Raw genomic sequence first — 144,179 nt, 5'->3', positions numbered from 1 at the left:
GGGTAAGAGAGATGTGTGGAAATAAAAAGAGCGTGGTTGAGAGCGCAGAAGAGGGTGTTTTGAAATGGTTTGGGCACATGGAGAGAATGAGTGAGGAAAGATTGACCAAGAGGATATATGTGTCGGAGGTGGAGGGAACGAGGAGAAGTGGGAGACCAAATTGGAGGTGGAAAGATGGAGTGAAAAAGATTTTGTGTGATCGGGGCCTGAACATGCAGGAGGGTGAAAGGAGGGCAAGGAATAGAGTGAATTGGATCGATGTGGTATACCGGGGTTGACGTGCTGTCAGTGGATTGAATCAGGGCATGTGAAGCGTCTGGGGTAAACCATGGAAAGCTGTGTAGGTATGTATATTTGCGTGTGTGGACGTATGTATATACATGTGTATGGGGGTGGGTTGGGCCATTTCTTTCGTCTGTTTCCTTGCCCTACCTCGCAAACGCGGGAGACAGCGACAAAGCAAAAAAAAGAAAAAAGAAAAAATATATATTTATATATATGTATTCATGCACGTTTTCACGTCCTGCAACTCCATTTCTCTCAACATAATCTGTTACACTTAAAGGATTTTTTGTGGACTTTCTTAAGACGACGCCGTAGTAAGATCCTTGTCTCATCATTCTCCTCTCATAATTACCAGACACTCCCCATGGGAACTACTTTTTCTGTTGATTACCACGGCACGACCCTTGGGTATAATGGCCTTGACCTCTGACCTAAGGGTTAGGGTTCAGCCAAAAGGCTGACAAAGGGTCATTATAACAAAGGGTCATTATGACAAAGGGTCATTATGAGAAAGGGTCATTATGACACAGGGTCATTTCGTCCTACACAAAGGGGTTGATGCTGGTTTGATGTTCTTTGATAGTTTGGACTTGAGCGGATGATTCGTTTGTGAGAATATATAAGTATATAAAGGTGGATCAAGAGATATCATTTCAAACCCACATGAGTATGATGAAGGTGAAGTACTCTGGTAACTTCGTGAGGTTGTGGTGCTGCCACAAGATGTCTTGTGTCGGTGTTGGAGTGATGCCACAGCCCCATGTAGACCAGTAGACCATTCGCCTTTCTTACCGTATTAGTATCAACAAGATGTATCGATCTCCTTGCGCCTGCGCATCATTTTCCATTGGGCGGGGATGTGAGTATTTGGAAGACCCAGATGCACCGTACCCTGGCTAGTAACATAGAAGTATTGGCATCATTAACCCAGGGGATGTAAGCTAACTTATCCCCACCAGAGTCACTAAACCAGTCATACTAGAGCCATTAAGCCATTATCACCAGAGCCAGTAAGCCATTAACACCAGAGCAACTAAGCCATTAACACTAGAGCTACTAAGCCATTAACACCAGAGCCACTAAGCCAGCCACACCAGAGCCACAAAGCCAGCCACACCAGAGCCACTAAGCCAGCCACACTAAAGCCACTAAGCCAGCCACATCAGAACCACTAAGCCAGCCAAACCAGAGCCACTAAGCCAGCCAAACCAGAGTCACTAAGCCAGCCACACTAAAGCCACTTAGCCAGCCACACTAAAAGCCACTAAGCCAGCCACACCAGAGCCACTAAGCCAGCCACACCACAGCCACAAATCTTTCCCTCACATTTCAACACAGTTGTCGTGGTCTGTACGACGGAATCCTCATTAGTCATGCGACACACTCTAATGACGGCAGCTCCGATCCAAAGTCGACAGTTTGTGATTGTAAACTGGGCCATTATGACGCGGGATCGGATCCTAATGGTCCATCTGCCACAAAAGGACCTGTCCAATTACATTGGGGGAATCCGGTTCACAAACTTCGACCAGATAAAGAGGATCACAAGGTACACTTAGGATCAGCGGGAGCGACATTGACCATTTTGAAGGACAGGCGAAGATCTGGCCGGCGTCAGCTCTCTCTCTCTCTCTCTCTCTCTCTCTCTCTCTCTCTCTCTCTCTCTCTCTCTCTCTCTCTCTATCTCTCTCTCTCTCTGGACAATTGTAAGAGGATGTAAACATTTTACAAAACGGATTTCCCCGTATATATCTAACCCAAGTTCATAGTTGTGACCATAATACTCTAAGACAACATAAGAAAAACACATTTTTCTTCTATGATTAGACACGATTTAAGTAAATTCCTGTCGATAGTCATAACAAAATAGCCAGTCACAACCAATTTATCCTACCCCACACGTCGGCCATAAACACAGGACAGCACCAGTGTGCCTGTGGGAGGCGAAAACTAGTCAAAAGCCCTGGTACCTCATACTACTAAACTGTAGATCTCGCCCAGAAGAAAGATGCTCCCATGCCTTTAAACGTTGTAATATAACGTAAAAGTCTGGGAGAAAGTTTAGCTCAAATCACCCCATCATAGGGTCGCCAGAGCCAGATGAAACAGTTCCAACTGTATTATCACCTTCTACTCGAATCCCCTCTTCTACCTAGCCTTGTGTCCACAGAGGACCTCAGAACAACGAGTCCTGTTGACATCAGGCCAAGGACCAAGTGTGTGTGTGTGTGTGTGTGTGTGTGTGTGTGTGTAGGGACACTACGTATGGTCTTAGAGTTATCTTGGAGGGCTGTATGTTAACGCTGCTGGCAGTAGTTGCCCTTACGATCCAGATGGCTAACCAACCAAGAGACAAAGATATGAAAAAAATGAATTCCATACTAAGTTCTTGTGACTCCCTTACTCATATTCATCATCCGAGGTCCTTGCGTTCCGAGTCTATTTGTAATTCTAATGTAATTTTGTAATTGCAATGAAATTTCAATAGACATTTTCTCAGTGGGTGAAATGACTTGGGTTAGCTTAATGGGTAGCACTCGAGAAGACCTTCATAACTGGCTGTCATGACGCCTCCTCCTCCTCCTCTCCTCCTCCTCCTTCTCCTCCTCCTCCTCCTCTCCTCCTCCTCCTCCTCCTCCTCCTCCTCCTCCTCCTCCTCCTCCTCCTCCTACGTGCAGCGGAACAGTCTACTCCTCTTCTCTCCTTTCTTTTGCAACCTCTCCACCCTCAGGGTCGGACCTGAGGGGTTCATCACGGTGACAAAAACACTGACACATAGACGCACACACAAACACATACACACACACAAACATGTATATATATATATATATATATATATATATATATATATATATATATATATATATTTTTTTTTTTTTTGCTTTGTCGCTGTCTCCCGCGTTTGCGAGGTAGCGCAAGGAAACAGACGAAAGAAATGGCCCAACCCACCCCCATACACATGTATATACATACGTCCACACACGCAAATATGCATACCTACACAGCTTTCCATGGTTTACCCCAGACGCTTCACATGCCTTGATTCAATCCACTGACAGCACGTCAACCCCGGTATACCACATCGCTCCAATTCACTCTATTCCTTGCCCTCCTTTCACCCTCATGCATGTTCAGGCCCCGATCACACAAAATCTTTTTCACTCCATCTTTCCACCTCCAATTTGGTCTCCCTCTTCTCCTCGTTCCCTCCACCTCCGACACATATATCCTCTTGGTCAATCTTTCCTCACTCATTCTCTCCATGTGCCCAAACCATTTCAAAACACCCTCTTCTGCTCTCTCAACCACGCTCTTTTTATTTCCACACATCTCTCTTACCCTTACGTTACTTACTCGATCAAACCACCTCACACCACACATTGTCCTCAAACATCTCATTTCCAGCACATCCATCCTCCTGCGCACAACTCTATCCATATATATATATTCCCTGGGGATAGGGGAGAAAGAATACTTCCCACGTATTCCCTGAGTGTCGTAGAAGGCGACTAAAAGGGGAGGGAGCTGGGGGCTGGAAATCCTCCCCTCTCGGTTTTTTTTAATTTTCCAAAAGAAGGAACAGAGAATTGGGCCAAGTGAGGGTATTCCCTCAAAGGCCCAGTCCTGTGTTCTTAACGCTACCTCGCTAATGCGGGAAATGGCGAATAGAGTGAAAGAAAGAATAAGAAGATATATATATATATGAATATATATATATATATATATATATATATATATATATATATATATATATATATATATGTATATATATATATATATATATATATATATATATATATATATATATATATATATATATATATATATATATATATATACATATATACATATATATATATATATATATATATATATATATATATATATATATATATATATATATATATATATATATATATGTACATCATCTTTCTCTCTTGATATCATGCTTATCATTTCAACTTTTCACTGGGCAGAGCCATGACTTGGATGTATATATATATATATATATATCTACCCACGTCATGTCCTCTGCTGTAACAGAAGAGAATCATAACTGGCCACACTCGTCCTTTACTCTGAGAGACGGTCGGTGTACAGAGAATGTAACGCAACCAGGTCGCTTGTCACCCTCGGTTGTAAAGTTAGATTTTTGAGTAAAAAGCCTCACACACCCACACACACACACCCACACACACACACACACACACACACACACACACACACCCACACACACACACCCACACACACACACACACACACACCCACACACACCCCCCCACACACACACACACACACACACACTCACTTTCACCGTGGAACTTACTGTGGTAAGACTAGGGTTACGGCGGACACACTGTGTCTGCCAGGGAAGGCTTGGCCTGTGGGGCTGTGCTGAAATATTCCACTTTAAACTCGTGTCCCAGAGAGATATTCGAGCCTAGCCACCCTCCCCCCTGAAGTGATCCTTGCACTTAAGGAAATGAAAACACTTGCTTATTATGACTCTGTTAATTGCAAACAGGCCTTAGTAATAGAACGATAAAGATCCTTGAAATAGACGTGTTCAAGGGTCTTACCGTCGTGTTTTAAAGGTTATACTGTCGTGTTCAAGGGCCTTACCGTCGTGTTCAAAGGTTATACCGTCGTGCTCAAGGGCCTTACCGTCGTGTTCAAAGGTTATACTGTCGTGTTCAAGGGCCTTACCGTCGTGTTCAAAGGTTATACCGTCGTGCTCAAGGGCCTTACCGTCGTGTTTCAAAGGTTATACCGTCGTGCTCAAGGGCCTTACCGTCGTGTTCACAGGTTGTACCGTTGTACCCAGGCTATACCGTCGTGCTCAAGGGTTTTAGCCTTGCGCTCAAGGGCCTTACCGTCATGCTCAAGGGTCTTATCGTCCCAGATAATGACTGTACCGTCATGCTCATACGTTAGGTGTGACCCTCGTATCATCACCACAACATCATTTCTGCCTCCGTTTACAAGCAGTGGAGGAAGTCTTTGCTAACGATCCTGGCCATCCTGGTGAAGCACAGATGAAAACAGACCCATAATCCACAGACGTTGCACAGAAAAGTCTGTCACACGAGTAAGAATTCTATGTCGCTGTGGAGTGAAAAAGGACACTCGGTAGGCATTGCTATAACGACACGGTGAATGCACCGTCGTTGCTGTCTAGGAACCCCTGACCAGCCGAACGGTGCAGATCCACATAGCTAATGACATCTGAGCTTTCTGACCAGCTCGTGCAAGCGGCGAAGAATGGATGAACACCAGACGGGGAAATCTCTTCCTACAAAGAGATACTTACACTAGTTTTAGTGAAGAGTTTACCTGTCAGTGTATTCTTTTTATCATTTTCTAGTTTACATGACCAAATGTGTTCTTCATACTTACTGCATACCAGGAATCTCATATTCAGTAGTATGAAACTCTCGTTAACAGTGTTACTAGGAGGAGCGTCACTAGGTTAGGTGATTTCTCAATCTATTTCTGTGGGTCAGCCGTGGACGTGAAGTGAGGCATTTTTTTTTTTCCCAGATCTGTTCAGAAAGGTATGTATGGAGCTGCTTTTGAGCTTCTCTGGTTAACAGATCCTTCCATAGGTTGACAGTCGTATTGCAGATAAAGTACTTTGCCTCATTTCAAGTAGAACCTCTTCTACCCACGAGTTCATATCTATTACTGAAAGAGATATCAGACAAGTCTAGCCTGAGGTAAGTTGTAAGGTCTTGGATGCCTTAGATGGTGTTGGGCACCTGTAGTAAATGAGCCTCTTGACCTTAATCTTTTCTAAGCTAAATAAGTGTGAGGCGTCTGGCTGGATTTATAGATCTGAAGAAAAGTATTATTTTGTACCTTGTCTGACCACTCACTCTGACTCGCTGGTCTGCTGGTGTTATTTGTTTAATTTCTTTTGGAGTATGAGAACTGAGAGAGAGGATTCCAGATCCTGGGAAGTGTAGCTCATGATAGAGCTGCCACTGCTGGTAAACAGATCGTGATGTATGTATTTTGATTTTGTAAACATTGATTTATGTATTTTTGTTATATCTAGGGCAATAGATTTTACGAAATTTGAAAGAAAAACATGAAATACAAAGATAGAAGAAGTGGAGCAGGAGTCTCGTGGAGCTGCTGCAGAAAAGGCGGTTTTTAAGTTGGTCTCGTGGTGCTGCTGTAGGAGGGACCCGTGCCGACGACCCATGACTGTGCTGCAGGTGGGAGAAGACGTTGCTAAGGCCTCGTTCATGTTCTGAAAATAGGAGGAGTTGCTGCTGAGGCCTAGTCGTCCAGCTGCTAACAGAGGGACAAAGCCTGGCTGAGGTCTCATTGCTGAGGACATTTCCAAGCGCAAGCGCGCGCACTTGATGTCTGAAACCGATCGATTGAAGCGAATTTCTATCAAGGCTGAGGTGCTTGATTTATTTGGCCATATCGAGAAGTGAATTACGAGTTTGGAAGGAATGTTGATGGAGCAATACGTCACTAGAGTGGAAATTGTGATTTTTTTTTGGCTGGAAGGATTTTGTGGTGAGTTTACGCCTGCGCAAGGCATCGAGACTGTCCACACTAAGAGTGTGAACCCTATGGGTTGTGTGGCTTGGTGGCGGGAGCGTGGGTTCGCAAGGCACTCAGGTCCTTCACGCCAAGTTGCTCTCTAAACAAGATTTCCCAGGCGGACTATGATTGCGGGTAAGAGCTTTTGAAGCTTCGTTATAAATACTTTGTCAACGGTAGTTTCATCAAAGGCTCTATGCAGTGTGGTACAAGGAGGTATGGTCACTCGATCTCATTACGTTGGGTGATTAGGTTAGGTTAGATGATTACGTTTGGTGACTGCGTTTGTTACGTTAGATGTAAGGATGTGATTAAATACGTTCAAAATAGGTCACTTCCTTTCACGGTATTGCGACAGATGCTCTACGTCTCTTTGGGTGTATAAGTAATTACTTCTCAGTGCAGTTGATCCCTGTGTGAATAAGCTGGTAATACATATTCCGGATCATAAAACCTCTACAGCAGGATCTGCGACACCTTATGATACCCCTTGACTAAAACGTTATCATATTTTGCCGAACAAAAGACAATCTAATCTCAGTTCATACGTTACTTTGGCTTCCATTGAAACTATGATTCACTCGACTGGATTGATAGGGTAATGACGGGGGTCCTACCTTGAGGAAAATTCAATGGTTTAACTCGAGCCATAACTTGTGGCGGAGGTTCCCTTCAAACGATAGAGGACTCACGCGAGGCAAGGACTTCTCTTGAAGTTTGCTGGGAGAGATTTCACTCCGGTGATCAGGATAATCCAAGCTTAGTAACCATTGTGGGAGGTTGCATATTCTCGTTCTGCTTATATGGTTAATCCAACGCACGTACCTCACTGGTGGTGGCACTATATACAGAGTGGGGGGCCCTTGAGGCACTGTATGACATTTCATTTATCATCTACCGTTGTCTGTTTACAGAAGTAGACGATGGTGGAACGTCCTGTCTCTCTCTCTCTCTCTCTCTCTCTCTCTCTCTCTCTCTCTCTCTCTCTCTCTCTCTCTCTCTCTCTCTCTCTCTCTGGCGCCTCACGTCGTCTCTGTTGCTCACACGTACCCGGCTGCCAGAACTGCACGCCTGCAGGAGCGACGTTACCATAACTTCTTCTTCCCCAGCAGGGGGGAGTGGATCGGATCACATGAGCACACCAAACGAGCAACCTATTGCGTGGTAATGACCCATAAATACTCACGGCCGGAGATTTACGTCAGCATAAAGTGGAGGACATCAGCTGCTATTGGAGGGGGTCGTCGTGTGCGTTGCTTGCAGTGCGGAGACGCGCGCATGACCCCCGACGAGTGAGGCAAAAAAATCACCCCAAAGGCAAAGCTCTCTCTCCCTCCTACCCCAGATGAGGTACTGTGATACACAGCTGCAACGCTCAGATATGTATGTGTGGCTCAGAGACTTATGGCGGCGTGGTGTGTTGTGCCCCGTGTATGGCACGGTGTCTGGCTCAAGGACCATCAAGAAGTCGAACGCCTCTGAATACAACACTCAAAGCTGGTCGCAGGGAAGGCAAGTTTAGGGGTTTAAGAAAAAAAAAAAAAACGAATAGGAATGATAAAGAAAAAAGCGATGAGAACTCGGTCAGGAAAGTGAGTGAAGTTAAAGGAAGAAATGCAGAGGTGATGAAGGACATATCACGAGGAAATATGGGAAGGATATAGAGTTATGGTGACGGAGATGGACTGGGGTCTTGGATCAATACGAAATAATCATAAAAAAGAGGAAAATGGCACCAGAGACAGGGACGAGACAGGATGGAGATGTGATCAGATGCTGACTATTTTATGACTACTGTAGAGAGTAAGGGTCATACAGGTTTTCTATCAAAAACAAACGTACTCTTTTTTCTATACACTAATAACTTTTGGAAAGAATTAAAAAAATATATCTTTAAAAAACTTGTAAGAATCATATCTTTTTAGTTCTCCAGCCGAATAAATTCTTCACTAGAAAAACACCCAAGAAAAATAGTCACGATATTGAAGGGAATTTAGTTTACTAAGATTGGAAGGTATACGAATATATGACATGTACAGTATATGAGACTGCAAATTTACTTTGTAATTCAAAAAAAAAAAAAAACCAATTCTCTTAGAAGAAAATATCAGGATCATTAAATGACATATAATAAAATCCTTTTGAATTATGTGTAAGTCTATAACCACTTTGATAATCTCATAGCCAACACGTTTTCACCAAGCGGATGCGTGTTATATCCAGTGGAAAAGAAAAGACGTTTGATATACGACTTACAGGCAGCCTCCTGCCTTGTGTTATGACAGGGTTATGACGGGAGAATTATTGTCATGCTGGGCACAGAGCCTGAAGATAATTTCACGTTGTGGCTATAGTATATATGAGATTCTCTATACCCCCCCAGCCGACCACCTGAACTTTACGAGGGGTGGTGTTGTGGAGCGGGGGCGTCGGAAATGGATGATGTTTGTGGTGGGGGTGAATGGTTGTGTGGTAGATGATGTTTGTGGTGGGTTGGTGTTTTGTGGTGAGTGGGTTGATATGGCGTGGACGACAGCCACAGGAGGCAGGTTAAAGTGTGATTAAGACAGATGATGTTTATAATATGCTTGTGGGCAAGAATGTGTGCTGACAGTAGTGTTTGTAACACAAAATGCCACACGCTTGTGCATGTGTGCGTGTATATCCATGCATGATGGATGTATAAGTAAAATGCCGAATGTGTGTGTGTGTGTGTGTGTGTGTGTGTGTGTGTGTGTGTGTGTGTATGACTGGTGTTTGTAATTACTGTTTGTGTGTTGTGAGGTGAGGGATTATTTTCCATTCGTGTTGCCTCTGTCTCTTAACCTTTGACATATATGTATCATGTGTGTGTGTGTGTGTGTGTGTGTGTGTGTGGGTGGGTGTGTGTGTGTGTGTGTGTGTGTGCAGGTAAGCATGTTTACAATAAGAGGGAGAGAGCTTAAAGCGAAAGGTTTGATTCAACGTAGGATACGGGGAGCACGCAGAGAGGAGGGAGTTTCATTGTAAAAGACTGGAAAATTAAAACAGGAAGGATCACTGTGTCTGGGGGAACGCCGCTCGACCAGTGTGTGTGGAAGGCATGTTGAAATGAAAACGAACACACTGTCGAAATCCAGACAAATCTGCTTTCATGACGTGAAATATAATGGACGACTGACGACGCGTGAAGCAGCACAGTAGGGAAAGATGAGGGTGGCTGGGTGCCACAGGAATAAAAGATCCTGATGGTGTGCGTGAAGGCTGGGGCATTACTGAGGCGTAGACTTTACCTCTGGCTAGACGAAGTTAGGGAAGACCGGGAGGAACACACTGCTGTTCCCTCACATGCAGGAAGAGTGCTTCGGGTCTTGGGGGAAGAACCCTCTCCCCTGCTGTCCCCTCACATGCATGAGCAATGCTCCGTGTCTTGGGGGAGGAAAACCCTCTCCCCTCCTCTTCCCCTCAAGTGCAGGAGCAGTGCTCCATCCCTGCAACAACACTGTCGCTGTCAAAGGTCAGTAGGCGGGTGGACGTAGGTTGGGAACTGATGTGGTGTAAAATAGAAATATGAATAAATTCTTTACCGCAAAACTTCACGGATTTGATAGTTCTTAAGACTCTTATTATGGGACATTCATGCGCAGGTCGTCACCAACATCAGAGTCTCTCTCAGACCACAGGTCGTCACCAACATCACAGCCTCTGAGACCACAGGTCGCCACCAACATCAGAGTCTCTCAGACCACAGGTCGTCACCAACATCAGAGTCTCTCAGACCACAGGTCGTCACCAACATCAGAGACTCTGAGACCACAGGTCGTCACCAACATCAGGGCCTCTGAGACTACAGGTCGTGATGATCTTCTCAGCCTCCGAGCCTGCAGACAGTACGCTGTCGGAGTTTTACGGTTCGAGATAGATCCATGTTCAGCCGAAGGTGTCGTCCCGACCTGCTCGGTGTGTGAGACCTGGCAGGGAAGAGTGTGGGTCAGGTTCACTCTCACGGTAGTGTGTGTTTGCTAGAGATTCTTATGTCTCGTAGTTCGTCCGAGTACAGATAGTCATTGATATACCTGAAACAGTTTAGTGTTAAAGAGACTTTCCATTCACAAGAAAACGTTCGAAATAAAACGTTCGAAATAAACGGTCGAACAAAGGAAGGCATAAACGTTTCATATCTAGTAATCATGTAACAAAATTCTTCTCACGTTGAAACGATTTCAGAACATTTTAGTAACAAATCGTTTAGGGAATTTTAAGAGACAGTCAACAGTCCAGTGTAATAAAGTTAACCAAAAGATAAATGATGTTAGAATATAGAGATTTCAAATATTGATAACATAGCATGTACAGATAAATTGATCAAGTAAACAAATTTATCATTGTAAAGTTCTGATGAAACAGATTTCTCTTTATTGAATTAGAGATCAGTGTAGTAAAGAGAACCAAAGTCTCTTGTTCAGTTAGGGCATCAAAACCTTTAATGAATCATAAGACAGTTATGAGTTATAGCTTTCCATATGATAACTTTATTTTGAAGACAAGATAACATGTGTTTGTTTACACGTAATCAGTTCATTAGGATCAGCCAGGAATACACAAATGGTTTTAACTAACTCCGGCAAAGGATGTTTTCATGACAATTAGCCCATGATGGGAGGCTGTATTTGGCAGTTCAATGTTCGATCTATATCAAAACTTACCTTAGAATACAGGTCATCATTGCATCTCGCCGGGTATAATCCCACTGTAAATAAATGTAAATGTAAATGTAAATGCGTCGACGATGTCTGACAACGTTGTGTGGACAGATATGCTGGAGCTTGGGAATTCAGCATGTGTGGGGCTCGTGCACAGCGTATGACATCTCTTGACGGATTTCGCTTGAATTTAGGACACTGGAGGGACGAAGGGCGATGGAAGGATTCTCTCTGACATCAATATGTCAAAAGGTCCTCCTCTCAGGTTGGAGGTGTGGGTGTGTGTGTGTGTGCTGCAGACTACAGGGTGACGCTGACGATTAACGCAATCCTAGGAGACACTCATGGCATCACTATAGCATTAATCCAGGATTCATATGCCTCTTTCCTTTCACGACCTCACTGGCTGCTTTACACCATCTGAAGGGATCCAGAGGATCAATCATTCCATAAAGATGACAGATATGGATCATGCAACGATGCAAGGTAGTTACCAAGGGGAACACAAGGGGTGTTTACCACATGGTAGAAGACCCGATGAACCCATTCTATTCAGGGAAGTTGGTCAAGTCTCATTGAGAGCTGCTCATTGCAGAGGTTCGGTGATCAGACAAGAGCACTTGACACAAGTGGATATTCTCAGATTTTCACCGACTCATCGCCAGTGTTGGTCCACACACACACACACACACACACACACACACACACAGGGTGTCACACATCTGTAATGATCATTTGTCATTTTCCATATACTTATTCCACTTGTTATCAACACTTATAAACAGAGTCTTGAATCGACCAGTGGGTATGATCTAGATGTTCTGAACCACTGATTAAACTCTTACACAGTTACCTATGACGCCTTTCTATCTATTTGTATAGGTATTTCAAAAGTTAAACTTATATATATACTTATATGTTCTCTTCACTTCCCCAGGTCCTCATCAGGTCCGTCCTCAACTATAGGGAACCAGTGTCTGTGACATCTACGTGTGTGTCAGGTTGGAGCAGATATAATAGCATCACTGCGTAAGTGACAAACTGGATTTGCATTTTATAGGAGGGTTATGATGGAATCTAAATCCAATTCATGTGTGCAATACATCTTGACAATACAGGAACGAGTCAGTACGTGCATGACAGACGCACCAGTGCTCCTGTGCTGGCTTGGAAAACAGACATTCACTCCACCATCGTAACCCAAGTGCCCTAAGCATTACATCCCTTTTGACTTTCGCTTTCAATCTCGCGAAAAGGCTTTCTCGCCTACTATGTATGTCAGCGTGCCATCTCTCTCTCTCTCTCTCTCTCTCTCTCTCTCTCTCTCTCTCTCTCTCTCTCTCTCTCTCTCTCTCTCTCTCTCTCTCTCTCTCTCGTAAACATAAGATCGGTTTGTGCAAGGCTGGAGGTGGTGTTGCAATCTACGTATGTTGAAAACAGCTCCGGTGAAGGTAAGGATGAGCCATTTAGTCGCCATTTTCACTACATTGACGTTGCCGTCAAAGATCAAACTTAAAATGCGTTTTGGCGTCATATACAGACCTGTTAAGCGAAAGGATGAATGTGACAAAATGCTCAAATCCATCGAAGACAAGAGGAAGAAAGAAATCACAATAGATGACTTGAACAACCTATCTATAAACTACAGTTCATTAAGACATGATCAACAATGGGAAATAGAATGATCAACTCGATTGTACACACTTCATTTCTGGTTAATTGATAAACCCACTGAAGGCCGTAATATCCTCAAATCCTGCCTTCAACAGCGACAGAGAACCTGTTGAACTCCTTTGAGTTCGGCGAGGCTGTGGGAAATAGCAGCTGTAATATCATTAGACTAGAGATGAATGTGAGGTATGAAATGAATTTCAACAAACGCTTGATCCCATATCGCAAGGCGAGCTAACTTTGAGAAAACAAGACATGGAATTTGCAATACCAACTGGATCCTAACTCCTTGATACTGATACAGTCGACGAGATGTGGAGTATATCTTCAAGCAGACTTTTTAATGAAAGTTAAAAGCCTTGCAAAAAGAATGAAAAAGCAGTGTAAACTCAAAACTGGCTTGAATGACCAGGGAAATGGAGGAATTAATCTGCCACTAGACAAAGTATAAGAAATTCAAGCTACCTTTGATGGAAAGCTATGAAAATCGTCAAGAACTAACGAATGGTATAAGGTAGAGGAAACGCAAGCAAGAACAAAGAATAACCGGGAACGTTCAGAAACATCAAAAGAAATTCTTCAGATTTGGGAAACAAAGGAAAGTCATAATAGATACAGTAGGATCACCAATAACCGAATTTGGTAAAAATGACGACAGAGGGAATGGCATCTATATTAGATACATCCGTCAAGATGCTGGTGAAACCACAAGAAAATGGAAAATACGAAGAATGAAGCGCTTCCGTAAAATTACATTTGTCAAGCATGAGCCACCGTAATTCATTGTAAGTCACCGTAAGACTGTAATTATACGAAAGCGCTTGACGCTCTGCGTTTCCCGTGCCCTTGTGGTTTTACCTGCGTCTTATGGACATTCGCTGCTTGTGTGCTCTTTGGCATAATCGATGACAAATCAAGCATACCTCAACAGGAAAACAATGATGTATTGAGGACCTGATGACGAGAAATAGAACGTAACGGAAGAAAAGATTGAGAAAGTAGGTCACAATTTGACCACTCAAAACTCACAACAGGTCGAATGGCCCTGACAACCTTGCGCCTGGGTTTTTGAAGCAGGTCAGACGGGCAACTGATATTCTCCATTACCAAAATATCGAAGAAGTTACCAAAGGAAAGTGAAGCATCGAAACATCGGAGGGTGGCGGGTGTCACCTCTCTGTATAAGAAAGGAGTGCCTCAGATTACAGCCCACTTGGCCCCACGTCAGCTCCAGGTAACTTAAAACTACGGAGAAACTAAGGAGACACAAAATGACGACACAGAATAATTGTTTCATTAGGAAAGCACAAATGGACTTCATATGTCATATCCTAATCTCCTAATATGTGTTGGAATAAAATGAATTTTCTAGCTTATACTTTCACAAGCACCAGGATTACATTTCTCCCACGCACTAGAATGTAATTCATAATAAGGTCTAATGGTGTTAGAAAGAGGGAGGGCGCCCTTACCTTAAATTTTTCCCGTTCTGTTTAATCGAATCAGCAACACTCATGAAATTATATCAACGTCGTCTGCCCAGGCTCAGTTACCGACTTTATGGTGAAATGATTCTAAAATTTCGCACAGCAAAACCTCACCAGTGGCTCTGGAAACAAGCCAGAGTGAGAGCAGATAATACTGGCGTGTTGAAGGGGTTATTCTATCAGATAATAGTGGTGTGTTGAAGGGGTTATTCTATCAGATAACAGTGGCGTGTTGAAGGGGTTATTCTATCAGATAATAGTGGTGTGTTGAAGGGGTTATTCTATCAGATAATAGTGGTGTGTTGAAGGGGTTATTCTATCAGATAATAGTGGTGTGTTGAAGAGGTTATTCTATCAGATAATAGTGGCGTGTTGAAGGGGTTATTCTATTCGATGATAGTGGCGTGCTGAAGGGGTTTTTCTATCAGATAATAGTGGCGTGTGTAGGTGTTATTCTGTCGGATAGTAGCGACGTGTTGAAGGGGTTATTCTATTAGATAATAGTGGCGTGTTGAAGGGGTTATTCTATCAGATAATAGTGGCGTGTTGAAAGAGTCATTATATCATTACTTTCGCACGACTTCCTTTGACTGCTACTTCAAGGTCACTGACACAACGCTTAAGAATCGGTGGATGACGCAGAGGATCTTGGTGCTCATGAGAACAGAATCTGGAAAGGTTCCTTAGTTCCAGTCTGTGCTGGTGGAGTTTAAGCATACCATTGGAACCAGAACCTTCAGCGACATGGTTTCCGAACCGGGGTAGTAGATGGTCCTACATACCCCTGTGATGATCTCAAGATTAAGATCATGTTTCACTCTCCCGCCTTAACCAGGCCAATGTAATGATGGAGCTTCACCTTCATGATTTGTACGTTTATTCATTTCTGTCTAGCGCTCAGGGTATGTTTCTCTTGCTACAATAGCCTAGTTATCTTAACATCAGAAGAAGCGGTTATATTAATTTAGTTCAGTCTAGCGTTCAGGGTATGTTTCTTTTGCTACAATAGCCTAGTTATCTTAACATCAGAGGAAGTGTTTATATTAATTCAGTTCAGTCTAGCGTTCAGGGTATATTTCTCTCGGTACAATAGCCTAGTTATCTTCACATCAGAAGAAGTGTTTATATTAATTCAGTTCAGTCTAGCGTTCAGGGTATATTTCTCTCTGTACAATAGCCTAGTCGGCTTTAACATCAGACGAAGCGGTGTAGCAAGTTAGCGATCTATTGAGTCTCTCTTGACGTGTGTAGAACATTGGAAAGTTGGCTGTGAAGTACTTGACGCTAATGTTCTCAAGCTACCTAATTCTTGTACTGCCTTTGGCTATACATAAACTACACCAGAGTTGCCGGGATGCCGTCAGGAATTCATGATGACAGTTGCTATAAACACAAGGTTATGTTCCGTGTGTAACACGACTCTCTGATGAGGTTAATCTGGAATTAGATATGAAATCGCAAGTTTCAGATGGAGAAAAAGATCGAGAGCAAAGATTTTTTTTTGAAAGTGATGTGAAATGACTGTACACGTTGGTGATGCAGGAGCTGGTCGTACAAGAGTTGGTCATCCAAGAGCTGGTTATCCAAGAGCTGGTGGTCATCCAAGAGCTGGTTATCCAAGAGCTGGTCATCCAAGAGCTGGTGGTCATCCAAGAGCTGGTCGTTCAGGATCTGGTCATCCAGGAGCTAGTCATCCAAGAATTGGTCATTCGACATCTAAGAACTGAGCTTCTGGTTTTAATGATGTTCCACACTCAACGAAAAAAGATAGAAAATTTAATCAAATTTTCATTGAGGGCCAAACTTACATTAACTTACAGAGAAACTAAACTTTAAGAACGAGGGACACTAATACTCTTGGAAACGAGGAGGGAAGAGAAAGATAACCCACAGCTGAAGAATGAATCACACAATCTGAAGGAAACTCTAGAATCACGCCAAGACCTCATGGAAAGCTTAACCAGAATCGGAGAGCAATTTGGTAACAGAAGCCAAACAGACAATCTGGAGGGAAGATGAGGTTACGTTTCCAGCAACGTAGATTACGTTTCCAGCAACGTAGATGAACCTTGGCGATGTAGATGGCACAGCTGACGAGGATGGAGTCCTCACAATAAATGCAACGAAGAAAGGTATTGGCTAAATATCTTTAGCGAAGGTGAGTAATAGTCAATGAGACATACCTAAGACGTTAATGAAAAGACAGACAGAAAAATATAAAGAATTAATGGATGCTGAAACAAGAGACCTAAGGAACCAACACTTATCATCCAGTTGTCAGTAAAGGACAGAGCCTGTCCTTGGAGTAGTGAGAGAAGTTAAAGAAACAGAACAGAGATGGAAATCTCATCGGGACGGTAAGAGATGTGAATGTTTTCTGACGAGAGCAGATGAGCTGAGGTGTGGGAGCTGCAGTTTTCACCCTCACCAGCAACAATACCTGGTACTTACATGGGTCAGCAAGGGAGGATGGGTCAACATTAAACCTTCATATGATTCTACTTCTGTCATGAGGAGAAGAAAAAAAGAAATAGGTTTACATCAGACCTTTGTATTCAGTTGATTCTATTATAAATGGATGATTAAAACTGAACTCAAATGAAAGAGAGGGATGTGTTATATCCCTGTCATACACATGTTATGTGTGGTACGAAGCTTGCGTCGAATATTTATGATTTCATGAGATAGGAACGGGAAATGTAGCATACTGTCATCATTTGCATGTAATCTATAAAATGTGTATCAAAGAGGAGGACTTATATTCTGTTGTAAGAACGTCATCCTCATCTCTCGAGAAAGTCTTAGATCAAAAGAGGTTTCTTAGCAACTCAGTCATCAACAAGCTTCCACTTCTTACAGTTACTCGATGGTCAAATTATCCCACATCCTATTAATCCTTCCATATCGCTCCGAGATCGAAACTGCTTCCAAAAGACATAATGTAAACACGGCCCAGATGATTATATCCAATTGTAATGAAGGGACTGTACGGTCTAATGTAACTATTCTCAATCCCTTCCTGTCATATATTATTCCATCTTGTGCCTCCTGACCAAACGCGTACACCCAGACACATCTTTTACGAGATGCTGGGTCGCAAATTAGAAATTCTGGGTACAATTATATCATTTCATCATTCAGAGAGAGAGAGAGAGAGAGAGAGAGAGAGAGAGAGAGAGAGAGAGAGAGAGAGAAGAGAGATAGGATATGTCAGTGTAGCCATTTATTTATTAATTTTATTATACTTTTCCGCTGTCTCCCGCGTTAGCGAGGTAGCGCAAGGAAACAGACGAAAGAATGGCCCAACCCACCCATATACACATGCATATACATACACGTCCACACACGCACATATACATACCTATACATCTCAACGTATACATATATATACATACACAGACATATACATATATACACATGTACATAAATCATACTGTCTGCCCTTATTCATTCCCGTCGCCACCCCGCCACACATGAAATGAAAACATCCTCCCCCCACATGTGCGCGAGGTAGCGCTAGGAAAAGACAATAAAGGCCACATTCGTTCACACTCAGTCTCTAGCTGTCATGTATAATGCACCGAAACCACAGCTCCCTTTCCACATCCAGGCCCCACAAAACTTTCCATGGTTTACCCCAGACGCTTCACATACCCTGGTTCAATCCATTGACAGCACGTCGACCCCGGTATACCACATCGTTCCAATTCACTCTATTCCTTGCACGCCTTTCACCCTCCTGCGTGTTCAGGCCCCGATCACTCGAAGTCTATTTCACACCATCTTTCCACCTCCAATTTAGTCTCCCACTTCCCCTCATTCCCTCCACCTCTGACACTTATATCCTCTTTGTCAATATTTCCTCACTCATTCTCTCCATTTGACCAAACCATTTCAAAACACCCTCTTCTGCTCTCTCAACCACACTCTTTTCATTACCAAACATCTCTCTCACCCTTTCATTACTTACTCGATCAAACCGCCTCACACCACATATTGTCCTCAAACATCTCATTCCCAGCACATCCACCCTCCTGCGCACAACTCTATCTATAACCCACGCCTCGCAACCATATAACATTGTTGGAATCACTATTCCTTCAAACGTACCCATTTTTGCTTTCCAAGATAAAACGTTTTCGACTTCCACACATTTTTCAACAATCTCAGAACTTTCGCCCCCTCCCCCACCCTATGATTCACATCCGCTTCCACGGTTCCATCCGCTGCCAAATCCACTCGCAGATATCTAAAACAATTAACTTCCTCCAGTTTTTCTCCATTCAAACTTACCTCCCAATTGACTTGTCCCTCAACCCTACTGTACATAATAACCTTGCTCTTATTCACATTTACTCTCAGCTTTCTTGCCCTCTCATCCACAACAGACTGCATACTTGCCCCTCTCTCCAAAACTCTTGCATTCACCTCCCTAACAACCCCATCCATAAACAAATTAAACAACCATGGAGACATCACGCACCCCTGCCGCTAACCGACATTCACTGAGAACCAGTCACTTTCCTCTCTTCCTACACGTACACATGCCTTACATCCTTGATAAAAACTTTTCACTGCTTCTAACAACTTGCCTCCCACACCATATATTCTTAATACCTTCCACAGAGCATCTCTATCAACTCTGTCATATGCCGTCTTCAGATGCATTAATGCTACATAGAAATCCATCTGTTTTTCTAAGTATTTCTCACATACAGTCCTCAAAGCAAACACCTGATCCACACATCCTCTACCACTTCTGAAACCACACTGCCCTTCCCCAATCTGGTGCTCTGTACATGCCTTGACCCTCTCAATCAATACCCTCCCATATAATTTCCCAGGAATACTCAACAAGCTTATACCTCTGTATATATATATATATATATATATATATATATATATATATATATATATATATATTTATTTTTATTATACTTTGTCGCTGTCTCCCGCGTTTGCGAGGTAGCGCAAGGAAACAGACGAAGGAAATGGCCCAACCCCCCCCCCCCCCATACACATGTATATACATACGTCCACACACGCAAATATACATACCTACACAGCTTTCCATGGTTTACCCCAGACGCTTCACATGCCTTGATTCAATCCACTGACAGCACGTCAACCCCGGTATACCACATCGCTCCAATTCACTCTATTCCTATATATATATATATATATATATATATATATATATGGATCTGGAGAAGGCATATGATAGAGTTGATAGAGATGCTCTGTGGAAGGTATTAAGAATATATGGTGTGGGAGGCAAGTTGTTAGAAGCAGTGAAAAGTTTTTATCGAGGATGTAAGGCATGTGTACGTGTAGGAAGAGAGGAAAGTGATTGGTTCTCAGTGAATGTAGGTTTGCGGCAGGGGTGTGTGATGTCTCCATGGTTGTTTAATTTGTTTATGGATGGGGTTGTTAGGGAGGTAAATGCAAGAGTCCTGGAAAGAGGGGCAAGTATGAAGTCTGTTGGGGATGAGAGAGCTTGGGAAGTGAGTCAGTTGTTGTTCGCTGATGATACAGCGCTGGTGGCTGATTCATGTGAGAAACTGCAGAAGCTGGTGACTGAGTTTGGTAAAGTGTGTGGAAGAAGAAAGTTAAGAGTAAATGTGAATAAGAGCAAGGTTATTAGGTACAGTAGGGGTGAGGGTCAAGTCAACTGGGAGGTGAGTTTGAATGGAGAAAAACTGGAGGAAGTGAAGTGTTTTAGATATCTGGGAGTGGATCTGTCAGCGGATGGAACCATGGAAGCGGAAGTGGATCATAGGGTGGGGGAGGGGGCGAAAATTTTGGGAGCCTTGAAAAATGTGTGGAAGTCGAGAACATTATCTCGGAAAGCAAAAATGGGTATGTTTGAAGGAATAGTGGTACCAACAATGTTGTATGGTTGCGAGGCGTGGGCTATGGATAGAGATGTGCGCAGGAGGATGGATGTGCTGGAAATGAGATGTTTGAGGAAAATGTGTGGTGTGAGGTGGTTTGATCGAGTAAGTAACGTAAGGGTAAGAGAGATGTGTGGAAATAAAAAGAGCGTGGTTGAGAGAGCAGAAGAGGGTGTTTTGAAATGGTTTGGGCACATGGAGAGAATGAGTGAGGAAAGATTGACCAAGAGGATATATGTGTCGGAGGTGGAGGGAACGAGGAGAAGAGGGAGACCAAATTGGAGGTGGAAAGATGGAGTGAAAAAGATTTTGTGTGATCGGGGCCTGAACATGCAGGAGGGTGAAAGGAGGGCAAGGAATAGAGTGAATTGGAGCGATGTGGTATACAGGGGTTGACGTGCTGTCAGTGGATTGAATCAAGGCATGTGAAGCGTCTGGGGTAAACCATGGAAAGCTGTGTAGGTATGTATATTTGCGTGTGTGGACGTGTGTATGTACATATGTATGGGGGGGGGTTGGGCCATTTCTTTCGTCTGTTTCCTTGCGCTACCTCGCAAACGCGGGAGACAGCGACAAAGTATAAAAAAAAAAAAAAAAAAAAAAAATATATATATATATATATATATATATATATATATATATATATATATATATATATATATATATATATATATATATATATAAAACAAGATCATAGCAGTCTTTACGGAATCTTACATTTCTTACTGATGGAGGAGACTGAAAGAAAGATTTCCACCAAAAATTCCTTTTTTTTTGTCTCTATTTTTAACAACGGTTGCGAAACGACGCAGTCATAGTGAACGCTATAAGAACGCCCGGCTTACCCCAGTTAATGAAGAGTACCCGGAAAAGTTTAATTGGAGTTCGTCTCTCATCCACACAAACATATCAGAATTTCACTCACGTAAAACCTTTGAAAAAAACAAAAAAGGCCCATTTGACAAGAGGCAAACATATTGTTCCCTGTGTCTGTCTGATGAGACTGATTTGTATATTCCATTCCCTGTTTCTCTGAACACAAGGGAAGATTTTCACTCTCGCATTACCGTGATCAATTATCACTTACAGAATGATGACAATTTGACGAAAGACTAGATCATGTACGAGATATACATTTTCTCGTGCTTAAAAGAGTGTAAGTGACCTTTTTATTTAACTTTGGTTGTAGTTTTTAAAGTTTCATTAACTCAGATTTGAGAAGGTAGGGCGTAAATAGATAAGTCAAAGCTAATTAGTGTATATATTTATTTATTCATCTGTCGTTCGTAACTGCGTCAGCAACCCTTTCATGGAAGGGTCCTACAGCCACTCCATCACCCGTTTTCCAGGAGCTCCATCAGGTGGAGTCTGCGCTGCTTACAGTAGCAGGGAGCTGTGGTTTCTGTGCATTACACATGATAGAGAAAGGATATATATATGGCATATATATATATATATATAGAGAAAATGAAACACATAGACCAATTGATAGATAGATAGACTCTGGTACGCGTTTATAGTTTATTTCATGTAATCTTTTCCCTGATCTCTACATGTACTAAAGGGTTTAACCCTACAAGGTCATAGACTGAACCATAATTGGACAAAAGCAGCGTTGTTTGGCTGATGATGAGTATATAACTTTTTTCTTTTATGTTGAAGGTTCCAGTCATGGGCAGAAGTCCACATCAAGGCCGGGCCTTCATTACAACATAGAGAGGATCATGAAACAAAAGAGAAGGAGAAGATAAGGGAAAGTATTTACGAATTTTCGAGGGAGTGAAAGACCTGACTTTTGAAATGTGCCAAGCAGGTCATAATTAGTTATTGGGGAAGACATGAGAAGGTAGAGCGTTCCTAAGCTTCAACTTGTAGGGTAAGAAGCAGGCATCAAAACTGTCCACCCTTGAGTTACTGATGGCCACACAATAAGCATGTGACGCAGCAGCTTGCCGAGTATTGCGTTGTCCAGCTAGTGGTGGGGGCACACAAGCAGCCAGCTCTCGGGTGCAAAAACCAAAGTAATACCTAATGAAGAGGGAAAGTGGACCAGCATTGCGGCGTAGGGCATGAGAGTCAAGTTTGGAAGTTAGCCTGGGACAGTTTATGAATCGGATCGCATTCGACTCAAGTCCGTCATGTTAGCATACAGAGCTAAAACCACGCCAGATGTGAGAGCAGCAATATCATCTGTACGTCATGGTGTATCAGGCTGCATATACACATTCAAGTAGATGACTGATATCTTTTCCTGAGCTATATATGTACTTCATCTATAGGAGGATCTGTCGATGTCGTAAACTAGCCTCGTTTAATCTGTGAGTGAAGGTTTCTGACTTGCCTTTGACTTTGTTACATCATCATAATCCACTCAGGGATGTAACAGTTCGCTTTACATTCATATTTACATTTATGGTTTTGTGTGAGAGAAAGAGGTCGGGTTGTATTCACGAACTTCCTCGTTGCCTGTACTCCACATTGGTGACTGTTCTGAGGTGTTGACTTCCTCATCTCTGGTGACCCCTTCCAGGACAGCTCCTCCCAAGGCGACTCCTTCCAGGATATATCTTTCAAGGACAATACCTTCCAGGACAACTCCTTCCAGGACAACTCCTTCCAGGATGTTATCCTTCCAGGACAACTTCCTCCAGGACGACCCCATTTAGCATGACTGCTTTCATGATGACTTCTCCCATGATGACTACTTCCATGACTACTTCTTCCAGGATAGCTACTTTAAGGAAGACTGCTTCCAGGATGGAAGACACCTTACAATCCAGGATGACTCCATCCGGATAGACTACCTTTGCAAGACCAGTGATTGCTGCAGCCATAATGTGTTGTGTACTCATTACGAAGGATTCCCAGAGCCTTCCGTCGCAGAATTAACGCGTACTGGCCTGAGATATGATTACTCTCTCTCTCTCTCTCTCTCTCTCTCTCTCTCTCTCTCTCTCTCTCTCTCTCTCTCTCTCTCTCTCTCTCTCTCTCTCTGTCTCTCTCTCTCTCTGTATTTGCTATTTCCCGGCACATGTGCCTGGCCTGTGGCAAAGGGTCTGCCACACTGCGCCTGTCATAAGATTTTGCCACGAAGGTCAAGACAAATGAAGATGTTTACAATTGTTGCCCTCGACAAATCTATCCAGTATCTACGGCCCTTCACAAATATCTATGTTACAGATATTTGTATGCTTGATTAGAGAATATTCATGGGTGTTTCTACTGATCAAAGAGTTACAAGACTTAACTGATGAAGCAAATATCCAATCATTATATGAACAAGGCACTGGAAGCCTGCCTTTTTCTCACACAATGATTGTGTTTCTTAAGTCTCTACCTGAAAGAATCATATGATTGTGAGATGCACTGTCCACAGCGAGTGACAATATAGTGATACAATCCTCACACTCAGACATGAGATTCTCTGAGTGTCAGTTTTCCTCATGATTCTTATATTAACAATACCTCCATTCTGCGCAAGTAAGAATCACATCTAACTTGTAATATATTTGCTTTTGATGTTTATCAAAAAAATATCATTAATGAGTTCTCCTTTTAGAACGAACGAAATATTTTCTGAATTATTCTAAACTTTCCAGTATTTTGGATGTTCAATGTATTTTATATTCTTCAACTGAGTTGGGAATAGATAGCTCGCTCCATCATCAGCTGGGCCTTAATTGGATAGTAAAAGTGTCGTATTCCACACTGACCACTCTGACTGACGACTGGAAATACGTCCAAAGCTGCAAATTTGACTTACAGAAGTATGGCGAAATATATACTTGTTTGGTTTGGAGATGGTGTGGCTGTTGTCTGGTGAGATGTTGGTGTGAAATATGATCAGTGAGAGATGATGAAGGTATATATGCATACATACATACACATTCCTATGAGTTCACGGGGAAATGAAACACGACAATTTCCCAAGTGCACTTTCGTGTAATAATCACATCATCGGGAGATACAAAAAAGAAATATAACAGTCAGTTGATATTTCTTGTATCTCCCTTGATGATGTGATTGTTACACGAAAGAGCACTTGGGAACTTATCGTTTTTCATATCCTCGTGGACTCAGTAATATACTTGATCACACGCTCAACAGTGATCCTTTCCATTCATATATATATATATATATATATATATATATATATATATATATATATATATATATATATATATATATATATATATATACATATATATATGAAGTCTGTTGGGGATGAGAGAGCTTGGGAAGTGAGTCAGTTGTTGTTCGCTGATGATACAGCGCTGGTGGTTGATTCATGTGAGAAACTGTAGAAGCTGGTGACTGAGTTTGGTAAAGTGTGTGAAAGAAGAAAGTTAATAGTAAATGTGAATAAGAGCAAGGTTATTAGGTACAGTAGGGTTGAGGGTCAAGTCAGTTGGGAGGTAAGTTTGAATGGAGAAAAACTGGAGGAAGTAAAGTGTTTTAGATATCTGGGAGTGGATCTGGCAGCGGATGGAACCATGGAAGCGGAAGTGGATCATAGGGTGGGGGAGGGGGCTAAAATCCTGGGAGCCTTGAAGAATGTGTGGAAGTCGAGAGCATTATCTCGGAAAGCAAAAATGGGTATGTTTGAAGGAATAGTGGTTCCAACAATGTTGTATGGTTGCGAAGCGTGGGCTATGGATAGAGTTGTGCGCAGGAGGATGGATGTGCTGGAAATGAGATGTTTGAGGACAATGTGTGGTGTGAGGTGGTTTGATCGAGTAAGTAACGTAAGGGTAAGAGAGATGTGTGGAAATAAAAAGAGCGTGGTTGAGAGAGCAGAAGAGGGTGTTTTGAAATGGTTTGGGCACATGGAGAGAATGAGTGAGGAAAGATTGACCAAGAGGATATATGTGTCGGAGGTGGAGGGAACGAGGAGAAGTGGGAGACCAAATTGGAGGTGGAAAGATGGAGTGAAAAAGATTATGTGTGATCGGGGCCTGAACATGCAGGAGGGTGAAAGGAGGGCAAGGAATAGAGTGAATTGGAGCGATGTGGTATACCGGGGTTGACGTGCTGTCAGTGGGTTGAATCAGGGCATGTGAAGCGTCTGGGGTAAACCATGGAAAACTGTGTAGGTATGTATATTTGCGTGTGTGGACGTATGTATATACATGTGTATGGTGGTGGGTTGGGCCATTTCTTTCGTCTGTTTCCTTGAGCTACCTCGCAAACGCGGGAGACAGCAACAAAGCAAAAAAAAAAAAAAAATATATATTCATTTATTTATTTATTTATTTATTTATTTTGCTTTGTCGCTGTCTCCCGCGCCTGCGAGACAGCGCAAGGAAACAGACGAAAGAAATGGCCCAACCCACCCCTACACACATGCACACACACACACGTCCACACACGCAAACATACACACCCACACATCCCAACGTACACACATATATACACACACAGACACACACGTATACACACATGCACACAATTCACACTGTCTGCCCCTACTCACCCCCATCGCCACCCTGCCACATACGGAATAACATCCCCTTCCCCCCTCATGTGCGCGAGGCAGCGCCAGGAAAAGACAACCAAGGCCCCATTCGCTCACACTCAGTCTCCAGCTGTCATGCAATAATGCCCGAAACCACAGCTCCCTTTCCACATCCAGGCCCCACACAACTTTCCATGGTTTACCCCAGACCCTTCACATGCCCTGATTCAATCCATTGACAGCACGTCGACCCCGGTATACCACATCGATCCAATTCACTCTATTCCTTGCCCGCCTTTCACCCTCCTTCATGTTCAGGCCCCGATCACTCAAAATCTTTTTCACTCCATCTTTCCACCTCCAATTTGGTCTCCCACTTCTCGTTCCCTCCACCTCCGACACATATATCCTCTTAGTCAATCTTTCCTCAGTCATTCTCTCCATGTGCCCAAACCATTTCAAAGCACCCTCTTCTGCTCTCTCAATCACGCTCTTTTTATTTCCACACATCTCTCTTACCCTTACATTGCTCACTCGATCAAACCACCTCACACCACACATTGTCCTCAAACATCTCATTTCCAGCACATCCACCCTCCTGCGCACAACTCTATCCATAGCCCACGCCTCGCAACCATACAACATTGTTGGAACCACTATTCCTTCAAACATACCCATTTTTGCTTTCTGAGATAATGTTCTCGACTTCCACACATTCTTCAAGGCTCCCAGGATTTTCGCCCCCTCCCCCACCCTATGATTTACTTCCGCTTCCATGGTTCCTTCCGCTGCCAGATCCACTCCCAGATATCTAAAACACTTTACTTCCTCCAGTTTTTCTCCATTCAAACTTACCTCCCAATTGACTTGACCCTCAACCCTACTGTACCTAATAACCTTGCTCTTATTCACATTTACTCTTAACTTTCTTCTTTCACACACTTTACCAAACTCAGTCACCAGCTTCTATAGTTTCTCACATGAATCAGCCACCAGCGCTGTATCATCAGCGAACAACAACTGACTCACTTCCCAAGCTCTCTCATCCCCAACAGACTGCATACTTGCCCCTCTTTCCAAAACTCTTGCATTCCCCTCCCTAACAACCCCATCCATAAACAAATTAAACAGCCATGGAGACATCACACACCCCTGCCGCAAACCTTCATTCACTGAGAACCAATCACTTTCCTCTCTTCCTACACGTACATAGGCCTTACATCCTCGATAAAAACAATTCACTGCTTCTAACAACTTGTCCCCCACACCATATATTCTTAGTACCTTCCACAGAGCATCTCTATCAACTCTATCATATGCCTTCTCCAGATCCATAAATGCTACATACAAATCCATTTGCTTTTCTAAGCATTTCTCACATACATTCTTCAAAGCAAACACCTGATCCACACATCCTCTACCACTTCTGAAACCACACTGCTCTTCCCCAATCTAATGCTCTGTACATGCCTTCACCCTCTCATGATTGAGAGGGTGAAGGCATATGCCCTCCCATATAATTTGCCAGGAATACTCAACAGACTTATACCTCTGTAATTTGAGCACTCACTCTTATCCCCTTTGCCTTTGTACAATGGCACTATGCACGCATTCCGCCAATCCTCAGGCACCTCACCATGAATCATACATACACTAAATAACCTTACCAACCAGTCAACAATACAGTCACCCCCTTTTTTAATAAATTCCACTGCAATACCATCCAAATCTGCTGCCTTGCCGGCTTTCATCTTCCGCAAAGCTTTTACTACCTCTTCTCTGTTTACCAAATATATATATATATATATATATATATATATATATATATATATATATATATATATATATATATATATATATATATATATATATCCAGTCTCAAAAGTTGGTCGACAAAATGGATACTTGGCTCAGGCCAAGGTATATACAAAAATATATTCCTATTTCTATATCTTTTTCTGTGGGAGAGCTGAAATACGCTGAGCTTGTTGGAACTGTTTCTTCACATGGCGGTCGATGTAATCGGCTGGCGAGAATTTGCATACAATTACTATTTTCCATTACTTTCCTCAGGCTGGCAAGGCTTGGAGGGGGAGGCAGCAGCAGCAGCATTAATGCAAGGAGGCGCAAACTGCACCCAAATGGCACAACGAACTTGTGCCTCTCTCTCTCTCTCTCTCTCTCTCTCTCTCTCTCTCTCTCTCTCTCTCTCTCTCTCTCTCTCTCTCTCTCTCTCCGGGATTTTTGATAAGATGAAGTTCGTTCCCCGGACGGAAGCCTTCATCCGTGATAGGAATTTCCCTAAAAATATCTCAGCTCTGTTTGACGACGTGAGAGAAAATTGAGCAGCGCGTTTTCTTTTTTCCTTCACGCGAAGAATTTTCTTCCCCAGGGAAGGCCAGTGGCGCGGCCTCTCCATAGTTCAGTGGTCCACTAGACCATCATCATGGGACAATATAGGCAGTGGTCCACTGGATTATCGTCATGGGACAATATAGTCCAGAGGTACGGTCCATAATTCTGTCATCTTGGGATACTATAGGCCATATATATATATATTCTTCTGCTCTGGCCTAAGCAGGACAACCTGGTACCTTCTGTGGCCACCTACTTCTCCTTCATGGGCCACCTACTTCACCTTCTTGGGCCGCCTACTTCACCTTCTGGGGCCACCTAATTCTCCTTCTGGGGCGACCTGCTTCTCCTTCTGGGGCCACCTACTTCACCTTCTGGGGCCACCTACTTCACCTTCTGGGGTCATCTGCTTCTCCTTCTAGGGCCACCTACTTCACCTTCTGGGGCCACCTACTTCACCTTCTGGGGCCACCTACTTCACCTTCTGGGGCCACCTAATTCTCCCTCTGGGATCACCTAATTCTCCTTCTGGGGCCACCTACTTCACCTTCTGGGGCGACCTAATTCTCCTTCTGGGGCCACCTAATTCTCCCTCTGGGATCACCTAATTCTCCTTCTGGGGCCACCTACTTCACCTTCTGGGGCCACCTAATTCTCCTTCTTGGGCGACCTACTTCACCTTCTGGGGCCACCTACTTCACCTTCTGGGGCCACCTAATTCTCCTTCTGGGGCCACCTAATTCTCCCTCTGGGATCACCTAATTCTCCTTCTGGGGCCACCTACTTTACCTTCTGGGGCCACCTAATTCTCCTTCTTGGGCGACCTACTTCACCTTCTGGGGCCACCTACTTCACCTTCTGGGGCCACCTACTTCATCCTCCGGGGCCACCTACTTCACCTTCTGGGGTCACCTGCTTCTCCTTCTGGGGCCACCTACTTCACCTTCTGGGGCCACCTACTTCACCTTCTGGGGCCACCTAATTCTCCTTCTGGGGCCACCTAATTCTCCTTCTGGGGCCACTTAATTCTCGCCACATTTGATATGGATTAAGGTGATCCTTCTCCTCGGGGAAGCTATGGTGAGACACAGTGTCCCCAGTGGACCCATAACTACGTCAGACTCCCAGTGGACGGCACTCTCGGCGTCGGTCGTGAGGATCTTTGAAACACTTTCAGATCTTTATTGTTCCCGCGGGACAGATGGCAGGAAGACGGAGGCATGATTCCCGGGGACGAGGACGTTGTAGTGGGTCAGGCGCTACGTCTGGCACCCAGGGCTGTGTGCTGTGTCTAATGCTGCAGGTGACTCTATCCAGTTGATTACTTCGTCTTGTGTATAGCTGCTTGGCCAACATCTGCTGCTGGAGGGTCAGGTGTAGTGTGTCTGTGTAGAGCTGGCTGGCCAACACCTGCTGCAGGAGGGTCAGGTGTAGCGTGTCTGTGTATAGCTGCCTGGCCAACACCTGCCACTGGAGGGTCAGGTCCAGGGGGGAACTTTACTGTAAATTGAGTGTCACGTTTGGGTCCGTGTGGGCGGCACATCACCAATATTTACACCCTCAAACCATTTACAGAAGATGAGAAATAAGCATAACGCAGAAAGGTCACTTTTGTGTTATTTACGTTTATGGAAAACTTAAATATTTTAACTCAGATTCTTATTCAATCTTTTGTAAGGATTAAGAAGGGAAGTGTTCCGAGTTAGATTGGTTTGCAGAAAAAATATAAATGTCGCTTGTCTTGCCTGACACCACTGGTGTTGCTGGTCGACGGTGATGTGGCCAACCCTGGAACACTTGCCTGACACCACTGGTGTTGCTGGTCGACAGTGACTTGGTCAACCCTAGAACACTTGCCTGACACCACTGGTGTTGAGGGAGAAGACAAGAGTAAAGCAAATATAACTCACTTCATCACACCTGAAGCGGACATTTGAGCATCCAGTTATATCCTGTGTTGCGATGTGTTTCATTACTGTGATAAGATCTGGATATTGAGAAATACAGGATAAGTTAGTGGTACTCCGGTCGTTAAAGATTAAAGAAGAAAAAAGATACTCGAGAGGTGTGGTAATTAACAAGATAGAGTCATTAGTAAACTTCTACTAATTAAGTTTTCCAGAATTCAAATGACTTTTCCCGAAGCCTCTTGAAAATTACCGCTTCATTTCATCTCATTAAAGACGCCCAGATTTAGTCAGAATTTGATTAAAACTCTTTTGTCGTTCAATTTTGTCAAGAAATGTCTCGCGCCTGAACTAGTATATGGTCATCTGGTGGTGGTGGGTGGGGAGAGAGAGAGAGAGAGAGAGAGAGAGAGAGAGAGAGAGAGAGAGAGAGAGAGAGAGAGAGAGAGAGAGAGGACATCTTCGTGAAGATATAAACAAATATTACTGACATCGTGCTGGAAGACCAGATGCTGGTGCGGTGACCTGCCTCGTTGTGCTCCTGTTTGGCTAATGGCTCAGGGATGACGCTCCAGGCAGGGCTGGAAGAGCCCCCAGGCCTCGGATGTGTTCCAGCGTGAGCTGCTGGAAGCATTGAACTGATCATACATCTTGTGTGTGTGTGTGTGTGTGTGTGTGTGTGTGTGTGTGTGTGTGTGTGGGTGTGTGTGTGTATGTAGGATCTGGATCATAACTGTTTCCTGTGTTCCTACATAAGGAAGGAGGTGAGACGCATCTCCGTTGAACCACACGTTATTATGTGTCTCCTCCTGGCAGACTTGACTGATGACTGACTGTGGTCTCTCAATGTCTCCTTCAGGTTGTTGTTGGCTGGTCCACCATGATGGCTGGGGGCCATCCTCTCTACCATAGGTCTCTGTCCAGTCACCTGTGTCTGTAGGTCATCATGAGTTACCCATCACGCTGTGTCCTAAAGACCTGGTTCCAGGGATGATGTTTACATCAGGTCTGCCCGTGGAACTATGAAGGGCGTCTGGCAGTACCTGAGACGCCAGGTCACTGGAAGCTCCGGTGGATCCCAGAGAGTCTGGAATGGCGATCTGGGGAGAAGTACAGATCCCAGGACCCTCGACTCTGACAGGGGGTTGCTCGCTCGCGTCCACTGGGATTCGGTTAAGTGGCAATTCCAGGTTTCTGGAAAGTAGATTAAATGTGTCCTTGCAATAACTGAGTCAGTATCTGATAAGGGACGTTGAGACCCTTAGGAAGTAGATTAATCTCATTAGGATAAAGACTCGGTGAGGAGGAGGGAGAGGGTGGGCGGAGTATTTTTGTCAATGATTCCATCTTCCATTTCCCCCCCGTAACTTCCTGCACCTCTTTCCAGAGCATATCATGGATGGCTCTGGCACCCAGGGGTGCGCTTAGCCAAGTGCCATCATCAGAGATGATGGTCAGGGATCACACTAAGATCGCAGATAAACTGGTGGCAATCTCAGGGGTGGAGCTGATGAGACGACGTTCGCAGACGTTAAGGGAAAACCTCGGGATTCCCTTAACTCATCCACAAGAGCGAAGGTCCGCCAGCAGGGATTCGGTAATGATTGCCATGGACCCGGCCCACTGCAACCAAATCTTCACCTCGGTGAAGATAATGAGGGCTGATGCTTTAAAGGCTAAGTAGAAAAGATAATTATGTTAGCATATTTTCTTTTTTTTTCATACATATTTGCCATATCCCACGTTAGCGAGGTTGCGCCAAAAACAGAGGACTGAGCCTCAGAGAGAATATCCTCACTTGGCCCCCTTCTCTGTTCTCTCTTCTGAAAAACTGCATGTATATATAATCTGTAAATCGTGTGAATGTACAATGGACATACAGTCTACCTTTAGGTGAAAACAAGATATGTTCTGATGTATATCTATCAATTGTGTATTGCGCCAAATAAGTATTACACGATCATATATTTCCTTTTATCACAATATTCATGAATGAAGTGAAGTGTAAGAGTATTAGGGAAATGTAAATTACGATAAATTACCAGCACAAACCAAAGATTGGCTTAGTGCTTGAATACACTAGCAGAGAAAAAGATGTACGCTTCTTGATCCATGAAGAGAATTTTGCTTCATTTTGCAAAGTGTCAGTTCATATTAAGTTTTTGCATTGCCAAAGCAAAACATAACATTCATGTCACACAAAATAGAACAAAGGATATTATTCTCTGCAGAAATTACGGCAGGTTTGAATATCCTAAAGTTACCTTTAAATTTCTCGTTTTCTCTGGTAGTTAAGGGTTATGTTTCCCGTTTTCTAATAGTGCTTAACTCTCCCCTCCAGATGGCGTTACCGCAAGCATCACAAAAATTAGTATGTCAAAGTCTTGAATTGCTTTTCTTTGTATCTCTTTCTCGCTGAGCACGGCCGCCATTTGCAGTTTTCTCTGTGTCGTCTTCCAAGACGTCCGTGTGTTCTTACGCTCTGTATTTCAAGTCTTGTGTTGCTTGATGTCGTAATGTCTACTCGTCTTTTCGGTAAGTCAGACTTTGCGTAGCACTATAGCAATGTTTCTGTGCATCTTTTCTTGACAACTGGGCTTCCTTGAGCTTTTATTCCACGTATCAATACGTAGGAAGGGTTACACTGCTCCTAGCTGGGATGCCATTTTTGTTTCGTTTAGAATGCCATGATCAGCTCTCTTCTTTCAGCTTATCCACACTTAGTTAACCTTCACTGTTTTCTTCGTATTATTCACATATATTTGAATTTGGTGTCGTATGTTTATTAGATATAGATGAAGTGCTGCTTCTGGTAGACTTGTATGTTCATTGTTTTTTAAGTGCAGAGCAATGTTTATAGCGGTGTTTTTCACTCAGTGAAGTGTTTACAAAGGAAGTGTTTTTCCAAACTTAATGCAATGCTTTGTTATGTGTCCGTGTGCTCAGGGTTGGGGGTCAGGGTAAAGTTTACCTTCAGTGGCTCACTCTGAATATTGTTAGTGAGACCAGCTCCGCAGTGGTAGCAGAGGAACGGACAGTGTTGCTTCATTGCCAGCGAACTTCATTGGTTCGTGGGTTCTGAACCTTAGTTCTAACGCTGTTCTATGATTTGCCAATTTTACGTGCTTGGCGGCCTTAGTTTTGTAAAACGCTTGAATTTCCTCAAGTTTTCAAAGTTATTGGAGCTTGTAAAACATCGTTATATTCTAGTCTCACTGATATAACTTTGTATATAGAGTTTAGCATAATCAAAATGAGTTCCCAAGGATGCATATACTCAAAGACGCTAGTCAGGCAAGCCACCCACTGCTCCCTAGCGGCGGTAGGCGTAACTACATGCGCAGTGACACTGCGCAGGGCTGTGTGCAGTCGTAGCTGTTCCAATTCCACTGATGACTGGGATATTTCGCTGTGGTTTTCCCGTCTGTGTTGCCTGCTGACGGTGTGTTTACCCATCTCTTCAGTAAGTTACACTTTGGTCAGCAACATGGCGAAGTTTCTGTTGTCTTTACGTGGTCATCGGTCTTCACTGAGGTGTTAGTCAGCCTGTCATCATCTCGGATTACAGTTCCATGGTAGGCTTCCGCCATTGCTGTTTTGATTGGAACGTCATGTTCCACTTTCCTATTTTTCTGTTTCCTTTAGTTCATTTCTCCATTAACGTTTTCTTCAGATTTTTCACTCATTTCAAAATTTGGTGTTCAATGTTTCTCAAATTTTTAGATGTGCCAAGGGTTGCGTCTGGTAGCCCATGTGTTTAGTATTGTACCACTGAAGTGTTGTTTCATGTGCAGTGAAGTTCGTGCAGTGCAGTGTTGTGTTTTCGTGTGCTTGGGACAGGCTCATGATGGAGTTTACATCCAGTAGATCACATTGACTATTGTTGTTGTTTCTGTAAAGTGTGATTGCTTCGCCCTTTAAACTCACACACTGGGGAAAGAGGTTGAGTGAACCCAGCCTTCTAAGAGTAACATAGATGCGCACCGCCATGCTTCGCTGCTGGCCAAGTGCAACGGTTCGTGGGTTCTAAAACCTGGTTCTTCCCTCGAACTTCACTTCCGCACGTCTCAAGACTGGTAGACAGCCACTTCTGAGAGCTTGAACACCAGACACATTTCTTTTGGTGGTGCTGATACCAGTGTTAAGTGGTAGTATTTTCCAAGGAACATTTGTCTAGTTCGTAACTGAGACAAAGCTAACGGAATTCGCTTCACCATGCCTCCTGCCTTGCTCATAAGCTATACCATTAGCTTTCTGTGATTTTTAGTGAAGATTCATTGTTGTATGATGTACCTACTGTACTGGTCTGGCCTCTTCATTGGTCTTAAACGCTTGAATTTCTTCAAGGTACTATAAAGCAACATCACTGGAAGCCATCGTTACCAAAAGCAGTAGTTATTGTAATTATACCTTGACTCGAAATTATAAAGAAAAAAGTTTAAACCATAAAATGTGACTCAAGCCAACCACCACTGCTTCATAGTGGCCGTGGTCACAGCTACACACGCAGTGACACTGTGTATGATTGTGTGATCTTATCTGTTGTGACTCGACTGATGGTTGTGTTCCTACGATGTGATATTCAAGTCTGTGTTGTCTGTTGTCGTAGTGTTTTTATTCATCTTTTCGGTGACTCACACTTTTAGTAATATGGCAATGCTTCTGTGCGTTATGTTTGGGAAACAATCTTCTTTGAACTTTATTCAGTATCAGAACGTAGGATTGCAATTACTGGCAAGTCCCCACCGTTTTCATTAGAACGCTATGATCCATTTTTGATATATTTTTTGTCTACAGTTAATCGTCTGTGCTTTTAACGTTATTCATATAATTTTAGATTTTGTGTCTAGCTGTATGTTTCATGATTTTGAATGTGCATGGTGCTGCTTTCGGAAGCCCCATATGTTTATTGTTCTTTGTGTGCTGGTATTTTTAACAGTTTACGCCCTACAGAATTCACGAAATTTATATACACTCGAAAGATCCATATTTCAAAACCATCGGCTGGGAACATTCATCCCCCAGATTAGATTAGGGTCATGTTCATCGCTCACCAAGAAATGAAAAAAAGAACAGTTCAGAAAAATGAAAATCAAGTTTCCTCAAGTATAAACATACTCGAAAACTCGACCCATGGTAACCCACCGTCGCTCCCTAGCGGCGGTGGCCATGAGCAAGTGCGCACTGACACTGCGCAGGGTCGCCATGTGTAATCTTCTCCGACTCCACTGATGGCTGCATTATAACGCCCAATGCTTTTGAAGTCTGTGATGCCTGCTGTCGTAGTATCTAATCGTCTTTCAATGAGCAACATTCTTGTTACCACTGAGACAATCTCTGTTTTTTTCCTTGTCAGTCGGTCTTTCTTGAGCTTTTACTCGGCGCGTATGTAGGATTACAGAGTCCCCAGCTAGGCTCTCGCTATTTTTGTTTCAGTTGGAACGCCAGATTCTTCTTCATATTTTCTTTTGACTTTTCCTCCTTCAATTTCTCTTCATTGCGTTCTTCGTATTATCATTCACCAAATTTTGAATTTGGTGTCGAAGTTGTTTCACCAGTTTGTAATTGTGTAAGATGTTGCCTTTAGCAGCCTTATGTGTTTCTGTTCTTTTATTGTGCCAGGGGAGTGTTTACGGTCGTGTTCATAATAAAGTTAGTGCAGTACAGTGTTTCGTGTTCGTGTTCATAGGCTGGCTCATCATGGAGTGTAACCATATTAATTCAGTCTGACAATTGTTGGTGGTTCTGCAAATTGTAGCTGCCCGAACCCTCTTGGGAGAGAGTTTAAGTGAGGCCAACACCTTATACTAACGTACCAGAAGACGGATATGTTTTGTTGTGAGCAAAGTGCCTTAGTTTTTGGATTATTAATCTACTGTTCCCGAGTGGCGAAGATCTTAAGCCAGCGACATCTTAGAGCCTGAATAGTGGGCACTTTTTACTTTGTGGGCTGGCATCCATGGGATGCCAGATTAATCAACACACACACACACGCTGGGGCTGCACAGTGTTACTCAGTAGCGGATCTCGTGTGTCAGGCGTGGTTGCTATGGCCAGGCAAGTGTTAAGCAATACTTTTATTATGCTTTCCTTTTGTTCCATTTTGGCACCCTAATGGCGAGTCATGTATTTGAAATCAAAGATGGAGTCCTTGCCTTCTGGGGTGCTCTCCGTTTCGTTTGCTGTGCAGGGGATGTGGCGACATCACCTGCTGCCAAGGTGTGCTGTGGCAAATTGTGCCACATTACAGGTCATCGGTTTTTCTCTGGACGAGCAGACGAGATCCATGCCATGGATGTAGTTGACTTAAAGCGTCTTGCTTAAAAGGAGCTCAAGGATATTTGGATCATTGCTTATGTTGCCTCGAAGTATAAACGTCTGCTCACGGTGTGGGCGGACCCGGCGCTTGGAGTGCAACTACGGATTCATAGCCATTCAGTCTCCTTCATCCTCATCATCCCATACCCGAGGCGCGGATCCCTGGCCCTAGGACACCATCAACCTATGATGAGCGACGGAGGACGCTTTCACCACGGCGCTCTTCCAAGAAGCCTCCAAACCCGCTGTAGGGAGGAGAGCTGTTCGGGCGAGAGGTCCAGTTCTTTATTAGTTGCATTTTCCTCCCCAGGACGAGACACCCGCCCTATGTGTTCGTCCCAACTGGATCTCAACCGGCAGTCCCTCTTTGATGTTCAGGTTTTGGTGTCCTCCGTGATGGCGCAGTGATCGATCTTTCCGGAGTGCTGGCCAGCCTAAGAGAGGATATTCGGGCTATACCTGGAGTGGTTCACCATCCCGCTTTGTATATATAGCGGGTCCCTGTGGTCTAGTCATATGGTGTGTAGGGCTGAAGGACTGGTGGATGCAGGTGGCCTCCCAGAACAACCCTAACCCGTCCATAGCTTGCGTATTTGCAGCATGCGTAGCTTGCAGGTGGCTCTAGGAGGCTCCGGCATTAATGCTAATTTCGTCCTTTCCGGTGGCCTCAAGAATCTAGCCTACAGGAGTGTAGTGGAGGCTGGAGATGCTCCCGAAAAAGGTCCTGTCGGACGATGCCTCGGCCCGTAGTCAGACCATGTCGTAAGTCTTGTCGTCGGCTCTGATGACCCTCTTGGTCAGGTGGGTCATTCACTTGGTCCGTTTGATTACAGCGGGGGGTCACCATCCGCCTGACATGGCTTCGTGTTTGGAAGCATTATACCATGTGTATAGCACGTTGATAAAATCACGTCTCGTATTCAGTGTCAGTCACTGTTTTCCCAGTCTCCTCCTACGTCCTGATGATTCTCGTCCGACTGATATCATCAGCTGCATGACAGAAAACAGTGTGGTTAGAGTTACCTGCTACGGTTGAGGACTGAATGCAATAACCCATAACATTTTCAGAATACATGAAAAATGTGTATGTGTAACTCATGATTTTTTTCATATTTATGTATAAAGTTCTGTTTATCAGTTAGTCGTATTTTGTTAGATTTATTTCAAAGCAGAAGATTTATATAAGTGTATTCAAACTATTTTTTCCAATATGTAATTTGATTGTATATTATTGTATATTGTACGGGATGTATTGACGCTGAAAGTGAGTAATGTTGATATAAAGTGTCGTGTGTCTCCACTGTATAAGGATGAGGTGTGTAAAGGAGTGACTCGCTGCGTATCTCCATGATCTTTTGTTTATGTTTGGGTGTCAGGTTCGATGTGAAATGGCGTAAGGTTCCTAGCTCCAGTCATGTCCAGCCGTTTACAAGCGAAGGGAATGCTTGCGCGGACTTACTTCATGATGACAGTGGATATCAAGGTCTTAACAGATATGTTTTGTGAAGGCAGAGGTGAATATTCTATGCTAGATTCTGGTTGATTAGTTGAGTTATAAGGCAAAGAAGTCTTATAGGTGGCTGTGGTGGATGAAATTCATGGAGTCTTATTTGACAAGAGAGTTTGTAGTTTGATATTTTAACTTGAATATCTTTCGTTGAATTGAAAGATGTAAATAATGCTCGGTAGGATATGTTTTACTCTTGTGTATATGTTTATTTGTGATCATAATTTTTAGTAGTCAGTCTTGAATTGGAGCATCCTAGTCCGTTGGTGACATGTGACGACGTAATTCACCAGTAATCTGTTGAAGTTGGCGTTGTGACCGATCTATAATATGTACTAGAAATTGATTATTAATTGGTACTATTTCCATTTTGCACATCCTGTCCCAGTTAGGTTAGGTTGAGTTTAAATTGTTTTTCCGATGGTTTAAGATATCTTGTGAACGATTCTGACCTTCATTTTCATCGAAGATCACTATTTTCTTTTTTATTCCCGAACACAAAAACCCCGGTTTCCACAGGGGTCCCCATCATCGTTGAAGAAAAAGGGGGAGAGAGGGAATATCTCAAAAAGGTAGTTATTTGCGGTTGAGAAAAATGGTCAGAATCTTGCAAAACAAATAAACCATCGGAGAAAACATAACCTTGCGAACAGGTGGATGTTCGAAATGGTAATTTGCCCATGAACTCGTATAGGCAACTTGCAGAACATTGATATTTGCATGTAATCAAAATGCTCGTTTGTGTGTGTACGTGTGTGATCAGTGGTATATGTTCACGTTTCATGTTGTGTCAAAGTTTGTTTTATCAGCATATTTACGTATATGATTTTCCAGACTGAATCGTAATCATGCAAATAAATGTTTTACAGCAGATGTGTCCCAGTATTATTGGTGAAACAATAAGCAATGATTGACAGTATTCACGAACAAAACTCAAGTTAACATTAGATAACCTTTCCTACTAACAGATTATTGTTTATACGTTTTAAGGACTTCAATTCTCTTGGTTTTGACGTTTTTCTTTTGTTTTCATCCCCTAGCGTGAGGAAAGCAAAGGGCACGTAGGGTGAAGAGTCCTCTATATTGCATCCTGGACTGTGAGGCTCCTGACGGAGGTATGGGCGTGGCTGAAATCATTGCTGTGGACCGCGGCCACCAGCCACTCACCTCCACCGCCATCCTCACCATCACTGTCACAGACGTCAACGACTGCACACCTCGCCCTCCTCCCTCCCACCCTCCTGCATGTGACGGAGGGCGCTCCTTCCACCTTCCTGGGTCCTCAGAAGTTTGTTAAAGAGTCTTGAGAAGTAGTCATATTGTGGTAACGAGACATCCCGTCTCAAAATCAGGCCTTGGTATGAAGATCCTTGAGTGGGGATATCTTTTATGATGATAAATTTGGGCAACAATCGGTTAGCGATTTAGAATCTGGACGGTAGTGGGGTCACCGCTAATGATAATGGTACATTTCCATTATAATGATCTGGGAAAGTTAGGTAAGGTTTCTTAGGCTACGGTCGGCCTGGCGGGGAGCTACTGCACTGGGTCAAGGTGATGATGTCTGGAGACAAAGTCCACTGCCCTCCTTGTCTGGAGGTGTTCGTTACCCTCCATGTCTGGAGGTATCCATTGCCCTCCTTATCTGGGTGGAAAATTCTCTTCATATTTGCTTACATGCCAACACAGTAATGAAGAAAGGGGACGCATGTGGGACTTTAGCGAGCACCGATGGAGCGAATATGAATTTGTGGTCTGGAGGCATCCCGTAAGTAAGGATCATGTCCCTGGACATGTATTGGTGGGCGAGGTGGATACTGGACCAGGACCAATGGATTGGAACTCAACAACGGTATAACCAGTGCGCTACCAATCAGGAGAGCCTGCATTAGTGATGTCAGCAAAAGTTGTTTTGCTTTATGATTCTTGCCTTCATTTCCTGGGTTGTTGTGGTGAGTGACAGTATCGCGACAATGGTTCGGGAAGTGAGGTGGTTGATTCTTATTTGAACTAGTGAAGACGTAAGATACTGGTCACTGAGACGCTCTGGGTAAAACTGAGTTTACTGACACAAGTGAAGGTGGAAAGATTAGTTTGTGTGACCACAGGTGAACGGTCGCCGGCTCGGTAACTGCCAGCCAGCTTTGTAACTTCGGCTCGGAGTTGATTGATGTTGGAATAAATATAGGTTTTATTTCTAGCCAGGTATGAGTAACATATGTGGAGATTAATGGCTGTAACCAATGTAGAGTAAGTCATGAGCTATAATTAGGTGTACATGGAGGGTATGAGAACTCTTATTGTAGTTACCACAGCTAGAAAATGTATAGAACTTATGAACTCATTGGACAAAGACTTTTGGAGTATATTACTATTCCTTCAGGTGACAGCTTTTGTTTGTTCATCGTGGAACGTGTATACCACCATGCAGGTTATTACAGTTAACATGGTATTGGTAAATTTCCAGTTTAGCTCAATTGAATGACTATTTTTGTTTAAGTTTTGCAATATACAAACAGTAACAGACCACCGGGTCCTACTGAAGCTTCATGTTGCCAGTGAAAGAAATCAGAAATTGTGGTGAGAGTTCGCCCTACTGCCCAATCTTCCTTATACATGACAACTCCACTAGTTCTCACACCAGCAGACCACAATAATAATGGTACATTTCCATTATCATTATGTGCTTCTGGGGAGATTAGGTAAGATTTTCCCATTTTCATAGGCTACGGTCGGCTCGTCGGGGAGCTACTGCACTGGGTCATGGTGAGTTAGGCTAGAATAGGCAGGTGCGTGGTGGTTTATGTACTGGATCATAGTGAGGTAGGGTAGGTTCGGTCACCCACGAAGCTGTGACTACTATACTGGGCCAGGGTGAGGTGCCCAGGATTGGCAGGCGAAGTAGAAGCTACTTTACTGAGTCATGGTGAGGTGGGCGAGGGTCAGCAGGTCGTCTACTGGATCGCGGTGAGGTAAGCTAGGGTCGGCAGTCCAGCATAAGAGAGGATATTCGGGCTATACCTAGAGTGGTTCACCATCCCGCTTTGTATATACAGCGGGTCCCTGTGGTCTAGTCATATGGTAGTGTAGGGCTGAAGGACTGGTGGATGCAGGTGGCCTCCCAGAACAACCCTAACCCGTCCATGGCTTGCGCATTTGTGGCATGGACAGCTTGCAGGTGGCTGTAGGAGGCTCCGGCATTAATGCTAATTTCGTCCTTTCCGGTGGCCTCAAGAATCCAGCCTACAGGAGTGTAGTGGAGGCTGGAGATGCTCTCAAAGAAGGTCCTGTCGGACGATGCCAGGGACCGTAGTCAGACCAAGTCGTAAGTCTTGTCTTCGGCTCTGATGACCCTCTTGGTCAGGTGGGTCATTCACTTGGTCAGTTTGATTACAGCGGGGGGTCACCATCCGCCTGACATGGCTTCGTGTTTGGAAGCATTATACCGTGTGTATAGCACGTTGATAAAATCACGTCTCGTATTCAGTGTCAGTAACTGTTTTCCCAGTCTCCTCCTACGTCCTGATGATTCTCGCCCGACTGATATCATCAGCTGCATGACAGGAAACAGTAGTGGTAAGAGTTAGCTGCTACGGCTGAGGACTTAATGTAATAACCTGTAACATTTTCAAAATACATGAAAAATGCGTATATCATGTGTAACTCATGATTTTTTTCATGTTTATGTATAAATGTCTGTTTAGCAGTTAGTCGTATTTTGTTAGATCTATTCTAAGGCAGCAGATTTTTAATTGCATAAATGTATTGAAACTATTGTTTCCAATATGTGATTTAGTTGTATATCATTGTATATTGCACGGTATCTGTTGACGCTGAAAGTGAGTAATGTTGATATAAAGTATATAAAATCGTGTGTCTCCTCTCTATAAGGATGAGGTGTGTACAGGAGTGACGCGCTGCGTATCTCCATGAACTTTTGTTTACGTTTGGGTGTCATGGTCGATGTGAAATGGCGGAAGGTTCCTGGTTCCAGTCATGTCCGACTATTTACAAGCGAAGGGAATGCTTGCGCGGACTTACTTCATGATGACAGTGGATATCAAGGTCTTAACAGATATGTTTTGTGAGGGCAGAGGGGAATATTCTATGCTAGATTCTGGTTGGTTAGTTGAGTTACAATGCAACGAAGTCTTATAGGTGGCTGTGGTGGATGAAATTCATGGAGTCTTACTTGACAAGAGAGTTTGTAGTTTGATATTTTAACTTGAATATCTTTCGTGTAATTGAAAGATGTAAATAATGCTCGGTAGGGTATGTTTTACTCTTGTGTATATGTTTATTTGTGATCATAGTTTTTAGTAGTCAGTCTTGAATTGGAGCATCCTAGTCAGTTGGTGACATGTGACGACGTAATTCACCAGTAATCTGTTGGAGTTGGCGTTGTGACCGATTTATAATATCTACTAGAAATTGATTATTAATTGGTACTTTTACCATTTTGGATATCCTGTCCTAGTTAGGTTGGGTTTAAATTGTTTTTCCGATGGTTTAAGATATATTGTGAACGATTCTGACCTTCATTTTCATCGCAGATCACTATTTTCTTTTTTATTCCCGAACACAAAAACCCCGGTTCCCACAGGGGTCCCCATCATCGTTGAAGAAAAAGGGGAGAGAGGGAATATCTCAAAAAGGTAGTTATTTCCGGTTGAGAAAAATGGTCACAATCTTCCAAAACAAATAAACCGTCGGAGAAAACATAACCTTGCAAACAGGTGGATGTTCGAAATGGTAATTTGCCCATGAACTCGTATAGGCAACTTGCAGAACATTGATATTTGCATGTAATCAAAATGCTCGTTTGTGTGTGTACGTGTGTGATCAGTGGTATATGTTCACGTTTCATGTTGTGTCAAAGTTTGTTTTATCAGCATATTTACGTATATGATTTTCCAGACTGAATCGTAATTATGCAAATAAATGTTTTACAGCAGATGTGTCCCAGTATTATTGGTGAAACAATAAGCCATGATTGACAGTATTCACGAACAAAACTCAGGTTAACATTAGATAACCTTTCCTACTAACAGATTATTGTTTATACGTTTTAAGGACTTCAATTCTCTTGGTTTTGACGTTTTTCTTTTGTTTTCATCCCCTAGCGTGAGGAAAGCAAAGGGCACGTAGGGTGAAGAGTCCTCTATATTGCATCCTGGACTGTGAGGCTCCTGACGGAGGTATGGGCGTGGCTGAAATCATTGCTGTGGACCGCGGCCACCCGCCACTCACCTCCACCGCCATCCTCACCATCACTGTCACAGACGTCAACGACTGCACACCTCGCCCTCCTCCCTCCCACCCTCCTGCATGTGACGGAGGGCGCTCCTTCCACCTTCCTGGGTCCTCAGAAGTTTGTTAAAGAGTTTTGAGAAGTAGTCATATTGTGGTAACGAGACATCCCGTCTCAAAATCAGGCCTTGATATGAAGATCCTTGAGTGGGGATATCTTTTATGATAAATTTGGGCAACAATCGGTTAGCGATTTAGAATCTGGACGGTAGTGGGGTCACCGCTAATGATAATGGTACATTTCCATTATAATGATCTGGGGAAGTTAGGTAAGGTTTCATAGGCTACGGTCGGTCTGGCGGGGAGATACTGCACTGGGTCAAGGTGATGATGTCTGGAGACAGAGTCCACTGCCCTCCTTGTCTGGAGGTGTTCGTTACCCTCCATGTCTGGAGGTATCCATTGCCCTCCTTATCTGGGTGGAAAATTCTCTTCATATTTGCTTACATGCCAACACAGTAATGAAGAAAGGGGACGCATGTGGGACTTTAGCGAGCACCGATGGAGCGAATATGAATTTGTGGTCTGGAGGCATCCCGTAAGTAAGGATCATGTCCCTGGACATGTATTGGTGGGCGAGGTGGATACTGGACCAGGACCAATGGATTGGAACTCAACAACGGTATAACCAGTGCGCTACCAATCAGGAGAGCCTGCATTAGTGATGTCAGCAAAAGTTGTTTTGCTTTATGATTCTTGCCTTCATTTCCTGGGTTGTTGTGGTGAGTGACAGTATCGCGACAATGGTTCGGGAAGTGAGGTGGTTGATTCTTATTTGAACTAGTGAAGACGTAAGATACTGGTCACTGAGACGCTCTGGGTAAAACTGAGTTTACTGACACAAGTGAAGGTGGAAAGATTAGTTTGTGTGACCACAGGTGAACGGTCGCCGGCTCGGTAACTGCCAGCCAGCTTTGTAACTTCGGCTCGGAGTTGATTGATGTTGGAATAAATATAGGTTTTATTTCTAGCCAGGTATGAGTAACATATGTGGAGATTAATGGCTGTAACCAATGTAGAGTAAGTCATGAGCTATAATTAGGTGTACATGGAGGGTATGAGAACTCTTATTGTAGTTACCACAGCTAGAAAATGTATAGAACTTATGAACTCATTGGACAAAGACTTTTGGAGTATATTACTATTCCTTCAGGTGACAGCTTTTGTTTGTTCATCGTGGAACGTGTATACCACCATGCAGGTTATTACAGTTAACATGGTATTGGTAAATTTCCAGTTTAGCTCAATTGAATGACTATTTTTGTTTCAGTTTTGCAATATACAAACAGTAACAGACCACCGGGTCCTACTGAAGCTTCATGTTGCCAGTGAAAGAAATCAGAAATTGTGGTGAGAGTTCGCCCTACTGCCCAATCTTCCTTATACATGACAACTCCACTAGTTCTCACACCAGCAGACCACAATAATAATGGTACATTTCCATTATCATTATGTGCTTCTGGGGAGATTAGGTAAGATTTTCCCATTTTCATAGGCTACGGTCGGCTCGTCGGGGAGCTACTGCACTGGGTCATGGTGAGTTAGGCTAGAATAGGCAGGTGCGTGGTGGTTTATGTACTGGATCATAGTGAGGTAGGGTAGGTTCGGTCACCCACGAAGCTGTGACTACTATACTGGGACAGGGTGAGGTGGCCCCAGGATTGGCAGGCGAAGTAGAAGCTACTTTACTGAGTCATGGTGAGGTGGGCGAGGGTCAGGCAGGTCGTCTACTGGATCGCGGTGAGGTAAGCTAGGGTCGGCAGGCCAGCCTAAGAGAGGATATTCGGCCTATACCTGGAGTGGCTCACCATCCCGCTTTGTATATATAGCTGGTCCCTGTGGTCTAGTCATATGGTGTGTTGGGCTGAAGGACTGGCGGATGCAGATGGCCTCCCAGAACAACCCTAACCCGTCCATGGCTTGCGCATTTGTGGCATGGACAGCCTGCAAGTGGCTGTAGAAGGCTCCGGCATAAATGCTAATTTCGAGCCTTTCCGGTGGCCTAAAGAATCTAGCCTACAGGAGTGTAGTGGAGGCTAGATATGCTCCCAAAGAAGGTCCTGTTGGACGATGCCAGGGCTCGTAGTCAGACCATGTCGTGAGTCTTGTCTTCAGCTTTGATGACCCTCTTGGTCAGGTGGGTCATTCACTTGGTCAGTTTGATTACAGCGGGGGGTCACCATCCACCTGACATGGCTTCGTGTTTGGAAGCATTATACCGTGTGTATAGCACGTTGATAAAATCACGCCTCGTATTCAGTGTCAGTAACTGTTTTCCCAGTCTCCTCCTACGTCCTGATGATTCTCGCCCGACTGATATCATCAGCTGCATGACAGGAAACAGTAGTGGTAAGAGTTAGCTGCTACGGCTGAGGACTTAATGTAATAACCTGTAACATTTTCAAAATACATGAAAAATGCGTATATCATGTGTAACTCATGATTTTTTTCATGTTTATGTATAAATGTCTGTTTAGCAGTTAGTCGTATTTTGTTAGATCTATTCTAAGGCAGCAGATTTTTAATTGCATAAATGTATTGAAACTATTGTTTCCAATATGTGATTTAGTTGTATATCATTGTATATTGCACGGTATCTGTTGACGCTGAAAGTGAGTAATGTTGATATAAAGTATATAAAATCGTGTGTCTCCTCTCTATAAGGATGAGGTGTGTACAGGAGTGACGCGCTGCGTATCTCCATGAACTTTTGTTTACGTTTGGGTGTCATGGTCGATGTGAAATGGCGGAAGGTTCCTGGTTCCAGTCATGTCCAACTATTTACAAGCGAAGGGAATGCTTGCGCGGACTTACTTCATGATGACAGTGGATATCAAGGTCTTAACAGATATGTTTTGTGAGGGCAGAGGGGAATATTCTATGCTAGATTCTGGTTGGTTAGTTGAGTTACAATGCAACGAAGTCTTATAGGTGGCTGTAGTGGATGAAATTCATGGAGTCTTACTTGACAAGAGAGTTTGTAGTTTGATATTTTAACTTGAATATCTTTCGTGTAATTGAAAGATGTAAATAATGCTCGGTAGGGTATGTTTTACTCTTGTGTATATGTTTATTTGTGATCATAGTTTTTAGTAGTCAGTCGTGAATTGGAGCATCCTAGTCAGTTGGTGACATGTGACGACGTAATTCACCAGTAATCTGTTGGAGTTGGCGTTGTGACTGATTTATAATATCTACTGGAAATTGATTATTAATTGGTACTTTTACCATTTTGGATATCCTGTCCTATTTAGGTTGGGTTTAAATTGTTTTTCCGATGGTTTAAGATATATTGTGAACGATTCTGACCTTCATTTTCATCGCAGATCACTATTTTCTTTTTTATTCCCGAACACAAAAACCCCGGTTCCCCACAGGGGTTCCCATCATCGTTGAAGAAAAAGGGAGAGAGAGGGGATATCTCAAAAAGTTAGTGATTTGCGGTTGAGAAAAATGGTGACAATCTTGCAAAACCAATGAACCGTCGGAGAAAACATAACCTTGCAAACAGATGGATGTTCAAAATGGTAATTTGCCCATGAACTCGTATAGGCAACTTGCAGAACATCTATATTTGCATTTAATCAAAATGCTTGTTTGTGTGTGTGTGTGTGATCAGTGGTATATGTTCAAGTTTCGTGTTGTGTCAAAGTTTGTTTTGTCAGCATATTTACGTATATGATTTTCCAGATTGAATCGTAATTATGCAAATTAATTTTCTACAGCAGATGTGTCCTAGTATTATTGGTGAAACAATTAGCCATGATTGACAGTATTCACGAACAAAACTCAAGTTAACATTAGATAACCTTTCCTATTAATAGATTATTGTTCATACGTTTTAAGTACTTCCAGTTCTCTTGGATTTGACGTTTTTCTTTTGTTTTCACCCCCTAGCGTGAGGAAAGCAAAGGGCACGTAGGGTGCTGGACTGTGAGGCTCCTGACGGAGGTACGGGCGTGGCTGAAATCATTGCTGTGAACGACGGCCACCCGCCACTCACCTCCATCCTCACCATCACTGTCACAGACGTCAACGACTGCACACCTCGCCTCCTCCCGCCCACCCTCCTGCATGTGACGGAGGACGCTCCTTCCACCTACCTATTGTCTACAGGAGAAGTTTGTTAAAGAGTTTTGAGAAGTAGCCATATTGTGGTAACGAGACATCCCGTATCAAAATCAGGCCTTGATATGAAGATCCTTGAGTGAGGGTATCTTTTATGAAGATGAATTTGGGCAACAATCGGTTAGCGATTTGGAATCTGGACGGTAGTGGGGTCACCCCTAATGATAATGGTACATTTCCATTATAATGATCTGGGGAAGTTAGGTAAGGTGTCATAGGTTACGGTCGGCCTGGCGGGGAGATACTCTTCTGGGTCACGGTTAGGTTGTCTGGAGACAGAGTCATTGCTATCCTTGTCTGGAGGTGTCCATTGCCCTCCTTGTCTGGAGGTGTTCATTGTCCTCCTTGTCTGGGTGGGAAATTCTCTTCATATTTGCTTACTTGCCAACACTGGGTAATGATGAAGGGGGACGCATGTGGGACTTTAGCAAGCCAAGATGGAGTGAAAAAAATTTATGGTCTGGAGGCATCCTGTTAGTAAGGGACTTGTCCTTGGACATGTATTGGTGGTCGAGGTGGATACTGGACCAGGACCAGTGGATTGGAAGTCAAGAACGGTATAACCAGTGCGCTACCAATCAGGAGAGCCGGCATAAGTGATGTCAGCAAAAGCTGTTTTGCTTTATGATTCTTGCCTTCATTTCCTGGGTTGTTGTGGTGAGTGACAGTATCGCGACAAGGGTTCGGGAATTGAGGTGGTTGATTCTTTAGGGAACTAGTGAAGAGGTAAGATACTGGTCACTGAGACACTGTGGGTAAAACTGAGTTTACTGACAAGTGATGGTGGAAGGATTAGTTTGTGTGACCACAGGTGAACGGTCGCGGGCTCGGTAACTGCCAGCCAGATTTGTACCCTTGGCTCGGAGTTGATTGATGTTCGCATGAATAAAGGTTTTGTTTCTAGCCAGGTATGAGTAACATATGTGGAGATTAATGGCTGTAACCAATGTATAGTAAGTCATGAGTTATAATTAGGTGTACATGGAGGGTATGACAACTCTTATTGTAGTTACCACAGCTAGAAAATGTATAGAACTTATGAACTCATTGGACAAAGACTTTTAAGGTATATTACTATGCCTTCAGGTGACAGCTTTTGTTTGTTCATCGTGGAACATGTATACCGCCATACAGGTTATTGCAGTTAACTTGGCGTTGGTAAATTGCCAGTTTAGCTCATTTGAATGACTATTTCTTTCAGATTTGAAATATACGAACAGAAACAGACCACCGGGTCCTATTGAAGCTTCATGTTGCCAGTGAAAGAAATCAGAAATTGTGGTGAGAGTTCGCCCCACTGCCCAACCTTCCCTATACATGGCAACTCCGTGCGTTTTCACACCTGCAGACCACAATAATAATGGTACATTTCCATTATAATTATCTGCTTCCGGGAAGATACGGTCGGCTCAGCGGGGAGCTACTGCACTGGGTCATGGTGAGGTGGCCCAGGATTGGCAGGTGAGTAGTGGCTGCTTTACTGAGTCATGGTGAGGTGGGCTAGGATCGGAAAGTCTACTGGATCGCGGTGAGGTAGGCTAGGGTTGGCTGGCCGGGAAGTGGCAGCTAGTCTATTGGATCTCGATGAGGTAGCTGTGTCAGACACAAAAGAGTGAGGTTAGGGTCCTAGGGTTAGCCATTCGAGGAGCTATGGTTATTGTAATAGGTCACGATGAGGTACCCTAGGGTGAATGGGAGAGACGGGTGTCTGTTACTAAGAGGTCGCATGATTACTCTCCTTGGTAATGTGTTCTCCATTCTAGGCATCGCACATGAAGTTGGCCTGTCTTCCAGTACAATGAAGTGGATTAGAAGACGGTGGAGAGCGGTAACCTTGGCGATATAATGCGTCTGAGAATAGGAGTGGGACATCGTAGCAATGAAGAAGGATGATGCATAGAGAATGAGATACCTGCATCAGAGTTTATTAGCAGCCCAAATACAGCGTTTCTGTTCTCGTTAAGCTATAGATGGGTATGGCCAAGTTGACAATATATCTGGATATAATATAATCACTATAATCACATTTTCATATTAAATATGTCTTATGTACAAGGGTTATGAAATAAGCTTTATAACTAAACATTGAAATTTACAATTTAGGCAATCGAGTGTGTCCATTCCTTGTCAACATGGTTGTGTTTTTATTCTTCAGGCAGAGAGAACATGAGCCCTTTGGAGAACCACCTCGGCAGACGACGCTTCACGTATCGTGGTGGCAGTCGGAGGCAAACTTTTCTCCCCGCCTAGGGAACGTCGTGACGGGCCTGTAGTTGCACACATCCCCGTTGAGTGCCTGGCGAAGTCTGCACGACAAAGGAACCAGAACTCCTCCCGGAAGGAATGAGCGCCTGAGGGAACAGCACATTCCGAGCGAGACTTCGATTCTGGACTGCAAGCAGTGTTCACGGAGGGGCAGTGTGTATCCATCTCTCATGCCAAGGTTTACTGCTGGAGGAAAAACATTACCTGGCATGAATTTAATGATCTGTTAATACATGATAATGTTTATAGACCACAGATATAATGTATCCTACCAAAGACCTGCAATAAACACTAAAACTATACAATGCTTCACAGGGGCAGATGATCGAGCTGACATGAGCGAGGAGGCCCGTTCAGGTCACATTACACAGCCAGCGTGACGTTTCCAATACTGGAGGTGTCTTTACTGCAACGACTGTTGGAGGACCGTTTCTTGCAGTCTCTGCGGGCGAGGGGTTTACCTCCTCCTGTCGGGCCTGTCATTTCTATTAACGACTGGAGCCCCGTCTACGCTGGTCTCTAGGAACAAGACACCCTACAGCTGTTGGACTAGGCCAGCAAAGGAGTGGACTTAATTGTCACCGAACATATTTGGGCAGAAATGGTGTACGACTGGCAACCAGGAGACAAGATGACTGGCCATCAACTACGTCCACTCCCTTCTGGAACTCTACAGGCTGGATGAGGTATTAAATTGTGCCTCAAAATTGGGTAGGTTTATTATTGCATAATGAACATTAGTGTCATCAACGAGTGATAACGAAGAATATCAGCATTGTACAGTTAAGTATACACCTACCTGTTCAGATACTTAACCGTACTACAGCAGCGCTTGGTTCAGTGGCTTGCATCAACCACCTGAAGTCTTCTCCTACCTCCAGCTTGATAGATGTCACACCTTCTCTGAAAAGTATGAGGTACATTTTGATTATTAGGATGATGAATGTCACTAATCTACCATCGTAGAAGTTTTTGGTATTGAGAAGATAGATCTATTTTCATCCACAAAGGATAATGACACTATGAAGCGTTGTGTAAATTTACTGTGTGTCAATGTTTATGAAAGTTTGGAAAAAAGAAAAAGATAGACTTGTGTGTTACCAACAGTATGAAACAAATGAATTTTCATTTTAATGAGGATATTACATTCTATCAAAATTTATACAGAAGCTTGAATATTTTGCAGATACAAAAGAAAAATGTACTCTTTTCCGCACGTTCTCAACAATTCAAAATATGTTTAACAAATAGCTTGATATTTTTTACGAGTCTTATTTCAGGCTAATATGAATTTTAGTAAGGTTTCTATCCATAGTTATATTCCGCTTAAACAAAATGCTTATAAAACATTAACTGACTCTGCATATTACTGCCTGTGTTTTTATTTTCAAAGAGTATAACAAAGTATTTGCATGTAGATGGAAAACATTGTTATACTTTGAAAGAATTATCTTAATTATTTTACATCCATGTGCAATACACTGCTTAACATTTCCTTAAAGACTATAGTATGTTAGTGTCTGTAAATATTTTAGGCAGATTGTGTTTGCATGTGAAAGTCAATATGTTGTGTACGTTTAATAAAGATCTTTGATAAAAGGTGCTTCTTTCTATATGTCTCGTGTTTGCCTTCGTCTCAATCTCTTGCGCTCTTCCCTCTCTCTCCCTTCCTCACCCGTGTATTTCATTCTAAAAATCTGTCTCCGAGGGAAATTGCCTGCCCAGGGGGAAAAAATATCGTAAAGGCAATTTTCATAGCCAGAGAAGAAAGAAATTAATATTACGACGCAGGACCCGAGTTTACTGCTGGCCCACGCCCGAAGACTGGGAGCTAGTAAAGACGGGTCAAGCCACAAAAGGGTACTACTTTACTAGAGAGGATCTGATGATAAAGAAACATCAGGGGTTATATCTTATGAGATTGGATCCCCCTCTCTCGCCTCACACTGGATTAAACTCATTTTGATGGGGTTAATATGTTTCCTGTTGTGGTCTCCTCCCCCACAAACCAGGTTTGAACCATCTCTCACCATCATTCAGGGTTAGGCTATAGGGACGAGAGTAGGATAGACGATTCTCCACCTGCCCCTTTGATGTCGTGGAACAAGAGCACGGCAAAGATATCATTCCAGGTAGCCAGGCATGAAATGCCATCCGAATATTTTACCTACCCTTGTAAAATGAAGGAGGGGGGGGGGGGGGGGGGGGTAGGGGAATTGATTCGAGGCTCTCCGTGTGTTCCCAGGGATGTGATGATAATGATAATGTCTCAGCCTTACAGGACCTTTCTCTACCTTTCCAACAGATGGTAACACCAAGGTAAGGCGCAGCTACTTGGTGGGATGTTACTAGAGACAGAGACTCCACGAACGGAGAGAGACAGAGGAGATAAAATCAGGGAGATGCAGTGAGTGGAGATGGTTTTGCAAAACACATGTCTCAGTGCCCTGAATCTAGCAGTATTATGGGTCTCTCAGTGTCATGGGTCTCTCGCCTCAATAGGTCTTTCATCTCCATGGACCTCTTGGTACATGGGGTTCTCTTACTACAATGAGACCCCCCACATGCAGAGACTCTTCCAAAAGTCTATATACCACATATTACAAACGTCATCCTAGTAACAAATACACCAAATGTATGTTAACTGAGACGGTGAGGCTTCGTCGATAGGGTGGAGGGAGAAGGGTGTCCGTCAGTCAGTCAGTCGGGGAGGACCCTGATTGGTGACGTGAGAGGGATGAAGACCCGGAGGGCAAACACAGAGCAGGGAGGAGGTGGACAGACGACGATGATGATGATGTCAGAACATCACAAGAGCAACATTATGACAACTGGAGGGATCTAGCAACCCTGATAAGACCGAAGTGTTTCCAGGAGGCCTCCTTGAAGCTGACGTGATTAAGAAAATTAGTGACTAAATGAGTTGAGAATTCTCTAGTGTTTACGTACTTGATGGCGTCATTGGGGAATTAATCAACCGTAGGCCCCTCTTCGATATGGCATAGAAGGATAGATCCTGTTCGTATAACTCTTCTTCACAGCAAGTCCAATAGGAGAGTGTAGACAGCATCAACACGGCAGTTCAGGGTCGTCAAGAGAGGTGTTGGTGAGGAGCGAGTCAAGGCTGAGAGTGAGACCCAAAGTATAAATGTCTTGATACTTTACATATACAATCATAAGTGATGTATAAGAATAAATGAAATACACAATATATGAAAAATGTGAGATATATACTGGCATATTGAGTGGAGTATATGTTCTCGGTCGTAGAATATGACCTATAAACAATCTAAAGTTTGTCACTTATATAATCTAATCTTATAGTTTGATAATTACAGAAACGACGTAATCAACGACAGAAGAATTGTAATTAATCCAAGAAGCACCGTAATTAACCAGAGAAGAACTAATTAATTCAAGGCCTGTAATTAACAACAGAAGCATTGTAATCGATCAGAGAAGAGCTGTAATTAATCCTAGAGCTGTAGCTATAGAAGCAGTGTAATTAATCACAGAACTGTAATCAATCCCAAAAGAACTATGATTACACACAGAAGCATTGTGATTACCCATAGAAGCACCGTAATTACCCACAGAAGCATTAACCAAAGAAACACTGTAATCAACCACAGAAGCAACGTAATTGCCCACAGAAGCAATGCAACTAAATCAGAACCTATAAGGACAAGCAACACATCCTCCCTACAGATCCTATCATCCCTAGAGACAGATCTCTCACCCTCACCACAGGTCTCATATACGCTGAATGAAGACGTAATACACTGCTGTTATTTGACTCGTCATCTTGCTCCTTGTTGGTGCTTTGTAAGGGTCGTGTGAGGCCAAGGGTGGCTCGCCATGAATCTTGGAACAAAGCAGGCCAGGTGGCGGGCAGGAAATAAGCTGACCTCTGAGAGAGATTTATGGGTGTGTGGTAGGTTTGTGGGTAGTGGAGGTGTGGCAGCTTGTGTGTGTGTGTCGTGGAGGTGTAGCAGGTTGTGTGTTTGTGTGGGTAGTGGAGGTATTGAAGGTGTGTGTGGAGTGGATGTATTGCAGGCGTGCGTGTGGTGTGTAGCGGAGGTGTGTATGTGTGTGTGTGGGTAGTGGAGGTGGGGCAGGTGTGTGTGTGTAGTGGAGGTATTGAAGATGTGTGTGTATAGTGGAATTGTAGTAGGTGTGTGTGTAGTGGATGTATTGCAGGCGTGCGTGTGGTGTGTAGCGGAGGTGTGTATGTATGTGTGTGTGTGGGTAGTGGACGTATTGAAGGTGTGTGTGTGCATAGTGGAATTGTAGTAGGTGTGTGTGTTGCTGGCGTGCGTGTGGTGTGTAGCGGAGGTGTGTGTGTGTGTGTGTGTGTGTGTGGGTAGTGGAGGTGGGGCAGGTGTGTGTGTGTGTAGTGGAGGGACTGAAAGTGTGTGTGTGTACAGTGAAATTGTAGTAGGTGTGTGTATGTAGTGGAGGTATTGCAGGCGTGCGTGTGGTGTGTAGTGGAGGTGTGTGTGTGTCATACATATCATTAACCTAGAAAATAAGAAAAAACCCGGAAATCTACGAAATATCGAAAGGAACGAAGTAGACTCATTCCATCTGAATGAAACTAACCGAATAGGAAACGTGAGGAGGAGATATATCACGAAAGGTTATGTATAAAGATGGATAACTGAAAGAAAAAAACAGAAAAGACTTTGCCCCTGATGATTATTAAGAAACTTAGTAAGTTTGGGCCTTGGGCTAAGAGCCTGCTGAACCCGGATGGAGCTTACAAAACGAACCATAAATATTTTTTTCTCTCAATCTTCTCCTAAAATTGACTCGAATCCACAATCATTATCTTTTCTTTCTATCCTGTATTCATGTTATACATATAACCCTTTTCATCACCTCTTATCTCCTATGTGTCTGTTGTCTGAACACCTGTACTATGCTATAAAGATATAACCCTGCTTATAAGACCTCTTTTATCGTCTCGTTATCACACACACACACACACACACACACACACACACTGGACGATAATCTTCGTCCATATCTGGAGAATGACAGATGGATGTGATTCTGTCATCCTTGGGCTCAAGGGACGTTACCTGTCGTCTCTCTCTCTCTCTCTCTCTCTCTCTCTCTCTCTCTCTACGATTCCGTTAGAAAAAAATTATATACCAATCTTGAAGCGAATCGTACTTTTGATGATGATCTGTTGACTATTGGCCAATGTAGTAGTACCTTGCAGTCTGCAGTCGTGTTTTTCATCCTAGATGTTCCTCTGTCTCTAACGCCTCTGGGCGAAGGGGTAGGCTAGGGTAGGAAGCACCACTACCCACGTTACGTCCTGTGTGAGGTACAAAGTCCATTAGGAGAGGAGAGAAGGGCTGGAGAAGGTGAGCTGGTGCGGGAAAAAATGATGTAATCGGTTTGAATCTGGAGAGAGAGAGAGAGAGAGAGAGAGAGAGAGAGAGAGAGAGAGAGAGAGGAAGGGGGGGTAGGTTTGCATTCTGCTCGCTCTTTCTCCTCGACACAAAAACAGCGGCCACAAAAGAGCAACACTCCAATAACAATCCCCTTGCATAAAAAAGAAAAAAAAAATCGCGAAAATATAAATTTCGTATCTTGTTTTGACTTTCAGATGAATAAATTCTCCTCTCTTCCGCTAAACAACATTGAATCGCATCACATTAAAGTTCCAGTCCTCTTCTATAACTCAGTGACGACCAGACTCCACGTCAGTCAGACCTGCCTAATATACTTCATCACTCCCACGACACCTTCTACAACCTCCAGTACAAGTCTGGTTTATATTGTTGAACTGATTCTCTTAAGTCTGGTCTATGACAAGAGACCAAGACACACTTCCCACAGATGAAGACTCGTACTAGGGCCTGGCAAGTCACAAGCACCTGGAACTTGTATATAGTAAGATTACTTGGTTTATAATCAAATAGATAACAGTGAACATTATTCATTGTGGATGATCTATACATAACCTACCTTTCCTGAAATATACAAGTTCTTTTCAGAGTGAGTTTCTATCCTTGTTTATCTGTGAGCTTATCAGCCCCGTCCTTGCCTATCTGAGAGCTTATCAGCCCCGTCCTTGCCTATCTGACAGCTCATCGACCCCGTCATAAAATTTCCTCCGACCTTACACACACAGACGCTGATGTATGACGTGTGGACCTTCGGAAGACATCTACGAGATTGCTAAAGTCTACGACCTGACATCCAAATCTCATCTGAATAAATTTCCTCGGTCTCAAGGAAGCAGATGAGAAGAAATCTTTTTAAAGAATTTTTGATTAAGTTCGGAGGAAGAACAGGATTATACAGCTATCATTCTTCTTTGGTATGATAACGTAGGATGTATCCTTTGACTTGTATATATATGTGGAGGCAAGACAATCTATGGATAGAGGAAGGTGATGACGGAAGGTACCTGAGATGTGTCCCTGAAGAGGCAGACTTTCAAAGACCTTCCTGAAGGAGATGAGAACGTCCAAACGACTCCTTAGGGAAGACTGGCTTCATGCTCGATGCATGGCGGAAGAAGACTTCCCATTAGATGAAGGTGATGTGTGGTCTTTCTCGGTTCATAAGAGGCGAAAATAAGTTCAAGATGCACTGCCACCAAGGGAGAATGTGTGTGGGTGTGTGAGATCGATCTTCAGTGTCGAATACTTCGGGGCCATTCTGATGTGAGAGTCTGGAAGACGAAGTTATATGAAGGTCTGGACTCTTGGGGAGGAGGTGGTACGTGAGAGTCCAAATGGCGTGGAGGTTCGTACTCTGGGGGTATGTGGATGTTGTCATGCTGGAGAGAGATCACAGGTGTAATCTTGAAGAGACAGGGTTAGTATTGAAGAGAACTTTTGAGAGATATTAGCGAGACGGAGTTGAAGATACAAACGAGACACACAATGTAGAAAATTAATGAGATCATTAGAACACTAATGGAAAGTATCAACACTTTACATCGATACTTAACACATCTGCTGATGAATGTTCTACACGAAGGGATACAAATCAACAGATCATAAGGCTCGACGCAACATACAGCTTGAGGTAGATAAGCTGCTTCAGCCTCAAACCAACAGACAGCATGGAACAGATAAGCTGCTTCAGCCTCAACCCAACAGACAACATGGAACAGATAAACTGCTTCAGCCTCAACCCAACAGACAGCATGGGACAGATAAGCTGCTTCAGTCTCAAAATCCAACAGAGACCCTTGGACAGAAGAAAGGCTGTTCCAGCACCACCCAAACTGACAGCCAGCCTGAGACAGAGAGGCAGCTCCAACCTCAACCTCTCAGACAGCCTGGGACAGTAAGGCTGCTCCAGCCTGAACGCAACAGACAGCCTCGGTAGACAGTAATACTGGTCGATCCTCGACCCAACAGATAGTCCGAGATAATTAGACAGGTTCCGAATGTAAGATATTACATTAATAGCAGGAATTTAAGGTGATCTAAATGATTGGAAAAAATAAACTTAGGATTATATGAAGCATTGGTCAAGGTTATCTAAATGAGGTACACCGCAAATCTAGTTGCGAAATACATCGAGCATTATTACGAACTCTAAGGTCATAAGACTCACCCAGCTAGATAATGCTCTTGGCTCTGGCCTCATTAAGATCGCTTATCAGTCGCTGTAACTTAGTCTTAATGATGTGGATCTAATTTCTTGTCCTTTGGAGGATTATGAACCATATTCCAGGTTCCTGGGCACAAAGGAATCAGGAGCGGGTCTGGATAATGATGCTCTCGGTGCAGGTCAACGGAGGTCTCAAAAGTTATAGACGAAATGTTTGCTTAAGAACCTGGTGGCTGGTACTGGAACTTTATGAGTTCATCTGTCTAATCTAAGACATCACCCTCATAATTAACATCAGCTTTGAGCGATCGTTTTCCAAACTACAGATCAAGAGATCGGAGTTGCAAAAAATTTACGAGTTTAGGTCTTTAAGTCTCCTCCATCTCTTCGTTATGTAGAACTAAATCATGTGCTGTGGCGAGTGAAAAATTGTGGAGGACGTTCACTCCAAGCGACACCCACAACACAAACTCTTGGAGCCTAGATTTTCCAGAGTCGGGTTCAACACCTGCAGGTGGTAAGATGCCGAGGATGTGTGACCTCACCTTGGTTACCGGAATTTTTCATGAATGAGACATTGCTCGAGATAAGAACAGGGGCAGGTGACTGTGGTGTGACACTTAGCCTTTTTAAGGGATAGAAGATGTCATGCTTGCTATAGGCAGATGATTCCATGATGTTAGATTAGAGGAAGAGCTGGATAGAATAGTCGGTCGTTTCATTTGCTGAAAGTAAGTGTAGTTAGAAGTAAGACCAGTTCTTGAAAAGTATGGGAGATCGTAATGTGATATACTGGGAGGACATGGTGAAGAACTGGAAGCTATGGATGAGTTTAGATGTCTTTTAGTAGTCAGGTTCTGCAAGGATGGTGGTGACAATGCCGAAAGTCGAGGGTAGAATCAGGCAAGACGAAAAGAATACGAGGTACACTGAGGGATAAGGTCTATGAAAATGAAAGTACTGCATATGCAGGAAGTTGGCGTGAACAAGTGCTAGTCCCATCTCTGAAGGATTGTGTTTGAAACTCAAGTTTATATGCATCGGAGTAGGCTAGTAGTACGAGCAGTTACGATGGGTTCCTTGCTTAGCGAGGTCGAGCTGGATAGAAAGCTAGAATGAAGAACGATACGAGTAGGATGTGTGGTTGTAAGGATAGCATTCGACGGACGCACAGAGGGAAGTATTGTAGGTTGGTATGACCAGATAGAAGGTGTGGCCAGTGTGAGGTCATCACAGAGATACATAACACAGCATAGCTGAGGCTACGAAGATGAGAGGATGAGACACAGTGATACGGATGGTTACGAGTGAGCATATTTCAGGTTAAGATGCTATAGCAGTGACTAGGTGTCAGATGTAATGGAATGATTTCGTGAATCGAGTTTAGTATGAATGATGACTATGGTCTCACTAGGTGATCAATGTAAGGTACGAAACGAAAACTAGTATGAAGCAATATCTAAGTATTTATATATATATATTCAACACAAAGGTCATAGATTGATGATGCGTATAAAAGATTTTGAAAACTGTTTGTATCTGACACACCAAACGAAAATTGGGAATGAAATTAAGGATATATATATATAAACCGTAAACTAGAAAATGCCACAGAATCGGTTCATGTAATCACATTTGAGTTTCGGACCACCACGGCTCGCTGGCTTCAAAAGCGACAAAGAGCGAGTCCATATCAAGCCAAGAATGCTACTAGTAAGGTACGTTTCATATGCTTGGTTCTGGAGTGTGTTGCTCCTACGTACCTAACCTGACAGCAAGACTGAGGAGGAATATCTCGTGAGGTAATTCCAAAGTCGGGGTTGTGATACTCTCCATGCTACTGATAACCAACAAGAGAATTCGTTGTCGTGCGATATACATCACAAGATACACCATGATCAATGCTTACTCGATGCTGAAATGTGTGTGAGAAAGGCCGGTAGATATCAACAACAAAGATGTGCGTTTCATCCGGTTCCTTTTCGTAATCAGGACGAACATTGTCTGTCTCGCTTCGAAAACCACCGAGCCATGAGTCGAAGCTTTTGTTGGAGGGTTCCCTCGCTCTCATACCCCATACTGGCACAATCCCCACCACCAACTATGTCCATCACACCTCCACAATAAGGAAGACTTAACGTGCACGAAGCACCACAGTGTCGGTGTTACTCGGATATCTGAGGTAAAGAGAGACAAGAGTTCCGGGAGCTGAGGATTCTCTGATCCGAGACCCGTGGCTTCATATCCACCATCAGCGAGAGTGATAGTATGATCCTCACAATCCAAGCTGGGGGCTGATCGCTCCATCTCGTCTGCATAATGTCTCGTTGACACCGATAACGTGAGGCACCGAGATGTGATGTTTCCTGGTGTGGTGTTTGCCTTGCGATGTAAATAATATCTGTTGGCAAAGACTATCGTCGGTTTTTTCCTTGTAAAATTATTTACAATATATTCCACCTCAGGTTCCATTGAGCATCGATCATGAAAGATAAAAACTCGTATCAAAAGAGGATCTAGGGACTACGTCAGCCTGTGTCGGGAGAGATGATGCTGGTACCTGAGACACTTGCTCTTCGATCGTTGCTCATTTACCGTTTTCTTTGATGCCATTTTCTTATACATATTCGCCTTTTCCCGCATTGGCGAGGTAGCGTTAAGAAAAGAGGACTGAGCCTTAGAGGGAATATTCTCACTTGGACCCGCTCTCTGTTCCCCTTTTTCATATTTTTGGAAAAGTGAAAAACAGGAGGGGAGGATTTCCAGCCCGATGCCCCCTCTCCTTTTAGTCGCCTTCTACGACACGCAGGGAATACGTGGGAAGTATTCTTTCCTCCCCTATCCCCAGGGATAATATATATATATACATATTACCTCCTAACTTCAGTTTTCATTTTCTGTAACTAGATTCTAGCATGCAGGGTTCAGTGATTTCAAAAACAGTCATGGTTTAAGAAGCTTCTCAGATGTTTACGATGCCTTACTAGAAAATTTTGAATGGATGTTGATGAAATCTTGATAACAGCCAAGTCGCCTGTAGTTTCCAGGGACTGCACATCGCTGGGGGAGGTTTAACGAGGCCCCTGCTGGAGGCAGGGGACGGGGGCGACAGGTGAGTAAGCCTGGCTACACCTAGACTCATGAGTTAAGGTGGTCACATCTAAATTAGATGGGTCACATCTTACTCAGATAAGTAAACCTGGTCATTTCAGACTTAGATGAGACAACCAGGTCATAAGGGGTCAATAGTCGGTTGTTAAGGACTAATTAGCCGTGTGAACTGTGTAAGTGATACGACTTAAATATCAGATAAACCAAACGTATCGTCAGGTCACTTGGTGTTCTGTAGGGATGGTGGATCACTCAGTGTTTTGGTATATCATGCCACACTCCCTGTCCACCGTCACTCCCACACTCCCTGTCCACCGTCACTCCCACACTCCCTGTCCACCGTCACCCCCACACTCACTGTCCACCGTCATTTCCACACTCCCTGTCCACCGTCACTCCCACACTCCCTGTCCACCGTCACCCCCACACTCCCTGTCCACCGTCACTCCCACACTCCCTGTCCACCGTCACCCCCACACTCCCTGTCCACCGTCATTTCCACACTCCCTGTCCACCGTCACCCCCACACTCCCTGTCCACCGTCACTCCCACACTCACTGTCCACCGTCACTCCCACACTCCCTGTCCACCGTCACTCCCACACTCCCTGTCCACCGTCACCCCCACACTCACTGTCCACCGTCACTCCCACACTAACTGTCCACCGTCACTCACAGCTGATACCGGTCGTTATCTTCTTATCTTCTCACCAAACCAACATCAGGAACGGTGTGTGTGTGTGTGTGTGTGTGTGTGTGTGTGTGTGTGTGTGTGTGTGTGTGTAACCGTTGATGTTGGATATGTGTGATATTCTGGAAGGGCTATGACCTGCCTGGATCTTGATATGTAAATGAAACTTCCATGGTGTTCCCCCTCTTCCCCTGGTTTTACCTCCTTGTGGTTCTTTCTCATTTTTCCTCATTTTGCCTCTTTTCTCTTTGATTCTTCGTCTCGATTTTTAGCTCTGCTTCTCGTCTGGCTCCACCTCACTTCCTCTCGCTCTCTCTCACTTATTCTGGTTCTGACTTTCTTCCTGTGGCTCTGTCTCTCATCCTCTGCCTCATTCTCTCTCTCTGGTTCTGTCTCTCTCTGGTTCTCTCTCTCTCCTCCTCTGGTTCTGTTTCTCCTCCTCTGGTTCTGTCTCCCCTCCTCTGGTTTTGTCTCCCCTCCTCTGGTTTTGTCTCCCCTCCTCTGGTTTTGTCTCCCCTCCTCTGGCTCTGTCTCTCCTCCTCTGGCTCTGTCTCTCCTCCTCTGGCCCCGTCTCTCCTCCTCTGGCCCCGTCTCTCCTCCTCTGGTTCTGTTTCTCTTCCTCTGGTTCTGTCTCTCCTCCTCTGGTTCTGTCTCTCCTCCTCTGGCCCCGTCTCTCCTCCTCTGGCTCTGTCTCTCCTCCTCTGGCTCTGTCTCTCCTCCTCTGGCCCCGTCTCTCCTCCTCTGGCCCCGTCTCTCCTCCTCTGACCCCGTCTCTCCTCCTCTGACCCCGTCTCTCCTCCTCTGGCTCTGTCTCTCCTCCTCTGGCCCCGTCTCTCCTCCTCTGGCCCCGTCTCTCCTCCTCTGGCCCCGTCTCTCCTCCTCTGGCTCTGTCTCTCCTCCTCTGGCTCTGTCTCTTCTCCTCTGGTTCTGTTTCTCCTCCTCTGGTTCTGTCTCTCCTCCTCTGGCCCCGTCTCTCCTCCTCTGGCTCTGTCTCTCCTCCTCTGGCTCTGTCTCTCCTCCTCTGGCTCTGTCTCTACTCCTCTGGCTCTGTCTCTACTCCTCTGGCTCTGTCTCTCCTCCTCTGGCTCTGTCTCTTCTCCTCTGGTTCTGTTTCTCCTCCTCTGGTTCTGTCTCTCCTCCTCTGGCCCCGTCTCTCCTCCTCTGGCTCTGTCTCTCTTACTCTCGCTCTGCCTCTCTTCCTAGAGTGGTTCTCCTTTTCCCTGCAGCTATATATCCCCCTAACTCCACAGTTAATCTTGACCACACCGTTTATTCCTGGACGCCTCTCACCTCTTGTTCTCTTTACTTTTACCTTTAAGAGGGACAATGTTGACCACACGTGCGCGTCGGCCCTCCCAGTGACACTGTTCACCACACTTGGCTGACTGTCGTCCAGCAATTCGTCCTCAGTCACCTGATTACGCCGGCCGTCCCACACTCCCTTGCACTATACATATGGAGTCTGGTCTTACACACACACACACACACACCATACACACAGTGTATTCTATAAAACCATGTGTGTGCTGATATCCTTTACACATGCGTGGGATTCACTCCTTTCACCTCAAAAGTTACAACTTTTACTCTCACGATTCCAAGTGACTAATAACAGATACGAGCTAATGAGACGAGGGAGGGAACTCCCTGTCTACAGGATCAAATGTTGAGGCGGAGAAGCGTATATTTAGCGAGGGAGCAACGCTCATAATGGACGCGTTGCTGAACAGATGAGAGGGAGGGAGAAGATGGGACCAATAATTTCATCATCAACAGAGTGAATACGAGGCGACGAAGGTCTTGACCCATCCTCTCACTTGGGTAACCCTAGAGTGACGTAGATGATCAAGAGGATATCAACGTGAATATTTTACATTAGCATTACGATCGCCTGTGCCACTTTGATTCTTATAAATGCAGAATAAAATCGGGTCGGAGGCAGACAACGCAATAGACTTTTTTTATGAAATGTAAAGAACATTTTATTGGGTAGATTTAAGGAGACGGATGGGGGCTGGCTTTGAACGTAATGACATTTTTTAGTGCAGCAGCGACAGCAGCAATAGCAGCAGCAGCAGTCTACGCTGAGGCAACCCATGTCTCGCTCTCCCCCTCCCTCATGTCCACCACACATGGTAGACCGTCATACTGCAACCCAAGCCTTTCTCAACCCATTCCTCTTGCCCACCGCGCCCCTGACAGACCAGGGCGAGGCAACCCATCCTTCGCTCGCTGCCTCCACTAACCCAACACTTCTGGCTCACCACACACACACTACCTGACCATAGAGGTACTTACGGTTAGATCATGTAAATATACACTATTATATAGCTCATTTGTGATCAATAGACAGTAAATATCCCTCTGACGTCATGCTACCGAATCTTTCTTGTATCTAAATGATATTCTGAATAGTCAATGAGTCATTTGAACACAAAAAATGAACATTTTCACAACTCTTGAAAGCTCAAACTGTTCTCTTCTTTTGTTTCTGTTGGGCGACAACGCACGGGGGAAAAAGAAACCACCCCAACAAAACAAACAATATGGAAATTGAAAAATCCAACAACTTTAGAAAAGAAATTTGGAACGTTTTCGTTCATGGCTCACACCTGTTACACCTCCAGCTGATCTATACCTTGTATGCTATCAAACTTAAAAGTTAGAGCTGAATAAATGGACTCATAAAAACACCTATCCACATGTATGTATATATGAAAATATATACTTCCACTCTCGTCCCTTTTAGTCACCTTATACGACACACGTGATATATATATATATATATATATATATATATATATATATATATATATATATATATATATATATATATATATATACTGATAACTACCAGCAAAATGATCGTATACGACATACACACGATATATGCATGTATATATATATATATATATATATATATATATATATATATATATATATATATATATATATATATATGCAGATATCCACGAGGAAAATGAAACATGATAAGTTCTGGGACTACGTGCGATATATATAGTCACTGCACCGTACCCACGATGGTACTGCCACATGAGCCATAGCTTTATGTAAATTTAAGAGGGAGTTGAGTGGATTCACATGTACGTGCCCACGCCAGGCCAGTAGCTTACCGTCAACAGTGCATTAGTAATCTTCTGGCAGCGTCGCTGCTGCTCCTTCTTGGTACATGTGACCTGAAGACAACGCTACTGGATGCAGCCCAGTGGAAATTTAGGTCCGTGCCTTAAACATGAGTAATAGATGTTCAGTCCTGTGATACTCTGGCACCAGACATCGCCCACTATACACTCCTCTCCCATCACACACACACACACACACACATATATATATATATATATATATATATATATATACATATATATATATATATATATATATATATATATATATATATATATATATATATATATATATATATATATATATATATATATATATATATATATATATATATATATATATATATATATATATATATATATATATATATATATATAATATATATATATATATATATATATATATATATATATATATATATATATATATATATATATAATATATATATATATATATATATACCTTTCTAATTATCTCCTATGGATACAGAACACTCACTGATGACGGTCATAAAAAACACCTACGACTTAAATCAAGAGCCTTTGACCTTCTGTCGTGAAGTATTTATTCAACTAGAACTGAACGCCATTAATCTGTATACACACTCGGTACTTGTGTATTCAAACTCGGCCCTTCGAGTATCAACCATCAGCGCACCTCTCTGCCAACTCCTGCCTCTCATACTGTTCAGATCCACGTCGAAAAAGAAAAGCAAAGCTGTTGGTAAAAGCCAAAACAAGTCCTCAGGTTCATGTCTATTGCAGGAACAGAAGTGGAGTACCAGGGGAAGGTTGTACCTCCTTGCAGGGGTATAGAGGGGTGAGAACGTCAGACGTGACCTCTTCGGGGAAACTAAGGGACTGAAGGACTCCTGAAGGTGGGCTGAAGGTGGTGTCTTCTGTGGAACGAACGAACAGGAAACTAGAGATAGACTTTGAGACAAAATGTTTCGAGGAAGGAGAGAGGATGGAGGAAGGATCATGTCGCCATAAAATGTCTTCTTGGTACTATAGTAAGAACATGGAGGATGAACCATGGTCAGTACTCATAGGAAGAAATATCGATAGGTTGGATAACAAGAAACTGCTGGAGGAGGAGAACGCCCTTAGTGGCCTTAGGGATGTTAAAGGTACACACACACACACATGCCAGCACGACCTGTATCTATTGAGGGAGTGAGAGTTGAAACGATGTGTGTCCTCAAAATTTACGTTTCATATGATTAGCGTAAATGAAGGCAAAGAATACTCACACACACACAAACACACACACACGCACACATGCACACACACACACACAAACACACGCGCGCACATGCACACACACACACACACACAAGGGCTAAACCGAAGCTTATGAATGTGTTAGGATAATTCGTCCAGTAATCTGATAATCTAAGCTGTGGATGACATAATCTGGCGTCAGTACGATTGCGTAACAGCTAGAAACTGGATGCGAGCTGTGTGTGGGTGTTGTCGTCTGTTGCTAACGCTGACTTGCGCAGTTGGGAAATATGAAAGAAGGTAACTTTAAGAGAGGGGAAGACAACACTAGAGTCAGAGTTATTAATGTCGTTTATGCTACCAAGTTACTATTGTTTCATGAATCATATAGACTAGTATGTCTGAGAGACAGAGGTTAAGACGCCCAAGGTAAATAGTGATTATGACTTGTTGACCAGGAAGAACAGCAAACAGAAATATATCATGTAAGACAAATATTGCATCTCAAACAGGATAACCCGTAACCAATTTTGTAAAGTCTTTTATGATTATAGATTCCTACAATTCATGCTAATTCTTTAAAAGACAAGTTTTGAGTCTTTCCTGAAGAATTTCTATGGTAAGACTTGGAGCCCAGATAAGTAATCATCTATTGTATCTTATGGGAAGAGAGTTTTACACTCGAGGGGTTTCAACCTCTTGACTGTGAAGAGACAGGAGTGTATTAGGTCTTCATTACTTTCAGTCTCTAGATCGCATGATGAAGGTGTTCATAGACGGGTCATAAACATGGCTTTTGGCACCAAGTTCTTCAAGTCTCACCCGTTGTTCACGTTCGTGCCAGAAACACCTGCTACCGCTCACCCCTCCTTCATACTACTACCAGAAACACCTGCGACCACTCACCCCTCCTTCATACTAGTACCAGAAACACTTGCTACCACTCACCCCTCCTTCATACTACTACCAGAAACACTTGCTACCACTCACCCCTCCTTCATACTCGTACCAGAAACATTGCCACCGTCACTCATCCCTCTTGCACACTAGTACCAGGATCACGGCTGCTTAACTTACTCCTCCTTCATACTAGTACAAGGAAAACCCTGAACCTAGCTGGCTACTTTCTGCCACCACACAGATCACGATGGAGAAGCAAGGTCACGCTGCTCTACCCTCCACCCGTGCCATGAAGGCAGGGAATATCTGTGTGGCCAACACCAAGTCTCCATTGTGTAGTAATCACTATAAAGAAATGGACTCAAGAGGAATTCGATTGCCCTACAAAAAATCTGAGCAACGGAATGAAAGTCTTTAGATTCAAATACTCTTCGAAATGTATGTTGTAAAATCTTAACTGATAAGCGAATAGTGTGAACTATGCAACTAAGCTCTCACTTTAATTAGACTATAAAACTCCAGCATTATCCATCAGACTCTGACAGTTACTCTTGCAGCAGCAGTGAATAACGAATCCCTCAAACATACCAGATTCTAAATATATTTTTCATCGGTCTTCAGTACACACCAGACTTGTCATCACCAGAAAACTGGAACTCGTTCGGAGGAAACTCAAAGCGAAATTCATATCGACATGCAGACCATCGAACTACACGGAACTTGGAACATAAGTTTTCCACGTCTGGTCCCGTGGACACGCGAGTTATCCACAGTCCACACTTGTCTTTGCTCAGCTCACCCACAGCCAGGATGGATTACGCAGCTGTCATGCACCCAATATTGCCTACAGTTTACTTCTGGTCTTTCTAAAAACTTCCCACTAGAAAAAAAAAGACATAAAACGGCCAAGATAATCCATCAATCTCTGTTTAACTGATTTTTCCTGTTGACGTCCAACAGAAAGATTGACTGAAATATCTCCCTCACTCGATGCACCGCAGTAAAGTGTGCTCAGTAAATTTGGGTCATAAATATCTTGCTATCCGCTCTTTCCCCAGCATTTTCCCCTGAGTGCCAAGAACGCTGAAGCTGTCACTCACCCCCTCGCCCACACTCACTAGTCCCTGGAAACTGCTGCCGCCACTCACCCCTCGTTAAACAATAATCATTTCCCCTCCACAGCCTTCATATAAACTACCGTCTGCCACTTAATTGCATCTACATAACTTACGCCAGACTTGATATTCCCTGAAAGTGTGCTGGAACACGAGAGTCAAAACTGATCTGTTTGCAGATGACGCGGCTTTAGTGGCAGGCTTGCGAGAGAAATTTCGGGCGCTAGTGACAGAGGTTAGGAGAGCGTGTAGAAAGACAATTCTGAAAGTAAATGGAAAACTATAATATCTCACAGGGGGAGGAGGATGAAATATGATGATGTTATGAGTGTGTTTGCATAGTGAGGACCCAGACTTGAAGCGTTTCAGGTACCTGAGGTGGTTAGACGTGATAGTAGACGAAGTGAGTAGTAGGATTTAAGAAGTCGGAGCTGAGGTCCTGGGTGCATTAAGGAGCAAAGAAAAATTCTCTGTCTGTGAAGGCAAAGTTTGGAGTTTTCCAAAGTACATCAGTCCTGAAAATTGCTTGATGGATGTGAATCTGAAGCTCAGAATGCAGGCTGTTGGGAATCGAATGATTAAAGGAGGGTTGGTCGTGTAAGAAATAACATTGTCCAAAAAAAGGATGTGGTTATGAATGTAGTCTGACTGAGAGAGCTGACCAGTGTGTGCTAAAATGGTTTTTGCACTTGGAGAGGATGAGTGAAGAGATCCTGATTTGGAGGATTTTATAACAGATGTAGCGGGAGAAGGGAAGGCGAAGGACAGAGAAGGTGATGATAGGAGGGAGTGAGGATGCAATGAGGTATCAGGATTCAAACGTTCAGAAAGGTGAGAGACTTGTCAGTATATGATACACGAGTCTACGTGATGTGGTATGTGAGAGGCGTTGGGAGGAAGGGAGACGTAATTTCAATAAGCTAAACCAGAGCATATGAAGTGGTCAGAGGAGGTATATTGTAGGGTTCGAAGGATGTGGATGGTATGTTTTCGGTGTCGGTTATAGTACATAACCGCTAGAGAGTGATGGATTCATATGAGGCCATGGTATGCTCAGAGTTAGAAGAGACAAGGGATACAATACTATACAAAGGAGTCAGATGTCTGAAACATATATGGAAATAATGGTTGGCAGAGTAAAGTCTAAATACTTTCAGTTCTCTGTGCATTGTACTGAAGATGGACAAGTTATATTTGTATCTATTTTATATAGACGTAAAAACTGAATGGACGGGAATGATTAAACGTCTGGCTGAAAAAAAAGGCAATTCGAATGGTCCTTTTGTTGACGTAAACACCTAGGATGGAAGACGCGATACAGACTCAACACAAGATTGGTCACTTGGCCATCACGATTGTGTGTGTGGATTCTCTCGCGTAGTGTAGGTGAGGCCTTATCCAGGATATACCTGTACCTTAATCACTGGCTCCTTAAAGCCGAGGAGGACCAGATCAACCCACGATATTGCTTCTTAAGTACAAAGTTTGCATGCTTTGTTAAGGCAAGTGGAGCCACCAATGCATCATGAGGAGCCACGGCTTCAGTCGCTATGAGCACCTGGCGTCAAAAGGGGGCTGAGCTCGGCAATGGAGGACAGAGCTACATACTCCTCCACTTTGAACCACATCACATTGCACTCACTCCCTACCGAGTTGCACAGTGGTGACAGGGGGAGGAGAGCTACGTGACGCCTTACCCGAAGTGATGACACGATTGGTGAGAACAGGTCAGCTTCACTTGCTCTCTTGCCTCATGCTCGTGCTAGCCATGGCGAGCAATAACACAAATGGAAGATGAAGGTGGAGAGCCTCGCTCGTCCCTAAGTAATGGAACTATTTGAGAGCACTTGTTGAATCCCACGAGAGTATTGCTTTCTACATATTTTACGTTTAATTCCCAGAATTTCAGAGATTATATATATATATATATATATATATATATATATATATATATATATATATATATATATATATATATGACGGTGAAATCGCACATCAGTAGTTCATGCAATTCTATTTGACATCTGATTTGTCTATATATGTGGCCGACATGTTTCGTGGAGACAGTCCACCTTATCAGGTACCAGTACTTATTCAAATACCAACATCACACTAGGTTCCCGCCGTACAACACCAGTCTTTCTAGACCAAATCATTGCCCTTTGGGGTGGTCATAGCTTAGCATATTGCTCCCTTCTGCTACGCAAGGATCCCGGGGATCGATCCTGGCTGTTGGAGGTTTGCATGTATATGGAAGTGAGCGTTCATATGCACTATATTCGTACACATATACGTTCGTGTTGTACAGTTAGGTTCTGTTAAATGCTATCTCCTGGATGGGTGAGCTTATGGGCACTGACCAGTGGAGACCCCGTTGCTCACCAGCGTGAGACGAAGGGTATTCGATTACATAGTATTCGAATAGTCATTTCCCCATTAGGGGACGTTAGCGTTAGTGCTCCCGCCTACTACACAGGGGTCCCGGGTTCGATCCTAGCAGTTGTAGGTTTGCATGTTATATGTAAGTGCGCGTTCATATGCACTATATTCGTGTGTGTATATATATATATATATATATATATATATATATATATATATATATATATATATATATATATATATATGTACATATATATATATATATACATATATATCTTATTTTCAATTCAATAGGTTTATCGACGGGTGCAATTTTCTATCGTCCATTCAGAGCGCCGCAGGTCGATGAGCCAGAGGTGTCTGCGTCCACACACGACTCTTGACTTACAGAGAACCACTGAAGAGCTCTCTTGTGCAGCGCTGGTGATGAGGGGGAGTGTTGGATCCCTGGCCCCGGCCTCACACACTCTCACCAAAGGTACCACAGCAGGTGGATCCCTGGCCCCAACCTCGCACACTCTCACCACAGCTTCCACAGCAGGTGGATCCCTGGCCCCGGCCTCGCACACTCACCACAGCTACCACTGCAGGTGGATCCCTGGCCCCAGCCTCGCACACTCTCACCACAGCTACCACAGCAGGTGGATCCCTGGCCCCAACCTCGCACACTCTCACCACAGCTTCCACAGCAGGTGGATCCCTGGCCCCAACCTCGCACACTTTCACCACAGCTTCCACAGCAGGTACCTCTCTCATCACGCATGAGAACATATGATACCCTTCCACTTGAAGACAAATTTTCCAGCAGGATATCTTAGCAAATCTAGGGGGGTCACTCCGTGAATTGTTAACTTGCCTTATGTACGGTAATGAGAGTTTCTCTTGATTACGGACGATCTTGGTCATTAGGGAAAAACTCCAAAAGGAGTACTTTTCCAATAATTCTAGCACTTCTGCTTTCATGAAGTAAAGCATTATCCCACTCTCTGCCAGAGTACAACGAGTGAAGATTATCTCAAAATCCATCTTTAGGAAAATTGAGAAAACCAGTCCATAAGAACTTAATAGAAAATGCGATACTATGTCATCAGTTTTTCACTGATGAGAAAAAAATCAAATGAATGAGACGTCATGCATTACGAAGCCATTATACACATTCATACCTACACAAATGCTAAGAAAAATCAAAGAATGGTTGTGAGTTCGTAAATGAAGATAATGCGCTTATCCACAGGTTATCACATACAACCAAACCCCAATGCAATACATTACGTTCGTGGCAGTACCTGGGGAAGCCACATAACAGAATACCTGATATTCCATGACGATGTGCTGAGAAAAAGTCGAAATTTCCTAAAACGTTATTGAGAATGTGTTCGTCACGATAGACAACCATGGGATAGGGAAGACTGATGAGTTATTAGGCCGGGAAATATGCCGCCAATGGATATCTCAATCAGGAAATGTAAGATGAGGAATGAAGATAAATGTTTAGCTTACGAGAGAGAAATTTTGAAATATGAGACAAATATTAGAAATGATGAAATCATAGGAAAAACCATCAAGAGAAGCTAAATACACAAGGTCGTATTCATAGAAATCTTTTAGTGAAGATTTTTGACCAAATGATATTAAAAAAAAAGATGGTACAGAAAAGATAGGAAAAATAAGAGGAAAATTATATTCGACCATTTCTCACCGAGGGAAACAAAAATCCTTCTTAAATCATTTCCTCTTAAGAGTAAAATATCTTCATTTCGGAGGCAGTAAAGACCTTATTGAAGGAAGAGAGATTTATTAACTTCTCAATCGTTCTTCAGCTTCCAACGGTGTTTACAGGGGCGAGAAGTGAATCATACTTCGTAAGAAAGCGACAGACGAGGAGGATATTTTGGCAAGCAGTGAGGTGAGAGACTGGACGTCTATGTACGTGTTGAGGGTAAGTCACCCAACCATCTTGTGTTGACGAGTGTTCATGTGTGTGTGTGTGTGTGTGTGTGGCAGGAGGAGGACCTGGCATTAGTGGGAAGGGGCGAGTTTGTGGTAGCAGGATCACTGGAGTGGTAACTGTGGAACGATGGAAGTGCAAGTACTTTCCGTCTTGTGTGTGTGTGTGTGTGTGTGTGTGTGACTGTGTTACAAGGTACGTTTTGCACTTGTGTCTGTCTCTGAACCTTGTGTGTGTATATATGCACCGTGTCTTTGTCCTATTTGTGTACATACACGCACACGCCCCAGCTGAAGCCTGGTACCTATTTATCGACGATTCCTGAGGGAGGGATGAACACCTGGGTTAGATGTGGGCCGACTGGCTCGTCCAGGATTCGAATCCACGCATGCCCAACCCCGGCTGGATCCGTAGAAACTCTTGGTCAAGCATGCTAACCTAACCTAACCACATGTGACCCCGCGTTAGTTTGCGCTTGCTTAGTTTTAGACTATCATAGTAGTCACAGTTATTATTTACTAATTAATTACTTGGCCATTTCCTTTCGTGTATGTGTTGGCATACACGCACACACATGTACACAGACAATACCTAGTTGATCATCAATGGTTCTCTTAGTCTTTCTCGGAGCTCACCCGGCCGCATCACGACTCATCCCATTTAACTTTTTTCCCCCTGTTGTCTCCAGCTGTCAATGTGGGACTTCAGAAAGTTATCTTGCCTCCTACAACTTTCCATTTGAACGACAGCTGAACAACACACACGAAAGGTTTCTTCTCCAAAAGTTCTGATTGGAGGAGAGAAGTTAGTAGCTGCTTACAATGGACAATTGTTGGTATAAGACATACCTTATCTTTCAGAATAACATGCCTCTAAACCAAGGCAGATAAAGTGCCTTACATACGGACGAGACGTTCTTTAAGGGAATTAAAAACATGAATAATAAAGTTCGTTTCTTTAGGTTTATCTAAGCGTTGCTCTGACTTACTCTTTTCCACTGTGAATATTCGCATTTATTCCCTGTATGTTTTACTCCTTTATCATCTGAGTGACATGGAGATTTGTAGCCGACATGATGTAGGTAAAGTATAATCTGAATTTGATTAGTACCAGCATCGTAGACCTTGTCTATGATGCCTCACAGGCTGAACTCGCAGATGATAATGCTCCCTGCAGGAGCGTACTTGATCGAAAATTAAACAGGAAATGAGTGGAGGTCTTGGCAAAAGCCACAGCTTCCCTCCTGCTGGGGTGAATGCACAACACCAGACACAAGCCTTCCTCCTGCTGGGGTGAGTATACAGCACCAGACACAAGCCTCCTTCCTGCTGGGGTGAGTATACAGCACCAGACACAAGCCTCCCTCCTGCTGGGGTGAGTGTACACCACCAGACACAAGCCTCCCTCCTGCTGGGGTGAGTGTACACCACCAGACACAAGCCTCCCTCCTGCTGAGGTGAGTGTACACCACCAGACACAAGCCTCCCTCCTGCTGGGGTGAGTATACAGCACCAGACACAAGCCTCCCTCCTGCTGGGGTGAATGCACAACACCAGACACAAGCCTCCCTCCTGCTGGGGTGAGTATACAGCACCAGACACAAGCCTCCCTCCTGCTGGGGTGAGTGTACACCACCAGACACAAGCCTCCCTCCTGCTGGGGTGAGTATACAGCACCAGACACAAGCCTCCCTCCTGCTGGGGTGAGTGTACACCACCAGACACAAGCCTCCCTCCTGCTGGAGTGAGTGCACCCCTCTCATACCTCCCGCTCCACCTGCCACATGGGATAAAATTGGTAACAGGTTGTTGGCCTAACTTTTCCCTTCCGCTCAGGTATTTTTTAGAACTCTATGGAGAAGTATTTTACCGAGAACTCCAGCTTTACAGAGGGCAAAGAACTCTCGGAAATATTTCTATGCCTTAATCATGCGTCCATTGATGATGGTCGCTAAGTCTTGGGCTCCGGTAGTTTCGTCCGTACGGTACAGTTTCGTCCGTGTGGCAAAGTTTCGTCCGTGCAGCAAAGTTTCGTCCGTGCAGCAAAGTTTTGTCTATGCGGTAGAGTTTCTTCAGTACAGTACAGTTTCGTCTAAGCGGTACAGTTTCGTCTGTGTGGTACAGTTTCGTCTGTGCGGTACAGTTTCTTCAGTAGAGTACAGCTTTGTCTGAGTGGTACAGTTTCATCTGAGCGGTACAGTTTCGTCTGTGCGGTACAGTTTCCTTAGTACAGTACAGTTTCGTCTGAGCGGTACAGTTTCGTCTCTATGGTACAATTTCGTTTTTACAGTACAGTTTCGTCTACACAGTACAGTTTCGTCTGCACAGTACAGTTTCATCTGCACAGTACAGTTCCATCTGCAAGGTACAGTTTCACTGCACTCGCTGAAACGCCTATGATAGAAAACTGACCCAGGATAATAATCCGATATTCACTATGGGTCTAAGCGTCTTGTCACCCATAAACCAGTACTCGCTTTTTCTAAAAACTTCGTCTGTCTCATCTATCAGTATCATTAAATCGGTTTCAGTTTACTAGGAATAGATAAGCTTTATATATTTTTTTTTCTTTTTTTTCATACTATTCGCCATTTCCCGCATTAGCGAGGTAGCGTTAAGAACAGAGGACTGGGCCTTTGAGGGAATATCCTCACCTGGCCCCCTTCTCTGTTCCTTCTTTGGGGAAAAAAAACAAAAAAAACAAGAGGGGAGGATTTCCAGCCCCCCGCTCCCTTCCCTTTCAGTCGCCTTCTTCGACACGCAGGGAATACGTGGGAGGTATGCTTTCTCCCCATATCCCCAGGGATATCTTTATATATATGTATATTCATACTGTCCAACCTGGTGCGGGCAAAACATGTGAAGGCCGTTTAAAGTATAAAAGATCAAGGTGTTAGTCGACCTTAAGCTCACTTGGAGGCAGAGAGGTTATACAAGGAGGAGAAAAAAAAAAAGAAAAAGTTGGAAGAGAATTCTACAGCTTTACCGTTTGAGGATAGAAGGAGGTATTATAACGGTCAATTCTCCTGTGGCCGGTCTGTGCATGGAAACTAGAGGAAGGAGTAACCAGACGCGTGTCTCGGATTCAAGTCTTGACGGCAGAAACACATGCCAACCAGCTCGAAACACCAATGGTCAAAATGACGCTAACAGAAAACGCGAAGGGGAAGGAGACTCGCAGTGGTCAGAGAGGGGATAAATACAAAGAGGCGATGACAGGAGACCTAATAAGACGCGAAGCTTTTCAACTCCAATCCCAGAAATGGATTTGGACGCGAAGAACAGATCCAGATGTGTGAGTAGTACTTCATGTAAGGTCATATAGAACCCCAGCTCACGGGAAGAACAAGTATGGCATCTGCACGACAGCCTCCAGGCTATAGGGGGAGCGTTTCTCTCGCCTATGTGGTTTTTCTAGGAGACAATGAAGGATATGGTTATCCGCAACAGGTTTATGTTATCATAGGGTCGTAATGTTGTGCTTTGGAGCAGAAAAGAGGGGATTTAAGTGACAGACATATATATTGCGTTTTAGCGTCTTTATATTCCGTTTGGTTACCTCTCTTCCACTAAGATAACGCACAGTTTCGACGTGTGAGGAGAGCAAGGGTTCATTACGAGAGGGAGAACAGGCATTAGAATGGGGAGGGGAGGCAACGCGAGATGAAGTATGCAGATTGAAATCCGCATAAGAATGAATACGATTAGGAACTGATGAAGGGAGACAATTCAGGGAGAGAGGGAAGAGAGTAGGAGAATAGGACAGAACCCTGTGGAACACATTGTTGATAGGACGAGAGGGAAAGAACGCTTTATCAACAACTATCGTAATGAATCGGTCAAAGACGAAGCTACGCTACACGGAATAGTGAAAAGAAAAAAAAGATGTCAAAGGTACGGAAGTTTTGAAAACAAAGACTTGTGTCACACTCCGTCAAATGCGTCTGGGATGTCAACAGCCGAGACCAAATTTCCACCAGAATCCCTAGGAAAGGAAGGCCAGAGGTGAGCCACACAGGAGAGAAGGTTACGGGAGATATCTCATATCGAAAAACTTATTGGTGGTCATAGAGAAAGGGTTTGGGACTCTAAGTCTCTGGGAAAGTGAGAGTTAAGAAGAGTTTCACAGACTGGCGATAACAGAAGTGAGATCAATGGGTTATTTGTTGATCGGTCGGGACGGTCTCTTTTCTTCGGGACGGACGGCGCCCAAGGCATGCCTCTGGGAGGAGGGAAGGGTTCGTCTTTTGTTTTGTTTTTAGACAGAGGCAAAATGGGCGAGAAAGAATCGGAGAGTGAAGCTATCCTGTTCGTTGTCAGTCGGACAGCGGAGGACAGTAGCTCAGCTACTTTGCTTCTCACAGCCAAGGTTACTTGTCGTACCTTGTCCTTGTGTACCAGTTGCCTGGTGTACTAGTTGTCAGTGTATCGCCTAAACATTAAACCGAGTGTCATAATATCAAACTGAGTATATCATATAAATTGTCAACCTCTTCAGTGTTTGTACAAGACTGAACCGCTTCAATGGTGACCCCGAAGATCCTTTTTTTTCTGGGGGGGGGGGGGATTTAACCATGCTTGGGAGAGACAACCCAGATCAACAGAACGCAGTTTCACTCTAACTACCCAACTTCTGGACATCACAGCCCCAGGTGTGGTTTGGACAAGACGAAGCCCAATTCCACATCCGCTAGATAACTGCCACCGTCACCAAGTAATATTACTACGTGGTCAGAGCACTAGATCAGGACAACGCGGGCCGCCTCACCGATTACCTCCGCCAGCCACCAACAAATACGATGAAATCAAGACGCTCCTCAACGACACATTTGGTCTCAGCGTCCGTGACAGGGTGGCAAAATTCCTGCTCGTGGAGGACCTCGGCGACAACAAACCGTCCGTGCTTCATCTTCGAACAGGTCTTCCTCGAGCTGATGCCTGAAGACATCCGCCTGCTCCTTGCGGATGACGATTTTACCAACCCTTGACGGCTGGCAGCCCGTGCGGACGTGCTGTGGCAGGCCAAACAGCAGGGTGGAACCACCATCAACCGGGTGGCGGCTGTGCCTCGGCAGGTCATACGGGCGGGCCAGGAGTCCACGGAAGGAGAGGCAACGCCGTCGGCCCCGAACGCCGCCAGGAAGGACAAGTGATACTACTACCACTGAAGGTGGGGCTCCGAGGCCCGCCGTTGCCGACCACCCTGCACGCATCCAGGAAACGTCTCGATCGGCCATCGCCAATAGCAACTGCGGCCGGCAATCGCCAATGGCAATTGCGGCTGGCCATAAACATCGCCTCTTCTATATCTGGGATCGTCATTCGGGGTGTCGTTGTCTCGTTGACATGGGAGCGCAGGTCTGTGTTTTTATCCCCACGGACCCCGGCACTCGTTTTCGAAAAGAGGGGGCATCCCCTGACCGCCGCCAAAGGTAGCAACATAAAGGCATACGGGGTTTGCGCGATCCCGCTTAACTTCAACTCCTGTCGTTTCAAATGTTCCTTTACCATCGTTGACGTCTCAACCCCAGCTGGGCGCCGACTTCCTAAGGACATCGTCTCGTAAATTCTGAGACGTTCCAGACAATTATCTTGCGCCACACGGTATCGACAGCGCCCAACCTTCTCCGACAACGAGTACGCCAGGATCTTGGCCGATTTCCCAGACATAACGCCCCAGTTCACAACGGTTAACCCCAAACGTTGGGTGAAGCACCATATCCCCACCTCCGGGGCCGACACTCCATGCTCCTGAACGCTGGCTGCTCCCCGACAAACTCAACTGGCCAAAGACAAGTTCCCGAAAATGTGGAAATGGTCAAAGTGCGCCGCCCAAGCTTTCCAACTGCTCATGGATACGGTGGGCCATTAGCAGGTTTGCCAAACCTATTACAGGTGAAGGGACTTCAAGAGTTTGTCGGCATGGTCAGCTTCTACCTCTGCTTCATGCAGGCAGCCTGCCAGGATCATGAAACCGCTGTTTAAGGTCCTGGCCAACAAGTCGAAAGAACTCGTTTGGGACGACGCGGCCACGACCGCGTTCAACAGCGCCAGCGCCAAGGAAGCGCTGGCAAAGGCAACGATGATGGTACATCCACCGGCTAACGCACCAACAGCTCTCAAGGTCGACGCATTTGCCACAGCCGTGGGCGGAGTGCTCGGACAACTGATCAATGGCTGCTGGCAGCCCCTCGCCTTCTTCAGCCGTCACCGCGATCCAGTAGATGAGCATCCGCTCCCCGGCCAGCCGACCCTAGCCTACCTCATCGCGATCCGATAGACGACCTGCCGCTCCCTGTCCAGCCGATCCGGGGCCACCTCACCAATCCTGGGACATCGCTTGGCGCCTGACCGAACCCACCCTACCTCACCATGATCCATTACAGAAGCCACCACTCACCCGCCTATTCTAGCCAACCTCACAATGACCCAGTGTAGTAGCTCTCCGCCCAGCCGACCGTAGCGTATGAAATCTTACCTAACCTCCCAGAAGCAGATAATTATAATGGAAATGTACCATTAGCATTGCAGTCTGCTAGTATGAGAACGCGCGGAGTTGCCATGTATAGGAAAGGTTGGGACAGTAGGACGAACTCTCACCACAATTTCTGATTTCTTTCACTGGCAACATGAAGCTTCAGTAGGACCCAGTGGTCTGTTACTGTTTGTGTATTGCAAATCTGAAACAAAAATAGTCATTCAACTGAGCTAAACTGGCAATTTACCAATACCATGTTAACTGAAATAACATGTATGTCGGGTTACACGTTCCACGATGAACAAACAAAAGCTGTCACCTGAAGGTATAGTAATATACTCCAAAAGTCTCTGTCCACCGAGTTCATAAGTTCTGTACATTTTCTACCCGTGGTAACTACAATAAGAGTTGTCAAAAACTCCAAGAACTCCAAACGATAGTTTATCACTCATTCTACATTGGTTACAGCCATTAATCTCCAAGTATGTTACTCATACTTGGCTAGAAATAAAACCTTTGTTTATGTCAACATCAATCAACTCCGAGCCAAGGGCACGAAGCTGGCTGGCAGCTACCGAGCCGGCGACCGTTCACCTGTGGTCACACAAACGAACCTTTCCACCATCACTTGTGTCAGTAAACTCAGTTTTACCTAGAGCGTCTCAGTGACCAGTATCTTACTTCTTCACTAGTTCCCTTAAGAATCAACCGCCTCACTTCCCGAACCCTTGTCGCGAGACTGTCACTCACAACAACCCAGGAAATGAAGGCAAGAATCATAAAGCAAAACAACTTGCTGACATCACTTATGCTGGTTCTCCTGATTGGTAGCGCACTGGTTATACCGTTGTTGACTTCCAATCCATTGGTCCTGGTCCAATATCCAGCTCGCCTACCATTTCATGTCAAGGGACATGTCCCTTAATGACAGGATGCCTCCAGAATATAGATTGTTATTCGTTCCATCGGTGCTCGCTTAAGTCTCACACGCGTCCCCTTTTTTCATTACCCAGTGTTGGCATGTAAGAAAATATGTAGAGAATTTTCCATCCAGAGAAGGAGGGCAATGGACACCTCCAGACAAAGAGGGCAATTGACACCTCCAGACAAAGAGGTCAATGGACACCTTCAGACAAGGAGAGTAATGGACACCTCCAGACAAGGAGGGCAGTGGACTCTATCTCCAGGCATCACCGTGACCCAGTGCAGTAACTCCCCGCCAGGGGGGATTTCAACATGCCTGGGAGAGACGACCCAGATCAACAGAACGCAGTTTCACTCTAACTACCCAACTTCTGGACATCACAGCCCCAGGTGTGGTTTGGACAAGCCGAAGCCCAATTCCATATCCGCTAGATAACTGCCAACGTCACCAAGTAATATTACTACGTGGTCAGAGCACTAGATCAGGACAACGCGGGCCGCCGCTCCTCAACGACACATTTGGTCTCAGCGTCCGTGACAGGATGGCAAAATTCCTGCACGTGGAGGACCTCGGCGACAACAAACCGTCCGTGCTTCATCTTCGAACAGATCTTCCCTGACCAGATGCCTGAGGACATCCGCCTGCTCCTTGCGGATGACGATTTTACCAACCCTTGACGGCTGGCAGCCCGTGCGGACGTGCTGTGGCAGGCCAAACAGCAGGGTGGAACCACCATCAACCGGGTGGCGGCTGTGCCTCGGCAGGTCATACGGGCGGGCCAGGAGTCAACGGAAGGAGAGGCAACGCCGTCGGCCCCGAATGCCGCCAGGAAGGACAAGTGATACTACTACCACTGAAGGTGGGGCTCCGAGGCCCGCCGTTGCCGACCACCCTGCACGCATCTAGGAAACGTCTCGATTGGCCATCGCCAATAGCAACTGCGGCCGGCAATCGCCAATGGCAATTGCGGCTGGCCATAAACATCGCCTCTTCTATATCTGGGATCGTCATTCGGGGCGTCGTTGTCTCGTTGACATGGGAGCGCAGGTCTGTGTTTTTATCCCCACGGACCCCGGCACTCGTTTTCGAAAAGAGGGGGCATCCCCTGACCGCCGCCAAAGGTAGCAACATAAAGGCATACGGGGTTTGCGCGATCCCGCTTAACTTCAACTCCTGTCGTTTCAAATGTTCCTTTACCATCGTTGACGTCTCAACCCCAGCTGGGCGCCGACTTCCTAAGGACATCGTCTCGTAAATTCTGAGACGTTCCAGACAATTATCTTGCGCCACACGGTATCGACAGCGCCCAACCTTCTCCGACAACGAGTACGCCAAGATCTTGGCCGATTTCCCAGACATAACGCCCCAGTTCAAAACGGTTAACCCCAAACGTTGGGTGAAGCACCATATCCCCACCTCCGGGGCCGACACTCCATGCACCTGAACGCTGGCTGCTCCCCGACAAACTCAACTGGCCAAAGACAAGTTCCCGAAAATGTTGGAAATGGTCAAAGTGCGCCGCCCAAGCTTTCCAACTGCTCATGGATACGGTGGGCCATTCGCAGGTTTGCCAAACCTATTACGGTGAAGGGACTTCAAGAGTTTGTCGGCATGGTCAGCTTCTACCTCTGCTTCATGCCGGCAGCTGCCAGGATCATGCAACCGCTGTTTAAGGTCCTGGCCAACAAGTCGAAAGAACTCGTTTGGGACGACCCGGCCACGACCGCGTTCAACAGCGCCAGCGCCAAGGAAGCGCTAGCAAAGGCAACGATGATGGTACATCCACCGGCCAACGCACCAACAGCTTTCACGGTCGACTCATTTGCCACAGCCGTGGGCGGAGTGCTCGGACAACTGATCAATGGCTGCTGGCAGCCCCTCGCCTTCTTCAGCCGTCACCGCGATCCAGTAGATGAGCTTCCGCTCCCCGGCCTGCCGACCTTAGCCTACCTCATCGCGATCCAATAGACGACCTGCCGCTCCCTGTCCAGCCGATCGGGGGCCACCTCACCAATCCTGGGACATCGCTTGGCGGCTGACCGAACCTACCCTACCTCACCATGATCCAGTACAGAAGCCACCACTCACCCGCCTATTCTAGCCGACCTCACAATGACCCAGTGTAGTAGCTTCCCGACCAGACGACCGTAGCCTGTGAAATCTTACCTAACCTCCCCAGAAGCAGATAATTATAATGGAAATGTACCATTATCATTGCAGTCTGCTGGTGTGAGAACGCGCGGAGTTGCCATATATAGGAAAGTTTGGGCAGTAGGGCGAACTCTCACCATAATTTCTGATTTCTTTCACTGGCAACATGAAGCTTCAGTAGGACCCAGTGGTCTGTTACTGTTTGTATATTGCAAATCTGAAACAAGAATAGTCATTGAAATGAGCTAAACTGACAATTTACCAAAACCATGTTAACTGAAATAACCTGTATGTCGGGTTACATGTTACACGATGAACAAACAAAAGCTGTCACCTGAAGGAATAGGAATATACTCCAAAAGTCTCTGTCCACTGAGTTCATAAGTTCTATACATTTTCTACCTGTGGTAACTACAATAAGAGTTGTCAAAAACTCCAAGAACTCCTAACTATAGTTTGTCACTCACTCTACACTGGTTACAGCCATTAATCTCCAAATATGTTGCTCATACCTAGCTCGAAATAAAACCTTTATTCATGCCAACATTAATCAACTCGGAGCCCAGGGCACAAAGCTGGCTGGCAGCTACCGAGCCGGCGACCGTTCACCTGTGGTCACAAAAGTAATCCTTCCACCATCACTTGTGTCAGTAAACTCACTTTTACCCAGAGCGTCTCAGTGACCATTATCTTACCTCTTCACTAGTTCGCTTAAGAATCAACCACCTCACTTCCCGAACCCTTGTCGCGAGACTGTCACTCACAACAACCCAGGAAATGAAGGCAAGAATCATAAAGCAAAACAACTTGCTGACATCACTTATGCTGGTTCTCCTGATTGGTAGCGCACTGGTTATACCGTTGTTGACTTCCAATCCATTGGTCCTGGTCCAATATCCAGCTCGCCTACCATTTCATGTCAAGGGACATGTCCCTTAATGACAGGATGCCTCCAGAATATAGATTGTTATTCGTTCCATCGGTGCTCGCTTAAGTCTCACACGCGTCCCCTTTTTTCATTACCCAGTGTTGGCATGTAAGAAAATATGTAGAGAATTTTCCATCCAGAGAAGGAGGGCAATGGACACCTCCAGACAAAGAGGGCAATTGACACCTCCAGACAAAGAGGTCAATGGACACCTTCAGACAAGGAGAGTAATGGACACCTCCAGACAAGGAGGGCAGTGGACTCTATCTCCAGGCATCACCGTGACCCAGTGCAGTAACTCCCCGCCAGGGGGGATTTCAACATGCCTGGGAGAGACGACCCAGATCAACAGAACGCAGTTTCACTCTAACTACCCAACTTCTGGACATCACAGCCCCAGGTGTGGTTTGGACAAGCCGAAGCCCAATTCCATATCCGCTAGATAACTGCCAACGTCACCAAGTAATATTACTACGTGGTCAGAGCACTAGATCAGGACAACGCGGGCCGCCGCTCCTCAACGACACATTTGGTCTCAGCGTCCGTGACAGGATGGCAAAATTCCTGCACGTGGAGGACCTCGGCGACAACAAACCGTCCGTGCTTCATCTTCGAACAGATCTTCCCTGACCAGATGCCTGAGGACATCCGCCTGCTCCTTGCGGATGACGATTTTACCAACCCTTGACGGCTGGCAGCCCGTGCGGACGTGCTGTGGCAGGCCAAACAGCAGGGTGGAACCACCATCATCCGGGTGGCGGCTGTGCCTCGGCAGGTCATACGGGCGGGCCAGGAGTCCACGGAAGGAGAGGCAACGCCGTCGGCCCCGAACGCCGCCAGGAAGGACAAGTGATACTACTACCACTGAAGGTGGGGCTCCGAGGCCCGCCGTTGCCGACCACCCTGCACGCATCCAGGAAACGTCTCGATCGGCCATCGCCAATAGCAACTGCGGCCGGCAATCGCCAATGGCAATTGCGGCTGGCCATAAACATCGCCTCTTCTATATCTGGGATCGTCATTCGGGGTGTCGTTGTCTCGTTGACATGGGAGCGCAGGTCTGTGTTTTTATCCCCACGGACCCCGGCACTCGTTTTCGAAAAGAGGGGGCATCCCCTGACCGCCGCCAAAGGTAGCAACATAAAGGCATACGGGGTTTGCGCGATCCCGCTTAACTTCAACTCCTGTCGTTTCAAATGTTCCTTTACCATCGTTGACGTCTCAACCCCAGCTGGGCGCCGACTTCCTAAGGACATCGTCTCGTAAATTCTGAGACGTTCCAGACAATTATCTTGCGCCACACGGTATCGACAGCGCCCAACCTTCTCCGACAACGAGTACGCCAGGATCTTGGCCGATTTCCCAGACATAACGTCCCAGTTCACAACGGTTAATCCCAAACGTTGGGTGAAGCACCATATCCCCACCACCGGGGCCGCCACTCAATGCTCCTGCACGCTGGCTGCTCCCCGACAAACTCAACTGGCCAAAGACAAGTTCCTGAAAATGGAGGAAATGGTCAAAGTGCGCCGCCCAAGCTTTCCAACGGCTCATGGATACGGTGGGCCATTAGCAGGTTTGCCAAACCCATTACAGAAGGGACTTCAAGAGTTTGTCGGCATGGTCAGCTTCTACCTCTGCTTCGTGCAGGCAGCCGCCAGAGCCATGAAACCGCTGTTTAAGTTCCTGGCCAACAAGTCGAAAAAACTCGTTTGGGACGACGCGGCCACGACCGCGTTCAACAGCGCCAAGGAAGCGCTGGCAAAGGCAACGATGATGGTACATCCACCGGCTAACGCACCAACAGCTCTCAAGGTCGACGCATTTGCCACAGCCGTGGGCGGAGTGCTCGGACAACTGATCAATGGCTGCTGGCAGCCCCTCGCCTTCTTCAGCCGTCACCGCGATCCAGTAGATGAGCATCCGCTCCCCGGCCAGCCGACCCTAGCCTACCTCATCGCGATCCGATAGACGACCTGCCGCTCCCTGTCCAGCCGATTCGGGGCCACCTCACCAATCCTGGGACATCGCTTCGCGGCTGACCGCACCTACCCTACCTCACCATGATCCAGTACAGAAGCCACCACTCACCCGCCTATTCTAGCCAACCTCATAATGACCCAGTGTAGTAGCTCCCCGCCCAGCCGACCGTAGCCCATGAAATCTCACCTAACCTCCCCAGAAGCAGATAATTATAATGGAAATGTACCATTGTTATTGCAGTCTGCTGGTGTGAGAACGCGTGGAGTTGCCATGTGTAGGACAGGTTGGGCAGTAGGGCGAACTCTCACCACAATTTCTGATTTCTTTCACTGGCAACATGAAGCTTCAGTAGGACCCAGTGGTCTGTTACTGTTTGTATATTGCAAATCTGAAACAAAAATAGTCATTCAAATGAGCTAAACTGGCAATTTACCAAAACCATGTTAACTGAAATAACCTATATGTCGGGTTACATGTTCCACGATTAACAAACAAAAGCTGTCACCTGAAGGAATAGTAATATACTCCAAAAGTCTCTGTCTGTCCAGAGAGTTCATAAGTTCTATACATTTTCTACCTGTGGTAACTACAATAAGAGTTGTCAAAATCTCCAAGAACTCCTAACTATAGTTTATCACTCACTCTACACTGGTTACAGCCATTAATCTCCAAATATGTTACTCATACCTAGCCAGAAATAAAACCTTTATTCATGCCAACATCAATCAACTCCGAGCCAAGGGCACAAAGCTGGCTGGCATCTACCGAGCCGCCGACCGTTCAACTGTGGTCACACAAAACTAATCTTTCCACCATCACTTGTGTCAGTAAACTCAGTTTTACCCAGAGCGTCTCAGTGACCTGTATCTTACCTCTTCACTAGTTCCCTTAAGAATCAACCGCCTCACTTCCCGAACCCTTGTCGCGATACTGTCACTCACCACAACAACCCAGGAAATGAAGGCAAGAATCATAAAGCAAAACAACTTGTGCTTACATCAGTTTCTAAGAACACTTATGCCGGCTCTCCTGATTGGTAGCGCATTGGTTATACCGTTGTTGACTTCCAATCCATTGGTCCTGGTCCAACATCCAGCTCGCCTACCATTTCATGTCAAGGGACATGTCCCTTAATGACAGGATGCCTCCAGACCATAAATTGGTATTCGCTTCATCGGTGCTCGCTAAAGTCCCACACGCGTCCCCCTTCTTCATTACCCAGTGTTGACATGTAAGAAAATATGTAGAGAATTTTCCACCCAGACAAGGAGGGCAATGGACACCTTCAGACAAGGAGAGTAATGGACACCTCCAGACAAGGAGGGCAGAGGACTCTATCTCTAGACATCACCGTGGCCCAGTGCAGTAACTCCCCGCCAGGGTGGATTTCACCATGCCTGGGAGAGACGACTCAGATCAACAGAACGCAGTTTCACTCTAACTACCCAACTTCTGGACATCACAGCCCCAGGTGTGGTTTGGACAAGCCGAAGCCCAATTCCACACCCGCAAGATAACTGCCAACGTCACCAAGTAATATTACTACGTGGTCAGAGCACTAGATCAGGACAACGCGGGCCGCCTCACCGATTACCTCCGCCAGCCACCAACAAATACGATGGAATGAAGACGCTCCTCAACGACGCATTTGGTCTCAGCCTCCGTGACAGGGTGGCAAAATTCCTTCATGTGGAGGTCCTCGGCGACAACAAAGCGTCCGTGCTTCATCTTCGAACAGGTCTTCCTCGACCAGATGCCTGAGGACATCCGCCTGCTCCTTGCGGATGACGATTTTACAAACCCTTGACGGCTGGCAGCCCGTGCGGACGTGCTGTGGCAGGCCAAACAGCAGGGTGGAACCACAATCAACCGGGTGGCGGCTGTGCCTCGGCAGGTCATACGGGTGGGTCAGGAGTCAACGGAAGGAGAGGCAACGTCGTCGGCCACGAACGCCGCCAGCAAGGACAAGTGATACTACTACCACCGAAGGTGGAGTTCCGAGGCCCGCCGTTGCCGACCACCCTGCACGCATCCGGGAAACGTCTCGATCGGCAATCGCGAATAGCAACTGCGGACGGCCATCGCCAATGGCAACTGCGGCCGGCCATCGCCAATGGCAATTGCGGCTGGCCATAAACATCGCCTGTTCTATATCTGGGATCGTCATTCGGGGTGTCGTTGTCTCGCTGTCACGGGAGCGCAGCTCTGTGTTTTTATCCCTACGGACCCCGGCACTCGTTTTCGAAAACATGGGGCATCCCCTGACCGCCGCCATCGGCAGCAACATAAGAACATACGGGGTCTACGCGATCCCACTCAACTTCAACTCCTGTCGCTTCAAGTGTTCCTTTACCATCACCGACGTCTCACAACCCCAGCTGGGCGCCGACTTCCTAAGGACATCGTCTCGTAAATTCTGAGACGTTCCAGACAATCACCTTGCACCACACCGCATCGACTGCGCCCAACCCCAGTTCACAACGGTTAACCCCAAGCGTTGGGTGAAGCACCATATCCCCACCACCGGGGCCGCCACTCAATGCTCCTGCACGCTGGCTGCTCCCCGAGAAACTCAACTGGCCAAAGACAAGTTCCTGAAAATGGAGGAAATGGTCAAAGTGCGCCGCCCAAGCTTTCCAACGGCTCATGGATACGGTGGGCCATTAGCAGGTTTGCCAAACCCATTACAGTGAAGGGACTTCAAGAGTTTGTCGGCATGGTCAGCTTCTACCTCTGCTTCGTGCAGGCAGCCGCCAGAGCCATGAAACCGCTGTTTAAGGTCCTGGCCAACAAGTCGAAAGAACTCGTTTGGGACGACGCGGCCACGACCGCGTTCAACAGCGCCAAGGAAGCGCTGGCAAAGGCAACGATGATGGTACATCCACCGGCCAACGCACCAACAGCTCTCACGGTCGACGCATTTGCCACAGCCGTGGGCGGAGTGCTCGGACAACTGATCAATGGCTGCTGGCAGCCCCTCGCCTTCTTCAGCCGTCACCGCGATCCAGTAGATGAGCATCCGCTCCCCGGCCAGCCGACCCTAGCCTACCTCATCGCGATCCGATAGACGACCTGCCGCTCCCTGTCCAACCGATCCGGGGCCACCTCACCAATCCTGGGACATCGCTTGGCGCCTGACCGAACCCACCCTACCTCACCATGATCCATTACAGAAGCCACCACTCACCCGCCTATTCTAGCCAACCTCACAATGACCCAGTGTAGTAGCTCTCCGCCCAGCCGACCGTAGCCTATGAAATCTTACCTAACCTTCCCAGAAGCAGATAATTATAATGGAAATGTACCATTAGCATTGCAGTCTGCTAGTATGAGAACGCGCGGAGTTGCCATGTATAGGAAAGGTTGGACAGTAGGACGAACTCTCACCACAATTTCTGATTTCTTTCACTGGCAACATGAAGCTTCAATAGGACCCGGTGGTCTGTTACTGTTTGTGTATTGCAAAATGAAACAAAAATAGTCATTCAACTGAGCTAAACTGGCAATTTACCAATACCATGTTAACTGAAATAACATGTATGTCGGGTTACACGTTCCACGATGAACAAACAAAAGCTGTCACCTGAAGGTATAGTAATATACTCCAAAAGTCTCTGTCCACCGAGTTCATAAGTTCTGTACATTTTCTACCCGTGGTAACTACAATAAGAGTTGTCAAAAACTCCAAGAACTCCAAACGATAGTTTATCACTCACTCTACATTGGTTACAGCCATTAATCTCCAAGTATGTTACTCATACTTGGCTAGAAATAAAACCTTTGTTTATGTCAACATCAATCAACTCCGAGCCAAGGGCACGAAGCTGGCTGGCAGCTACCGAGCCGGCGACCGTTCACCTGTGGTCACACAAACGAACCTTTCCACCATCACTTGTGTCAGTAAACTCAGTTTTACCTAGAGCGTCTCAGTGACCAGTATCTTACTTCTTCACTAGTTCCCTTAAGAATCAACCGCCTCACTTCCCGAATCCTTGTCACGATACGGTCACTCTCCACAATAACCCAGGAAATGAACGCAAGAATCATAAAGCAAAACAACTTTCGCTGACATCACTTACGCCGGCTCTCCTGATTGGTAGCGCACTGGTTATACCGTTGTTGACTTCCAATCCATTGGTCCTGGTCCAGTATCCACCTCGTCTACCAATTCATGTCCTGGGACATGTCCCTTCCTGACAGGATGCCTGCAGACCATAAATTGTTTTTCACTCCACTTTGGCTCGCTAAAGTCTCACACGCGTCCCCCATCTTCATTACCCAGTGTTGGCATGTAAGCAAATATGAAAGAATTTTCCATCCAGACAAGGAGGGCAATGGACACCTCCAGACAAGGAGGGCAGTGGACTCTGCCTCCAGACAACCTCACCGTGACCCAGTGCAGTATCTCCCAGCCAGGCCAACCGTGGCATATGAAACCTGACCTAACTTCCCCAGATCATCATAATGGAAATGTACCATTATCATGAGCGATGACCCCACTGTCCAGATTCTAAATCAGAAACCGACTGTTGCTCAAATTCATCTTCATAAAAGCTATCCCCACTCAAGGATCTTTATATCAAGGCCTGATTTTCATAGAGGATGTCTCGTTTCCGCAATACGACTACTTCTCAGGACTCATTAACAAACTTATCCCTTTTCTTTATTCCTTTAATACGAACCTGGTTCTACTAAGGAATACATTCTTAGGAAATGCACTCGGAACCATTTTGATCAACTATATCAGTTTATTACTTGGCATCATACTATTTGTAATACAGAATCGAGGATGGAGACTACAGTCAAATGTTTAATCTTGAGTCGAGGTTTCAAGCTGACGACTCGACACTGTGAAAAGTCAAGGGTTTACAGCAAGACTAAAGAGCTTAAGACAGACGAAGCCACAGGTAAGATAAAGGCTTACTTGAGCACTTATAGATTTTGAGCACCAAAGTCGGGCCTCCCTCAGACGTTTCCTGCAAGATAAGGCCAGCTAATCCATCCACCTAAACCCGATCAAGATAGCTGTCCGGTGTCTGACAAGCGCCTCAAGGTGCTTTGATCACACGTGATGAATCTGTTTGGCGTCACCCCCTGTACCTGTCTTATATATATATATATATATATATATATATATATATATATATATATATATATATATATATATATATATATATATATATATATATATATATATATCATATATAATTTATATATATACCAAACAAGTGAGAAAGGAACAAACATTTTCTGATATGTTGAAAATCTTTGTCATTTCTCCTATACATTTTTCCTTTTGAAAAATTCATTTCCTGAATGATTCAAGAAGTTACGTTATGTATAAATGCTTGTTGAAGTCCAGAACACTGCGTCTGCGAATGGGATGGAAAATCCACGTCAACTACACCGTAATTTTTATCCAGCAGCTGCAGTCGTTAATATCTCAAAGTTCGATAGACTGCAAATACTTACGCGGGTCGAACGTGAGTCTGATGTGGGCGAGGACGTGGGCGGGGTTGGTCGGCACCAATGTGAAGTTGAAGGGTGGTCCGTGGCCCAGCGCCCACACTTCGTAGTCCGTGGCTGTGAGGACCCCAGGAAAGTGGGAAGCGCGACCTCCGTCACATGCAGGAGGGTGGGCTGAAGGAGGGCGAGGTGTGCAGTCGTTGACGTCTGTGACAGTGATGGTGAGGATGGCGGTGGAGGTGAGTGGCGGGTGGCCGCGGTCCACAGCAATGATTTCGGCCACGCCCGCACCTCCGCCAGGAGCCTCACGGTCCAGGGCGCAATACAGAGGACCCTTCACCCTACGTGCCCTTTGCTTTCCTCACGCTATGGGGTGAAAACAAAAGAAAAACGTCAAAACCAAGAGAACTGAAGTCTTTAACACGTATAAACAATAATCTATGAATAGGAAAGGTTATCTAATGTTAACCTGAGTTTTGTTCGTGAATACTGTAAATCATGGCTTATTGTTTTACCAATAATACTAGGACACATCTGCTGTAAAACATTTATTTGCATGATTACGATTCAATCTGGAAAATCATGTACGTAAATATGCTGACAAAACAAACTTTGACACAACACGAAACTTGAACCTATACCACTGATCACACACGTACACACACAAACGAGCATTGTGATTACATGCAAATATCAATGTTCTGCAAGTTGCCTATACGAGTTCATGGGCAAATTACCATTCGAACATCCACCTGTTTGCAAGGTTCAGTTATGTTTTTCCGACGGCTTATGATTTATTTTGCAAGATTCTGACCATTTTTTTTCTACAGCAAATCGCTATGTTTTGAGATATTCCCGCCCTCCTCCTGTGGAAACCGAGGTTTCAGGCTGGGAAATAAAAAATGTAATCTGCGATGAAAATAAATGTCAGATTCATTCTCAAGATATCTTAACCCATCGGAAAAACAATTTCAACCCAACCCAACCTAACTAGGACAGGATATCCAAAATGGAAATAGTACCAATTAATAATCAATTTCTAGTACATATCATAATCGGTCACAATGCCAACACCAATAGTTTACTGGTGAATTACGTCGTCACATGTCACCAACTGACTAGGATGCTCCAATTCAAGACTGACTACTAAAAACTATGATCATAAATAAACATATACACAAGAGTAAAACATATCCTACCGAGCATTATTTACATCTTTCAGTTCAACCAAAGATATTCAAGTTAAAATATCAAACTACAAACTCTCTTGTCAATAAGACTCCATGAATTTCATCCACCACAGCCACCTATAAGACTTCTTTGCCTTATAACTCAACTAATCAACCAGAATCTAGCATAGAATATTCCCTTCTGCCTTCACAAAACATATCTGTTAAAACCTTGATATCCACTGTCATCATGAAGTAAGTCCGCGCAAGCATTCCCTTCGCTTGCAAATAGTTGGACATGACTGGAACCAGGAACCTTCGCCATTTCACATCGAACCTGACGCTCAAACATAAACAAAAGATCATGGAGATACGCAGGGCGTCACTCTTTTACACACCTCATCCTTGTACAGTGAAGACACACGATGATATATACTTTATATCAACATTACTCAATTTCAGCGTCAATAGATCCCGTACAATATACAATGATATACAACCAAATTACATATTGGAAACAATAGTTTCAATACACTTACGTAACCACAAATTTGCTGCTTTTAAAAAATATTGAATAAAATACTAATTGTTAAACAGAAATTAACATACAAATATAAAATGATCAGCATGACTGTCACTCTGGTTGCGTGTTCACATGCATTATACATGATATACGCACTCTTCCTGCATTCCGGATATATTATGGGTTATTGCATTCAGTCCTCAGCCGTAGCAGCTAACTCTTACCACTACTGTTTTCTGTCATGCAGCTGATGATATCAGTCGGACGAGAATCATCAGGACGTAGGAGGAGACTGGGAAAACAGTTACTGACACTGAATAGGAGACGTGATTTTATCAACGTGCTATACACACGGTATAATGCTTCCAAACACGAAGCCATGTCAGGCGGATGGTGACCTCCGCTGTAATCAAACGGGCCTGTCCATGACCAACCTGACCAAGAGGGTCATCAGAGCCGAAGACAAGACTTACGACATATGACTACGGACCCTGGCATCGTCCGACAGGACCTTCTTTGGGAGCATCTCCAGCCTCCACTACACTCCTGTAGGCTAGATTCTTGAGGCCACCGGAAAGGCTCGAAATTAGCATTAATGCCGGAGCCTCCTAGAGCCACCTGCAAGCTGTCCATGCCGCCAATGCGCAAGCTATGGACGGGGTAGGTTGCTCTGAGAGGCTACCTGCATCCACCAGTCCTTCAGCCCTACACACCATATGACTAGACCAGAGGGACCCGCTGTATATACAAAGCGGGATGGTGAACCACTCCAGGTATAGCCCGAATATCCTTTCTTAGGTTGGCCAACACTCCGGAAAGATCGATCATCTGCGCCATCACGGAGGACACCAAAACCTGAACATCAAAGAGGGACTGCCGGTTGTGATCCAGTTGGGATGGACACGTAGGGCGGGTGTCCCGTGCTGGAGAGGCCGATGCAACTAATAAAGAACTGGACCTCCCGCCTGAACAGCTCTCCTCCCTACAGCGGGTTTGGAGGCTTCATGGAAGAGCCCCGTGGTGAAAGCGTCCTCCGTCGCTCATCAGAGGTCGATGATGTCCTTGAACCAAGGGTCAGTGTCTCGGTATGGGATGATGAGGATGAATGAGACTCTGAATGGTGATAGATTCTTAGTGGCACTCCTAGAGCCAGGTCCGCCCACACCAAACGCGGACTTGTATACTTCGAGGCAACAGAAGCAATGATCCAAGTACACTTGGAGCTCCTTTTAAACAAGACATATCAAGTCAACTACCTCCAACCCATGGATCTCGTCTACTCTTTCAGAGAAGACATCACTCTGGGTCACATCAAACACCTCATCAGTGAAGCAAGAGGCATGGGCGGAGAAAAATAGAAGACCTGTACTGTGGCACAATTTGCCACAGCACACCTTGGCAGCAGGTGGTGTCGCCACATCCCCTGCACAGCAAACGAAGCGGAGAGCACCCCAGAAGGCAAGGACTCCATCTTTAATTTCAAACACATGACTCGCCATGAGATTGTCAGAATGAAAGACAGTAAAGCATAATATATTGTTTAATAGCTGCCTAATTGACTATACCACTAGCGTAAACACTCCCCTGGCACAAGAACAGAAACACATAAGGCTGCTAAAGGCAACATCTTACACAATTACAAATTGGTGAAACAACTTCGACATCAAATTCAAACATTGGTGTGAAGAGAAACTAGAGGAAGAAAAGTTCAAATAAAAGAAAATATGAAGTAGAACAATTATGGCGAGAGCCTAGATGGGGACTGTAATCGTACATAATGACACGCCGAGTAAAACCTCAAGACCGATTGACAAGGAAAAAACAACAGAGATTGTCTCAGTGGTAACAAGAATGTTGCTCATTGCAAGACGAGTAAACACTACGACAGCAGGCATCACAGACATGAAAAGCATTGGGCGTTATAATGCAGCCATCAGTGGAGTCGGAGAAGTTTCCACATGGCGACCCTGCGCAGTGTCAGTGCGCACTTGCTTATGGCCACCGCCGCTAGGGAGCGACGGTGGGTTAACTTGGGTCGAGTTTTCGAGTATGTTGACACTTACGACACTTAATTTTCATTTTCCTGAATTCTACGTGATAAATGTGTTGTTACATTAGTAAGCGTAGAGTATAACTATATAATTTCTTTTTTTTTTGTTTCAGTGACTTTCTAAACCAGTTGGTTTAAAGTAGCTTGCAAAAATTCAGCCGTTGCACACCAGCGAATGAGCTGGACCAGTTAAAATGAGCATATCATAGAACACAGAACCCAGTCTCCACCAGAATTCGTAAGCAGCGAATTCTAAAGCTTGGGAGGAAAGCAAGTGGCTTACCACTGGTCACAAGCCCACCAAACCTTTCGTTTGCGACTGGCTAGCAGTCTTCGTCCCTTCGGGTGCGAAGACTCAACGTTTGGGCAGAACCCACCAACTGTTGCAGTTCACTAGTAGCGAAGCAAGGCGGAGGTCCGCCTTATCCTACTCCTTTGACGATGAGCTCACACAACCTCCCTCCCTTGATGGCGCGAGTGAGAGCGAAGCACCTACACTGAATATCACAGTGTAGGAACACAACCATCAGTCGAGTCACAACAGATAAGATCACACAATCATACACAGTGTCACTGCGCGTGTAGCTGTGACCACGGCCACTATGAAGCAGTGGTGGTTGGCCTGAGTCACATTTTATGGTTTAAACTTTTTTCTTTATAATTTCGAGTCAAGGTATAATTACAATAACTACTGCTTTTGGTAACGATGGCTTTCAGTGATGTTGCTTTATAGTAGCTTGAAGAAATTCAAGCGTTTAAGGCCAATGAAGAGGCCAGACCAGTACAGTAGGTACATCATACAACAATGAATCTTCACTAAAAATCGTAGAAGGCTAATGGTATAGCTTATGAGCAAGGCAGGAGGCATGGTGAAGCGAATTCCATTAGCTTTGTCTCAGTTACGAACTAGACAAATATTCCTGGGAAAATACTACCACTTAACACTGGTATCACGCCCACCAGGAGAAACGCGTCTGGTGTTCAAGCTCTCAGAAGCGGCTGTCTACCAGTTTGGGACGTGCGGAAGTGAAGTTCGAGGGAAGAACCAGGTTTTAGAACCCACGAACCGTTGCACTTGGCCAGCAGCGAAGCATGGCGGTGCGCATCTATGTTACTCTTAGAAGGCTGGGTTCACTCAACCTCTTTCCCCAGTGTGCGACTTTTAAGGGCGAAGCAATCACACTTTACAGAAAACAATAGTAGTCAAGGTGATCTACTGAATGTAAACTCCATCATGAGCTTGTCCCAAGCACACGAAAACACAACACTGCACTACACGAACTTCACTGCACATGAAACAACACTTCAGTGGTACAATACTGAACACATGGGCTACCAGACGCAACCCTTGGCACATCTAAAAATTTGAGAAACATATTCAACACCAAATTTTGAAATGATTGAAAAATCCGAAGAAAACATTAATCGAGAAATGAACTAAAGGAAACAGAAAAAATAGAAAAGTGGAACATGACGTTCCAATCAAAACAACAATGGCGGAAGCTTACCATGGAACTGTAATCTGAGATGATGACAGGCTGACTAACACCTCAGTGAAGACCGATGACCACGTAAAGACAACAGAAACTTCGCCATGTTGCTGACCAAAGTGTAACTTACTGAAGAGATGGGTAAACACCACGTCAGCAGGCAACACAGACGGGAAAACCACAGCGAAATATCCCAGTCATCAGTGGAGTTGGAACAGCTACGACTGCACATAGCCCTGCGCAGTGTCACTGCGCATGTAGTTATGCCCACCGCCGCTAGCGAGCAGTGGTGGGCTTGCCTGACTGACGTCTCTGAGTATATTCATTCGTTCGGAACTCTTATTTTCATTAAGCTAAACTCTATATATACAAATTTATATTATGGAGACTTGAATATGACGATGTTTTATTGGGTTTGATAGCATTCAAAACTTGCCGTTTTGAAACGGAGGAAATTCCGGCTTTTTACACAACTAAGGCAGCCAAGCACTTGAAGTTGGCGAATCATAGAAGAGCACAGAACCCAACATTTACCACAAATTCCAAAGCCCACTTCTAAAGCTTGGAAACCAAGTAGGACGCAATGGTTAGTGAATTCCATTAGCTTTGTCTATGAACTGGGCAGATGCACCAGAGAAAACACTGCCGCTTAACAATGGTTATTGAGCCACAACATGAAAACGAGCTTGTGGTTCGGGCTCTCACAAGCGGCTGGCTACCAATTTTTGCCCTTACGGAAGACAAACTAGAGCGGTATAGAACCAAGGTTCAGAACCCACGAACCAATGAAGTTCGTTGGCAATGAAGCAACACTGTCCGTTCCTCTGCTACCACTGCGGAGCTGGTCTCACTAACAATATTCAGAATGAGCCACTGAAGGTAAACTTTACCCTGACCCCCCTAACCCTGAGCACACGGACACATAACAAAGCATTGCATTAAGTTTGGAAAAACACTTCCTTTGTAAACACTTCACTGAGTGAAAAACGCCCCATAAACATTGCTTTACACTTAAAACCAATGAACATACAAGTCTACCAGAAGCAGTACTTCATCTATATCTAATAAACATACGACACCAAATTCAAATATATGTGAATAATACGAAGAAAGCAGGAAAGGTTAACTAAAGGTGGAAAAGCTGAAAGAAGAGAGCTGAACATGGCATTCTAAACGAAACAAAAATGGCATCCCAGCTAGGAGCAGTGTAACCCTTCCTACGTATTGATACGTGGAATAAAAGCTCAAGGAAGCCCAGTTGTCAAGAAAAGATGCACAGAAACATTACTATAGTGCTACGCAAAGTCTGACTTACCGAAAAGACGCGTAGACATTACGACATCAGGCAACACAAGACTTGAAATACAGAGCGTAAAAACACACGGCCGTCTTGGAAGGCGACACAGAGAAGACTGCAAATGGCGGCCGTACTCAGCGAGAAAGAGATACAAAGAAGAGTAATTTAAGACTTTGACATACTAATTTTTGTGATGCTTACAGTAACGACATCTGGAGGGGGGCATTAAGCACCATTAGAAAACGGGAAACATAAACCTTAACTACCAGAGAAAACGAGAAACTTAAAGGTAACTCTGAGATATTCAAATTTTCCTTAATTTCTGCAGAGAATAAAGTCTTTTGATCTATTTTGTGTGGTAATTATGTACATAGGTCCTGAGAATATCTTCGGTTTGTGCTGGTAATTTTTCGTAATGTAGATTTCCCTAATACTCTTGCATTTCACTTCATGCTTGAACATTGTGGTAAAAGAAACAAATGATCCTGTAATGTTAGTTTGGTGCTATACAGTATTGATAAACATACATCATAACATATTTTTTTCACTTAAGGTAGACAATAGATATGTATATGAACAAAGTGCATATGAACGCGCACCCTCATAGAACATACTAACGTCCAACAGCCAGGATCGAACCCGGGACTCCTGTGCAACAGGCGGGAGCGCTACCGCTAGGCTATGATCACCCCTAACAGGGAAATGACTATTCGAATACTATGTACTCGAATACTCTTCGTCTCACGTTGGTGAGCAACGAGGTTTACACCGGTCTTTCCCCATCAAGCCCACACAGCCAGCAGATAGCATTTTACCAAACCTAACTGTACAACGCGGAGGTATATGAATACGAACAAAGTGCATATGAACGCGCACCTTCATAGAATATATATATATATATATATATATATATATATATATATATATATATATATATATATATATATATATATATATATATATATATATTCCCTGCGTGTCGTAAAAGGCAACTAAAAGAGGAGGAAGCGGGATAATCTTCCCGTCCACTTTTTATTTTTCCAAAACAAGAAACAGAGATGGGGGCCAAGTGATGACTTTCTCTCTAAAGTTTATTCCTCTGTTCTTGACGGTACCTCGCTAACGCGGGAAATGGCGAATATTGCCAATCTCTCTTTATGTTCTGGTGTCCATGTGTTGTTCCAGTGATATTTCCGAACGGCAGATCCTATAAAGAGTCTTCTGGCTTTGACACAGATGTTGGCCAATTGTTTATCATGTTATTTTACGTTTGTGATGAGAATGTAACAAAGTTTTATATTCCCTCTCATCCCACACCAGAGAAGCGTATGCTAAAAAGTCTTTCTCTTTTGTTTCCTATGTCATTGTGTCACTGATTATTGTCAGATACTTTTTGCATTCTCATTTTCGATCGATTATATTCAACAATGGTTCATCATCTACTTTTCTCATCCGCCAAGAAAACGTGTATAAATAATCACACAAAGATCAGTCCTGCACAAGTCTTTTTTTTTTCTTTCCTTCCCTCGCGTGGCCTCGGGCGGCTCCGACACCTTCGTGAATTCCAAACTTTAGCTATTGAGTCAAGATGGCTACTCTGTGTCCAGGCTGCTCTCACAGTGTGATTTGTTTCCTCCTCCGGGAACTTCGCTGATCGTGAGCGTTGCTTGGAGTTCTCCTCACTCCAGAGGCTGGTTGACGACGCACGCTAGGGAGTCTAGCGTTAGGCGAGCGTCAGTGGGTCTCAAGAAGAATACAGTAGTTAAGAATTCCCTTGTGGTTCTTCCACTCAGGAGGTGGAGGACATACCCACGCCTTTGCTGGTCCGCGTTGAGTTAGGGAAAGCGGGATGTGTCGGGGGAAGATGGAAGAGGAGGAAGAGGAGAAGGACGAAGAGGAGGAGGAGGAGGATGAGGAGGAGGAGGAGGAGGAGGAGGAGGAGATCCGGCCGGTGGAATACCCACTTGGAGGATGAGTCCGAATGGATCAGCTGTTTCCCCTGGACTTCAAAGCCATCACCAATTTTGCGAGAAGTTTTAGTCTCCATTTCTTTTTATTTTCCAACCAGATAACAATTCTCTTGCAATTGAGAGGATTCCTATTCATCTTTTTATTGGAATCTTGAAGAAAAAGTGGGTATCCGAACTGCAACAGTTCTTTATCTTCTTTGCTTTTAGAGTTGTTGACTGCGATAATATTTCTTGAAATGAATGACCCGAAGAATCCATGAAAAATGATGAGAGTGCGATGCTTCCATGGTTTTCCCTGCCCGCCTCCCTCTGTGTCCACATCACTGCAGTGCGCTATACCCTATGCATGCCTCACACCCTCCTTCATGTTCAGGGCCTGATAACTCAACACCCTTTTCACTGCGTCCTTCCATACTGTCTCTGGTCACCCTTTCCTCCGTGTTCTCTCCACTTCTGACAGGAATCTCTTTTGGTCAGTCTCTCCTCACTCATCCTCTCCATATGTCCAAACCGTTACAACCCTCACACCACATATTGCTCTCGAACATTTCATATGCAGTACATCCACCCTCTTCTGTATTTTCTTATTTATGACCTGTGCCTGGTATGCATAAAACATTATTATCATTATTGTTATTATAATCATGATTATCATTATCATCATTATTATTATTATATCATTATATTCATTATCATTACTATTATCATTATTACTATTACTATTATACTTGCCTGAGCAAGTATAGCTCACACAAGAGGACACATGACTAGTTCCTTCATCGTGAGCGACATGGCACGGGTGCAACATGCTCCACTCGAGGGGGTTATTATGGATGAAAGAATAGAATGAAGAAAAGTAGGTAAAAGGAAGAGAGTGTAGAAATCAACACTACTGATGCTACTGCTACTACTTCCCCAGGGATAGGAAGCAGGTATTTGAGGCAATCAGAGAGAGAAAGAGAGAGAGAGAGAGAGAGAGAGAGAGAGAGAGAGAGAGAGAGAGAGAGAGAGAGAGAGAGAGAGAGAGAGAGAGAGAGAGAGAGAGAGAGAGAGAGTCACTTCCAGTAATCATTTTGCCACTGCACACAGTCGCTGGGATAAAGAAAAGAGTAAACACACCCTCCAGCCCTCACATATTTCCACACACAGGTCAAGTACCGTACCGTCTCTCTCCTCCAGTTTCATACAGAGTGGCCAAAGGACGTGGGAGAACCTGCTTACCCTGAAGACACAGATGAATAATGTACACTTTTGTTTATGTAATTTTCTCTTGTGTTACTTAACAATTCCTACCTTAACCCTCTTTATAAAGCAGATCTTACACATCCCCCAAAAGTTCTGATGCTATTTGCCTTCTTATCTCATTACATGTCTCTCTCTTTAGCCCCTGTATTATGACAATATCATTAAGGGTCTGATCTCGGTGAGGGCTGGTGTCCCTGACTGGGGCCGTGGACATACAGAGAGCCAGCCAGCCAGTACCAGTCGTCAGGATGTATATATCGTAGGATACATAAGGATGATGATGAGGAGGAATGGTTCTCTGCTGCATTACGAATGAGCCGTTTTCTTCTGTTCTTTTTATGTAGTTAAGAAAAAACCATTTAATGTTACGTTGCCTTTTCAACATGAAGAGTTGAATGGCACTTTTTTCCCTTCCTTGTACATATGTAGATAATGTAGCTTTGCAGTAGAGCGCTGTATTCAGTGTACTGAACATTTGTAGATTTAATATTAAGATTATAATGATGCCATAAAAAACACATTTACATGAAGTTATCATCACTGTTTGGAAGGCGTTTTTATCACTTCATAATAATGTTCCAGTTTTTCTTTGGTCTGGATTATTTACCTTTCCAGACATTACGCTGGAAATCCTTCTTCAGACCAGACTCTCGCTGGACCTCCACCTCAGAGGTGTGGTGGACCAAGAATCCTCGCTCCACTCCTCCCTTCCTCCATCCACCACACTCGGCTTTTGGTCTTCAGCCGACCTAAGGAGACTTAATCATCGTGGGGGAATTCCTGACTTCGTTAATTGCTTATCTAATTACTCGGGGAAATTTCAGGAGCTTTAAATTCTAAAGATTCAATTAAAAAGATCTTTTCCTCTTAAGCAAGAAAAATAAGAAATTCAAATCTTGATATCCTCTATTTCTTACAGTCATAGTTAAGTAATTCTTGTATATTATCCTGAAGTATTGTGTTCTTTAACTTACGTGCAGAAAGAGCCCTGGGTTTTAGGCCTTCCTGCGTTTATATCAACACACTGGAATACACTGCCTTCCAGCGCTTAATGGTCAGCACGAAACGACTTCCCTGGATTACTCAACCTTCCAGCACTGGTTGTCCAGCTCGATGCCGCTGGCAGGCAGTGCCAACCTTCCAGCACTGGGTGTCCAGCTCTGTATCACTAGATACACAGCACCAACCAGAGACTTGACTCGTTTCCAGCACCTGGTCATCAACCAGTTGTCATAGCAGCTCTGGACTCCCACCTCCGGTTTGTTTATTCCAGTTCACGTTCTCTCTCTCTTACGTCGCTTCTTACCATTCTTCTATCCATCATTTTACATTATTTGTGATCATCTATTTAACATTTCTTTACGCTGAGTCTTTACTCTTACCCTACTGTATCTTTCTAACCCACGTACCTAACGTTTTCATCATCACATACAATGAGTCATTAAAACATCATATATTCCCTCACTTTGTGACATCTAGCCACACAGTATTCTATGAACGTTGAAGCATAATATCATGTTCTTAGCTAGTATTCATCATCCTCTGACAGTTCATTATACATCATACATGTCAGAGGTCTCGCCACTTTATTACATTCTTTTTCCCAGCCGTGATAAAGATTACGTATACGTATTTGTATATATTTCCCCCCTTTTCTGAGTCTTTGAAAGGGAACTCCTTGACCCACATATTCCTCTTTCCTCAACAGTGTCTCTTCATTTCTATCATCCTGTCTCTACCATCCTGATGTAAGCGTTTGTTCTCAGATTTTTACTTTTTTTGATATTCTCTACGAGAGAGAGAGAGAGAGAGAGAGAGAGAGAGAGAGAGAGAGAGAGAGAGAGAGAGAGAGAGAGAGAGAGAGAGAGAGAGAGAGAGAGAGAGAGAGAGAGAGCCACCTCACCATCCTCATGCTGGCGGCGCCCGAGTCTTGAACTTCACAAGAAGTGTCTCCGTCAGCAGCTGTTAGTTAATAGTAGTTCCATAAATGTGATTATCGCCTGGAGTGGCTGGAAGTTACGTTATCCAGGACTAACTCCGGCACTTTCCATTAACACATTTCCTCCCACTACCAAGTTACTCAAACTTATTAAACCAGACGGTAAACAAGCTAATGTGCTCTATCTTATCTCCATACGACTTCATCAACATGTGGAATGATACAGTAGATAAGGGTCTGTAAACTTCCCCTTCTTTATCAATGAATAACTTAAATGAATTCATCATTAAATGTTATTATTGTCATACTAACTTTGATGTGACGTCTGTTGACTCTCATCCCCTACTTTGTATCAACTGTTGTTGTCATGTACATTAGAGACCGTATATTACATTTGGTAGTCTTGTAGCCACAGTCTTGTGAGGCCATGAAGGATGAAGTCCTCTCTCTCTCTCTCTCTCTCTCTCTCTCTCTCTCTCTCTCTCTCTCTCTCTCTCTCTCTCTCTCTCTCTCTCTCTCTCTCTCTCTCTCTCTCTCTCTCTCTCTCTCTCTCTCTCTCTCTCTCTCTTCCCCCTCACATCAACTGTGGGTCTGACTGTCTTGTTCACCAGTTCAGGCACACCTCCAGCCAGTGGGTCTGACTGACTCTCTTTTGTTCACCAGTTCAGCCATAACTCCATGATGTCCTGTTGACCAGGAGGACAGCAATCAAGGACCTTATTCCTCACATAAAGAACTTGAGGATCCAAATGTTGACCAACTTATCACAGGAAAACCATATTAGGGAGAGTTTAGGGGAGGCAAATAGTGTGTTGGGAAGTTTCAAATTGCTATTAGAAAAGTTAATCTACATAAGTTTACACATATTAGTTTAAATCTATCCAAGATTTACTGTGGCCACACACACCAGGGCACCACACCCATAGCTTTACTGTTGCTACATACACACACCAGACACCGCAGCCTTAGCTTTACTGTGGCCACACACACACACACCAGGCACCACAGCTTTACTTTTACTGTGGCCACTCACACACCAGGCACTACAGCCATAGCTATACTGTGGCCACACACACACACACACACACACACACACCAAGCACCACAGCTTTAGTTTTACTCTGGCCACACACACACACACACCAGGCACCACAGCCTCAGCGGGACAGAGTAATGCCAGACACGTCAGAACTCCATCAAACTCGTACATGATTCCGGAAGGCTCGTTAGGACTTCACCAGATACTTTAGGACTTCGTCTCGCAAGTCTGAAATAGGCCAGACATTAGATAAGACACCAAGAGATGTACTAGGTCTTTGACAGACAGGAGAAGTCTTCTACAAGGCAAGTCAGGGTTCCAAACTAGGTCACTGTCGGACAAACCAAGTATCTAACGGACAAACTTCGTCTCAGACACTTAAACTCGAACTCTATGAGAGAATCCAGGACTCCAGTAGACACACCAGAAGTCTTCCACACAAGCTAAGTCTTCCTCAAACACATCATAAATTCTACTCAACACTGTAAGTCCACCAGACATATCAGAGACCTTCTACGTGTACCCAAGTACCTGGTAATCACAAGTCTGCCACACATGACAGAACGCCACAAGACACGCCAAAGCTTAACTACGTAGAGACATCATGTCCCTGTCGCACTTGACGAGGCTTTCGCACACACTTCAAGAACACCAGTTACCACATAAGCAACCAGGTTTATGTTGGAGCTTTACCCAACACGCCATAACTTCCTCCACAGTAGTCTGGCCTTCCTCAGACTAACCTGAACTCCGCTACAGAAACCAGAAGTCTGTCAATCAATCCGGAGCACCATCATCTGGCCAGTACTACTGTCAGATAATCTAGAGCTTCGCTCTGGGTTGCCTGAGAGACTTTTGGTTTCTTTGCCGGAATTCCGGCATGGCAAGTTGAGTTTGGAACCCCATAAATTACCTCAAAGCCCGCCATCCGCAATGTGCTATCGTCAAACAATCTCGAGTCGTACACCCTAACCATGCACACCCTGGCTTAGTTAGACAAGCCAAAACTTAGTTCGATAAGCATTCGTTAAACACTCTCTGACTTGGTTAGAAAAGCCGTGGCTTAGTTAGACAAACCATGACGTAGACAAGCCAAAGATTAGTTAGACAAACAATAGCTTAGCTAGATAAGCCAAGATTTTGACAGCTAAGCATGACTTCGCTAGGCAAAGCAGGGCTTCGTTAGGCAAGCCAAGAGCCCTTAGCAGTAACAAAGTGCTCAGCGTCTCTGTAAGGGTGGTCCAGGACCTGCGCCAGGGAGATGTCGAACCGTCTTCACCTTCAGCAGCAATTCCTCTACCTGGATAACCTTGACAGAACTCCCTCACTTAGCTGTTCTCTTTAGTCTGAAGACAATATGACCATAACTAGCGGACCAACAGGAGGTGGAGCTGGTTGACGCTGTCTTAGTGGGAGTGAGGGACTTGACCCAGTATGTGTGTTGATGAAGAGGAGGAGAAAAGAAAATTTGATGAAAATCCAACGGTAATATACCATCCGCAATCTTTTTCTTAACGTGTGTGTGTGTGTGTGTGTGTGTGTGTGTGACGGGCGTAACACTCCTGTGGTCCAGTTTGTGGGGCGCGTGCCACCTGTTGCGCCCTGTACTGCCTCTCCGGTCTTGACGTCATCAATATTGATCAGGGACGACACCCTCCCCCCCCCTCCTCCAAAAAAAGGATACATTTCCAGACTTTCGCATATTCTCTCTCTCTCTCTCTCTCTCTCTCTCTCTCTCTCTCTCTCTCTCTCTCTCTCTCTCTCTCTCTCCCTCTCTCTCAAATGAACTTGACAGGCATTCTTGGCAGCGAGAAAAGTAAAAATGAGAGGGGAAAAAGCTGGGCAATCACTAGTCTAGGAGAAAAAAAAAAATAGAAAATACCTAAACCAGTTATGTTTAGTGAGTTTGAGTTTGATATATATTCTAAAACTGATTACTTCATCTCCCGTAATGAGTAAGAGAGAAATGAGAGTTCAAACTGACAGCTGACACAAACCAGCAGTTCAAACTGACACCTGAAACACCCAACAGTTCAAACTGACACCTGAAACACCCAGCAGTTCAAACTGACACCTGAAACACCCAGCAGTTCAAACTGACACCTGAAACACCCAGCAGTTCAAACTGACACCTGAAATAAGCTGGCAATAAGAATAGGGGAAGGAAAATAAGGAGTCAAAATTGTGTCAAATATTGTCTATTCTTTTTCGTGAAGGAGAATTTATCGACGATAGAAACAACAAGGGCCATTATACGAGGCCATATTGTGGTAGTGTTGGGCCAGCGGCTTTAACTTGGACGCCGCCAGACGCCCCTCACACTGTGCTAATAACACATGTTAACTGGAAACATAATTACACAGAGACAGGCAGAGGAATTTTAGGATGCCTTTCCCCAAGTTGAAAACTGAGGCCAGCCTCATAGTGAGGGAGGCGGTAGGAATGGAAGGTGTAGCATTGGTGGGAGGAGAGTGTTGTGAGAGGCGTGGACTGGCGGCAGTGTGGGAGTGAAGGAGTCAAGAGGGAACGAACACATACCAGGGTGCACTGGCACGGGTGGTATTGGCAACTGCTACCTGGTGCACTGGTATGAGAGGTAGTGGTGACTGGTACTTGGTGTACTGATAGGTGAAGTAGTGGTGACTGGTACTTGGTGCACTGGTATGAGAGGTAGTGTTGACTGGTACCTAGTGTACTGGTATGGGAGGTAGTGGTGACTGGTACTTGGTGTACTGGTAGGGGAAGTAGTGGTGACTGGTACTTGGTGTACTGGTAGGGGAAGTAGTGGTGACTGGTACCTGGTGTACTGGTAGGGGAAGTAGTAGTGACTGGTACCTGGTGTACTGGTGAGGAGAACTGTATTTTGTTGTCTGTAATGTCTTGATGTTCGAAACAATCCACAGCCCATTCCTTGTCCCCTTCCCACTCCATCCTTCCTCCCCATTCCGTCCCTCTTCCCCCATCCTTCCTCATCCTCTCCCCCAAACAGTACCTCTCTCTCTCTCTCTCTCTCTCTCTCTCTCTCTCTCTCTCTCTCTCTCTCTCTCTCTCTCTCTCTCTCTCCCACACCAGTCAGCTGGAGGTCGTACATACCACACGCGTCCCTCGGGACACTCGACGTGCCAGGCTGGGACACACGACGCAGGAGGTCTTACAGTAGTTCCCCCTCACCTGCCGCGCCAGACACTGGCTCCTCCTGCTCACAGGATAAAGATCAGCGTGAGGTTGACAGAGGTCAGCGTGAGGGTGACAGAGGTCAAGTTGAGGGCGACAGAGGTCAGCATGAGGGTGAGAGAGGACAGCATGAGGGTGACAGAGGTCAAGTTGAGGGTGACAGAGGTCAGCATGAGGGTGACAGAGGTCAGCGTGAGGATGATGATGATCAGCGTGAGGGTGACAGAGGTCAGCGTGAGGGTGACAGAGGTCAGCGTGAGGGAGATGAAGGTGATAAAGATCAGCGTGAGGCCAATGACCACAACTGGCCAGGTTTACCCACAGTGTTGCTGTCAACAGAAAATGTTCCAGATACGTAAAAATATTGGACAGTGTTCAGCTGGCAGGAGTTTTAATGCTTTTGAAAACAAAACTTTTTGAATATGTTTTGTGGTTTGGGGCTGATGTTTATCATATATTTACTGTGGTAAACGATTTCACATGATCTCAATATATATATTATTTTTTTCATTGTTATGCTGAATCGCCGTCTCCCACGTCAGCAAGGTAGAGCAAGGAAACAGACGAAAGAATGGCCCAACCCACTCACATACATATGTATATAAATAGTCACCCACACACGCACATATACATGCCTATACATTTCAATGTATACATACATATACATACACAGACGTATACATATATACACACGTACATATTCATACTTGCTGCCTTCATCCATTTCCGTCGCCACCCCGCCACACATGAAATAGCAACCCCATCCCCCCGCGAGGTAGCGCTAGGAAAAGAGAAAAAGGCCACATTCGTTCGCACTCAGTCTTTAGCTGTAATGTGTAATGCACCGAAACCACACGTAGTGTCAACACAGTTTACAAACTATATGTAAACTTTATAACAGGCGGTCATGGTACTGAGTTTAATCCTTCACACTGAGTGTATCACCAGTGGCTCGTGTTGTCAAGGTCTTGTTCAAGTGGATAAAAGTCTTGAACATCTGGATGGAAGCTTTGAGGATTAAGTGACGACATCCTGCCTTACCTTCAGGGTCGACATTGTACACTGAATATATATGAGAGTCGTACTTCATCTCATGTATCATATCCAGTCCTCGGCCCATACATTAGGCTATTATAATGCCCCTATTCTAACGACTGTGTAATAGATCCTTATGACCCTACTTGAGCGTCTATGTAAGAAATCCTTGTGTTTTATAAGGGGTGTTCGACCACTTTCCCATCTGGCTAGACGGGGCAACACAAAGTTACACTAACTTGAGGCATATTTTACTGTTACAGTCCAGGTAATGGAGGAATGACTCCACAATGTTCCCTCCACACTTGTGGTATTAACATGGTAGTTTTATGGTGCCATGAGTGTTTCAAGGAATGACTTGTGTGTGACAGTGTGGTACCATCAGTGTGTTGTGTGTGACAGTGTGTACCATCAGTGTGTTGTGTGTGACAGTGTGGTACCATCAGTGTGTTGTGTGTGACAGTGTGGTAACATCAGTGTGTTGTGTGTGACAGTGTGGTACCATCAGTGTGTTGCGTGTGACAGTGTGGTACCAGCAGTGTGTTGCGTGTGACAGTGTGGTATAATCAGTGTGTTGTGTGTGAGTGTATCTGTCCAGCGCGTCAAGTATCTCACGTGGAGTAAATCGTATTACGTCATACACATCCTGTGGTCTACGTCACACCCATCCAATGTCCCACGTCACGTGTTCTGCCTCATTGTGTAACGTATTCGTGACAATTTGGTTTCCAATATCCTCCATATTGCTCTAGAGAATCGTTTTCATCTAGTTTTATTGGAACAGCGTTTACCGACCCTTAATCTATGACTTACGATAGTCAGTTCTCCCACCTCGTTCGAACTGGTTCATTGAGAGAAATGTAAAGACAGAACACGAACAGAAATCCCATAGTGTTAACAGTCGTCTGTTTCTCGTCTTAGGATCAAATAGTATATACTCGTAAAATTCCACAGTCTTGACAGTCGTCTGTTTCTCGTCTTAGGATCAAACAGTATATACTCGTGAATGATCAAACTTACCTGTGAAGTGATCAACAGTGATGAACTCTTATAGTCAAGAGACGATTGAGAACTTAGGCAGACATTTGATTATAATAATCACTCGACTAATTAGAACTAGAGGGAAAGACATTGCCCTGGCCACTACAAGGAAAGAATACCACATTCACATCTATATTCCTCATCAACATGAGAAGTATAAGGGGACTGATATAACTGGTAGGAGCACAGATGTTAAGAACGCTAAAGCCAGGATCACAGAGATTATAAAACCAAGACATACATCTTTCCGCGCATATTGTAACGCTGACGTCTACACGCAACGTTATCAGAGGGGTCCCTCAGCAGAAGAAGGCCAGAACCCTAGAGGATCCTGGCCAAAAGTGTCCTCCATCAACGACTTGAGCGAAGATACTGAAATTCAGGCCTAGAATTCTCCTTCACCAGTGAGCGGAACACGACTGAACACCTAACCTGACTTTTTGAGTGGTGGTGATTGAGACTGATCATACACACGCAACACGTCGCTCTTGATATCAATTTTTCCTCTGTTAATCATTCGCAAAATCAACAAGAATTGATCATCTAGACTATAAATCTAACATGAAATGTTATATGCTAAATAACTCTCCTTTTCTTTTATCTCCTTTTGAATATGATTTAGAGTGTTGTATTTATTATTAGCAGTTGTGTGCACAACACACCATTTGTTTACAGTATTCATAACCACTTAAGAATATCTTTTATCAAATATGCCATCGAGGTAGGGAAAGACCTAATAGTGTGATACTGTATACATTTTCTGCTAGTAACAGATTACACTGGGTATGACTTGGAGGGACATCTTGCTGCCCATTTTGCCATAGTTCTTCACCATACACTCAATCAACTCCACATAGTTTTCGGCCTTGTGATCGCCCAGGAAGCCCCGAACCACTGTGACAAAGCTGTACCAAGCTGCATCCTCCTTCCTAGTGAGCTTCTTGGGGAATTCCTTTTGCACTTCAGGATCTTTATCTGTGGTCTGACGAAGACGCTGGTTTTGACCTTTGCCTCAGACAGCTTAGGAAGATGTCTTGAAGGTCCTTGAAGGCTGCAGACTCCTTATCGAGAGAATTCGGTCCGCTGTGGCCAGTCCCGCCTGTGGTAGTGCCCCTCGGTGTTCTTGCAATCCCAAAGGCAGAGATAGCAAGGAAACTTGGTCAAACCGCCTTGAAGACCCATCAGGAATGCTACGATTTTGAAGTCTCCGCTGACCTTCCAGCTGTAATCATCATACTTCAAGGCGTCTTAGCAAGATTTTGACACTGTTGTATTCTTCTCTGAGGCGCACCGAGTGAGCCAGGGGAAGAGACGGGCACTTGTTCCCATTATGGAGCAGCACGGCTTCGAGACTCCTTGATGAGCTGTCAATAAAGAGGCGCCACTCTTGCGGGTTACAGGCGGTTCTGATTGCCTCGAACAGACGGGTTACATTGTGGTAGAAGCAGAACCTATCTTGACGAGTTGAAGGAGCTAGAAAAAACACCTAGATGACCCTTCCTCTGATCTGAGATTTGCACACTTTCGTCTAACAAGTTCCACTGCTTGAGCTGAGACGTCAAAAGCTCCGGCACTGGACTTTGTGAGACCAAGATCTCTGATCAAGTCGCTGAGGTCTTTTTTCATTGGGGTAGTATGGCTTTGTCTCCTCAGCTGCAACTCTGAGATTGTAATCTGGATCGACAAAGGCGTCCTTCCCCTCTGACTTGCTGGTCTAATCTGACGACGGCTGCTCTCTCTCTCTCTCTCTCTCTCTCTCTCTCTCTCTCTCTCTCTCTCTCTCCCCGGAGAGGTGGGTGCCGGGAACACAGAGCCGTGTGGTACCGGGGCAATGGATGATGGAAGGTTCAGATACGTGAAGGCAGGTCTTGCCAGTTCGACGTTTGGAAGGGTCCAATACCATGCAGAAGTAGCAATGGCTTAAGTTGTCAGTGGGTTCCCGTCAAATTCTTGGAATAGCGAACTTCATAGCTCACTTTTCCCTTCTGAATCATCCTGCCAAAAAGTATATAAAGATGTGATTATAAAAAAGATCTATGCTCGTAAATGGATTTATTTCGCGCAAGTGCGTGTGGCAGTGATCGTTTGAGCGATCTTCAGCTGTGATGATCACTTGGCACTGTTGTCACCAGCCACCACTTCCTCCACTCTGAATGGCAGTCAACCAAAACGTATCAAATTCTGTCTCATCTCAGCCTATCAGAACAGCCAGCAGCACAGGTCAGGACCAGACGACAGACGATGTGGCTCGACCAGCCGTACCATTATGGTCCTGGTCGACATTACCTGGACATGAGAACACCAGCAGTTATAGCAGCGTCGGCCAACACCTTCTGAGGATCATTATGACAAGCCACAGTCCGTGTGCGTCTCCCAGGCGTCGGGTCGTTCGTCAGATGTTTCTCTTGTGTGATATTTACGAGCGGTTCGTCGAGCAGGTTGCTGGGTAATGAAGCAGAGGCTCCGGCCAGCCCCGTGGCTCACGCTTATGTCCTAACTTTCCTGGGTCGTTCATCGTCTTTAGGTTAATTATGGCACAGCCAAAATGGCGCTCCTCCTCCTCCTCCTCCTTCTCCTCCTCCTCCTCCTCCTCCTCCTCCTCTTCCTCCTCCCAACCTCTCTAGAGACTAAATGAGTGAAAGGTTACGGCAGGGTTGTGTGGACCAGCTGAGGAGAGAGAGAGAGAGAGAGAGAGAGAGAGAGAGAGAGAGAGAGAGAGAGAGAGAGAGAGAGAGAGAGAGAGAGAGAGAGAGAGAGAGAGAGAGAGAGAGAGAGGGGGGTGAAGTTCGTCCAGGAAGCTGAGCAAAAACCAGAATGAAATCAGGTCGAGAGAGATGAATGCTGGGTCATGGTACTCACTACGAAGGAAACAGATGGGTGAGATGTGTACAGAAGTCGAAGAATATTACGAATAACAGAACATTATGACGTCCAACCTATCTCTTAGCTACACAAGCGGAAGCTGAGCACCTGTGTCGTTGATGGCCATCAGTAAACAAGCAGTTAATGTTTATTACATTGTAATTCCTGACCGAATATTAACTATAGAGGTTAGGTCATCTTGTGTTAGCAAAATATATTTCGTCGTCCTTACAACACAAGATGGTCCTCTCAGAGTTGTAATCAGTGGAACACATCTTGTTGGATCCATTGATCATGACTCGCTCAGGTGACACTGGTCGACTGTACTGATCACACCTGGAGTGTACTGGCCTCCTGCGTGGTACACTCCGCTCTTCGGGAGGGTGTACTGGCCTCCTGCGTGGTACACTCCGCTCCTCGGGAGGGTGTACTGGTCTCCTGTGTAGTACACCCCGCTCCTCGGGAGGGTGTAGTGTTCAAGGCACCTACCGTTCCCTCCTCCAGACGTGCGCCCCGTACCTCATACCTCAGCTCAGCCTCTGTCACATCTTACGGCCTTCATATCCTTCTCTCTGATAACCCTCAGAAGTATACGTAAAGTGAGTCTATTCCTCGCCACACGTTACAAGATACTGTAGCTGAGAATTTGCTCACGAGCTTACAATTTATGGCCAGGCCGACCTTCTCCTACAACATTTTCTTCCCAAGACACTGGAGACCAGACAAGGGAGGAGTTCCAGCCAGCCTTTGTCACCGTTTCTTTATGATGCTCTCTCTTACGTCAGCTTATTTCTTGCCTTCATCAGCTGAGGGAAGATAACTTCAGCTCCTCGCCGTTCCTCCTCCCTCACACCTGAACGACAACTGGTAATGATATTAATGGTGGTTTGTCTCTCTGTAAATTCTGTTGACGAAGACTCTGTGATCATGAGAGGAAAGTTAGGCCGCGTTGGTCCAGAGATCCCCGAACAAAGAGGGACATAGTAAGTGTGACACAGAAGTTAAGCTCCTCACTACCTACCTTCATCTCCTCCTCAGAACGGTCACCAGCTTCTCCTCCTGCAGGAACTACAACACAAGGGTGTAATGCTCTTTCATTATATCCAGGTCACAGCGAGGGCTTGGCATCTACTCCGTAGGGCGTCACTTGTTGGCTGCCTGACTGTCTCTACATCTGACACCAAGTGTTGCCACAGTCGTGTGAGGGCAGAGTGAGGCTTGTGTGTGGCGTTGTGTTATAGTAACTGAAGGATGACCCAACTCCTGGGGTACAGCACGACCCTTGACCAACACCTGAGGTGTAGTGTGACCCATACCCAACACCTGAGGTGTGATGTGACCCATACCCAACACCTGAGGTGTGGTGTGACCCATACCCAACACCTGAGGTGTGGTGTGACCCATACCCAACATCTGGGGAGCACCATTACCCATACCCAACATCTGGGGTGCATCATTACCCATACCCAACATCTGGGGAGCATCATTACCCATACCCAACATCTGGGGTGCATCATTACCCATACCCAACATCTGGGGAGCATCATTACCCATACCCAACATCTGGGGAGCATCATTACCCATACCCAACATCTGGGGAGTAACTGGGGTAATCTAAGCTTTACCCAACACACATCGTGTGACCTCCTCTGGCTGCCATCCCTTCATCATTCTGTCCACTGAGACAACACACAAGTTTATCATCGTGTGTTGAGACAACACACAAGTTTATCATCGTGTGTTGAGACAACACACAAGTGTATCATCGTGTGTTGAGACAACACACAAGTTTATCATCGTGTGTTGGTTCGACTTAAATCATAAGAAATAACAACCATTGGTGAAAATATATTTCCATTCTTCTTTCACATTTTTGCAAATATGTTAATCAACATCATAAAAGAGTTCAACATATCATCACCAGATAACTGGTACAAGTGGATATCGAACCGATGTCCAGTGTTGTCAGGTGGCTGACTGGTCAATAGCAGTGTCCCTTGCCCCTTCTTAAGGTCAGTAATGTATGAACAACTTGCCATCTGATGACCCTCCCTCCTGCACCAGTCTTGAGGTATGTGAATGATGTATATTCATGTTTCCAGACCACAGACCATCATTCCATGGTCAGATCTGCTCGTGTCCAGTATTCATATATGAGCTGGAATAATCATAGGATTTGGTCGAGCCATGTCATTATCATAATTGATTTATATCAAAGCACTGCGAAGCTCTATGAACAGATTTCTCCTGAAATGAACTAAACATTATTATTTACACACAATCTCTCGATGACAAGTTTGGAGAGGAATTACCTGGCGGATATCCAGGCTTATCTGACGAACCCAGGGTTCGAATCCGACCCTTGGTGTCCTCCCATCGACATATCTGTCTATACTCCCTCCCTCCCTACCTCCCAGAGCCGAGGTTGGAACACAGGTAAAAAAAAAAAGAAAAATACATAAAAAACATGTACGTTTATCCTTCCTTCTACATGTTTACAAGTACGTTAACACCTTCTACAGGATCTCCAGGTCTGTTGTGATGGTGGCACCTGGCCTGGGCTGGCTGGATCATGGTTGGCACAGAGGAAACCTGACGAGCCAGAGTGATCGACCCAACACATACACACAGTGGATACCGCTCCACCAACCCTGCTGGAGGGAGGAGCGGCGATGGTGGCTACTGCTGACGTGGATTCCAACCCACGCTCCCCTGCACTGTGAGAGAAGGCGAATTACAGCCGGTGATAATTTTATTTATGGAAGGAATACAAATTAACCACTTAAATACGATGGTACGAATCTCTGACACACGACATTAGGACCATCGACCACAACGATACGATCCTTGGGTTTGATGACCTAGTCTTTGACTCAACCTTTAAAGGCGAGGTATAATGCTACGCTATCATACCCAAGGGTCGTACCGGCGTGCTCAAAGGGTGGTACCATCAGGCTCAAGGTTTGTACAGTCGTGCTCAAGGGTCGTACCATCTTATTCAAGATCTTGTAGCGCCGTGCTCAAGGGTCGTACCATCTTGTTCAAGATCTTGTACCGCCGTGCTCAAGGGTCGTACCATCTGGCTCAAGGTTTGTACAGTCGTGCTCAAGGGTCGTACCATCTTGTTCAAGATCTTGTACCGCCGTGGTCAAGGGTCGTGCCATCTGGCTAACGGCTCGTACTGTAGTGTGCAAGAGTTTAACAGTGATAAATCTCACATCAGTATTTAGGATAGCCACAAAATATAGCCTAAGTTAAATCATAATTTGCAAGTAAAGAAAATGATATTCAGCTGAATCCTCTTATAAAGGCAGAGAAAACCTTAAGAGCGAAAATTCCACAAAAGTTTGTTCTAAGTTTCTTTAAGTGCTCTGTAAGTTTCAAAACATTCTTGGAGACGAGTGAGAGATGTGAGCCAGACTTAAGAAGTGTTTCGTATCCCAAGTTCGTATTGAGAGCCTTTGGAAGGTGCGTATCTTTAAGAATTCCAAAGGACGTGACCCCCTCACTGATCTGCAAGATGAATAGATATACTCACTGTAGCACTTGATCATTACCAAAAGGTAAATGAGAAAGGGATGTTAGTATACCATCCCGGCTTAGCTCTGGCCATAGCTTCTCTGGCAACAAAAGCGAATTTTCACATGTCTGTAAATATGGCCTGTGACTTTGAGGGGAGTCATGACACTATATCACCGAGGAACAAATAAGTTGATCATTATGATGCAGTTGTGGGCTATGACTCCCATTCCAACTTGACGTGGCAGTTGTTGGTGTAGTATGTATATATATATATATATATATTGGAAAGGATCACAACTTTTGCGCGTGATCAAGATATTCCTATGAGTCCACGGGGAAAATGAATCACGAAAAGTTCCCAAGTGCACTTTCGTGTAATAATCACATCATCAGGGGAGACACAAGAGAGAAATATAACAGTCAGTTGATATACATTATTGATTATTACACGAAAGTGCACTTCGGAAGTTTTCGTGTTTCATTTTCTCCGTGGACTCATAGGAATATATATATATATATATATATATTTATATATCCAATTCTGTCCATTAAATTTAGAAATTCTGGAGACCCTTGATTCTTAGTAGGTACCACACTTGCCTCCAGTCATTCGTCATCTGGACAGATATGAAAATAGCTAGTAATTAACGAAGGAACAGACGAATAAATGAAGCCAATTATCCCTCACCACACAATTACCACAATTAGAAGTACATCAGGTGTCTTGGCTAATATCTCTGGCCCTTCCTGGCAACACTGTCTTCCCTCCACCATCATTCCTCCCTCACCTTGCCTCCACAACGCCTCCGTCATCCACCATCAGTCCTCCCTTACCTTGCCTCCACGACGCCTCCATCATCCACCATCATTCCTCCCTCACCTTGCCTCCACGACGCCTCCGTCATCCACCATCATTCCTCCCTTACCTTGCCTCTACGACGCCTCCGTCATCCACCATCATTCCTCCCTTACCTTGCCTCCACGACGCCTCCATCATCCACCATCATTCCTCCCTTACCTTGCCTCCACGACGCCTCCATCATCCACCATTATTCCTCCCTTACCTTGCCTCCACGACGCCTCCGTCATCCACCATCATTCCTCCCTTACCTTGCCTCCACGACGCCTCCGTCATCCACCATCATTCCTCCCTTACCTTGCCTCCACGACGCCTCCGTCATCCACCATCATTCTTCCCTTACCTTGCCTCCACGACGCCTCCGTCAGCATATACAGCGCGGTTCCTCACACAGCCACTCATTCCAGTCCTTGCTTACCGTGCCATATCCTCGTACAGGTGTGGCACTATTCGTTCCAGAGTACACGTTCACCAGGGAGGTGCTGGAACTAACTTTGGATCTTCCATGATACGCCATCTAGATATTTTCATTGATTTCTTGTATCAACAATGCATCATTCTTGCCTCTTTGGTTCTGGATACCGCCACGCTACTCTAATGGTCTTTGGCGCCACCGTCTCCGCTCTTCACCGAAGACTTTCATTTCCCTTTTTGCACATTTCTCTCCCGTTTTTCTTCCTCGTTTATCCTTGGTTCTTCGCTGTGACTTGTGTCCCCTGCCCAACTGTACCTGATGATTACTCACCCTTGTCTCTATCTGTTCGTTTCAGGCACATCTTTATCTGCCAAGTTCTCGTACTGTTTCTCTTTCATTCATATGATCATATGTCTGGCTAGTAATTTGGATATACTTAGCAGCAAACTGGAATACGTACCGATAGTGTGATAACCACAGTGTGGGGATATTCAGTGATGTATTGGGAATATTACAATAGCTTTGGTAACCACAGTCTGGAGATATTCAGTGATGTATTGGGATATTACAATAACTTTGGTAGCCACAATCTGGGGATATTCGGTGATGTATTGGGTATATTACAATAGCTTTGGTAACCACAGTCTGGAGATATTCAGTGATGTATTAGGAATATTGCAATAGCTTTGGTAGCCACAATCTGGGGATATTCAGTGATGTATTGGGATATTACAATAACTTTGGTAGCCACAATCTGGGGATATTCAGTGATGTATTGGGAATATTACAATAGCTTTGGTAACCACAATCTGAAGATATTCAGTGATGTATTGAGGATATTACAATACACTGAAGTACACATTTGTGTAGAGTCATAACACCTGGAGGTGTTTAACAATATTATGGATGGAACACTATAACATTTTGCGACACAGATTTGGGCAATCTGTTGACTGTCATACTTGGTTGTATGTATGCAAAACAACCTTGGCAAAGTTTAAAAGGCCTTTTGACTGAAAGGACAGAGTATTGTTGGAGTAACTAACGAGATTATCATTCGTCAGCAGGAGCTGACAACTGAGCTGACAGTGACGAAGTAATATGGTTTTTTTTTTTTTCTCTGAACGAACTGAAATGAATTCGGTGGTAACATATTTTTTTTTTTCCCCCTTTAATTAACGCTTTTAACTTTGACTTTACCATCCGTCATATTTTTCTTGTCTCTTTCCAGCATTTAATTAGGGTAAAGATCAAAGAAATTTTTTATCCCATAAAGACAATATTAACTATGCAGTTATCCACAACTCAGACCAGTCGTAACAAAGGAGGACAAAGATTTGCCAATAACTGTACATTTGCAGTACGCTGTATGATATTCTGGTATTGTACATTTACAGTACATTATACAGTACACTGTACACAATACATATACAGTACAATGTACAGCACACTAGTTGTGGATACCAATAGTAAATCGTACAGTACACTGGCATTATACATCTACAGTACACTATACAGTACATTGTACACAATATATATACAGTACAATGTACAGTACACTAGCTGTGGATAGCTATAGTACATCTACAGTACACTGTACAGTACATTGTACACAGTATTTATACAGTACAATGTACAGTACACTAGTTGTGGATAGCTATAGTACATCTACAGTACACTGTACAGTACATTGTACACAATATATATACAGTACAGTGTACAGTACACTAGTTGTGGATACCTATAGTACATCTACAGTACACTGTACAATACATTGTACACAGTATATATACAGTACAATGTACAGTACACTAGTTGTGGATACCTATAGTAAATCGTACAGTACACTGGCAATGCACATCTATATTACACTGTACAGTACACGCGTCATTAGAGGAGGGTAGGAGAGTGTTACATTATTACCCACCTAGTGAGCGTTTCTGGCAATGGCTGACCTCACCACAGTGTTTCTAGAACCACACTCGACCCACACACACACACACACACACACACACACACACACACACACACACGGAAGTCTGCAGAGACATGTCTTATCATCTTCTAATTGTGAAGATAGATTAAGACTCAGATAACACCTCGAGATTTGGACGAATCTGTTGTGGGAATGAAATAGAATTTGATATTTAGCTGTTGTGTGGGTTATCCGGCAGGTTTGGAGATTGCATTTGGATTCTCATGCTTCAGTAATACTTTCAAAGTATGCGAGAAATGGAAAGACTAGATCTAGTATGATAGGCAGGTATGTATGAAGGCAGCAAGGTAGGCAAAGTGTGACGGCAGCAACAGAGGCAGGTGTGAGAGAAGTAAAGGAGGCAGGTGTGATAGAGGCAACAGAGGCAGGTGTGAGAGCAGTAAAGGAGGCAGGTGTGATAGAGGCAACAGAGGCAGGTGTGAGAGCAGTAAAGGAGGCAGGTGTGATAGAGGCAACAGAGGCAGGTGTGAGAGCAGTAAAGGAGGCAGGGGTGATAGAGGCAATAGAAGCAGGTGTAAGGGTATAGAAGAGATAAACGAGAAATACACAGCAATGAATAATTAGTAGATATATCTAGCTATAGCCGGAACAGTCGAGCGCTATATCTAGCTATAGCCGGAACAGTCGAGCGCTATATCTAGCTATAGCCGGAAAAATCGAGCGCTATATCACTGATGCGTCATCACAAGTAGATAAGAGCCTAGCTATGAATATTTTTCTATAATCAACAAAGCTGATCGTCTCACTCTTACATAACGCTATACATTCTCTCATTTTCTTTGTCATTTTTTCCTTTTCGGGCAATGATGGGAGAACAGACCACGTCCCACTTCACGACACAGAAATGAAGACTTTCTGTGTAACATAAGAACCGGTTTGTGGCACACAATCTCCAGTTTTGTTGTCCGATCACACAGTCGGCTTGATTCAAACATTTGCTCTTGATAGCTAGAGGAAGGTGTGCAAATATTAAACCAGAGGGTCAGGTAATACCTCACGCGGGAGCGGCAACCATCTCTCTCTCTCTCTCTCTCTCTCTCTCTCTCTCTCTCTCTCTCTCTCTCTCTCTCTCTCTCTCTCTCTCTCTCTCTCTCTCTCTCTCTCTCTCTGATCGTTGCTTAGCTGGTCCTTATCCTCCCTGACCAAGATGGAATGACCCTGGTACAAAAGGGCATGACCTTTGACAACGAAGGTACGAGCCTTGGGTACGATGGGCTTGCCTTTGACCTGGCCCCATAGGGTTAAGTCAAAGGTCACGCCATTATACCCAAGGGTCGCATCATCGTGCTCAAGGGTCGTATCATCTTGCACAAGGGTCGTATCATCGCGCCCAAGGGTCGCACTATCGTACCCAAGGGTCGTACCATCGTACCACCGTGCTCAAGGGTCGTACCATCGTGTTCAAGGGTCGTGCCATCGTGCTCAAGGGTCGTACCATCGTGCTCAGGGGTCATACCATCGTGCTCAAGGGTCTCGTACCATCGTGCTCAAGTGTCGTACCATCGTGCTCAAGGGTCTCGTACCATCGTGCTCAAGTGTCGTACCATCGTGCTCAAGGGTCGTACCATCGTGCTCAAGGGTCATACCATCGTGCTCAAGGGTCATACCATCGTGCTCAAGGGTCGTACCATCGTGCTCAAGGGTCGTACCATCGTGTTCAAGGGTCTCGTACCATCGTGCTCAAGGGTCGTACCATCGTGCTCAAGGGTCGTACCATCGTGCTCAAGGGTCATACCATCGTGCTCAAGGGTCGTACCATCGTGCTCAGGGGTCGTACCATCGTGCTCAAGGGTCATACGGTCGTGCGTAAGGTGTTGGCTCCTCAGCCCTCAGCCAATGAGTAAAACACCGACAGATCATATGTTCAACGTGTGATCAACCAATGTAAATGAGTGATAAATAAAACAAATAAGATCATACGATTTACGATTCCAATATCCAGAGAGGAATATATCACGCAGGATGTTATATAAGTACACTTGTACTCTAAAATGAACCGAGTTACTTTTGAAATGTATGGAATAATAAGATTTTAATATGCTCCTCCAATACTCCTGAACTCTACTCGGCATCTGACCTAAGCGGATTAAAAAGGAGAAATCATACGTTGAACTCTATGCGTGGCGTCGCCTTTCATCTTTTTCTAAAACCTAATCCTATTCTGGCAATAAGAGTAGCGACATGAAACAGCGATACAACAGTATTTGATGATATTACGCAAATAGAATACCAAAACTCACTGAAATGTGAACGGCATCTGGTTTGAACATCCATCAACATTTTGTTGAGTGTTGATAGTTTATGAGAAGAATATTGTGTTAAAATGTATCCACGATATTCAGTCAACAAGCCAAAAAGTGCAAAAACTATTTCCACCACTCAGAAAAATGATATTCATTTTTGATTTAAATCTCTCAAGTATCTATGATCAGTAAACAATACAAGGCATATTGAAATAGCTTAAAGTGAGTGATAGGTCGCGGGTACTAGTGCGATTAAAGATAGCTCAGATTTCATGGTAGGGTGAGGTTAAAGATAGCTCAGATTTCATGGCAGGGTAAGGTTAAAGATAGCTCAGATTTCATGGTAGGGTAAGGTTAAAGATAGCTCAGATTTCATGGTGGGGCAAGGTTAAAGATAGCTCAGATTTCATGGTAGGGTAAGGTTAAAGATAGCTCAGATTTCATGGTAGGGTCAGGTTAAAGATAGCTCAGATTTCATGGTAGGGTCAGGTTAAAGATAGCTCAGATTTCATGGTAGGGTCAGGTTAAAGATAGCTCAGAGTTCAGATATCGTGTGACTGGTATTAGAAGCAACAGAAACGTATACAGTTGGCATGACACTCGGGATCTGCTGTCATCTCTCACATGGAAGACCGACTCACGACTGAAGACGTTGGATCAGTTTCACTGGACGGTGTCTCCTTGACACAGGTCAAGCATTGTATCCATTACGGTGTCTCCTTGACACAGGTCAAGCATTGTATCCATCACGGTGTCTCCTTGACACAGGTCAAGCATTGTATCCATCACGGTGTCTCCTTGACACAGGTCAAGTATTGTATCCATCACGGTGTCTCCTTGACACAGGTCAAGCATTGTATCCATCACGGTGTCTCCTTGACACAGGTCAAGCATTGTATCCATCACGGTGTCTCCTTGACACAGGTTGTGTCTCTTATTCCTTGTCATAAATGAAGTAAAGATAAAGCTTTTGAGTCAAGAGAAAATGTTATACAGTTTGAAATAAATCACAAGCAAAATGAATTTACATTTTGATAGTCGGTGTTAGGATGACGGTGTCAGACTGCCTGTCCCTCCCTGCTGTTGTACAGACAACGACCGAGAGGCGTCTGTGTTGAGCGGGTCCGGGGTCACCACTACCTCAGTGGTGGGGTCCACGTGGGGCTGGATCCCTTACTGTATACAACGGTGGGGTCCATGTGGGACTGGATCCCTTACTGTATACAACGGAGGGGTTCACGTGGGACTGAACCCTTCACTGTATACAACTGTGCGGCCCACGGGGACGATTGTGAGCCCAGGGAATGGAACTAATCAGTCGGGAATCATTAGCTACACAAACACCACCAGCGTCCTCACTGGTACATGTAGAAGCTGTCAATGACGGTCGTCGCGTGAGGCTGACTTCATATATAACCGGTCCTGTGAGGCTGACTCCCCGTAGGGCCTTGCCAGCAGGAAGCCCGGTTGATGCATGACGTCTGCTGTATAATATTTGCATCTGGAAGGCATGGAGTGCACTCGCACAGTCGACAAGTGTCACACAGTTTCCAGGATGATCCTCATGTTTCTTGGACTGATCCAGATGTTCTCCGTCTCTCCTGACCGGCGCCTCATGCAAGAGAGCTAGAGAGTGGATGTGGGCAAGTGAGGCGTTCGTGTCTGGTCCTTGCGCTACTCCGATAAAGTAAAAAATCATCTGTCTATCTATCTATCTATCTATTCTACTCCTTCGGCAGTAGCACAACACACCCTACTCCTCCTCCTCAGTAGTACAACATACCCTGCTCCTCCTCCTTCAATAGCACAACACACTACTCCTCCTCCTCCTTCAGTAGCATAACACACCCTGCTCCTCCTCCTTCAGTAGCATAACACACCCTGCTCCTCCTCCTTCAGTAGCACTACACACCCTGCTCCTCCTCCTTCAGTAGCATAACACACCCTGCTCCTCCTCCTTCAGTAGCACTACACACTCTGCTCCTCCTCCTTCAGTAGCACCACATACCCTGCTCCTCCTCCTTCAGTAGCACAGCACACCCTGCTCCTCCTCCTTCAGTAGCACAACAAACCCTGCTTTCCCTCCTTCAGCAGCACAGCACACCCTGCTCCTCCTCCAGCAGCACAGCACACCCTGCTCCTCCTCCTCCTCCTGCAGTATCTACAGTATTAGTCTCCCGCGAGGCGGCGCCACGCTGCTGGGATGACGGTAGCTCCTCCGGCTGGGGTCCGTCGACTCGACGTTCCATTAGTCGTAAAGTTTAACTTTGCTGTTGTTTACAGCCATGGTAATTAACATCACCAGCTGGAGGCTAAAGTTATCTATAATTACTCAGGCAGCTCTCCACCATCTCCAGGCTATGGGGAAAACATTATCGCTGCTTAAAGAGCCATATAAAGTTCTGAATCTTGAAAGTTTTGAATCCATTGGTCGTTGGCAGGCCATTTCGGCCTTCTTTATCCTCCCCTTCCACAAAGTACTGGGTAAAGTTATTCCGCCTATATGCAACCAGCCAATGGGTAAGAGTCTCGGGAGCTAGAGAGGTTGTAAGATATGATCTTTGTGTCTGATGAGAAGGAACAATTGGTGCATCAAGGACTTTGTGTCTCTCTGTGGGTAGTTACATTGGTGGCAGCGCCGTCCCTTCTGGTGCTATGTGCCATCAATCAGATATAGCCAGACTGGACTAGATAAGTAGGGGGATAGTAAGATCCTGATGTATTCTGATTTACTCTTCCGGTCAACAGCGGTTTAACTGAACACTTGTAGCAAATGTCAGATGTGGTTGGGAGGTGTCTTTTGTTCTCTGCAGTCAACTACAGCTTCCTAGGCTTTCATGTTCTGAGTTTAATAGAGACATTACCGTTGATGCTGACGATTTTAATATATTTATGTAAAGAAGCTTTTCAGAAGCAAAACACAGCTCAAACCCTGTGATAATGTTTTTAATTTGAAATGGTGTTCAGAGTAAACAAGTGGCTGGAGGAACATTTGACAAGCCAGATAAGCTTTGCTACAGACGTTCATACCTGAACCAGGTTCAAAGGTTCAGCCTTGCATGTTAGTTCTACTTGGTGGGTTTTACCATATATCATGATGGGTTTAATATTGTCATACGTATGAGAAGAACTGCTTTTCCTTTCAGTAATCTATGGTCCCAGTGCAACTATACCCATTGTGGTACATAACAGTACGATCTATTGGAACATTACCAGGTTTGTAAAAGTCCAGAAGGAGAATCCATTATCATCCTAGCAAGGGATATATTTTCATTTGAAGATATATATGTATATAAAGAGCATGTGAAACGGTGAGGGGAAACCACAGAGAGGTCTGTGGGGCTTGGCTGCGGATAAGGGGCTCTGGTTCCCGTGCATTATGCATGAGAGAGAGAGAGAGAGAGAGAGAGAGAGAGAGAGAGAGAGAGAGAGAGAGAGAGAGAGAGAGAGAGAGAGAGAGAGAGAGAGAGAGAGAGAGAGAGAGAGAGAGAGAGAGAGAGAGAGAGAGAGAGAGTGGATGTGAACAAATGAGGACATTCATCGTCTGTTCCTGACGCTGCCTCACCACATGGAAAACGCAGCACAAGGATATATATATATATATATATATATATATTTTGTGTGATCGGGGCCTGAACATGCAGGAGGGTGAAAGGAGGGCAAGGAATAGAGTGAATTGGAGCGATGTGGTATACAGGGGTTGACGTGCTGTCAGTGGATTGAATCAAGGTATGTGAAGCGTCTGGGGTAAACCATGGAAAGCTGTGTAGGTATGTATATTTGCGTGTGTGGACGTGTGTATGTACATGTGTATGGGGGGGGGGGGGGGGGGTTGGGCCATTTCTTTCGTCTGTTTCCTTGCGCTACCTCGCAAACGCGGGAGACAGCGACAAAGTATAAAAAAAAAAAAAAAAAAATATATATATATATATATATATATATATATATATATATATATATATATATATATATATATATATATATATATATATATATATATATATATATTTATTATTTATTTATTTTTTTATTTTGCTTTGTCGCTGTCTCCCGCATTAGCAAGGTAGCGCAAGGAAACAGACGAAAGAATGGCCCAACCCACTCACATACACATGTATATACATACACGTCCACACACGCAAATATACATACCTATACATCTCAATGTACACATATATATCCACACACAGACATATACATATATACACATGTACATAATTCACACTGTCTGCCTTTATTTATTCCCATCGCCACCTCGCCACACATGGAATAACATCCCCCTCCCCCCCCTCATGTGTGCTAGGTAGCGCTAGGAAAAGACAACAAAGGCCCCATTCGTTCGCACTCAGTCTTTAGCTGTCATGTAATAATGCACCGAAACCACAGCTCCCTTTCCACATCCAGGCCCCACAGAACTTTCCATGGTTTACCCCAGACGCTTCACATGCCCCCAGTGACAGCACGTCGACCCCGGTATACCACATCGTTCCAATTCACTCCATTCCTTGCACACCTTTCACCCTCATGCATGTTCAGGCCCCGATCACTCAAAATCTTTTTCACTCCATCTTTCCACCTCCAATTTCGTCTCCCACTTCTCCTCGTTCCCTCCACTCCGACACATATATCCTCTTGGTCAATCATTCCTCACTCATTCTCTCCATGTGACCATACCATTTCAAAACACCCTCTTCTGCTCTCTCTACCACACTCTTTTTATTTCCACACATCTCTCTTACCCTTACATTACTTACTCGATCAAACCACCTCACACCTCATATTGTCCTCAAACATCTCATTTCCAGCACATCCACCATCCTGCGCACAACTCTATCCATAGCCCACGCCTCGCAGCCATACAACATTGTTGGAACCACTATTCCTTCAAACGTACCCATTTTTGCTTTCTGAGATAATGTTCTCGACTTCCAAACATTCTTCAAGGCTCCCAGAATTTTCGTCCCCTCCCCCACCCTATGATTCACTTCCGCTTCCATGGTTCCATCCGCTGCCAGATCCACTCCCAGATATCTAAAACAATTTACTTCCTCCAGTTTTCCTCCATTCAAACTTACCTCACAATTGACTTGACCCTCAACCCTACTGTACCTAATAACCTTGCTCTTATTCACATTTACTCTTAACTTTCTTCTTTCACACACTTTACCAAACTCAGTCACCAGCTTCTGCAGTTTCTCACATGAATCAGCCACCAGCACTGTATCATCAGCGAACAACAACTGACTCACTTCCCAAGCTCTCTCATCCACAACAGATATATATATATATATATATATATATATATATATATATATATATATATATATATATATATATATATATATATATATATATATATATATATAAATGTATGTATGTGTGTGTTTGTGTGCGTGTATTTGTGTGTGTGTGGTTGTGTGTGTGTGAGTGTGTGTGTGTGTGTATGACTAGTTGAATAACTCAGTCGTATGATGGTTTTTGATACAGAATGATGCATTTGTAATTGAATCTAGATACTTGGGCACTAATGATCTAATTACTATTCACGCTCAGCTGAGCCGATTATATTCCCAGGGAAGTACTAGCTCTCATCCCGCATAATGTATTCATTTGTGTATTAATGAATATAATTATAGTGTGAAAACTGAGGTGCTTAGTCATGTATTATTTTGAAAAGAAAAAAAAAAGGAAATGCTGTGATTAGATATTATATAACCGTTTGAGGTTGAAATCCCTTGGTAGAAGTAATAGTGACAGCTAATGATGCTTTCTTTGTAAGTTTTGAAACATATTAGCAGAGTGATTATACATACATATATATATATATATATATATATATATATATATATATATATATATATATATATATATATATATATATATATATATATATATATATATATATATATATTTCTTTTTTATTTCATACTATTCGCCATTTCCCGCGTTAGCGAGGTAGCGTTAAGAACAGAGAACTGGGCCTTTGAGGGAATATCCTCACCTGGCCCCTTTCTCTGTTCCTTCTTTTGGAAAATTAAAAAAATAAATCTAGAAGGGAGGATTTCCAGCCTCCCGCTCCCTCCCCTTTTAGTCGCCTTCTACGACACGCAGGAATTACGTGGGAAGTATTCTTTCTCCCTTATCCCCAGGGATGTTCACACACACACACACTTCACACTTCCATATCAGGACGTAGTGACGAAGGCGGAAGATCGCTGCTGTTATGATCAAGTGTTCGTAAGACCCGCCTGGCCAGGAGGTCTATGGCAGTCAACAGGCTATCCTGTCTAACTACTGTACTGTAGTTACACTATGATATCCTAATAACATATGAGAATATATGTAACTGTAACATCCCTTATTGTTAACTGTGCCAAGATCCCAGGACACACAACAGGCCCTCTCAACACCCACCCATACGGGACGAGACCTCAGTGTCCCAGCTTCGAGGATGTCCCAGCGCTCTACCACAAGACCTTGAGAGAGCACCATCACCTTGAACTCATCTCTTGGACTCATACGTTCGCTGTCTATATTCCTATTGACACTGTAGCAATATTGTGAGTATCACCGGGCCTTTCTTGAACACCCTGCTCCTGTGGCTTTTGACATACGGCTTTGACAGAGTGGCATATCCACCTAGGAACGAACTCTTGTGGTGAATATGATCATATGTTTCTTATGAATTAAGGAGAAAAATTCCCTCCAACTTACGGCTGTAAAATACTGACTTTGGTCTAAAGTTAGAAACATCATCGTACTTGTGAAATTAAATGGTCGTTCATAATTAATATCCCGCCAAGTTTGGGTACGTTTTGATGATCTGCTAATTAGTTTCAGTCCTTCCTCTGCTTTTGGATGATGTAAGAGACGTATATGAAATTGGGATCTGTGAAATTAGGAAATATTAATTCAGCTTTCTTTCGGAGTGATACGAAATGTAATTACCTATTTTCTAATTACCTTTATTTTACTGTACGTGGGTTTAGGAGGTAAGGGGGGAATTATTCTCATAGGGCCCCCATCTCTTGATCATCCACTACTATAATACAACTTATCAAATTCATGTATGCTCTGTGTGTGTGTGTGTGTGTGTGTGTGTGTGTGTGTGTGTGTGTGTGTGTGTGTGTCTGTTTCCATCTGTAGTTATCCTATAACATAAGAACATTGCAGTGTATCATGAAAATAGATTTCTATCCCTAGGAAACTTCGCCAGTCGAGGAGAGGAAGTTATAATTCAGAAGGTGTTCGTCATACAGTAAAGAACCTGAGGAGTTACCACTCCGCATTATAACTCTGACACTTGGGTAAGTGCATGGGTCGCCTCCGCCCCATCGTCTCCCCTCCGCTCCCACAGTCGCACTTTATGGGGTTTTGCTGCCCTCATAACTTGCCTGCCTGGCACCTCTTGTGGTGAGGACACAACTCGGCACTGCTGTAGTAGCGGACTTTAAACAACGGAACGTCGTAGCTTTCACTGCTCCTGCTCTTGCTGCTGTTCCTTGGCCATACAGTCAGTCCTGCTGCTACTGACACCGTGCCTTGGCCATATTGTCACTGTTGCTGCTACTGACACCGTGCCTTGGCCATATAGTCACTGCTGCTGCTGTTACTGACACCGTGCCTTGGCCATACAGTCACTGTTGCTACTGACACTGTGCCTTGGCCATACAGTCACTGCTGCTGCTACTGACACCGTGCCTTGGCCATACAGTCACTGCTGCTGCTACTGACACCGTGCCTTGGCCATACAGTCACTGTTGCTACTGACACTGTGTCTTGGCCATACAGTCACTGCTGCTGCTGACACCGTGCCTTGGCCATTTAGTCACTGTTGCTACTGACACCGTGCCTTGGCCATACAGTCGAAGATAGACTCCTGCAGTGGGGTAGCATTTCTCTTTGCATCATAATAGCTTAATAGTTCAAGTCTCTCTCATGACCAGAAGATGATATATCTATGACTTCATGATCTATATCAATAGTACCTGAATCTATGTCTAGAAGGATCTGAGAGGTGTTTAGGGCTCTGATCCTCCTCCCTCACGGACTTCTTCCCATCTGTGACCTCACTGCCACAGGCAACATTGTTTTGCCGACAAGTTTTCTAGAGTGTAAAACAAGATTACCAAGATGTGCTTTTTTTATTCTTCCTATTGTCTTCCTCACATGTGTACCATCTTATCTGTAACAAATGAGATGATCAAGTCTTGGTTATTTGTTCAATAGTAACGGACTATTCACACCCTTGCTCACTTTTACATCTGATACATTTTATCCCTTCTGTTTATTGTTCTCTTCATCTGTGAGGGAGGGAACAGGTAGTGAGGAGTTTTATGTCTTCTCCCCTGGGCCTTCGTCTACACATCTCCTCGGATCATACTAACGGCTGAACTACGGTGCTCAGGACAACACGGCATCTTTACTTTGACTTTTTACTATAAGGTTTTAGGGCGAGATGCAATGCAGGAGAGCAGCTTCAGCGTCGTCAGTATGGTGCCCTGATATCACCCACCGTGTGTACATGCAAAGCTTGCCAGGAGTTTTATCCTGGGATGAGATGACGAGAGACGTTTGTGTATACACCCGACGCATGAGGAACTGCATATCATCCCTCCAGGCGAAAGATATGAATAGGAAAAGAGCTTCAAAAATGGGGAAATGTGGAGAATAAACGATAAGAGGGAAATAGAGAGGTTCCTGTACAGTGTTCCTTCAGTGTGCCGACGACGCCAATTTATCGAAGAATGTCGTCCCGGTCCTGGCAAATGAAACATGATGGACTGGCGACCGTCAAAGATTGACTGTTGACATAACGATGAAATATGGAAAGAATTACGACGGTTCCTGGGAATCTGAGGTTGAAAGACTGGAAGGTGAAGGATGGGTTGTGTATAAGGTGCAGAACCTTACACTGGATGCTGTAAAGGGGGCGTGCACGCATCTCCTACAGTGTAGGGACATGACGAACATGGCCTTTGTAAAGGTGTTAAGCACCTTGAGTGTAAGAAAAGACGATCAGTTAAGGAGGCTAAGGTTTTAGATGCTATTGTGGCTAGCTGGTCATAACAGGTTTATAGGTAATGACAGATTGCTACCGTGAATAGACTTCTTAAGTAGCACATATTTTGAAGACCAGTGTATGGAAATAGCCATAGATCTTCGTTGTATCATATATCACACATTATTTAGCGATTCCTCACGCTGTATGAGCAGTGGGTATGGGACAGAAGACCTGATCCCTTCGGCATCTCACATACAAACACGTATCTCGACATTGTTCACCACAGGAGCGTGTGCCACTGTAGCGTGTGGGCGCTGCCTTCAGCTCTCGTGGGCCATGCCAGTAAAACATTTTCCAGGATGCGTTTCCATGTAAGTGAATTTTAAGGCGCGCGTTCCAAATGTCTTCCCCCCGACGGAATCTTTTTAGAATTTCGTCCAAATGTCCTGTCCTCCACCACCGACCCGACACGCTCTCGTTTGTTTGGGCAAATGCGTGAGGTGAAGCCGTTCAGCTGAAGAAGGCAATATCTGTTCGACTACAGTCTTGCCTGCCTAGAAGCGCCTCCTTTTATCTGTGAAATATGAATATGGCAATTCTCCGCTCACGTGGATGAGCCACTGATGAGGAGGAATCGTCACATGATTGTCCGTTGGAAGTAAAAAAGTTTGGGTGGGAATTTTACTGGAAAGCTTTTGCGCCTGTTAAGGCCATGATTATCACCTCACGACGCTGCAAATTTTAGGAAACTGCTTCGTGAAGAATGTGGAGGAGAGGCACTGGAGTCCACAAGCCTTTAAGTTGTGTTGTTCTACCTTGAGAAAAAGGAGCCAATTTAGAGAGACTGGAAGGAAAGCATTAGAGAAAAGGAACGAAGAAGAGGATGTAAGTGAGATGGAGAGAGACAGAGAGAGAGCAGGGTGTTAATGCAGGATTTTGTGTTGGTGTTTATGTGTGTGTAGTTGTCCATCCAGAGGGCCGGTGGTGTTGGCAATGCTGACACTGAGAGGTCCTGGGCTGGTGGTGTTGGAAGTGCTGACACTTGGGGCTCCTGGGCTGGTGGTGTTGGCAGTGCTGACACTGGGAGGTCTTGGGCTGGTGGTGTTGGTAGTGCTGACACTGGGGGCTCCTTGGCTGGTGGTGTTGGTAGTGCTGACACTGGGAGGTCTTGGGCTGATGGTGTTGGTAGTGCTGACACTGGGGGCTCCTGGGCTGATGGTGTTGGTAGTGCTGACACTGGGGGCTCCTTGGCTGGTGGTGTTGGTAGTGCTGACACTGGGAGGTCTTGGGCTGATGGTGTTGGTAGTGCTGACACCGGGGACTCCTGGGCTGATGGTGTTGGTAGTGCTGACACCGGGGGTTCCTGGGCTGATGGTGTTGGTAGTGCTGACACCGGGGACTCCTGGGCTGATGGTGTTGGTAGTGCTGACACTGGGGGCTCCTGAGCGGGTGGCTGGAGGATGCATGTGGGTATCCTACGGGTCCTTCAGTCTTAATGACTCCATATATCAACTTACTGTTACATTTCCCTCTTGTGTCTCCCCTGATGATGTGATTATTACACGAAAGTGCACTTGGGAACTTATCGTGTTTCATTCTTCCCCGTGGACTCATAGGAATATCTTGATCACGCGCAAAATTGTGATCCTTTCCAATATGTGTATATATATATGTGTATATACATGTGTATCTAAAGTGTTAAGGGACTCTTTCTGCTTGTGGTTATAGGATGAAGTCACCTTCGGCGAGACTGTATCATCGTCAACCTATTCCATACAGGAACCTCACAGATAGATGTTATAAGAGACCAATAGTAATAATCATCTATAGAAGCAACGAGTCAATTAGCGTCAGTAGGCTGTAGTAACCCCTCGCTTACCCTGGTATAAATCAGCCTCAGAGGCGGACGCCCGTCTCATACGGTCGGTAATTCCACACATAAGATATCGACACGTCACAGGAAGTAATGTCTACAAGCGATACATTAAGAGGGAACGTCACATCCAGCGGTGGAGTTACCCATACAGGTACAAGCAAGGTCAGTTTACCCTGGGAAGATCTGGGCCTCCGTGTCTCTCTCTCTCCTGCCCCGGGGTATATATATACATTGCCCCCCGGGGTATATATATACATTGCCCCCCGGGGTATATATATACATTGCCCCCCGGGGTATATATATACATTGCCCCCCGGGGTTAAAACTGCTGCTGAGAGTAATATTATTACAACGCCTCAGATGTACGACATCCCGAGACAGACGCGTCGTGGCAATAGCTCTGGTCCTCCCGTCGACACATCGCGCTCAGCGGAATTCCAGCAAGATAAGAACACATTTCCCTCGTTTTCTGTGGACACAGACAAGGAACACTGGGATGTCGGTGCCCGCTGGAGAAAATTGTCTTGGTAGATAGTTTGCTGTAAACTGCTCTTCCACACAATAGTCTATCACGGTAAATGGTCGACAAGTGAGTTTGATGAAGGAATGATAACTTCCAGGCTTTCAAACTGCTTCCCAGATATGTTCCAGACACACACACACACACACACACACACACACACTCATACACACACACACACGCACACACTCATACACATACTGACTTTTCCCTATTCTTATCTGTCTGGGAAATCCAAAATTGTATGTATATATATATATATATATATATATATATATATATATATATATATATATATATATATATATATATATATATATATATATATATATATATATATATATATATATATATGTATTCATATACATAATAACATTTTACCTATGGACAAAGAGGATTCGAATCCAGTCCTACCAAGCGAGAGGTTTCGAACCCAGTCCTACCAAGCGAGAGGATTCGAACCCAGTCCTACCAAGCGAAAGGATTCGAACCCAGTCCTAGCAAGCGAAAGGATTCGAACCCAGTCCTACCAAGCAACAGTCCGGTCTAAGAAACAGTTTACATATACAGGGTCAGTGTTCCCAAACCACCAGGACGCTGTCAGACATCAGACATATATTCAAACATTATCTTGAGAAGTTTTCGTCTCCATTTTTGTTGGCTCAACGTTGAGGCTCTCGTAATGTTACCTTTGGGTATTCAAGAATGTTATTGTGACAGATTTACATTCTGGTGCAGAGTTTAGACGTCTGCATATCTCATCTCATCTCTCGTAAAAAGGAGAGGAAAGACTTGAAGGACTTTAATGAGAACATATGACAACATCTCTCGTATCAGTACAGGAAAGAATTGGAAAAACTGAAATGGAAACGTATTATTAATTCTTTGATGGGCTTATTATGTGATCAGTATAGAAGTACTGTGGAAGTTACCACAGGATGTCATACTGGTTGTGTCAGCAAATTTCAAACTCCTACTCCACCACTGGCAAGGGGCTGGCGCAGGGCAGTGGGTGGGAGAGGAAGTGGTGGTGGGCCGCCTTGGATTGGAGACACATACACTGGTCTCCTCGTAAACCCCTTGTTAACTCCTTGTTAACCCCTTGTTGTCAAGGCTAGAAATAGACATATCTTTCACATAGGCTTTGCTTGCAAGCCTAAGAAGACTCCCGAATGATAACTATTCAAGACAGTGTTCTGGTTCCTGGCCACTCAAACGCGTAGATATTACAGTCAACAGCGTCTGGATATTTGTCTGTGTTCTGCTGGTGTTCGCATTTTCTATACGACTGTATTGATAAGTCGTGAATAAGTACATTCAAAGATCATTAGGATATGACATACAGCTCATCATAATACGTCCTAGTCAGGCAACTGGTGGTGAGCTCCAAAGATAATCTAAGGTAAATAGTTGTGTGGTTTGCTATCCGTAGGAACTGTTGTTAAAGGAACAAGTAAACTGAGCTGATATATCTGTAGTTATAGGCTTTATATCGCTGTTACTTTTTTTGAGGTCAGGGATTCAGAGGTCAAGATCATTGTGAACGAACACATTTAGGCCTTATATCACTGTGTTTTACTTTGAGGTAAGGAATTCAGAGATTCAAAAACATTATGAACGAACACATGTACCAGGTCTATTGCAGTCTCTGTGGTTATTATATCTTCGTGTCAGCACTATGGTCTGAGCTTCCGTGTGAGGGCAGTATTGTTAGCCTTCACAACTGCACCAAAGCCATCATCGCTCGTGGGAGTCGAGTGATTCGGAAATTCCCCCTCCAGGGTGGCCAGTGTGTGATGGTGAACTTGGGCCACTGTTCCGAGGGATCGGGTTCCGTCGGCCCATCTGCCTCGAGGGACATTGTCTAATTAAACCAGGAAATCTGGTTCGTTGATTTTCATCCAGTAGAGGAACCGTGAGAACAGGGGTCACACTGACCCATCCAGGATCTGCTGAAGACCAGGAGAGACCACACCAGCGGCAGTGTTGAAGACCAGGAGAGACCACACCAGCGACAGTGTTGAAGACCAGGAGAGACCACACCAGTGACAGTGTTGAAGACCAGGAGAGACCACACCAGTGACAGTGTTGAAGACCAGGAGAGACCACACCAGCGACAGTGTTGAAGACCAGGAGAGACCACACCAGCGGCTGTGTTGAAGACCAGGAGAGACCACACCAGCGACAGTGTTGAAGACCAAGAGAGACCACACCAGCGACAGTGTTGAAGACCAGGAGAGACCACACCAGTGGCAGTGTTGAAGACCAGGAGAGACCACACCAGCGACAGTGTTGAAGACCAGGAGAGACCACACCAGCGACAGTGTTGAAGGAATACATGTTATTTTCATACCATTCCCTCACTGAGTGAATATAATGGTATAGTATCACATATCAATGGCTGATGGATGTTAATAGAGTATTTTAGAACAATAAATGTAACTTTAATGTCATTTGATGGTCAACGAATGATGACCACCTCCTTGACTACCTTAGCAGGCGATAACAACAGGATAACTGTGTATAACGAACGAGTTTTACCGTCTGTATCAAACAGGTGTACAGTACCAGTCGTATTGCTATTCTCACCATGTTATCATGTGTTATCATCATCTCTGTGTGTGTGTGATAACAGCTATCATGCTATCGTTATGTGTCAGTGATCCTTATCAGCTGTGTGATGATGATAATGTTAGTCTGTCTGTGAGAACATACACTATGGTGATTAAACCTCACATCTACCTTTCACTCTCCTCTGCAATGTCTGGAAAATCATTTCGTAATATACTTTCATTTTGCATGTCTTCTCCGTACCTGTAAAAATGAACATATTGGAATATTTTTTCACTCGAGATTTATTGTTCCAATTTTCATTTGAATCTCGGCAGAAAGTCTTCATTTTCCCCTCAGGTTTCCTCCTCTCCCTCCCCCCCCTCAAGAGGAAATAATGGTGGATGTTGGAGAGAAAAATGGGAAGTCGTAATCCTAGAGTTGCCGGCGATGTTATTAATGCAGTCCATCGCAAAGATTTATGCAGCACTCCGGGACACTGTGCGCGGTGTTGATACGCGGATTCTTTTCATCTAAGGCCGAAATCTGTTGCTGTCACGGAGATGAGTGAGTGGCAGGGCAATACAAGAGGCGAAGTAGAAGCATGTCAGTAATCCTGGTGTCCGCTGGGACGGTAAGAGAGTGGTGGTGAGGAGGGCTTGTAGGCTGGAGTGGGTAAACGTATGTGAAGTACTCCTGTACCAGCCCTTGGGGCTCTGGGCTGTGCTTTCAGCGGCTCCTTGAGGCTTGATTCGTCTGAGTTCACTCACTCGAAGTGATGGGTACAAATGCGTTGGGAAATGTTCTATCTCGAATGGGGTGAAATGCTTTTTCAGCGAGATTATTAATTTCTGGAATGATTTACCAATTTTACAGTGTGTCAGAAGTGGAGGACGGAGGAGAAGAGAGGAGACCAATCTGAAGATGGAAGGATTGACTGATAATGATTTTGAGCGCTCAGGGCTTGAACATGCAGGAGGGTGAATGGCGTGCATGGGATAGAGTTGAATTGGAATGATGTGTTATACAGGGGGGCGACGTGCTGTCATTGGGCTGAACCAGGGCATATGAAGCAGCCGTGAGATACCACAGAAAGGTCTTTGGGCCTCGGTAGTGGATAAGAAGCTGTGTTTTCGGTACATTACTGACAACTAGAGAATGGATGTGAACGAATGCAGCATTTTCCTTCATCCTGTCCTGCCGCCACCTCGTTAATGCGGGAAATGGTGAACAAGTATGAAAAAGGGATATATATATATATATATATATATATATATATTTTTCTTTCTTTCAAACTATTCGCCATTTTCCGCATTAGCGAGGTAGCGTTAAGAACAGAGGACTGGGCCTTTGAGGGAATATCCTCACCTGGCCCCCTTCTCTGTTCCTTCTTTTGGAAAATTAAAAAAAATAGAGAGGGGAGGATTTCCAGCCCCCCGCTCCCTCCCCTTTTAGTCGCCTTCTACGACACGCAGGGAATACGTGGGAAGTATTCTTTCTGCCCTATCCCCAGGGATAATATATATATATATATATATATATATATATATATATTATATATATATATATATATATATATATATATATATATATATATATATATATATATATATATATATATATATATATATATATATATATATATATATATATATATATATATATATATATATATATATATATATATATATATATATATATATATATATATATATATATATATATATATATATATACATATATTACTTAATTCCTTGTCCATAATGTCCTCAGTTTGTTTTTAATCTTTTTGCATGGAATTAAAACCTTCAAGCACTCAGGTGTATTACGTTGGTAAATTAACTCGGAATCTTATTTGTTAATGAGTTTTGTTTGTTTATTGTTTGGATATGGCGGGTACTGATGTGACCTGGCCTGAAAATACCAAGCACAGGTCACACCCTAATGACCTGGCCTATGAACACCAAGCACAGGTCATACCCTATGACCTAGCCTGTGAACACCAAACACAAGTCACACCCTATGACTTGACCTGTGAACACCAAACACAAGTCACACCCTATGACTTGACCTGTGAACACCAAACACAGGTCACACCCAATGACCTGGCCTGTGAACACCAAACACAGGTCACCCTATGACCTGGCCTGTGAACACCAAGCACAGGTCACAACCATGACCTGACCTGCTAACGTCCATTACAGGTCTTGCTCCATGAGCGAAGAGAGCGGTATGAAAGTATAATGATCAAATCATGAACACATTCTATTTTACGAGACAATTTGCTGTTCACGCGAATTACGTTCGTGAAAAATGATCATTTCTAATGAGGGCATAACGACCCCCAGGACTCATTTATTTACTATTCTGTTTCGCTTTATCTGCAGTTACGTTATCTATCTTTTTGTCTATGCTATACGACAAAAATCTCGAGACTTGTAATCGAAAGGAAAGCATACACACATACATGGACGTACATACAAACACCACATATACATAAACACGTACATACAAGCACCACATATATATAAACACGTACATACATGCACACACATATACATAAACACGTACATACATGCACACACATAGACACACTACATATACATAAACACGTACATATGAACTCACATAAGAACAGTTCTATCTCCAACTCTTTTGACATCCTCCCACACGACATCCTTTGCTTCATTTCAAGCAAACCACAGTGTGAGAGTTCCCTCAATATCCACTGGACTATACTACCTCATCTTAACTACCCCCATTTTATCATAACTACAGCCACAAGACTCCATCAGCAACAACACAGGCGTACCAACTGTTTCGCTCGAAGCAGAAGGACTTTCATCAAAACAGACATTTACTGTCATCCTCTATATGCCTTACAGACATGATAAATCCAGCCTCCACACTCCCTGACCTGACCTCATAATGCTGTCGCCCCGGCGGCTGAGGATGTTGGGAGGAAGATGACGGTGATGGGATGGGTGGGGAGGTGGTAAGAGCAGCCGAGGAAGACCCCCTGGCCAGGAGACACCAAAGCCCAGGCTCGACTGGAAGGAACTGGAGGCTCCAGGAAGTGAAGATGGGCGAGTTGCATGGAAGGAAGCGCTCTGGATTGACTGGACGCTTCAGGATGTTGGAAGAAACGAAGGGAAGTGTGAGGGTTGAGGTTCTGGGGTGGAGATGAGCATGATGCTGGGGTGGAGAGGAGCATGGAGCTGGGGTGGAGAGAAGCATGGTGCTGGGGTGGAGAGGAGCATGGTGCTGGGGTGGAGATGAGCATGATGCTGGGGTGGAGAGGAGCATGGAGCTGGGGTGGAGAGAAGCATGGTGCTGGGGTGGAGAGGAGCATGGTGCTGGGGTGGAGAGGAGCATGGTGCTTGGGTGGAGAGGAGCATGGTATTGAGGAGGAGAGGAGCATAATGCTGGGGTGGAGAGGAGCATGGTGTTGGAGTGGGAAGGGAGTCTGGGAGTTGCAGGGGAGTTAGCTGGAAGGAGGGAGTCAAGCTCTTGAGTTGGACGTTACGACCCTTGAGCACGAAGGATGGATCCTTGAGCACAAGGGTCGTACGGTCGTGCTCAAGGGTATAATGTGGGCATGAAAGAGTCTTGCTATAAGACCTGAGTGCTGGAGTGAGTTGCTGGAGAACTGCTGGACGCGGCTGAGTTAACCTAAGGGAAGTAGTCGTAATTTGTTCCATGATTTAAGAAAAATGCTCAACAATTTTAAGAAATGATACTTGTGGTGTTTATAAAGTCCCTCCCTTGTGAACAACAAAACTTTAGTTCTTTATTTTGAGAGAACGTGAGGCCGTCGAGGACCACATCTGGAGTGTGAGGCAGTCGAGGACCACACCTGGAGTGTGAGGCAGTTGAGGACTACATCTAGAGTGTGAGGCAGTCGAGGACTACAACTGAAGTGTGAGACCGTCGAGGACTACATCTGGAGTGTGAGCAGTCGAGGACCACACCTGGAGTGTGGGGCAGTCGAGGACAACACCTGGAGTGTGGGGCAGTCGAGGACCACTCGTGAAGTGTGGGGCAGTCGAGGACCACACCTGGAGTGTGGAGGATGATTGCCCCGGGGGTCTGGATGATAAGGGAGGAGTCCTGAAGCAGGACGTTGAGGGTCTCGGGTCAGGATGGTGAGGATATATAACGCCAGCCAGTGTGGGGACCTCTACTGTGTGAGGTGCGCTGATGTCTGGAGAACCAAGAGTAAGTAACTGTACCTTATACTGGGTGGTGGGGAGATGCCTGTTTGTGCCACAAATGAGAATATGGCCATCAATACGCTCACTATCTTTTCTTCCCAGGTACTTCCACGTACAAGAGCAATGGATGGAAGCTAAGCGAAGATGCCGTACGGAAATTATCGGGAGACATGGATAAGGAAGTTAGGGAGTCATGTGCATTTTCTTTTATTAGGAAGTGATAATTGGAGATGAGTTAAGTGATAGTCTGGTCGAGTTATGAGACATGTGAACAGTAGAGAACATGAGTAAAGCAGAGAGGAAAGCACTAGGAAGGTAAGAGGGGCTATGTGCGGAGAGTGAGAGGGGCGAGACCGGTAGGCAATTTGCTGTCACAGAATGTGTATAGAGAAATATAAGGCTGTTGTGTTTTACAGCTACGAGCTGGTCGTGTATATGAGAGGAGCGGTTGTGTGCGTGAGGGCAGCGCCAGGCTACACATTACCACGTTATCGCTGGGTATTTACCTTCTCTCGTTGTGGTAGATCTATGCCATATATTGTCCAGCCTCCTGCATGGTTTACAGTGGTGCACGTTGGTGTGTGGTGGTTTACAGTGGTACACGTTGATGTGTGGTGGTTTACAGTGGTACACGTTGATGTGTGGTGGTTTACAGTGGTACACGTTGGTGTGTGGTGGTTTACAGTGGTACACGATGGTGTGTGGTGGTTTACAGTGGTACACGTTGGTGTGTGGTGGTTTACAGTGGTACACGATGGTGTGTGGTGGTTTACAGTGGTACACGATGGTGTGTGGTGGTTTACAGTGGTACACGTTGATGTGTGGTGGTTTACAGTGGTACACGTTGATGTGTGGTGGTTTACAGTGGTACACGTTGGTGTGTGGTGGTTTACAGTGGTACACGTTGGTGTGTGGTGGTTTACAGTGGTACACGTCGGTGTGTGGTGGTTTACAGTGGTACACGATGGTGTGTGGTGGTTTACGGTGGTACACGATAGTGTGTGGTGGTTTATAGTGGTACACGTTGGTGTGTGGTGGTTTACAGTGGTACACGTTGGTGTGTGGTGGTTTACAATGGTGCACGTTGGTGTGTGGTGGTTTACAGTGGTACACGTTGGTGTGTGGTGGTTTACAGTGGTACACGATGGTGTGTGGTGGTTTACAGTGGTACACGTTGGTGTGTGGTGGTTTACAGTGGTACACGATGGTGTGTGGTGGTTTACAGTGGTACACGATGGTGTGTGGTGGTTTACAGTGGTACACGTTGATGTGTGGTGGTTTACAGTGGTACACGTTGATGTGTGGTGGTTTACAGTGGTACACGTTGGTGTGTGGTGGTTTACAGTGGTACACGTTGGTGTGTGGTGGTTTACAGTGGTACACGTCGGTGTGTGGTGGTTTACAGTGGTACACGATGGTGTGTGGTGGTTTACGGTGGTACACGATAGTGTGTGGTGGTTTATAGTGGTACACGTTGGTGTGTGGTGGTTTACAGTGGTACACGTTGGTGTGTGGTGGTTTACAATGGTGCACGTTGGTGTGTGGTGGTTTACAGTGGTACACGATGGTGTGTGGTGGTTTACAGTGGTACACGTTGGTGTGTGGTGGTTTACAGTGGTACACGTTGGTGTGTGGTGGTTTACAGTGGTACTCTACCCGGGGAGACCTAACTCATCCTCCTTGCCTGGGCAATTCTACAGAGCTGGATCTCCCGGGCCAGGTCCACCATGCCAGGTCTGTGGGACCTGCCTCTCATCCGGCCCACTTACACCCCTTCTCTCTCTCTCTCTCTCTCTCTCTCTCTCTCTCTCTCTCTCTCTCTCTCTCTCTCTCTCTCTCTCTCTCTCCAGCCAGCCGGCACGACCATAGACAATCTGGGCCACTCCCACCAATGTCACCCACCTCCTGGTCAAAATGGCCACATAAGGAAAGACTGACTTAGAACTTTTTCTAAGGTTGGGATGTTCCTTTGCTGGGCTGGTGAGGCGGGTTTCGCCCGTCCTCCACTCATTCGTTAGGAAACGACCTTGTTTCTCCGAGAAACTTATATGAATGACGAGAACTAATAGTTCTAGCTGATGCCCGATCATAGCTACTGGTGACCACAGTTTTGGTTCAAGATGGAAAGATGAAAATTATCATCCATCATTAAGGATGGCGGATTGTAGGAGTTGAGCACAAGACATAAGGAGGTTCAGCGTTCCACACACCAGCTGAGGAAGGAAAGAAACAAACATCACATGGGGCCAGCCCTCTGGTCGACCAACACTGACACACATTATGTTGGACGTGGTGACCCTCCAGGGCGCTGTGTGGCCTAGATGGAGGAGGAGACACACCAGCAGCCAACACAGAGAACAGGATACACCTCCTCCGACCACACACTGTCCCTCAGCCATCGTTGCACTTGCCAGCCCAGCCAGGCCAGACCAGACAGGCCAAGACAGGCCAGCGTATCACTGGTACACACTCCCCCAGGAATCATCTCCACGTACAATAACAAACCAGAATTTCCACTCCCCAAATTAACAATATTAACAACACAAAACTAACCTAAACTCGAGTAACATCAACTTGGTCGAGCAGGAAACACTGTGTAGTATATAAACACTAGGGAGTGGAGGCCAGGGTTGCATGTGACGCAGGCTTGGCCACAACTGGTGACCAGGCTGGCGCCACAACACACTCCATCCTCCCACCTCCTCCTCCACCTTGTCCTCCACCTCCTCCTCCACCTTGTCCTCCACCTCCTCCTCCTCCTCCACCACGGGTCATGTGTTAAAAGGTTTGATGGAACTGTAATCCTCATTGTCGCGTTTTAATGAACGCTCTTGCATTATTCTGACACTAAAATATCATATGGCTATTTTTCCGTAGTTCACCTGTGGACGGAGCCAAGATAAAACTGCTAATTGAACAATTAATTTGCACATTATTGAAATCTGCAAAGGTTAGCGGAGTGTTTGTATTGAAAATACATTCATATCTTTTTTTTTCTAAGTATGTTTCATCTTCAGCTAAGCCTGTTTCATCTACGTCATTACATGTCATTATCATTATCATCAAAATCATTCTCACCATTACCTTCACCATCACCATCACCATCACCTTCACCATCACCATCACCATCACCATCACCATCACCTTCACCATCACCATCACCATCACCTTCACCATCACCATCATCACCCTTACCATTATCCCCACCATTATGATCTGCATCACCTTCACATCATCACAGTCACCATCACTATCACCATCACCATCACCATCACCATCACCATCACCACCACCCCATTATTATCACCACGCCCTCGTCCACTCTCGGAGGTCAGCCTCGCCATCACAGTGAGAAAAAGGAGCTATTAACGTCTCCTTGGAAGAGACGCAATCACTGCTGACAGTGAAGGAGGGAGAGAGAGAGAGAGAGAGAGAGAGAGAGAGAGAGAGAGAGAGAGAGAGAGAGAGAGAGAGAGAGAGAGAGAGAGAGAGAGACAGACAGACACAGGAATGGCTGACATAAGCATTAGACCATCAAGAAAATCTCCACATTTTTCTCTATTGGATGAGAGTCACATGTGTTTGTACCCGTCACACACCACAGGAGGCTATCCGTCACATACCACAGCGGGCCATCCGTCACACACCACAGCGGGCCATCCGTCACACACCACAGGAGGCTATCCGTCACACACCACACCGGGCCATCCGTCACATACCACAGGAGGCCATCCGTCACACACTAGAACGGGCCATCCGTCACACACCAGAACGGGCCATCCGTCACACACCACAGCGGGCCATCCGTCACACACCAGAACGGGCCATCCGTCACACACCAGAGCGGGCCATCCGTCACACACCAGAACGGGCCATCCGTCACACACCAGAGCGGGCCATGCGTCACCAGATCACACTAGCGTTATGCAAGTGTTTCGTCTGTGTCTTTCTAATTCAAGAGTCAGGCTGGAGGTTGATGAGATGGTCACACTGGCAGCCACGGGTTAACGACTGCTCGTATATTGGTGTCATAACTTTTGAAGGAAGAGAAATGAATGTTTAACTGTTCTGAGGCTGAGTTGTGGCCAGGTAACTGGTGGCGGGATCACACTGCTGGACGCTGGGGGCCCCGTATGTTATGGACGCTGGGGCCCCGTATGCTATGGACGCTGGGGGCCCCGTATGTTATGGACGCTGAGGGCCCCGTATGCTATGGACGCTGGAGGCCCCGTATGTTATGGACGCTGAGGGCCCCGTTTGCTATGGACGCTGGGAGCCCCGTATGTGACGCTGATACATTGTCTTACAAGGACCAAGAGCACTGGTTTGACTCTGGGGGTAAACACTGTGAGTGGACGAGGAGGAGGAGGTAAGGATTGTGCCAAGGTCTTGCTGACGTTGGAGATGGCGTATCAGCAACAGGTGTTTATGAAAGGTTCATCAGAATCTGTTTCTCTATACTACGTCCATCTTCTGTACGATCTTAGTGATCCTTGACAATGTCCCCGACCTACACACACACACACACACACACACACACACACACACACACACAGTCACAGTCTGTGTGTGTGTGGGGTACTTGAATACCGATTCTTAAACTCCTGAAGAAGGCGATGAAAGACTCTTCGTGTGGTGATTATAACTTAAATCTTGACGGCCTTAATGACCCTGGCAACTGAGAGGCCTAAAGTCCCAACTAAACTTATGCCCCGACCGACCTTAATTCCTTGCGTTAATTTGCCCACTGTCACCCCACCCCACGAATATTTGTGTCTGGAAAACCATTTCTAGTGCTCACCATCTGTGTTCATCCCACCATTTACCAGAAGGCGTCTCTGTGGGGTAATAATTCCCACGCCCTGCCTCTCCCCTTCTGTCGGTAATGATGCTACGGATGCTGCTGCTGTGTTTCATTATCTACTCGTACGGTGTGGCCTGGCAATTCTACACTCTTGGGATCTTATACAGTATTTCCAACTTTTGTGTGGTGTGTGTGTGTGTGTGTGTGTGTGTGTGTGTGAGTGTGTGTGTGTGTGTGTCTGTGTGTGTGTGTGAAATTATCAACTCGGAGATATAGAGGTGATTATCTGTCGTATAAAGTACCTCTGTGGACCTCTACACGTTTTCTAGATTGTCTCCCTCTTCACTAAAGACTCTGTGAAAGGGTGGCCATGACGAACACTGAAGATGTTGCAATATGGATGAGCTATGATGGTATGAATTGACTGCTCCCCTGTATGGACCGCTGCTCTCACATCTGGGGGAAGGAGGTTTCAGCTCACGTGCATTCTCGACAGGTTTAAGTGCCAAATAGTCCGCTTTATCATTTCTAAAAGTCTGACCTTGAAATTCAACCAACTTGAATGTTGGTTCTTTCTTCCCTTTTTTGTTTTGCAGATATCATTTCGGATTGCGGTTCCGAGAACGGGTCTCTTGTAATCCTCTATCTTATAGTAGCCCAAGTGATACTTAACAAGGCACTACGTCACATTATTACCGTACGGCTGTTCGTAACTCAGTGCTGGACGGTTCTGATGTCTGTTTCTTTTCGTACGCCGCTGAGCTTTGGAGATCTTCTCATTTCTTTTTCCATATGATATGACCTAGTTGTCTTTGAAAGGCGGGGTACTTACACCTTCTCCAAACTCTTCAACAGCTTTTTTTCATTTTAATTCTCACAGTTTTTTTTTTTCCTGTCCTTTCTTTTTATGGTTCGTTCAAGATTGTGTCGCGATAATGGTTTTTTGGCGGTGACTCTGAAGCCTTAAGTGTGAGGGAGAAAGGTAAAGACGGTGACAAAAATACCTTATGGAAACCTCTGTGGGGGAAAAAACTCTTACTTGAAATGAGTTCTATGATGGTGTTAACATTTGATGCCAAGAATACTGAAAATATGACCCAAATTAACATCATAAGTCCGGTCCACTTCAGAGGAATTATCTGATAATTAACTGTGATCATTCTCATTGACATAATCATACCCAATCCTGTGATTTACATTTTGGGATTAGAATAATGTTGATGGAGTCATTTTCAGTCTGTAAACCAACGCCTCTGTGGAAGGTGATGATGGCTTGCAGGGGTGACATGATACACCCTGTGGCTCTCGTGAATTATGACACTTGATGAAGATAATCCAGGTTATGCATATGGATGATGAATTGCGAAGGTGGCTGAGTCTGTTAAATGATGAATGGTAGGGGGTGTGTGTTCGAGCCTGATGAATAATGAGGAGTGAGGGTGGGTGAACGTGATGAATGATGATTGATGAGGGTAGACGAACTTGATGAA

At 44.8% G+C, this 144,179-nt stretch overlaps 3 long non-coding RNA genes across 6 annotated transcripts; 2 read left to right on the top strand and 1 right to left on the bottom strand.

Moving 5' to 3' along the window:
• Positions 1-32,749: 32,749 nt before the first annotated feature.
• On the top strand, positions 32,750-45,030 carry LOC139756624 (uncharacterized). Its single transcript, XR_011714401.1, has 3 exons — positions 32,750-32,832; positions 39,163-40,824; positions 43,246-45,030. It is a non-coding gene; the product is annotated as an uncharacterized lncRNA (long non-coding RNA).
• A 189-nt stretch (positions 45,031-45,219) lies between these two features.
• LOC139756623 (uncharacterized) lies at positions 45,220-50,275 on the top strand. The gene is made up of 3 exons (XR_011714400.1): positions 45,220-49,021; positions 49,324-49,978; positions 50,141-50,275. It is a non-coding gene; the product is annotated as an uncharacterized lncRNA (long non-coding RNA).
• On the bottom strand, positions 49,470-96,490 carry LOC139756620 (uncharacterized). 4 transcript variants are annotated; one of them, XR_011714396.1, is made up of 6 exons: positions 96,400-96,490; positions 89,859-90,218; positions 55,046-55,151; positions 52,775-52,949; positions 50,287-50,728; positions 49,470-50,011 (listed from the first exon to the last, which is right to left on the bottom strand). It is a non-coding gene; the product is annotated as an uncharacterized lncRNA (long non-coding RNA). The 4 variants fall into 4 exon arrangements; XR_011714397.1 differs by having other exon boundaries at positions 50,625-50,728; XR_011714399.1 differs by having other exon boundaries at positions 49,470-50,008; positions 50,625-50,728.
• Between the last annotated feature and the right edge of the window lie 47,689 nt (positions 96,491-144,179).

This window comes from Panulirus ornatus, chromosome 22 (assembly GCF_036320965.1).
Source record: "Panulirus ornatus isolate Po-2019 chromosome 22, ASM3632096v1, whole genome shotgun sequence".
Classification (NCBI taxonomy): domain Eukaryota; kingdom Metazoa; phylum Arthropoda; class Malacostraca; order Decapoda; family Palinuridae; genus Panulirus; species Panulirus ornatus.
Note: the sequence above shows the minus strand (reverse complement) of the source record. Positions and strands in the feature narration are given on the sequence as shown.